The 144,179-nt window shown below is 40.6% G+C and overlaps 1 protein-coding gene across 7 annotated transcripts; it reads right to left on the reverse strand.

The window, feature by feature from the left end:
- Positions 1 to 435: 435 nt before the first annotated feature.
- Positions 436 to 58,622, reverse strand: LOC134578109 (uncharacterized). 7 transcript variants are annotated; one of them, XM_063437101.1, is made up of 10 exons: positions 58,462 to 58,622; positions 47,880 to 47,981; positions 34,188 to 34,241; positions 32,706 to 32,849; positions 31,873 to 32,005; positions 23,288 to 23,433; positions 20,058 to 20,096; positions 12,613 to 12,651; positions 11,383 to 11,420; positions 436 to 1,944 (listed from the first exon to the last, which is right to left on the reverse strand). In XM_063437101.1, the coding sequence occupies exons 1-8, from the start codon at positions 58,486 to 58,488 to the stop codon at positions 12,628 to 12,630; spliced, it is 669 nt and encodes a 222-aa protein (XP_063293171.1). In that variant the 5' UTR covers positions 58,489 to 58,622; the 3' UTR covers positions 436 to 1,944; positions 11,383 to 11,420; positions 12,613 to 12,627. The 7 variants fall into 7 exon arrangements, with proteins under 7 accessions (XP_063293171.1, XP_063293173.1, XP_063293172.1 ...); XM_063437103.1 differs by lacking the exon at positions 20,058 to 20,096; XM_063437102.1 differs by lacking the exon at positions 12,613 to 12,651.
- Positions 58,623 to 144,179: the final 85,557 nt, after the last annotated feature.

Genomic DNA, 144,179 nt, shown 5'->3' on the forward strand with positions numbered 1-144,179 from the left:
CAGACTTTCAATCAGACAAAACAATCAGATTTTCACAGAATATGCATTGGAGCATATTTCATAATGAATTATTTTACAAACCATTATATCAGCTAAACCTAGGTAATAGGATTAAATAATATAACAGGTGTGGTCAGATGTTTTCTTGTACAAATTCTTACCAACATTTCAATTCTATAGATTTTTTATAAAATTGTGAAGTCATGTTATCACAGAGTAAAAAAGAAACATATAGTGAATTAAATTATTTTGTTGAGCACATTCTAGTTTAATTTGTAATTTGCACCAACACAATGAACCCCCATATGTAAATTATCTAATTTAGAATAACTAATCTGCATGATTACATCATAGGAGAACCTTTCCAAAAAAATGCAAATGTAAATTTGTGTTATAATTTATTAAGAACCAAAAAAATTCACATTAGTAAACAATAGTTAGCTTATCAAACACAGACAATAAACAATCTCATTCAGCAAGGTACTGTTAAAGCTCTGCAGATCTGAATATTATCACGTAGACATGAATTGTGCAGTGTTTAAGGGGACACTCTAAACACATAACGTACTTTATCTTGATGAAATGCTTGTGTGTGAAGAGTGTGTCTGCTTTTTAAATGTCATTTCAATATAAATCTTTTATGAGTTAACCGTATCTTACTCCACTGGCTGTCGATCGGACAACCTGTCAAGTTACTTCCTGGTTTGGTTAACTCACTAGAACTTAACTCAAGAGGCAGCAAATGCCCAGAGCACATGTCTTGCAAAGACATCTCATTAAGCTGCATTGGAAAGTCTGTGATTGGACAGCCACAGAAAGTCTCTAATGGGCAAGAATGGGAGGGCTTTAAATGGCTGCAGATACTAGCTCTGCAGCATTTACAAGTCAAGATATCATATACCCCAAACAAAGCTAAACTAATTATATACATATTTTCTTTGGGGATATATCTACTAAAAAGTTTTTTTTTTTTTACTGAAGTGGTACTAAAATTGGAATTATTTAAGTATTTTTGGAGTGTGGTGATGAGTATCCATGGCAAAAACTGGCATCCTAGAGGTTTATGAGTACTACAATGCCCATGATGCTAGGCTATTAAGGTTAAAACTATCACTACTCTATATTCAGTGCACTAAATAATTAAACTTGACTATTCAATACAATTTCATAAATATTATTCTTACAGTTCCAAAATATATAAGTTAAATAAAGAGTATTTTGAAGTGATGACATGGAGTCCGCTGGTGGCCTTCTTGCTGTCAGTCATCTTGTCTGCTAATAACAGAAACAATACAATATTTTCCTTTTTTGGTTTATTGAGTCACACAATTTTTTCTTTCGAAAGTTTTTTATTAGAATTGTCCTCTTTCAGTACATCTTCATTGTGTGTTAAGTGATTATGGTACATGCAGATACTTTAATTGTCCTTCATTTAGCAGAACACTTGATGCATGTGCCCATCTTCTTTAGCCGAAAAGTTATTTTCACTGAACAATATTACTTCTGTCTTCTTAAAAAGATCTCCGTTAAAATAATTCAAATATTCCATGGTACTGCTTTCCAGATACGAATGCGGAATTCGTTACTGTGTAATCTTTTTTTTTTTTTTTCCATATAAAACATAAAGTCAAAGTAAAAAGTCTCAATGACAGTAGATATTTGTGGTGGCTTAACAGATGTCTTTTAAGACCACCAAGTGCCTTTAAGCTCATGCCCTTTTTTTGGATTTTAGACTCTGATAATGTAGCATTTATCTCTGTAAGTTTATTTTGCAAATCTGATATAAGTAGTAGTACTTTGGATATATAGCAATCGTCCCGATCATGCTTGCTGTTACATGCACAGAGGTTAAGGCAAAGCGTCAGGAGTGTATTTAGAAAATACATCATGTTTGGCAATGAATCAATATCTGGTAATTCTGAAAACACGTTTGCAACCAGTGACCTAAAATAGAAATAGAACAAATCAGAATTTAATAGACAAGATTAAAAAATTTCACATGGTAAATCAACAAAATACAAATCAACCCACCCCCACCCTGAAACACACACAAAAATAAATACAAAAAAACCCCAAACCAACCAAATTCATCATGCTTATTAAAGGACCACTATAGGCACCAAGACCACTTCAGTTTAATGAAGTGGTCTGGGTGCCAGGTCCACCTAGGATTAACCCTTTCTGCTGTAAACATAGCAGTTTCAGAGAAACTGCTATGTTTACTTTAGGGTTAATCCAGCCTCTAGAGGCTGTCTCATTGACAGCCGCTAGAGGCGCTTCCGCACTTCTCACTGTGATTTTCACAGTGAAAAGACGCTGCCGTCCATAGGAAAGCATTGAGAATGCTTTCCTATGAGACTGGCTGAATGCGGCTCTTGCAGAGCATGCACATTCAGCCGATGACGGAAGAAGGAGGAGGAGATTCCCCAGCGCATAAGAGTTCTGTATGAAAGTTGGCAATTGAGCTCGCACTTTAATGGCAATTTTAAAGATACTAAAAAACTCACTTATTCAAGTACACATTGGGGTTTGGGTTAGTGTGCAGGTAACAGTTTTTTGCTTTTGTCGATTGGAACAAATAACTGACTAATTTGGACAACACCATCCTCTGGTTATGACCAATCCCATGTTTACCTATGCAAAAGGTAAATTATAGAACCTTACGCCAAGAATATTACTAATATAGTAATAGCTATAGTATAGTCATAGTCACTCTTTTATCATTCCCATGATTTTATAGTAAATAATTTAGATGATTGCTCCCAATTTGAATAGCCTATAACTTTAAGGAAGCTAGGTATCCCAGTGGATCCACCTCTTTATAACCATTTAAAAGCAGATTATTTTCTGCTGATGATCAATGTATAAGTGTCTATGTAATCTTGTATCCAAAGTGCATAGTATGTTTGTTTAACAGCTGTGCAAGCTAATTGTCCTAATGTCTTCACATTCCACTCTCTGCAGATAAAATAAGACATCATTCCTTTGAAACATGTAGGATAGCAATTAACCCCTTAAGGACCAAACTTCTGGAATAAAAGGGAATCATGACATGTCACAGATGTCATGTGTCCTTAAGGGGTTAAAGGGACACCAAAACGACTTTAGTAATTTTTGTTTATAGATCATGCACCTACAGTCTCATGTTTCAATTCTCTACCATTTAGGAGTTTAATAATATTGTTTATATAGTACTGGCCACAGCTCTCCTTACTGTAACTCTCAAATAGAGATCTAAGTTTGAAACTTCAATTATTGCAAAATCAAACTATATTTAATTTCAACATTCTTATCTCCTGGTCTGTTAATTGAACTTTAATTGAACTTTAGTAACATACGGTATGCTCCTGCGAGTTTTCAGAGCAGGATATAAGTATAAATGATAGGATATTTTAGGGATTCTGCTGATGTACCTAGAATAGAGGATAAAACATAGTGCAAATATTGTTTGATACTCAGAGGTAGTGTACTGGTATATATGCACTCACAGATTCCAAATGGATTTAGCGTTTTAAAGGTGCCACCCCACGATGTGAATGGGGGGTATCAATCAGTGTTCCTCCTCGAGTGGTAGCCACTGGGGTATCAGGGTCAGCTAGATGGTTCAAAACAGACTCCGACCAGAAGAATTCCTCCAAGGCAATTTATTCACTCATAAGATCAGGAGGTGTACAAAATAAGTAAAAACAAATATGAAAGATAAATATGAAAAATAAAACAGGTCACCGGTCCTACGCGTTTCGTCTTTGAACAACAAGACTTCCTCAGGGACCTTTTCAATAAAACCAGCAGTAACATGTACAGTAATTGGCATTGCCAATTACTGTACATGTTACTGCTGGTTTTATTGAAAAGGTCCCTGAGGAAGTCTTGTTGTTCAAAGACGAAACGCGTAGGACCGGTGACCTGTTTTATTTTTCATATTTATCTTTCATATTTGTTTTTACTTATTTTGTACACCTCCTGATCTTATGAGTGAATAAATTGCCTTGGAGGAATTCTTCTGGTCGGAGTCTGTTTTGAACCATCTAGCTGACCCTGATACCCCAGTGGCTACCACTCGAGGAGGAACACTGATTGATACCCCCCATTCACATCGTGGGGTGGCACCTTTAAAACGCTAAATCCATTTGGAATCTGTGAGTGCATATATACCAGTACACTACCTCTGAGTATCAAACAATATTTGCACTATGTTTTATCCTCTATTCTAGGTACATCAGCAGAATCCCTAAAATATCCTATCATTTATACTATCCTACTAAACGGTTATCAACTGGGAAATAACCTTGGGAGCTGTGTACCCAGAAGTTAAGTTTTTTAATCACTTTGTTTCACGGGTGATTTTGTTTGTATTTCTGTTACATTCCCAGGATATAAGTACACTGTGCTGTAAGATTGTTTGAAAATGAAACCTTTTTTTAATGGAGTCTGTGTAAGTCACACCAGGGGAGGCTTGGCAGGGGTGCACAAACAGAAACAAATTAGATTTAACTCAGAAATGTCAAATAATTGAGTGGTGACACTGCAGAGGCATGATTTATACACCAAAAGTGCTTAATTTAAGTGAAAGTTGTTGTGGTGCTTAGTGTATCCCTTCCACTACTTACTTCAAAGCATACATGTAATGAATAGTATTAAAGAATGGGGTGACAATTTCCTAATATCTGTTCACTCTTATAATCATTAGAAATCTAACCCCTCAAGGACCGCATGGCTGTCATGTATTCCGTAATGCAGTGCAGGGCTTGAACGCCCAGTGACGGCATAGACCATCATGTATTTAAGGTACCTGCAATGCTAGATCCCTGCTGGCTTGATACCTGAGGGCCCCCCTCTGTCAGTCAGGACCATAATTAGTGGCCCAAGACAGAGAGATGAGCTGTAAAAATTAGGGCATGTCTGTTATTTGTCCTTACATTTCCTTCAAACACATCGGAAAGGCATATGTGTGGTATCATTGTACTTAAGAACAGTAGCAGATTATTATGATATTTTCTTATTATTACTGAGACACACAATGTGCCATTTACCATGAAAACAACTGTAAAAAGAAAAAGGTTGGTGATGGAAAATCCAAATGAAAATTGTCAAAATGGTCTTTATACTCAAAATACTTTCTATAGATAGATATTGTTATGTAGTAATTTGGGATTTTATAACAAGACACGGAGGCTCATATTGCATTTCCCTTTCTTTACTGTTCACCAATAGCAGCAAAGAATACAAAAATAGTAAGAAAAATTTGGTATACATAGTGATATGAGCCACTCCCATACCAAGTTCCAGTATAATAGTTAGCACCTCCCTTAACTCTTCATCTTTCTTTGCTGCTCCACAGTCAGTTAAGTACCATATTTTTGTCTCTTGAGATTTTAGTTGTACTGATCATGTTAGATTTCTATTTTATGTCTCTGGTGACTTTAGTTTAACTTATACTTTAGTTTAACTAATAAAAATGGATTTTTATACCTGTTTATTGTATATTTATTTGTTCTGTGCTTGGGGTCCCTGACCAACTGAGGATTTTTTCCTTTCCCCTTACGTGTGGTTTTTTCTCCTCCGCTGATTTATTTTCTCTTCTTTGGTTTCTGTCTTTCCCTTCGGGTGTGCCTGTAATTTCTGTCTCCCTCTGTTTTCTGTCCTGGGTCCATTTTTGCACCCTTTTGGGGTTTTGCGCACCTCTGTTCGGCCCCTTTCGTGCCATTTTCGAGACCGGCATTCGGCATTCACATGCAAACTCCTGTGCGCCTCTTTCGCATTGTATTTCGGATTGGGAACGCTGTATATTTGTTTTTTCTTACCCGACCATTCTGTTGTTTTCTCTGTCGCTTTCGCAGCATTTACTTACTAGACACATTCGGCACGCAAATGCACCTTGTTCGTGATACAAATTCACCTGTTCAGTTGTTTTTTCCATACAAATTTGCAGGTTTTTTCACTCCGATCTCGCGATTTTAATAGTGTTTGCTTCTGGTTTCTGCCTGCTACTGCCTCTTCCTGCCTCATGTCTCTAGCTGCTGGTCTGGGCCCTGGTGAGCTCCCTTCTGTCCCTTCTGGTGTGCTAGTTTGGGTGATTAACCCTCACTGATGGCATTATTATTTCCTGACAGCGTTCAATTTAGCCTGTATTTTCAGTGTTAGTATTTTTGTGGGTCTTACTTATTTACCGGCCATGCCTAAGCCTAAAGTGCTTGTATGACCCTTAACCCCTAGGGAGATGGATACCCCACTACTATTGGCTGATGCCCCATCTACTGCTGGCTCCCCCCACCCCCTCGGCAGGGGACCGTGATCCCCGCAGGGTGGATGCACAGTCCAAAGGCACTGGGCACTCCAAAGGTCTGTCACCGATGCCATTATAACTATAGATTCTATGTCTTCGGCTTTGTCCCAGACTATATCCCAAGAATTGCTGGCGTGCCCCTCAGGCGCAGGGGGCACGGATTCCTCGATGCACACTCCGCGCCTTGAGTTGGATTCCCTTGGGAACGCAGCTACGAAGGCTAGCCATAAATCTAGGCATGTCTCCCCCTCTGCCTCCAGAAACACTATGACTGGCGTACCTCGGGTCACCATTGAAAGCGTGTCCAATTCATGCAAAAGAGCCTTTTCATGCCAGGAAGAACGGGCGCAGCAATGGAAATGTGCAAGAGCATTGACTGAGAGTGACTCCGACTCAGAAATTGGGTCTAGTGAGGAGGCTGGAATTGAGTCCGACAGTGGTTTGGAGAATGATGCTGGGGACTTACTCCACCTCGGCGGGGATGGCGGGATGCGGCCCTTGGGCTGATCGTCCCGCAACCACGGGGACTGCTCTCATGGACCCACTGGGTGAACCCTTGTTCAACCCGGATGACCTCCATCATCCACAGTTGGCAGAGTGGCTTTCTGCGGACCATGTGGACCACTACCTGGAAATCTGGGTTCAACGCCCCCTTAGGAAGGCGGCACATAATAAGCTCAGAGTGTGACACCCCGGAAGATGACCCCAAGATGACACAGTTCTTGTCAAAGCCGAGTTGGAATAAGGGCCTGGATTCGGCACTCAGGTCGTGCCAAGAACAAACATCTGGACATTTTTGGGCCCCTGGCCAAGTTTTTTGATCTGGCAGAGGACACCAGGGCCAATAACAGGCAGGTCCACCAGGAGGAACTCCGCGGTTGGGTTCAAAGGGCCACCTGTATTGCAGGCAGCGTCAATGCTTCAATGCTATGGAGCAATGCAAGGCCATCTTATTTAATATAGAGCCGAAACTGGCCAACCTTGCCCTCACTGAGGCCGGTAAAGATGCCCAGGGCCTCCTATTTGTTGATTCCTTTTGATTTCCTTAAGGATTTAGGGTGTTTCGTTGGGGCATTTACTGCCCTAAATAAGGCCCAGTCCTCCATGAGGAGGGTATTCCAGGGGCGGGTCTCTACCAGGGCCAGCAGATCCAGGGGCTGTCTGCAGCTACTTTTATTCCCATGGCTCAGGACGAGGCTCCTTCAACCAGCGTCTCAACTACCAGGAGGCGAAGACCAGATCCCCCTTCTTCACGTCCTATGGTCAATCATGTTGGTCATGGGGATTCAGAGGGAATTCCGGTGGCAGACGACCATATGGTAAGCTTAATTCTACCTCATGTTTCTTCCCATGTTTGTGTAGGGGGCATACTCCGTCATTTTTCCCCAGCCTGGGCGTCTATCACGTCTGACACATGGGTTCTCACATGGAGTTAGAGGGGACACCTCGTTACATCCCTACCCCTCAAACGATCTGCTTTTCCCTTCGGGATCGCAGGTTGATCGACGAGCAGTTGTCGGCCCTACGTACCAAGGAGGCTATAGAGTTGGCTTCACTGCACCCATTGGGGGTCATCAGCAATATCTTCCTGATAGAGAAAAAGAGTGGCCAGATGCACCCTGCAATCAATTTATGCCTGCTCAATTCCAGGGTATGCTACTGGCTTCCACCTCCCCAGACACTTGCTCCTACACAGGGATTGGTTGGCAAAACTGTATTTGAAAGACGCGTACCTGACGGTGCTAGTGAAGACAGTTTCGAGGGACCTCCTTCAATTCAGTTGGAGGAATCGTGTATGGTGCTTCACCTGTCTTCCGTTTGGTCTCTCTTCGGTGCCTTGGTGCTTCACCAAGCTGCTACATCCTGCGATGGCCTGGCTCCGCTGTTGAGGCGTGCGCCTTTTTGTACATCTGGCGATATTCTGATCATTGCTCAGGACTGCTCCATTCTCCTGCGACATCTGCGATGTCGCAGGAGAACGGAGTTTCCTCATCAATTGTAAGAAATCCTGTTTGACACCACCCAGATGCTTGGAGCTCTTGGGTTTCCTCATGGACTCGGAAGAGGAGTCCTTGAGCCTGCCTTCATCCAAAATTCAAAGGACTGCAAGGAACTCCGACCACATATCACCCTGCGACACTTGGCGAGGCTCATCGGACTGTTGGCATTAATACAAGGGGTGTTCCCGGCTCCTCTTCACTATCGAGCTCCACAACGGTTGAAGATTGGACACCTCCACTAGAGAGTGTCATATGCGGGCCTGATCTCTTTGGACAGGGAAACGAAGGACGAATTGTGTTGGTGGATTCACAACCTATGTGCATGGAACGGCAGGGCGTGTGTCAAGAGGAGGTCACTGGTCGGACAGCGAATCCAGAACGCATATCAATGCCTTGGAATTTCTAGCGGGATCGTTTGCGATTCTGAGTTTCGCGAAGGGGACTGCCAATGCCTGCATTCGCCTATGTATGGACAACATATCAGCAGTTCGGTATGTCAACCATATGGGCGGAACTCAATCGGCATTACTGGCTCATCTGGCAATAGGTTTCTGGGAGTTTTGTCTGATACGGAACTTGGTGGTCCATGCTAAATATCTCCCGGGCCTGCACAATGTCCAGGCAGATTGGAATTCATGTTATCTCTCAGACAGCAGCGATTGGAGATTGGATGTAGAGATGTTTTACGCTATCTTGTCCCTCTGGGGTCCTTTTGCCATTGACCTGTTTGCCTCACGGCTCAACGCCCAGTTACCTTGTTTTTTATTTAGCTGGTGTCCAGACACCAGCTTATTGCCCTCCTGCTTAAACTAGCCTATTCCTGGAACACTTATTTCCTCTCTTCTAGTACTCATTCGTATATCTTTAGAGACTTTAGTATACCATTCAACACCCTAAACAGTCCTGATACCTCCTGGTCCCTCCCAGTAACTTCCTTCTGCCTCACTCAATGGACTAATTCATAAACTCATACAGCTGGAAACACTATTGCTCTCAGCTTCACTAAACTCTGCACAACTTCTAATCTCTGTAATGTGTTCACTTTCCTCTATATGGTTATTAAACTTTGGTATCAGCATACCTCATATCTAACTTGTAACATCGAGTGTACATTAATCTTACATAAATTTCCAATGTTTTCACCTACAGCAATCCTCAACCAATGCCCAGACACTCCTTTTACCTATCTCAGACCTCATCTGCCCTTGTTCTGCAACCTCCCTCTACAAATCCACCCTCTACTAGAGGACATGCAACATCCTGCATTTAAGTGATCCCAGTTATAACTTTATCATACTCAACTAACACAACAACTGCAAACATTCTCCAGAATTGCAGGAGAAAGTCTCATTCCTCTTCTGATTTCCTCCACTTTAAATTAATGCTACTCTTATGCAGTTTGGCTCTTTCATCTGCCAAATAAATCTACTTTAGTACTCATCCAGTCCACCACCTGTTCACGTCATCCTATTCCTTCACATCTTATTTGCATTCGGTCTACTCCTCTTGCTCAGCCTCTCACTGAAATATGTAATCTCTTAATTTCCTCTGGTGTATTTCCAACCTTTCAAGAATGCAATCAAGACCCCAATTCCAAAAAGCCTAACCTTGACTTAAACTCCCCATCCAACTACCACCCTATCTCTCTACTCCCAACTGCCTTCAAGATCATTAAAAGAGTTATGCACATGAGACAGTACAATTTCTATGATTCTAATTTCCTGTTTCACCCACTTCAGTCAGGATATCACACTCATTACACTCATCATTCCGTTGAAACAATTCTTACCAAATTATCGAATTACTTAATTGCTGCAAAATCCACTGGTCACTACTCCCTTCTAATTATCCTTGATCTCTCTGCTGCCTTTGATACTTCTGATCATCAACTTCTTCTTCTCATCTTTCAGAACCTTGGTCAACTAAATACTAAAGTACTACCGTCAGTTGAACCTCACAGACCTGCTTCCTTGGTATTCTCTTTAATTTAAACCTCTCATTCACCAATCACATACAGTTACTCTTTGAATCCTGGCATTTCCATCTCAAACATATAGCTGGCAACTGCCCCTACCTAACACCAAATGCAGCTAAAGAGCATGTAGATCCCTCTATCATCTCCCACCTTGGCTACTGCAAACCACTTTCACTGGTCTTACACACTCCCAGCTTGCCCCACTATGTTCTATAATAAAAGCTGCAGCAAGGATCACCTTCTGATCCTCTCACATCTCCCCTCTCTGTCAGTCTTCACATTGGCTTCCCATAAGATATAGAGCTCAATTTAAAATTCTGATCTTCATTTACAAATCTCTTCATAACACTGCTTCCGTCTACCTATCCTACACAAATACGTTACATCTAGAACCTTATGCTCTGCAAAATCTTGCATCTACACTATGCTTGTACATGGATCTCTCTCATCTTCAAGACTTCGCTAGGCCTGCACCATTCCTATGACCCTCCCTTGTCTGCTCCATTCAACTCTCACCAGTCTCCATTCCTTAAAAAAAAATCACTAAACATTCATTTCTTTAAGGAGGCACATAAATTACACATGTTACTAACCCGCAACTATGTCCTCGGAAAAAACTTAGCATTCCTTGTAAACTCTAAAAACAACCTACTTTTTCCATTACATGAAATACATCTTACATTTACCTCTCTTTACCTCACCCCCCTTATGATATAAGTTTGTTTGAGCAGGGCCCTCAACAGATACAATTCCTGTACATCCAACTTGTCCTGTTGTAAATAATTCTTTGTTAGTCGTACTGTTGTACAATACTGTAGAATTTGGGGTCACTTTATAAATAATGTTTAATAATATGTAATATTTTTGTACTTTTTTAATGCATGCCTCCCACCGTGTGATAATCTACATATAAATAAATCATATGACAGAATTATGTACTTTTTGCAAACCTGTGCCTAAGTATATTTATGTCATACATTAATATTTTATTTCATAGTTACTCATCTTCTGCCTACAAAAATTTAAGAGAATCTTTAACATTTTGCATATACCCCAGTTTTGTTTTTTGCAATAGTATATATATTTTTTTTTTTAAAGTAAATGAAACAGGCAATACATACCATTTAGGTTCAAGGATTTTGGGTTACGTTATATCAATCTAGTGAAGAAAATATTTAAAGAAAGATTTAAAATGTATGCTTTTACTTGTCAATGTCAACCCTGAAATAGGTAAGGTGAGGTGAGAAGGTAGGGGAGGGGAGGAGAGAAAAGGACAATTTTAAGTAACGCTTTTTTTACATTAATAAATTGTCAACATAAAATTGAAATCAAGTACAGTATGTGTAAACAAACGGTCTAAAGCAAATGGCAGGTCTCTGATGTTTTTCCATAAGCAGGAATAATAAGGAATGGGTTACTAGATGTTCCTAACACTGGATTGAGTTTCAGAGATAATACACAGGTGTGATTTCCACAAAACAGGAAGGGATGTGCTTGGTTGGGCAATCCATGCTTATTCAAGTTATGGACTGAAACTTTGATGCTCATATTATGCAATTATGTATACTGCTGAATTAACTAAGTAAAGCATTCTAGTGTTAAGTAAATACACAAAGGTATTCATGAGTCCCAATGGTCTCATACTGAATGGGACAAAACCACTTGGTGCAGTACAGGGCCATTCGGAAATAGTACTTTAAATTATAATTTGCTTCCAACAAAAACACAATTTGTGAATGTGCATCCTGCTGCATTCTGTCTCGATTTTATTTAGAATGTATGCTTTGTAAATATTCTGCATCCTATACTTTGTTGCAAATTCTGATGGGTTAACCACATTTTTAATTGATCTTTATCAGGTTGTATTTTTTCGCATATTATTTTTCAGTGGTATTTAGTATTTATCATTTAGTATTTTTGGGGCGAGTTGGATTCCTTCTCACTTTTCTGTCCGCTTTTTTTTGTTTTGGGTGTTTTGTGAGGTAACACTTTGAGAGGAACAGAAGAACAAAAAATGGGCAGCACTCCAGGATGCAAGTTGTCGCAGTGTTTATCAGAAGGTAGGACACTTTGAAAGGTGTTACTCCATATTGTTATTATTTGTTACTCAAATAATTTTTTTATGCTTCAGTTACCAAATTTCAACTTGAATTAGCTTTAGTAAAGATGAGAATTGCCATTCTGGACAGAATTCGGCCATTGTTTTATTTATATATATATCTCCTTCACATATATCTAAAATAAGTGTTTGCTATATATTGCTTCGGTAATCTGTCATGTACTTTATCTGCTTACTGATTAGGAGTGATCTAGGTTCTACAAAACATTCTCTACGTAAATATAAAGTATACCTCATCACTGTTATTTTAGGGTGTGAAAGGAGACATTTCCTAGAATAAACAAAGACAACAAGTGATCAGACAAATGCATCGTGCAAATTTATTTTGCATCTTCTATATAAAAGAATCATAGGTGTTTATGTTAGATGCTAATTTTAGGACATTATAATACTGAGGTTCCTGAACAATATAACTGCATTGTAGCGGTAAATGTAAGCCAGCCAAATGTAAATTTTACAACATGACAGGAGGCTTCATATTTTGCATAAACTCTCTTTACTAACTCACATAGCAGTAAAGAAAAGGTGAAAACATTAACCAATCAAAAGAAAGTAGGAGGTATAGTATTCACAGCAATGAGGCTCCTCCCCCTCTTTCTTTACTGCTCCATCAGCAGACAGGTCAGAGTTTTTGCCTCTTCCCTTTTCCTCTATTTGTATTATATATATGTGTATTTTATAATACTGTATTTTTATTTATATGGTAGTTTCTTTATTTGCCTTATACTTTCTACCTTCATTTCAGCTGCCCCCCTTGGGGCTGCGCTCTTTGGGGAGCCTTTTTTCCCTTCTCCTATTTTCCTTTTCTCCTATTTCGTCTCTCGGTCCGCCGGCTTTCTCCGCCGTCGGACCGACTGTCTTTCATATCCACCGAGGGTAACGCTCACCCTCCACCCCCCTTTTCCTCCTCGCGGCTTCTCAGCCGCATTCACTGTACCGTACGGCGGGAAACCGTTTTTTCCCGCTCCTCCGGGGCCATCTTGGATCTCGCTTCTCGCGAGATCCACGACCGCCATCTTGGGAGCATTGCGGTCTCCTCATTCCGGCGCCCGTACACACAGTAACCGGACGCGATCAGACAGGGGTCCCCAGGTCAGTCTTTTCTAAGATACAGTTACTAACCTGTGCTTGGGGTGCAGCCCCATAATTACTTTTGTCAACTGACTTCTGGTGCTTTTGTGCACTGATACTTCTCACAGGGTGAAGCCCTATACTTATTACCGCTGCTATCAGGTGGATTTTGTGCCACCTATATATATTTATGCATATATATACCTGGGTGTGGCCCAGAGGAAAATCCCAATATTCCCTGCTGGGGAAACTAGTGTTTTTTATTACCAGTATTTTCATACTCACCCTGCTGGGGTGCATATTACACTTCATTTTATTTAACATATAGCTAATTTACCCTGCTGGGGTTACTTGGGTACTGCGGGTACCCTTTTCACTAACTGGGACAGACCCCTAACCCAATTTTTCTGTGCTTCAGCTATTACAGCGGCCCTACTCCTTTCATGATGGATACACCCAAAAACCCTGTAAACTTCCAAACCATGATTGCGGAAGCCATCTCCGCCTCTATGGAAAAAGCAATATCCAGGGTTATGACGGCAACTGCCGATCAGACTAAAAAAGTCACAACAGCCCAAGCCCATGACTATGATTCTGAGGCCTCAGAATCCCATACCCAGGCCGACTCTCGGCCCAGCAAACGCCACTGGAAGGGCAAGGAAAGAAGTGATAACCCGGGCAAAGGCAAGGCACCTTCTAAACGCCACAGGCCAGCCCCACCCACTCCGGCCCACTACTCCTCGGACGAGGGGGAAGAACACACTCGCTCCATGGCCGTGTTGGACGAGTGGCAGGCCGCAGATTCCGATCAAGACAACGATTGGGGTTCGGACACGGGATCCCATTCGGGTCTTCTGCAAGGCACCTTCTTGGACGACATTCAATTGCCGGATGACCCCACACCGGTCCAAGAAGAAGGGGAAGCCATTCTGGACCCCACGGGGCAACGTCTATTCGACCCTCGCAATATACGACACCCACGTTCGGGGGACTGGAACCCTCCCGACCATCTCTCCAAATTTATGCACTGTTGGCTACGAAAGCCCCTGGACAAAACGGTACGCAACCGACTACGTTCGGAATGCCCCCGCCCTTCCCTTCCAGACCACGTGGCTCAGACCCCCGAATTTGACCAGGTCATGAACACGTTCATGTCTCGGGGTGGCCGTGACCCCAGGAGAGGGGTGGAAAAGGGTTTCCACGGAGTTCAAGACAAACTCCTTGACTCTATTGGTCCACTGTCCCGCATCATGTTTTTGGCGGATGATGCTTTTACACGGGCTGATGAATTTGATACCAGCATGGTTAAAGAGTGGGCACACGATATGAGGTGCTTCTGTTTTGTTGGTAACACCAACGTGGCCCTCTCCTCTGAGAGGCGTAAAGCAGCGCTGCTCCGTATTGACGGAAAGCTGGTGGAATTGGGCACCAAGGAGTTGGGACCGCTTGCACAGGGCAAATTATTTGGGGAAGCCTTCCTCAAAGAGCTGAATAAACATGTCAACATTTTCACCTAAATAAGGCCCAAACTTCAATGAAGAGGGTTTTCAGGGACCACCCCAGTAGGGGTGTTTTTGGAAGGGCTGGCCGCTACAGGGGCCGAGCAGCCAGCCTTTTTTGGCCTTCCGGCCCCCGCTCACACAGACCCCAACCCTTCTACCCGGAAGTGGGTTTCAGACAACCCTTCTCCTACACCCGAGGAACAGACAGAGGCAGAGGACCTCGTAGCCGTGGCAGGACACGCTTCCCCACAGGTAAGCAGCATGATGTCACAATGTCCACTAACCCCATATACTGCAGGCCGTATTGCTCTGTCTTTTCAGAACTGGACAACCATCTCCACGGACGCATGGGTCCTCCAGACGGTCCGAGGCTACATCATAGATTTCGTGGAAACCCCGTCCCAGACCGCCCCTCCGCACCCCATTCGGTGCTCCAAGGAGGATCGCCACCTAATCGATGGCGAACTACGGGAACTCAGGGCCAAAGGAGCGATAGCGCTCACCCACGACCAAAACGGCTTCTTCAGCAACATCTTTCTAGTGAAGAAGAAATCCGGAGACTTCCGGATGGTTATAAACCTAAGGAGGCTCAACGCTTTCGTAATGTACAGACATTTCAAGATGGAAGGCATCCATCTTCTAAGGGATCTGCTCCAAGAAGGGGACTGGTTCACAAGATTGGACCTCAAGGACGCCTACCTATCGGTACCCGTCCATACATCCTGCCGACAGTTCCTCAGATTCCGATGGCAAGGTCGCCCCTGGCAGTTCACATGCCTCCCCTTCGGCCTCAGCTCAGCACCGTGGTGCTTCACCAAACTACTGAAGCCAGTAGTCTCTCGACTACGCACTCAAGGAATTCGGTGCATTATCTACCTGGACAACCTGCTACTGTTTTCCTCAGACAGGTACAGTCTAACGCAACACACAGAATATACCACCCGACTCCTCACGTCCCTGGGTTTCGTGGTGAATTTTCAAAAGTCAGAAGTATCCCCAGCCCAGAAGATACAATTTCTGGGCTTCGAGATAGACTCCAAGACCAGCACACTACGGCTCCCAACCTCAAAGATCACAGCCATCAAGAAGGAAATACGCAGAGCCATTCGCTGCCACAACATTCCACTCCGCAGCCTAGCTCGGATCGTGGGCCTGCTATCCACATCTATCCAGGCGATATTCCTGGGTCCACTCCACTACAGAGCGATGCAGCGCCTGAAGGCTTCCTTCCTCCGCCAGAACCCTTCGTACGACCAAACTGTGCTGGTGACGGCGGAAGTCAAAGATGAACTCGGATGGTGGCTGGACAGCATGGAAGCGTGGAACGTCCGAGCCATCTTCGGGAACACACCCGACATGGTCTTGGAATCAGACGCCAGCCTCTGGGGATGGGGCGCCACCTGCGAAGGCAGTTCGACGGGAGGCACTTGGACTTCCCAGGAACTCAAACTCCACATCAACTGCCTAGAACTCCTAGCGGGGTCTTTCGCAATTCGCAGCCTAGCAAGGAACCGGACCAACTGCTGCATCCTCCTCCGGATGGACAATGTCTCAGCGGTCCGTTACATCAACAGACTGGGAGGGGCCCGGTCCAGACTCCTCTCAGAGATTACGAAAGAAATATTCGAGTTCTGCCTACCCCGGAAAATCTCCCTCATGGCAGAATATCTCCCGGGCGAGACAAATCTAACAGCGGACTGGTTCTCTCGCCATTGGCGGGACTACAGCGACTGGAGACTGGACCCAACGATGTTCCATTGCCTCTCGATGAGGAGAGGCCCCCTCCACCTAGACCTCTTCACATCTCGCAACAACAGGCAGACGGACGAGTACTTCAGCTGGCTACCGGATCCAGAGAGCAAAGCCGTAGATGCCTTTCTACAACCTTGGCCGCCCAGGGGCGCTTACGCCTTTCCCCCATTTGCCATGGTGGCAAGGACGATACAATACCTGAAGACGCAACGCGGGTCTCTGCTCCTCATAGCTCCCCTATGGCAGAGTCAACCATGGTTTCCGGACCTTCTAGCATCATCCTACGAGGATCCCCTCCTCATACCATCCTATCCGACACTCCTCATAGACCCGCGAGGGAACTTCCATCCGCTCATTCTGGAAGGACGCCTCACTTTAGTAGCTTGGACTCTTTCAGGGGAGCTTGGCAGACCGAGGACCTATCGCAGACGGCTCGAGACCTCTTATGGGACTCATGGGCGCCAGGAACCAGACGATGCTATCTTGCAGCATGGAATTCCTGGTCCGCTTGGTGCAGTGAGCGGAACTTTGATCCCTTTACGGCACCTGTAACAGCCATCTTGAATTACCTCTCCCATCTATACTCCGCGGGCCGATCTTACCGATCCCTCAACGTAGTACGCTCCGCGATTTCGGCGGCTCACGTTCCGGCCCTTGGGATACCCGTCGGGAAAACCCCCCTTGTATGCCGCCTCCCCAGGGGCATCAGACTCCAAAGGCCTCCCAAACCCAAATACACTCGGTTATGGGATGTGGAAGTCGTCCTACAGTTTCTGCGAGATTGGCCAGATAACGACAGACTCTCGCTTCGACAACTGTCGGCCAAATTAACACTTCTACTTTGTCTGGTCTCGTTCCGCAGAGTTTCGGACGTACGAGCCTTCGACATTGACGCATATTCGGTCTCCCCAGAGGGAGTTACCTTCCACGTGTCACGTCGTACAAAATCGTATTCCTCATCGGTCTTCTATCCCTTTTTTCCTACGGAACCACTGCTTTGCGTGGTTTCGGCTCTGCGTCGATACCTTCAGGTCACTTCTCTACTCCGGGCCTCACCTTCGGGGCAACTATTGGTGTCTTACGTTAGACCTCATATTCCCGTCTCTACCACCACCCTTGCCAGATGGGTACGTTGGATCCTGTCTCTAGCAGGTGTGGAAGACACCTTCGGTGCCCACTCCGTACGCGGAGCGGCGGCCTCGCCGGCTTTCTCCGCGGGCGCGTCGCTGGCAGACATCCTACGAGCCGCGGATTGGTCACGCGAAGCGACCTTTCGGACCTTCTACTTCCGCCCGAACTCGGGAGCAGCCACGTCTCTACTTCATCAGCGTTAAAAATGAAAAATATGAAGCCTCCTGTCATGTTGTAAAATTGAAGATTATGCTAGCGTTAGTGTACCTATAATCTTAATTTTAGTAATGACAGGAGGCGAGTATTTTCCCACCCTCCGCACCCTCGAGGGATGAAATCTCATGTAAGTATACCTATACTCTGTACTTTCCTTCCTTTGGTATCCCCTACTCACCTGATATACATGTCACAAAACAAACAAGGTATAGGCGCTCGCTATAGTAGTACGAGTGGTGTAAAGTGGGCAGCAGTGACCAGCACATGGATTCCCCACCTTATGATAAAATAATGGTGAACAGAGAGAGAAAGGAAACCGCGCCCTTATTTTGATACGAACATACGTACTCAAATCCTTATGGTCGTATAATGGTAGACCTCAAAAAATGAGAAATAAACAAAACAATAGTGTAACCCTGTAAATATTCAGGAAACAATAAAAAGCATGTAAGGTAGTACACTCACATTTAGCAGAGCTAAATACAGAGCTCTGCTGTTTTAGCGCGTAGACTGAATGTTCCCCGTCCTAGGATAAATATGAGGTAGTCCACGTCTTGATGGTCTCAAACAGAGAAAACAGACAGGAAAATCCACATAGTGTAGTATATACTGGTATAAATATAAATGGTAAGTGAATAGAAAATATCGTACTCACATTTACTAGAGCGTGCCTCGCTCTAGTTAATAGCGCATAGGTGGTATAATCCCCACCAAGGAATAAAGATGTAAACCAGGAGCAAAATATAATGGAAAGACCATAAAAAATCCACTTTACGCGTTTCACCTATAGAGGCTTCTTCAGAAGTGTGCAAACACTTCTGAAGAAGCCTCTATAGGTGAAACGCGTAAAGTGGATTTTTTATGGACTTTCTCATTGAGTATTTTATATATATTGTTTTTTACTGATTTATATGTATAATAAATAGTTATAATCTTAACTTTTTACTACTCTGAGATTTCCATTATATTTTGCTCCTGGTTTACATCTTTATTCCTTGGTGGGGATTATACCACCTATGCGCTATTAACTAGAGCGAGGCACGCTCTAGTAAATGTGAGTACGATATTTTCTATTCACTTACCATTTATATTTATACCAGTATATACTACACTATGTGGATTTTCCTGTCTGTTTTCTCTGTTTGAGACCATCAAGACGTGGACTACCTCATATTTATCCTAGGACGGGGATCATTCCGTCTACGCGCTAAAACAGCAGAGCTCTGTATTTAGCTCTGCTAAATGTGAGTGTACTACCTTACATGCTTTTTATTGTTTCCTGAATATTTACAGGGTTACACTATTGTTTTGTTTATTTCTCTTTTTTTGAGGTCTATCATTATACGACCATAAGGATTTGAGTACGTATGTTCGTATCAAAATAAGGGCGCGGTTTCCTTTCTCTCTCTGTTCACCATTATGATATACATGTCAGACTTGTATTTGTTTAGCTAAACTTTTTCACCGTTAATTGTCATGCTAGACTAGTTTTACATTTCGATAGAGTTTGTGCTGGGTTTATTACATGATTGCACACAGTTGCCAGACCGGTTCCTAACCTTTCCCACGCTCTCTTTCAGCATAACTTCAACACATTGCAGCTTACGCTCAGGATGGACATATTTGATCTTTCCTTCAGCATCCAGGACTTCATATTCGGAAAAGTCATCGGTTGGTGCATGTTCGGATCACCCTCCAATCTCTAGGACTCCATACTTGGGAAAAATCACCCGTTGGTGCATGTTACAAGACTTTCTCTGTTTTGAAAAAATGTTTTATTGTACTTGATGTCGCTTTAGAAAGAGGGGGAGGAGCCTCATTGCTGTGAATACTATACCTCCTACTTTCTTTTGATTGGTTAATGTTTTCACCTTTTCTTTACTGCTATGTGAGTTAGTAAAGAGAGTTTATGCAAAATACTCGCCTGTCATTACTAAAATTAAGATTATAGGTACACTAACGCTAGCATAATCTTCAATTTTCTTCACATAAGCATACTACGTACCATCATACTGAGGTCATCCTTTCTGTGCACAGAACTGCCCTAGAATAAATGGACACCATAAGTCATCAGACAAAATACAAGTTTACATTTTTTATTGAACAATATATATATATATATACACACACACATATATACAGTGCCTTGCAAAAGTATTCACCCCCATTGACTTTTTACCTATTTAGTTACATTACAGCCTTAAGTTCAATGTTTTATTAATCTGAATTTTATGTGATGGATCAGAACACAATAGTCTAAGTTGGTGAAGTGAAATTAGAAAAATATATACATAAAACTATTTTTTAGAAATAGAAAACAGAAAATTGGCATGTGCGTAACAAACCCCATATGTTATGAAGCCCATAAAAAGCCCTGGTATAACCAATTACCTTCAGAAGTCACATAGTGAAATGATGTTCACTTGTGTGCAATCTAAGTGTCACATGATCTGTCATTACATATACACACCGTTTTAAAGGCCCCAGAGGCTGCAACACCTAAAGCAAGAGGCACCACTAACCAAACACTGCCATGAAGACCAAGAAACTCTCCAAACAAGTAAGCGGATGCTGTGGGGATGTTTTTCAGCAGCCAGACTGGGAAAGTGGTCAGAGTTGAGGGAAAGATGGATGGTGCTAAATACAGGGATATTCTTGAGCAAAACCTGTACCACTCTGTGCGTGATTTGAGGCTAGGACGGAGGTTCACCTTCCAGCAGGACAATGACCCCAAACACACTGCTAAAGCAACACATGTAAAAGTCAAAGCCCAGACCTCAATCCAATAGAAAATCTGTGGCCAGAATTAAAGATTGCTGTTCACAAACGGAAACCATCCAACTTGAAGAAGCAGGAGCAGTTTTGCAAGGAGAAATGAGCAAAAATCCCAGTGGTAACATGTGGCAAGATCACAGAGACTTATCCAAAGCGACTTGGAGCTGTGATTGCCACAAAAGGTGGCTCTACAAAGTATTGACTTTAGGGAGGTGAATAGTTATGCACATTGACTTTTTCTGTTATTTTGTCCTATTTGCGGTTTGCTTCACAAAAAAAACAAAAAAAAATCTTCAAAGTTGTGTGCATGTTCTGTAAATTAAATGATGCAAATCCTCAAACAATCCATGTTAATTCCAGGTTGTGAGGCAACAAAACACAAAACATGGGGTGTAAATACTTTTGCAAGGCACTATATTGCTAATGGGCAGAGTCATATCTAGCCATTATAGTTGTGTGTTAAGTCTAAGCAATAGGCCGTCAATAAACATATGTTGAGAAATCAGCTGGGGGATCTTCGTAAACATAACAATAACAAGAGTAAGCGCAATACATATGAACTCTGTATCAATTATTAGGATACGATACCCAATACGGGATAAAACTGTGAGCTTATGTCAGAATCCATACTGGCGTTAGCTTGGGAACCTCAGAGTGGTTCCGACCTCTCCAGTTTTGGTAACGAGATAACCCAGTTCTGAAATTTTCAGACTACATCTCCTACAGATAGGATTTGATTGGTGGCACCTTGTCACTGGATAAGGAGTTTGGTTGGGTAGCCCCATCGAAATTGAACATCTTCGGCCCAATGCGTTGCCATGATAGGAGCCAGGGATTTCCTGAACTGTAGTTTGACTGCCGAGAAGTCCTTGTAGGTCTACATTCCTAAGTGCTTTAGTTATGTGTTCCTTGAAGGAAAGCGAGTGATCACATCCTGTGCTGCCAATGGCGTTAAGTGGCTGGGCCTCCGCAGCCGGTGAAACAATAGTTGTTCAGGATGAATTTATGGAGTAAGCCTAGAACAGATTCAACAGGTAAAAGCGAACCTCCGAGCTGGCCACCGATTCATGGATGCCCCTTATCCAGATGATGTTCCTCCTCTTCTAGGTCTGCCAGCTTCATTGTGTGTGAGTGCAAGACCTTATCAAGCTCTGAGAAGTCCTGTGCCCAATCTTTTTAATTTCTTTGCACAGCTAAGTAGATAGAGACTGAAACGGGCCCCTAATGGAGGTCTGAATGGTAGTGGAAAATTCCACCATCACCGCCCGCATGGTAGTAGCCATGAGGGGTTCCTCATCTGAACTTGGAGTAGCTGGAGGAGAGGAGGAACCCTCCCTCTAATGGTGCCATCTTGCACAGGGTTGAAGCCTTCTATGGCTTTGAGAGCGGAGGCTCAGGCCAAGAAAAAGGAAGTCCAATTGGCTTTATTAGCTTTTGCTTTTTGTCTCTGGGACATAGTGGTCAGATGGCTCAGTATTTTATGCAGATTAACCGCTTATTGTCGGCTTCCCGGTGTTCAGCCCTCAAGAGCTTCAGCGGCATGAGGATCAAGTGCTAAGCCATGCCCTCCCCCCCCCTCAAAGTTTTCTTTAACAGTCTAAGTTCCAGAGAAATAACAGCTCCCCTTTCAAGAAGACCCTAGTGTGCCATTCTTTCACTCATTTTGTAAACAGATTATTTAGTTTTTCATTAAAACATTGTTAGCATAATATTTATTTGAAACACGGGATGAGTAGTTTGACATAATTGAAAAATAAGCAGCAATTTAGTTTATAAAATTAGATAAATTAAACAATGCTTCTGGGTATTTGTAAGGAACCTTATAGCATTTCTAGAAATGCAAATTCCTATTTTAATACATTTACAAGCACTCAGTCAGAGTTCTAACACACTGTAATCTATTTGTAACACAGCCACGGATGACCAGCAAATATGTATATTATGTAATATGTAATGCCATGTCATATTTCAAATTCACGTTCGGAGTAGCCAGATTGCCCTTTATGGATTTTAGTTTGGCATCTGAAAGCATGGAAATCAAAAAAGGGTAAGTGTGATAGGAGGGATATAAATAAAAATAGCATACTCAAAATCTATTCATTTGTAAGGCTGCCATGGACCTTAACTCGAAAAGGAAGATTAAATTAAGTACGAATAGTTTGCTAAGTTATACTATAGTTGCTACATAGATTTCAAGACTTCTACCATGTGCAGCATTTGACACTTTACAAATATAGTCAATTGCAATGTAAACGGGGTTCTGTCATCTTAATGACTATTTTTAGCTTTGCATTCATCTATACAACATTGAACTGCATAAATTCTTTTTGATCTTCAGTCAGAATTTGCTAAAATTTATAGAGAGACTATTCCTTTTTCTTAAGACTGAGGATTCTGTATTGAAACAAACTAAGTAATGTTACAGGCTAACTGGTTGATAAACATTGATAAACATCTTACTTGTCTTTGACATGTTTTATATATAAAGATGATGAAGATGATGAAAAACAGGAGGATTATACCGAAGGCAATCCAGCCCCAACATACATCTGTCTGCTGTCCCTCTTGCTTGCCTGGGTCAGGAAAACCATTAGGTTCATCTTGAACTAAAAGAAAAAGATATTTATTTATATACATGGTTTTTCACTAGACATCAGATTTTGTCAGAATGAAAATGACCGTATTCCAACCGCACCGGCAATTCACAGATCAGATTTACTAATGCCAAACGCATGCAGAGTTCAGTTGGCCAACGGATTCTGTAACATTTGTTCGATGATCATTGTTATTGGCATCCAAACCAATTTAGGACACCAGAATCGGAAATTTATCAACGACCTCATGGTGGCATAAGATAAACCAAATGCAAGTGAATTGATCATTTGAATAATTATTTTCCTGTTGGCAGCCCTAGCAGCCAGAAGGCAAAATAGTTGAAAGCCCTCAGATTTCTAGTCAACCGTCACATGAAAAAATTAACTAATAAAAATCCTATGGGGGTTAATAAATTGCTGCCCAGTCCCTAGAAAATGCCCCATTTCCCCAGTCAGAGAAAAAATGGGTGACATATCCCCCCTGTGCCACCAAATGTGGGCATTGGGTGAGGGCTACTTTAAACATTTATGGGGGAGAACTTTGTGCCCACCCCCCTGGGAAACACCAATGTGTATCTGGTGGGGGCCCTATTATTTTTAAGAAAGGTGGGGGAAACTATAGTATCCTACCCTGGGCCCCACCAATTGGTGGGGTCCTAATCTTCGAATTAAAGGGGTAGGAGGGTTATTGTCACCTCCCTACCCCACTTAGCCTAATAATAGTGAGGAGAGGAGCAGTAAATCTAAAACTTATATAAAATTATATTTACCATCAGAAGTTTGCATTCTTTTAATTCTTGTGTTTTTTAGCTGCAAAAACGGCAAAGAAAATCCACCCTCCCCCCCCCCCCCCGTCCAAACAAAAAAACTCAACACCACTACTAAAAATAAAATGAAAAAAAAAAAAAAAAAGCCAGAAAGAATGCATTTTCACCAATGGAGGGCTTGCCGCAGAATTAGCTCTGATAGAGGCAGGGCCGCCATCAGAGATTTTGGGGCCCCTAACACAGCTAAAGTCTGGGCCCCCGGGTGGCCTCCAAGTCCGCAGTGTGTGTAAAGTGGATACAGGCTGTGTTTGTGTATTGGATGCAGCGTGTGTAAAGTGGACATGGTGTGTGTTAGTGCATGTGTATTGGATGCAGTGTGTGCGTGTGTGTAGTGGATGTAGTGTGTGTATATTGTGTGTGTGTGTGTGTGTGTGTGTGTATATATATATATATATATATATATACACACATATATAAACACATACACACAAAATTTGTGTTTGAATGTAAGCATGTTTTTGTATGGCATATTGTGCGTTAATGTTGGTGTTTTTATGTAGGCGTGCATTTGAGTGTAATGTATACACTTCCACACACACTTATTCACAGACACACAAATATATACAGACACACAGATACATACACTAGCACATCAATACACATACAGACACACACCATGACACATAGTTACACACAGAAGTACACAGACATATACCTACATGACACACACACAGATACACGCTGACACACAAATGCACACACTGACACAAAAGGACACACAGATACACAGAGACACACTCTGACACACACATAATGACACACATACATACACGCATACACACACATACCGACATACATACATACATAATGACATACATACAGACACACACATACATTGTGACATACATACACAAATATACATACTGACATACATACAGACACACACATACATACATACATACAGACACACACACATACATACATACATACAGACACACACACATGCAGCAAATTTTTCACCTTACTATTTATTACCTTTTTGGTGGAGGAAGGTGGCTGGGGCTGATGGGAGTCGGCTGGCTCTCCCCTCCTCGTGGTCCCCTCACTGCCTCCTCCTGCACAGAGTAAGCACTAATTGTGGCTGCTATTTTTAATGCAAATTCCTATTTTAATACATTTACAACAAGGACTCAGTCAGAGTTCTAACACACTGTAATCTATTTGTAACGCAGCCATGGATGACCAGCAAATATGTATATTATGTAATATGTAATGCCATGTCATATTTAAAATTCACGTTCGGATTAGCCAGATTGTCCTTTATGGATTTTAGTTTGGCATCTCAGTCGCGCTATTACATGGCCACCGCGCTGACCGGGCCCCTGAACACATGCCCATCGGGTGGCCATGGCCCTGAGGGTATAGGCCACTCAATGGGCCCTACCAGTGTGCAGGCGCCAGTGCAACTGCACCGGCGATAGTTCCGCTGCTATAGATAGGGAATGTGGAGCCAGGTCGGATGGGCGCCCCAGGACCGCCGAGCCCGTGACATCCATTACGGATGTCACCCCCTTACGGCGGCCCTGGGTAGAAGGGAAAGCCCTCTATCTATAACAGTTATCGCAAATTTCCCACACTTTGCAATATCACCAACAGCTCTCTGATTGGGTGGCTAGAAAGACAACCAATCAGAACGCTTTGAGTCTCAAGAGAAAGTTTTTATTTCTTTCAGCTGGCTTTTTTGGGGATTTGGGCAAGTGTGCGTCTGCTTTCCCTCACTGTAGTACAGTTCATTAAGAAGCATAGGAAAGTTGCGATTGTATGTGAACTCATGGCTACAGGACAGAGGCTTCTCAGTGAGAAACTGAAAGTCAGTGCTGAGGAAAGAGGTAAGACAGCCTTTGCAACTTAATTTTAAATGGAGTGTTCCTTTGAAGGAAACAAAGCATCACATAAATGATTAAAGGGACACTATAGTCACTAGAACAACTACAGCTTATTGAATTTGTTCTGGTGAGTAGAATCATTACCTTCAGGCTTTTTGCTGTAAACACTGTCTTTTCAGAGAAAATGCTGTGTTTACATTACAGCCTAGTGATAACTTCACTGGCCACTCCTCAGATGGCTGTTAGAGATCCTTCCTGGGTCACGGCTGCCTAAAATGCACCCAAACATTCAGTGTCTCCTCCCTCTGCATGCAGACACTGAACTTTCCTCATAGAGATTCATTGATTCAATTAATCTATATAAGGAGATGCTGATTGGCCAGGGCTGTGTTTGCATTGTGCTGGCTCTGACCCTGATCTGCCTCTTTGTCAGTCTCAGCCAATCCTATGGGGAAGCACTGTGATTGGATCAGGCTACCACTTCTGCTGATGTCAGCAGGCAGTGGGCAGGTTTAAAGAAAACAGTGACAAAGTAAGCAGCTCCAGACTTAAATACAAGTAAGAGTTTGTTTTTTGTGATCCACTTTTCTACCTCTTTGAACTGATCTTGGAGCACAGCCTCAAGCTGCGGTAGATTGGATTTGCTTGCATAGATTACTGTGTCTACTGAGTACATGTGTACATTTGAGAATTTGCAGACATTAGGCAGATCATTTATGAATAATGTGAATTGTAGGGGTCCGAGAATGGAACCTTGGGGAACACCACATGTGACTGGGAGAGGGAGTCGCTGTCAGAAATGAACACATATTGTGAGCGATCCGATACATATGATGGAAACCAGGTAGTGGACAATCACCAAACACCTGAGTTTTTGAGTTTGTGCAGTACAATGTTGTGGTCTACTGTGTCAAAGGCCTTTGCAAAATCAAGGAAAATACCTCCAGTTAGGTCTCCTGGTTCCATGCAAGTTTAGATGTGATTGCAAACTTTTAAGAGGGCAGTTGTAGTGGACCGATTGATCAGGGGTCAGATAGTTAGATTGTTGGTAAAAACCCACACATCTAAGATTTTTGACAATACTGGAAGCAATGATATTGGGCGAAAGTTAGAAACCAAAGTAGTGTCACCACCTTTATGGATAGACACTACTCTCGCAGTCTTCCAATGTTTGGGTATGTATCCAGACACCAAGGATTTGTTAATTAGGGTTGTGACAGGTTTAGCAATTGCCGGCGCACTAAGCTTCAACAGCATTGCTGGGATTTGATCAGGTCCAGACTGGTTTTTCATTTTTAGATTATTAAGGTGTTTCTTAATGACACTAATAGGTACACACCTAAAATTAAACTTGGCTATATTGGTTGTCTGCAAATTTAGTGGGGCCTGATCAGTGACGTACACAAGATCCATGGGACTCTGGTGCGAAAATTGATCCGTGCCCCCCCCTGCGTACTTACTCAGCCAGTTGCGCAGGCCAGTGCCACTACACATGGTGGCAGGCACCTGGTCGCAGGGCTGCGACCCCTGCGACCGCGGTGTGCATGCAGATACACTTAAAGGACCAATGAAGTGGTCTTGGTGCCAGGTCCCTCTAGTTTTAACCCTGCAGCTGAAAACAGGGTTTCACTGAGAGTTAATCCAACCTCTAGTAGCTGTCTCACTGACAGCCGCTAGAGGCGCTTCCGCGATTCCGCTGGACGTCCATAGGAAAGCATTGAGTAATGCTTTCCTATGGGCGGTTTGAATGCGCGCATGCGCATTCGTAGCTGAGAGGTGGATTGGGGCGGAGAGATCCCCAGCGCCAAGGGAGCCCGGCGCTGGAAAAAGGTAAGTGCTTAAGGGGTTTTAGCTACACACACACACTTTCACGAACAGACGTATACACACTAGCTAACAGACACACTCAGTGACAGACACACATACACACTCACTTACAAAACATACACTCTCACTGACAAACTCACACTCACTAACACACACTCACTAACAGACACACACTAACACACACTCACTGACACACACACACACACTGACACTCACTAACCAGAATATGACGTCATCTTCCGGCTCCGGCATCAGTAAGCAGCGCGAGGGAGCTGGGCAGAGAGCACTCAGGGGAGAGTGCTCCCTCCCTCGTGCACGCGCCCAGCAGCCCGGCCGTGGGCAAACTGAAGCCACTGCCAGCCTCGGGGGGCCCTGAGGTGGCCAGCTCCTGGGCCCCCCCAGGAGAAGAGGCTGGCAAAATGTGGCCACACTGGCATGCATAACGGGTCGCAGGGCGGCCGGGCCCCCTGGTGGGCCGGGCCCGGTCACAGCCGCGACCCCTGCGACCCCGGTGTGTACGCCACTGGGGCTGATCCACATTTGTAGTTTCAGGATGCGTGTCATTTATTAGCTTGACAATCAGGTTAGTGGAGCATCTGACAAAATAATTGTTAAAGGAATTTGATTTGCTACATCAAGGGAAGTTGCAGGGCTTGGTTACCCACTTTGACAGTGGAGGGTTAGGAGTGTAATGGGGGAGTTTGTAACGTATTTATCACTTTCCAAAAGTTTCTAGGGTTCTAGGGTAAATGCAACTTATATAATAAATTTAAGACGAGAAGTCCTTATAAGTTGCATTTTCAGTTGAATTTGGATAAAACGCTTGAAACATTTGTTTTGTTGAGCTATTTCAATTGCTTTTATTTGATGTGTTCAATGCAAACAGCGGAATGTATGTCCTACAGACTGTAAGCTTGTTTGAGCAGGGACCGCTTCAACCTATCGTTCCTGTAAGTTTTCTTGTAATTGTCCTATTTATAGTTAGTGCCTCCCCCCTCTTATAATATTGTAATGCGCTACAGAATCTGTTGGCGCTATATAAATGGCAATAATAATAATAATAATAATAAAAAAACTGATTTTCAATGCATTTTTAATTATTTTATTACAGCTGCACATTTTTTTTTAAAAAACATCCCCCCCCCCCCCCCCCCCCCCACTCTCTGTTTAATTAAATGTGTCCTATAGTGGGTCTAGTTGATGTGATAAGTGTTCTAAACGACTTATATCTGTCTCTAATAAATTGTAACAATATAAGTAGAGTATTGAACCCTCATATTGAGGAGAACTTTGGTATTGATAAAGGATTGATAAAGGTATTGTGTCCCTCCTTTTTTCTCTATTGTGTTGTATACCGTCTGGAAGGACACAAGTTAGCAAACATTAAAGGGACACTATACACACCAAAACAACTACAGTTTATTGTATTTGTTGTGGTGAGTATAATCATTCCCTTCAGATGTTTTGCAGTAAACACTGTGTTTTTCAGAGAAAATGCAATGTTTACATTACAACCTATGGATACCTCCACTGGTCACTCAACATATGGCTGCTAAAGGTGCTTCCTGGGGCAGTGCTGCACAATGTGCAGCACTGCCATTCAGTATCTCCACCCTCTGCATGGAGACACTGGACTTACCTCACAGAGATGCATTGATTCAATGCATCTCTGTGAAGAGATGCTGATTGGCAAGGGCTGTATTTGACTTGTGCTGGCTCTGCTTGACAGTCTCAGCCAATCCTAAGGGGAAGCACTGTGATTGGCTCAGATAATAATTTCTGATGATGTCAGCCAAACAGGCAGATCAGAGGCAGAGCCAGCAGCAGCAGAAGACTTAAATAAAAGTAAGATTTTAATATATTTACGGGAGCAAGGAGGTAGTGGGAAAGGGGAGTGATGGTTGATTTAACACTATGAGGTCAGGAATACATGTTCCTTTAATCTTAGTAACAACAACTGCAATTATTGATAGTGATTCTCATTATGTTTTTACAATGTATTAGATAAACCTTTAAGGTCCACTAACTCACCCAGATCACTTCATCTCAATGAGTTTCTCTTGGTGCAATAGTATTTTCCTTTTAACCATGCAATCTAAAACTCTGCTGTACAGTAGCTATGTCAATTTCTTGTTGCAGTGATACAACCACCAATCGGAGCTGCCTTCCTGGCAGCCACTAGAGGCGCTTCCCTGAGAGAATTCAACTGAGCTCAGTTGTCAATAATATGCTGCCCCTAGAGCAGAATTTGATTGGCACAGCAATTTGCCTAGGGCAGCACAAAACCAGGATACACCACTATGTAGAGCAATGCAGCAAGGAAAGAAAGGTAGGGGGACGTATGCCTGAACTGTTAGCAGGAAACATTTGTAATCCTAACCCGATCGGATACCATTAATGTACTTTGTGTTAAACACAATATATACATTATACATATGTTACTAGTCAGTATACATATGTTACTAGTCAGGAAGACATTACTGTAGCACAATATTATGATTTCATTGACATGTTGTAATCAGTTTTTTTGGGACTTGAATTCCCTGCATTCCTATTCTCTAATAATCTAATATATGTGGGCAATGAGTAGAAGAGAACCGTGAACACAGTAACAATAGTTTTGTAACAATAAATGTAACTAATATAAAGTAGTAAATAAAATAAATTCTGGTATTGTATAATCTAACACAAATGTTTGGAAGAAATGTCATGCAGTATAGCTCCTTATGGAACCTTTTTTCTTTAAATCACTACATTTTCTATAAATTATGCTAGCCTATTGTAAAGATGAAATTCGCAGCTCTTTAAAGGGACAGTCTAAGCACTAAAACCAAGTCAAGCTTTATGAAGGGGCTTTGGTGCTCAGTTCTCTACTATTCAAAGTCTAATTAAAAATAGGTTCCTCGCCCACCTGTCAATCAATTTTCTGATAACTGTTTGAAATTTTGAAACTCAAGACCGTGCTGAGGAACTCCAGGCACAATAACCACTTCAATAAGTTGTGTCTCTTTAATATATTTTAGTTAAATTGAGGTCCTTTTGAATCTCAGAGGCTTAAGTGATTTAATTGTAGTAATTTAATGGTATCTGAAGCATACATCTGAGCTCTGCACCTTCCTGCTGCGACATTGAAAAGATTACCTTTGTGCTATTGTTTAAGAGTGAATTGACACAAGAAAATTGTATTTTTGCCCCTCAGTGAGTTTAGATGTGTTGACAAGGACCAGACCCTCAGTTCCTCAGCTGGTTTATAGAAGAGCACTGTGAGAAAGTACATGTGCTTCAGCTTCCATATACTGTCAGCGTTCTCACTAAAACCACAAGCATTAACCTCACACCGGCCCTCCAGATGTTGCTGAACTACAACTCCCATGATCCTCAGCCTATCTATTTCATTCATAGGATCATGGGAGTTGTAGTTCAGCAACAGCTGGAGGGCCGGAGTTTTGGGAAGCCTGCTTTAGAGAATCAGTAAGTGAAATTCCTGGCCCAAAATCATAACCTTGATAATCTTAGTAAGATCATAAGGCCCTTTCACAGCTAATGTTCCACAGTGCACAAAACTAAATAGGTGAGGGAGAATGTGCAAGGGTTTAAGCCCTACAAATGCTCACAGATGAACCTAATGTTATATATTCTACATATATATATATATAGTGTCAACATGTTATATATTCTACACAGGCAACAGAGGAAGAACTGTGGAACAGATGAGCAGTGTAGTGGAGGAGTTTTGTCTCTAAATTTAGGGTTCTGGAAAGCAACTAATTCCCATGTGTTATGAATCATTCATGGACCATCACCACATAAGGGAATGAAAAGATCAAATGTATATTTGAAAACTGACCTGCCACTAAAAATAAAGCGAAGGTCAAGAGATAGAAAAAGGGAGAACCAAACTAAAACAAAACATAAACATAACATTAGATTTTCGAAACCTAAGTTTAACATGTTTTTCAAGTTCTTCTTACCTTTTTCACAGAGAATCTCAGTGCAGTTGGAATAGTCCCTCTTATTCATGAATGCTGTTCTGTTTATAGATCTTAATGTGTCTATAAATTCCGACATGTTTGTATTCCTATGTACTCGGCAGTCTTCCGATATCTATTAACAAAATAAACATAAAACTATGCACATTCATATGTATTTATTATGTTAAAGGGCCATTGGAAAATAAGTTGGCGAGAGGGTAGCAATTAAAGAAGTTTCTAAATGAAAGGAATATAAGATTTAGAAAGAATCCTGTTATAACATGGGATTCTTTCAAAATGTGTGTGATTGGGAAAAGGCAAGAATGGGGGGCATTAAGAAATTCCTTATTTTGACAAGAGAAGATAAACAAGACAAGACTCCACAAGACTGTATCAAAAGTTTCAGTGCACACATGTAACCATATAAAAATAGCAGTTATGACATATACGGTATTATCTTGAGCTGTAGTATTATAACTCCTTCATGCCATGTGTCATCTTGAGAATGCTGGTAGCTCATGTCAGTTATAACTTATGGATTTCCCTGTATTATTCCAATGGAGATACTGACAAAACCTGGACTGCTGGTGGGTCTTAAGGACTGGTTTAAGAAACACTGGTCTAGAGCAATAATATACTCAACAAGGATGCAACAAGAGACAATATGGTATGTATAATGAAATGTCTAAATAGAAATCACATTCTTTAACCCCTTAAGGACCAAACTTCTGGAATAAAAGGGAATCATGACATGTTACACATGTCATGTGTCCTTAAGGGGTTAAGTTAACCATTAAGTTACACATTATTGTGTTTAAATGAATAATACATACAGTAAATGAGCAGTCATTTAAGAATTCAAACTCCTTAAGAACGGGAGAAATGGATTTTTTTAAATTTTCTCCAGATACTTCTTTTATTCTCGACAGTTCTTTATCAGATAAATGAAAAATCCATATTTCAGAGCACCAACTGTCCTAAAAATAAGAAAATCCATTAGAGTATGCCCGTTTTCATTCTTACAAAGAAAGACAAGTCAATTATTTATAAATTCATCCGAGGTTAAAATGGCATTGTCATTTATTTTTTTCTACCAGTTTTCCTTTCCTTATGCCGCGTGTCTTCAATGTTTACACAACCCCGAGGTGCAACTTGCCATTATTCAAATGGATTATCTTTTCTTTCCTGTGCTGGGTATGGATATCTGGTAATTTGATGAACCATAAAGTTTTTCCCTTCTATGAGCATGCACGTGACGTACATGCACAAATGGTCATTCATCACCCATTCTGTTTCTTGAACTCAATTATCTCTCAGGCACAGGGGAGGGATTATCTTGTTTTGTATGGGAGTGTCCTGGACCTGAGAGCCAATGTAATTGTTTAGATTGTTTTACTGTAGTCTACTCTCACGTCCAGTGGGGAATTCCCCTGGAATATGTATTGGGAAACCCCTTTCATGAGTCCTCCATATAAGGCCAGTTGTGGCTGCCATTAAAAGAGTTCCTCTTCATCCTCAACATAGAGCCTCGTCTCATGTGTGGATGGGACAGCTATATTCACTCTGGGGATTGTTATAATCACTATATTTGTAAGAGCAGCCTGCCTTCCTCTCTGGGCTAGAAGAGGTCTACCCACTGGAAGCTGGATCCTGGTCTTGGGTCCAGGGTGGGTGAAGGACAACGAGACCCCAACCAAGCTGTAACACTGGCTGTGGGGTTTACTGTGGCTATGGTGTCCGGTGCAGTGCTTATGGTACTCAAGGATTACTAGGAAGCAGCGATTGGCGGAGGCACCTAGTCGGGGTGCCAGGTGGTCCACCACAGTGGTCACCTATGCTTGTAAGTCAGCCCATGGTTCATAATAGCATCACAGATTACTTCTAACATCCGAATTCACCTTATTTTATAAAACACACCATTCGTTATGTCAAATAATTTCAAAAATTCTGGTTATATATTTCATATAGGGTTATTTACTAAAGTGACAATTGTCAGGGATTAAAGTAACTTCAAGGTGAATTTCAAATTAGAGGCCGAAGTATCCAAACTAAAAAAAACGGATTTTTCATATTTGGCTATTTTGGTCTAAATTCACTTTGAATTAACTTTGACTTCCTGGTGACTCTCACGTTAGTAAATAACACTGATAGTAAAAATGAATAAGTGTGTGAAAACATGGAAGCATATTAAGTGCATGAATACCTTAATTATTATACAAAAAAATGTAAAATTCCTCAGTAAAACTACATCACTGGCCATAAGCATTTAATAACAAAGTTTAGAAAGCAAATGATTTTCTTCTAGTCAAACTTACTTTTCGCAGATTGGACACAGTATATGTAGGGTAGTCCAAAGCAAAATTATTTTCCTGAAAGAAAGATATGGATACTTATAATTTTATTCCTTCAAACATGGGACCATGTTTAATTTACTTCACAGGGAACTGAAAAGTATTGACAAGGGGACTGCTGAAATATAAGTTTGGAAAGACAACATAGAAAAAAATCTGATAGAATGCATCTCTCTTATTCATCCTTTTTTCCTCTACCCACTTTTCAATTTCAGTTATAATTTTCGCGGCAAATTTTAATTTAGTTTTAGTCATAGTCTTTTGACTAAAAAAACATTTTAGTTTCTGTTGCATTTTAGTCATCTGAATTGTTTTAGTCTTTGTCTTGTTTTAGTAGACTAAATCTCAAAAATTTTAGTCAACTAAAATTTGACTAAAATTTTTAATTGACAAAATTACTACTGGTTAATTCCCTGTGGCTCAGAATTTAGCAAATAAACCCATCTTGTACAGCTAATCTGCCATTGTGCGGGATTGATAAATATATGTATTCACTGAGGATGATAATGGTAAAAATGGATGTCAGTAGGTGATAATGATAATAATAAATAATCTAAAAAGAATGCAATATTTATTTATGTATTTCTTAAGTTGTTTTTTATCATACATTTCTATCATGGAAGAGAGGGGGCTCTGACTAGCTATAGGCAACCATTGCAAGATTAATTCAACAATAATCACTAAGGGACAAATGTATTCAAGAAGATGTGTATTCTCTATTTGCATTTATGTACAGTAATGCACTTGTTAATTTTAATCCCTTTATGATCAATGATCTTTAATTAAGAAATCTATATATCCTCCACCAATCTCATCTGAGGAATGGTAGACAAGATCCATGTTATGTACATCGAGGAAAGCCAAAAAAAAAAAAACTCTCATGATCCTCAGAAAGCCTTAAAGGACACTAGATGTATCCAAACCACTTCACCTCATTGAAGTGGTCTTGGTGAAGTGTCCCTGTTCCCTTAATCCAACAAGTGAAAACATTGCAGTTTCAGAGAGACTGCAATGTTTACATTGAGGGAACAAACAGTGTCACGGCTCCCGGCTCTCGGCTACATGTGGTCGCATCCGATCGGTGCGACCACAATGACAAGTTGGAGGAATTACCTGTTCAGCAGCTAGCCGGGAGTTGATCCGTTGGGGCATCCGTCCCCTCCACATGCGGGATCCAAAATGGTGCCGACCACGAGGTTGTGGCCATTTGAAGCCCCGCCTCCAAAGCTCACGCAAACGTACGTGTGTAGGTCGCTACGTCAAGGCACACACATGGTCTGGGGTCAAAGGCCAAGCTCTGACCAATCACATCCCAAGGTATTTAAACCCCTAAATTCCCTAGCTCATTTCTCTGTTGTGGTTTCTGTTCCTGGTATCAGCGTTTTCTTGTCCTTGTATTTGATATTCCTGGTATTTAACTTTGGCTATTACTGACTACTCTAACCTCTGGTTTCCCTGGCTTGGCTCTCTTATCGATCTTGTATATTTTTGGCTCCCTTGACCTCGGCTTTCCCTTGACTAATCTCTATCTTTTAAAGTTCTAATTCGGTCATTCTAAGGACCGGTTTACATTCTGTCTATTACTGTAGATGTTACATAGTTTTGCGTGTTGGATCACATTACTAGTCATGACAGACAGTTACTAGAGGAGCTTCCTGGATTTTCATGGAATTTAACTCTATGAAATGACGTTGGACTTCCTCACTCTTTGCATGAGGACATCCATCGTCTATGAAATCCGCAAAGGACAGCACTGATTCAAAGCTTTGTACGCATGTGAATTAGGTGATCCATTAACATGACCGGCAGGAGGAGGAAAGCAAGCCTGTTCAGTAGGTATGACACCAATGAGAATATGCATGCATTTAAATATGCATTTTTAAATTATGGACATATATAAAACTGTCTGCAAAAGTTGCAGATCTCTTGTCTGAAGCCTTTAGAAGTTTTCCCCTTCTAAGTCAGTCCTCCCCTTCGAAGCCAGTTCAGTCACAGACTCCCCATTGTAGCTCAATGAAAATTCTTTGCAAAGCAGGTGCTCTAGACAATTTTGCTTCAACAAACTAAACAATCAGACAGTAACAGAACCAGTTATCTTGACAGCCAGGGGATTTTTTTTTTTATTTGATTTTTTTATTCTTTATTTTTGTAGTGCAGAAGAATACACACAGTTTTGTCATGCCCCATCAGCCAACAACAGTAGATTCACAATACATAGCTTACACTTAGTAAGAGGCAGTGAGAGAGACATGCACATTTTTTTTATTTTTTTTTTAACAGGTATACCAGGGTTAGAGACTTGCTTAGTATATTTTGTAGGATTACAGGCATTATAGAGACATTTCGGCAGGAGTGTGTGACATATAAGATAGAGTTTTGCTTAAAACGACACCTGTGCTACACTATCCTATACGTTAACAGGTTGATGCTATTAATGCCAGACGATATGCAAGTGTGGTTATTAATAAAGGTAATTCTATTTTAAGATAGGCAAACAAGGGGCGTGGCCTGACCGCCGAGGAAGATGGCAGCATAATCCTGTAGCTCCCTCTTCCCCACTATTTGAATCCGCAAACATCCGCAGTTACGAGCACCCAAAACGCCACAGACAACCCAGACAACGTTGTACTGGGCACCCCTCACACGAAGCAGTGACATGGGCGGCGGAAAACAAAAAAAAGACCCCAAAGAACAGACTCCATCTGTCGCCACGATGTTCCGCTCCCAACCGGAGCCCGAAGGGCCATCCTGCCGCCAAAACATGACGGACAGACACACAGCAGACAGAGATGGAAACACAGCCGACCCCAACAACCCCATGCGAGACGCCCCACTCACCCTGCAAGTAATGCGACAAATGCTCCACGAAGCCACGGCAGACATTAAATCCCACATGGCAATGGAGCTCGACAAAAGGCTAGTAGGCCTTCGTGAAGATATCACATCCCTGACACAGAGAGCAGATGATACCGAAGAACACATCACGGAACTCACCTCCAAATCCCGTGAACACTCCCAAGAGCTTGCATATCTATACGCAAAGATTGAAACCATGGAGGAAAACATTGAAGACCTAAATAATAGGTCGCGACGCAACAACATTCGGATCAGAGGCCTACCTGAAAAGGTTACACCAGAAGCTCTCCATACCACCCTAACAGACCTGTTCCGCACTATACTACCAGAGGCCTCCACACAGGACCTACTAATGGACCGAGCCCACCGAGCACTCAGGCCACCGACCCTCAATTCCGAATCCCCCAGGGACGTTATAGTCCGCATGCACTTCTTTGCGATAAAAGAAAGAATCCTCAACCTCTCAAGAGACAACCCCCCCCAATATCAAGGGACCCGTCTGGCCTTTTTCCAAGACCTAGCCCCATCCACACTAAAGAAAAGAAGAGACCTCAAGCAGCTCACCCTCACGCTGAACCACTACGGAATCCGCTACATGTGGGGTCACCCCTTCAAACTGATCGTCAGAAAGGACGGCCAAACGCACGTTCTGGTGAGTGCGACAGAAATGACCCCCTTTGCGGACTCACTGGGACTTACCCTCCTACCAGCCCAGCAAACAAACTCCATGAACGTGAGAAACAGACCACGCACCCAACGCGACAGACTCTCGGACTCCCCTCGCCGAACGCCACGGAAGAGGCTCCCCATGAGGCCTGAAGAACAAAACTAAACACAGCCCTATCACCTCTCACATGTGCCTCCGACCGACACACCCGCAAATAACTGCTCCCCTGGTTGACCCAACTTGGTACCCCCTCCGACCTCCAACCAACGCCAGAGATCTGGAAACCACCCTGAGACACCCCACGGACATAACCCCCCCCCAGGTCTCCCCAGAAAGCCACCTATACCGCTCAAGGAACTCAAGGAACTCAAGGGACGTATCCACCCGGACAGCCCCGCTATGCTCCCATCCAGATGCTCCTCATGCACCTACCTGGACAATGAAACTGCAACCGACGCCCCCCTAGGACCCGAACACGAACCGGACCCACCCTCGTCCAACTAGCACCAAGAACTAGAGACTCTGACACACGGTGCAAGTCACCCACTCACAGATGCTGACCTAGGAGGGGTATCGTATTATCGTATTATCGTATTATCGTATTCTGCTACATCGTTTTGTATTATTTATGGTTGCTGCACGTGAAACTGTTAAATAATGTATTGTTCTACAGCACACGGAAATGTCTGACTAAGATGACAGATTCGATGCCTCCCCCCCCCGCCCCTGATACTTATGACCAACACTAAATACCCTGAGGGACCCCACCTACTGCTAATATACCCGGCTCCCGAATATCAATCACCCCATAAAGCAACCCACCCACACCGGGGACCAACCTTGGGCTCCGCCTACCCGCCCACAAACCCCCAGACACCCGGCACAGGGCCCGGCGACAACCAATAATTAAGGAGGGAACCCGATAACGCAGGGGTAGGGGGAACCAGAGCCATCGACACTGTCACGAAGACGTTATATCCTCATATGTCTTATCCTTATATGTCTGATCCTCATGTATCACGCTGAACCACCACGCCGGAGACCCCCCCCCCCCCCCCCCGATGGATACCCTACAACTTAACCCCTCCACCGACCAGAAACTTTCTCATGATACATGTACAGTTTATTTGTCGAGAATGCTATATTTATTTATTTGCCTTATTTTCTGCAGCACTTCATATAACATAGTAATAGAGGCATAGGAAAGGAGAAAGCTTGACACCCAGATGCCACGACTCCCCTCCCCATGACACATCGAACACCAATCACGGAACTCCGATTAGTGACACGCCCAGACGAGCGACGCCCACGCCCGACCCACAGTTCGCACCTCAACGACCCCTGGGGACGCTGACTTATAAAGCACGCACCTCCCCCTAAACCACCGCTGACTGCAGAGACAGGTAGGAGGACCGCCAATCACACTACCCAGACAAGGGGACCCTACAACCCCAGCAACACGACAGCTAGAATACAACCAGGACTACCACACTCAACCCCAGGTCGGCTCGGACCTTCAACCTAAACAGGCACCCCTAACACACAATGCCCCTCTGGACCCTGACAAACCCCCACCTCCACTGCTGGAGGTCAAACCGCGACAAAAACCTCACCCAACACCGCCTACACGGGACGACCGCAATACCCCTAGGAACCCACACCACCGACCCCCTAACACACGACGTACTACTCGTAACCCAAAACACATGAATCTTAGCAGGGAAGAGGGAGGCTCCACTCCTCGCCCACCTCACCCCCTACACAGGACCAAAGGTCCACACCGACCGGTCAGAGACCCCCACGTCCACGGCCACCCCCACATACGACCTGGCAACCCTGTCATAAGACCAGGTCTACCGTGTAGATAACCCCTCATTACAGACACCTACGCACCCACCACTCACACGAACTAAAACCCACCCCCACCCCCTCTCCCCCACTCCCCTCTCCCCCCTCCCGTCTCTTTCAGCCTTCATTTTTCCGCCCGCTACCACCTCGCGTCTCCTCCCCCCCCTCGCCCCCCCCCTTCCGATGCCGAAGAGCCCAACAACCGGACCCACGGAGAGGCCAGCCCACACCCCAAGATCGGAACCCAAACCCAAACCTAAACATCTCACCTGCATATCCATAAACTGCAAAGGCCTAAACAACCCGATCAAAAGACACCGCCTACTTAGATGGGCGAACCGAACCAAAGCCGACGTCATCCTGCTCCAGGAGACGCACTATGAAAACTCCAGAGCATTCCCTCTTCGCAATAGATATTATAGGGAATGTCACCTAGCGAACTCCCCAGCCGAAAAGAAAAACGGGGTAGCCATACTGGTTCGCACCTCCTGCCCACTCACAGTTACACGCACAGTGGCCGACCCACAAGGCCGATACATCACAGTAACAGGACACATAGGCCCCCATAGGTACGCAATCACCTCCATCTATGCCCCTACCCTCCCGGACCCGAACTTCTGGGACTCCTTCCAGACCCACCTCCGACTCTTCCCATCACACCATATGATCGTAGGAGGGGACTACAATGCGACCCTAACCCCGGACATGGACAGGAAAAGGACGCATACCCTAGGCACAAGGACCCCACCAACTACCCGTACGGACAAACTACTACAAGCATTCGCCACGCGAACACAACTAGTAGATATCTGGAGAATAATGCACCCCACCACAACAGACTTCACCTTCTTCTCACACCCCCACACCTCGTACTCGCGCATAGACATGTTCCTCACCTCCCCCACCCTACTTCCATATATAACACAAACATCGATAGGGTCGATCACATGGTCAGACCACGCAGAGATCCTCCTTCAACTCATCATCCCAGACACTACCAAAGTGTGGTCCTGGAGACTCAACCCGACCCACCTCCACAACCCAGCCATTAAAGAAGCCATCAGACAGGACATTCAAACCTACTTCGAACTTAACAAACACTCAGTATCTTCAGCGGGCACCCTATGGGCGGCGCACAAGGCCGTTATTAGAGGCAAGCTGATAGCAACAGCCACAGCACATAAAAAGAAACAACTAGCAGCACTCGAACTACACCTCACAGCCCTCAGGAAGACAGAACTTCTACACAAAACAAATCCTACACCCGCACTGACGGCCCAACTGCAAACGCATAGAAACAGCATACAAAAATTTATGGCGCAGGACTCCCGAAAAGCACTCCAATGGACGAGGCAGATGTTTTATGAAAAGTCAAACAAGGCGGACACATTACTGGCTCACAGACTACGCCGGCGGCAGAGAGCCAAACAGATAACCCAAATAAAAACACCCGACGGACAAATGCACACGCTACCTCACCAGATCGCGAACGCCTTTCAAAAATACTATGCCTCACTCTACGACCATACCCCTGACATTAGACAGAACCCTGCCCTTGCGCAAACGAGAATAGAAGCATTCCTGGAACGCATCCCCCTGCCCTCACTAACGGAAGAAGGCCGCCAAACACTCTCCACACCAATCACCACCGAGGAAATCGCACAAGCTATAAAATCCCTTAAACCGAACAAATGCCCAGGACCCGACGGTTACTCCGGCCTCTATTATAAAACTTACCCAACGGAACTCCTCCCGCACCTACTAACACTATTCAACTCCATCATGGACGGAGAACCCCCCCCCCCAGACATGTTAAGGGCAAACATATGCCTGATACCGAAACCCGATAAAGACCACCAAGACCCAGGCCACTACAGACCCATTTCACTACTCAACACCGACATCAAAATCCTCACGAAACTACTCGCCAATCGCCTTCTCCCATTCTTACCTAAACTGATACACCCGGACCAAGTAGGTTTCATCCCCTACCGCCAGGCCAGCGACAACACCCGGAGAACATTTGACCTCATCTGGCTTGCTAACAAACGCAACCACCCCACACTCCTCCTCTCCCTAGATGCCGAGAAGGCGTTTGACCGCATTCTTTGGCCCTACCTATTCACAACCCTCAACAAAATGGGCTTCCCCGAGACCTTTATCGGACAGATCAAGGGACTGTACTCTCAACCCACAGCGAACCTTCTCATCCCAAATACCCAACCTCCCACCTTCACGATCCACAACGGTACAAGACAGGGCTGCCCCCTCTCCCCTCTCCTCTTCGCCCTCTCCCTGGAACCCCTCCTACAAGCAATTCGACAAGACACAACCATTACCGGCATCAAAAATCGAGACACAGACTACAAGGTGGCGGCCTACGCGGACGACCTCCTGCTGACACTGACAAACCCCACGACATCCCTCCCCCCACTGCTGACCCTCCTAGAAGACTACGCAACAGTGTCAGGATACAAACTGAACCTCAACAAGACGGAAGCCCTCCCAATCCACATCCCCCACACAGCCTTAGAGGCACTTAAACGGACACACCCGTTCCGATACGAACCACAATCCATACAATATCTAGGAACGCGACTACCGGCAGAACTCAACATGACGTACCAAATTAACTACCGCCCACTATTGAACAAGGCAACACAGGACTTGGAGACCTGGCAACACCTCTCCATCTCTTGGCTGGGCCGCCTAGCATCAATAAAAATGAACCTCCTCCCACGTTTCCTATTCCTATTCCAAGCCTTGCCCATACCCATATCCAAAGCAGACTTTAGATCCCTACAGACACGCATAGACAAATTTATCTGGGCGGGAAGGAAGGCACGGGTCAAAAGAGCAACATTATACGTACCGCATAAAATGGGGGGATTGGGCCTACCCAACTTGTGGGATTACCACCAGGCGGCCCAACTCGCACAAATACAGAACTTACATGCCCCAGTTGGGCAAAAAATCTGGGTAGATTTGGAGCACGACCTGCTCGGTCGGGACTTCCCCTCCCTACTTTTATGGCTACCCAAAAACGACAGACCACAGACCCCCCCAACAACACCCGCACTAACGCACTCCATACAACTCTGGGACCAAGTCACCCGCAAACATAAAATCATTAACTCCCCATCCCCGCTGACACCCATACTACGCAACACCCGATTCGAACCGGGAATGACCCCACAGGATTTTGCACGGTTTGAAGATAATGACTTGACCAGATTCTGCCACTTTTTTAGAGGACCACAACTACTCCCCTTCCCGGAACTACCGAACACCACTCCACTCACCACGTTCGACCACTTCCGCTACCTACAAATCAAGAGCTTCTTATCCCAACCACTCAACCACCAAGCGGCCACCACGCCGGCCACGACCTTCGAAAAAATTTGCATGCGCACCCCAATACAAAGAGGGCAGATATCCATTATCTACGGTATACTCCACAACTCCGCTTCTCGTGATGCCCTCTCATACACGGCAGCATGGGAGAGAGACATAGGACAACCAGAAGACCCATCGGATTGGAAAGAAGTATGGGACGCTACGGCCTCGCTCACAATCTGTGTCACACACAAGGAACAGGCGTACAAGACGATGTTCCGATGGTACATCACCCCCCTGAGGTTGAAGCAAATGCGCTTCTCCACCTCAGACCGATGCTGGAAGGGATGCGGAGAACAGGGCACCTACCTCCACCTCTGGTGGGAATGCCCCAAGATCGCCCCACTTTGGAGCGAAATTGCCCAGTTGACAAACAGACTACTCCATAGCAACCTACCGCTAGACCCCTGGATATGGCTCCTCTCTAAACCACACGACACCCTAACACGAGCCCAAAACAAGCTCACAGCCCGAGTGGCACTAGCCACACGACGCACCATAGCCAGACATTGGGGCAACAACACCACCCCCTCCATGCCTGAAGTCCAAAGACGCATAGAAGAAGCCGTGGAAATGGATAAACTATCGGCCCTGATCCATGACACGACTAAATCTTTCCACAAGGTATGGGACCCCTGGATAATGAGAACGGCAACACTGCCATAACCCCCCCAATTATACCCCCCACCAACCTAACCTCCCGCCCCTCCCCCGAGGGAGGGGGGGGCGGGGGGGCGGAGGACACGCGGGATTACCCCCCCCTTCTTTCTGACTCTACTCTTCTCCCCCCCTATCCCTCTCTCTCTCCCCCTACTCCCTCCTCCCCCCCCCCTAACACACACCTCATCCAAGCCTACTCCAACACCGCAACCCTACCGCATCGACACCACACGCCAATGATCCGCCAGCCAGCCCACCACAAACACCACCCTAACCAACAACGGACACAAATTGGCAGACACGCGCACGTCCCCCCTAACCCAGGCAGGGCTGCACTGAACACCCCAATCTAAGCGAGACCCCACCCAAACAGACACAGAGGAGACGGATGTCTCCAACACACTCTCACAAATGATACACACCACCCAACACCTACCCCCCCGACCCATATCAGACTCCACGCGAACCACACACTGAGATAGACCCCACACCTCCACCCCCCACCCCTAAAAAATGAAGACACCAAACAATACCTACGAACACACACACACACGACAACCCCACCTCACACCCAACAATAACGACTTAAACACACCACTAAATTACTACAATAGACACCCCACACGACTGTGAGAGATTAGATCGGTTCTTCCCCGGCTACATCGCCGGATAAAGAACTACCCTACCCCCGACCAAGTTCAAACACCCCACTCCCCAACCCCCAGACCCATACCAGAAACAGTCGTATCAAAGGCTAAAAACCACATAACAGACGAATCGCTACAACATCTGAAACAGACAATAACTGGTAATTTTCAGCCACAATAAAACATACGACTACGATTTACAAACCCTACAACCTTACCCCCGCCCCCCAAACTGTTTTACCTACCCCCCCCCCCCCCCGACGTAACCTAGACAACACATCCAAATGCCTCCACAGGTACACCCGATACGGGAAATCAAACAGGAAGGAATAACTACCCAAGACGGGCAAAATCGCTCAAGCCCGCAGTATTGGTCTCAGCGCAAACCAACTGTATGATACCAACATTCAATGACCATGCTATTAACCAAAACCTTCCTTTCTGTTAAACCTCCTTAATAACCACAAGAACACAGGCTTCTGCGCAAGCCACCCTAAGTTTTCTTCTGCACACCTGTTGATGTTTTATATTATGTTTTATATTAAGTTTTGAAAAGAATGTATACTAACTGGTGATGTCAGTCAAAAAGTACATCGTCTAGATAGATACGAGCCTACAACTGCAACGACACTGTGCAGGTGAAAGACACGTTATAAGATCTCCTACACACAATCCATTCACTCTATACATTGTCTTCAACCGCTAACTCAAACGCCTGACAAGCCCGGTTATACCTATACTCATTCATAGTTTTAGAGTTGTAGAATTAATATTTGTTGTCTTAAAAATGTGCGCAAAGTTATTGATATGATATGTTCTGTATTATTACTCAAGAATTCTCTGTAACTATTGTGATCCAGAGAACCTAAATGTTACTCCGTGCATAAAAAAAAAAAAAAGGAATCTATTTTTTTAATAAAAAAAAAAAAAAGTATATGGGAACGACACCCCCAATATTGGTTACAACCATAAACAATACACGGAATCATCATTGGAACAATGCTCGAGACGCAAAGTAAAAGAAAATGTACCCTACTCCCCACCCTTTTCATTTCTGTTCCCCACCCCAATCCCCAAACACAAAAGATATCGACCAGAAGGTAGAAAATGTTTATTCGCAATTACAGCAGGTGGAAACCACCAACAGCTACATGTTATAAACGCTTGAACTGTTTATCTACCGCAAGAAATACAATATAGTTTTGTGAAATTTGTACTACAATTTTTTTAATCCCCTGTTTTCTTTTCTGTACCCCCACCCTATAAAACAAAATCTTTCAAAATAAAGAATTTATAAAAAAAGATAGGCAAACAAGATTAATTATAACATGCTTTAACTTTAGGTTAGCTTATGGTGGATAATTATGTTAGCACTGAACTGTGAGCAGAGACTGTGCGGACTTATGAGAGGCCCCAAAGAGGGTTAGCAATACACAGGTATGAGTCCCATAATAAAAATGTAAATAAAAAAGGAAAAAACTATGATAAAAAAAATAGTTAAACAAATGAGTACAATAATACCCCAGTTTGGGTCGAATGGGACGTTTTAGACCTATCTGCACAGCATAACATCCCCAAAAGTCCAGGGTTTACATCTAGGGCTGCACTGCCACAATTTGGGATCAACAATTTGGTGGGTCCTGCCAGTGCAGGTTTGCATAAAAACAACTCACTGGGGTATGGAGAGGTAAGGAGTATTGGGCACTTTGCCTAACATTAAATCCCCTTCTTGAGTTGATTTATCTGATGCCTTGTTGGGTGTAGATGTGCTCCCCTCGCGCTGACAGTTGCAGCGGTGATGTGTGGCATTGGCCGATTGTTCAGGTGGTAATTGCTGCGTAAGTGTCCTTCTGGGTGCCTGGTAATGTTGGCTGGGTCCCATCTGCTGGTCGAGGGGCCTTGTTCTCTTGTTCCATGTTGTTGCAATGCGTGTGCTGGTATGCCCAAGTTCTGCAAGAGTGCTTCTGCTTCTTGCATATCCTGCACAAAGTGTACGGTGTCCCCGTGTTGGATGTGCAGCTTTCCGTGTTGGATGTGCAGCTTTGCTGCGGAACTTCACCACCAGGTCCCTAGTCGCTGTGGCAGGGGCTTTCTGGGGTTTGGGTATGCGGAAGACCCCCTCTGGTACTATGTTTTTGGCCCGTTTGGGTGTAGTAGTAGGGCCCCTAGTAACCTCCGCAGCAGATGAGGTAGCTCTTCTGTCGGCACCTCTTCTGGTACTCCCCTTACTTTGAGGTTATTTTGGCGCCTTTCATCCTCCAGCATTGCGAAGCGCAGGACCGTTAGGCCTTGTTGTTTCTTTAGTTCGGCCATTACACCCCGGAGCTGTGTTATGGCGCGGGTCGCGGCCTCTGCCGAGGTTTCCACCTTGCCCAGGCGGCTCACCATTCCTTTGAGGTCAGTGCGGAGTAATGCCACGTCAGCCTGGATTTTTTGGGGAGGTCCCCCAGCATTGCTTTGAGGGTTGCCTTCGTCACAGGTGCTGAGGTCTTTGGGGCCGGCCGTGGCTGGGGTGGTTGAGGCAGCCCCACGATGCTGTCGTCCAGGGACAGGTTCTCCGAGGAGTCAGTCAGTTCTCCGAGGTCGGCGGCCATCTTGGGTCCGCATGCACCCTGCACTTGTCGGAACATTTCCCCTATAGTCATGCCCGGCCAGAGCTTGTCTGACTTCTGCTTCTTCGCCTTTCTGCCCATGGTCAGCTTGGGGTTAGTTTCAGCGTTTTCCACTTAATTGTGGGGGTCTTAAGTTAGCGTTAATCAATATCGCTCATGGAGCTCAGTTCACATGCGTCCGTCTTATTCAGTCGCTCGGCTCCGCCACGACAGCCAGGGGATTTTAACCAGGTTAATTGATAAAAATGCCAATTTCGATTGAAATATGCACTTTTTATAAAAAAAAAAAAAAAAGAGTACACACTTTTTACTCATCAAGTATTTCAGCAAGTTAAGGTGCTTTAGAGGTCTGGAGTGTCCCTTTAAGAGATTCAGGATTTTTATCAGTAAATTGTGAACTGCTGCATTTCACAAAGGCAGAATAACTGACCTGGAAAACATAGCTGAGTTTGAACATTTTTAAATTTGACAATTTAGACACAAAGGCCTCCATTTAATATTGTTAGATACGCTTCCCAAAAGATTTAATATTTTTGAATACATTATTAAATGTAACATTATTAAAATATCAAAACATATACCATATATAAAATATTTATCAATATTTCAAAAATGCCAAAATATTCTAAAAGTAAAATGTTTTTCATAGTATTCAATAATTTTAAAAGTTTATTCAAAAATATTAAATAATTTGGAAAACATACGGTATCTAACAATTTTAAATCAAGGACATAATTCGCTAGTGAATTCTCCCTTTTTATTGAAAATAATGCCTATTAATATGAATACTTTGCTCCCTCGCATTGGTTTTCAGTTCAAATATATATCATATATATAATAATTATGGGTTATTTAACATGTGACCTTATATCTTTCAATGTAATCGTTTTTTGATTGTAAAATTATTATACTATATAAATATTATACTACAAATCGTTAAAAAAAAAAATATTTGAAGTAAGAGACTCACCAAATTGTTGATATGATTATCATAATGAGAAGTAAGGGACCAATATTTAGGTTTACAACTCAGGCATGTCCCCAGATTTAAAAACAGCAGAAATAAAGACACCTAAGAAAAATGAGAAATATCAATGACATATAAAGTATTTTTCTTCACTGGAATTATAAGCAAAAGTAAAAAATGTTGTGTATTTTTTTGTTTTTTTGTGTTACTTAATGTCCACTTCAACATTTTTACAATTCAATAAACTGTGCTCAAATTATAATATTAACTATTATCATTAAAATAAAAATAAAAAATTCAGAGCTGCCAAGGGCATTTGTACTACATTTTGCAGACAAAAGTATTTACTACTACTCTTGTCAGTGTGCTTTAAAAAAAATAAAAATATGTTTCTTAATGCTTTGAACAATGGCATAAGTAATGGAATGTCTTTCTGACAGTGCCCAGGATTGAAATCGTTCTCTTTTTTTATTTTTTTATTTTAAATTTTTATTTGAACTTGATCATATATATTGACAAGTAGATAATTCACATATAACCCGAGCGGGATTCTCAATAATAAAGTGCATAATTAATACACCAGATAAATATAAAAAATTCAAGTAGTGATGACAAGCACTTATATAACTAACGTTATAAGAAAGTATTAAACGTGTATTAAATTTATATAATAATAAAGTAGAATAGTTTTTTAATAACGTACATAAAAAATTAATAACTAACACAAGAGACACTGGCATTAAATACACAAGAAGTACTGGGACACCTGTGGAGAGCAGGGGAGAAAAAAAGAAGAAGCAAAAACCCAACCATCTAAGCCCTAGGAAAGAGGACTTAGATGGCTGACAGTTTGCCAGCTCTTCAGGGGGAACAGTTAACCTCCATACCGGAGGTTTAAATATCCATAGGACGAAATCCATGACCAATCATCTAATGGGATTTAGATTGACACTTGATGTGGCCAATGAGGCATAAGGTTCTCTGTAAGGAGGTGTGGTCGTAAGGAATTTGGCCACATAGCTGGGTTATTTAACCCTGTAAATGCTGAAATTAATTTTGTGTTGTTATAGACCACTTTCTTTTTTTTAATATTTTTTATATTATTTCACGAGAAATAATGTTGCTGTTGAATAGGGGACGAATAGGGGATGAATAGAACTAAAAAGGGGAATAGTTGATGGTTTAATTTTCTAAACCTATTGGTCTTTTCTCGATTTTTAGAAATGTCTATTGGAGTTTTTAAGCATAATGTTAACGCCCAGGATGTTAGAACTTCTTTTCGAGGATCCAACGGTATTAATTCCTAGTTAACTGAATTGATCTAGATAGAAAAGAAATAGCTAGAATCACTAGTAAGAATTCCTACTAAATGTGAAAAGGTTGTAATTTAACATATCACAACGTAAGGGAGGGTATGATAAAAAAAATTATATTTATAATTCTTTATTTGAATTTTTTGAAAAATATTTTCAAATGATTAACAGTTTGAAATTACAGATATATATATTCAATAGTAAAACATTTTATGCAAAGTTATAACTATCTTTTACGAGTATCGATTACAACATATCTATTACATTTAGACCACATTCATACTGACCCAGGGAGAGCAGATCTGAGTTTTCATTATCTTAACTGACATAGGGGGAAGATTCCCAAAGTGACCAAATCTTTGAGTAGGAGTCAAACTGGTTAGATAATAGATAGTAACCCTTCTCCATTCTAAACTGATAGTTGATTTGATTCTTTATCTCGTACAACTCTGGTTTTCCTCGCTGTTTCCAATTCCTTGCTATGCTAATTTTAAAGGCCATCAGTAATTGAATCAAAAGATTAAAAAGTGGATTGTTCCACTCTGGTAGGTCCATATGAAGAAGGAGGAGCTGGGGGGTCAAATTCACCGGTAGGACAAAAATCTTCTCCAATAGTATAGTAAAATTTAATTTAATATTGTCTAGTTCTCTACATTCTCACCAAATGTTGTAATGGCTTCCTCTGCTGTTACCACATCTCCAACATTGATCTGAGTGTATGATGTTGAATTTATTTAATTTGGTTGGAACCAAATACCACCTATTTAATATTTTGAAATGTAATTCTATCGAATTTATACAGTGTATACTTTTCTTCACTAACGTTATACTTTGTTTCCATTCTTGATTTCTAAAGGTCTTGTTTTAATCAGATTCCCATTTAATCAGTGGAGTTTCTTTAGTGTAAGTTTCCAAACATCGCATCAATTCTATAGATTGTGATACCCTCTTCAAGGGCTTGTGAGTATCTAAAAATTGAGTAGTTATGTTTTGTTCAATAACCTGTTTGCTAGACAGGTATTTTTTTATTCTAAGATATGTAAATTATTATTTTGAAGGTAAAGAATATATTGTTTGTAACTGCTGAAATGGTGATATTTTCCCATTTATTCCCATGTCTGATAATCTATCGGCTAAAATTTGAATATCTTGATTTATAAGTAATATCGGGCAGTAGTTGTTTATGTAGCAAGGATCCTTTCCAGGTTTTGGAATTGGTGAGATCGTTGCGCTCAACATATCCGATGAGAAGCCATTCCAATTCTCTTTTTCTGTAAATAAATTGCACAAAGGGGGTGTTACAATTGGTTCATAGGATTGATAGAAGTATGCTGTAAAGCCATCTGAGCCTGGGGCCTTGTTGTTTTTTTTGAGGTTCATGATTACTCTTTTTATTTCTTCAGTTTGAATGGGTTTGTTCAAAATATTTAGTTTTTCTAGGTTAATTTTAGGAAGGGGGAGTTTATTAAAAAATATAATTTAAATCAGTGTGAGAAATTCCGTTACCCTGTAGGTTCTAAAGGGAAGCATAGTAATTTGCAAAGGCCTTTCCTATGCTCTGAAGGGAAAGATTATTTTATCGCCTTCCTTTTTAGTTTTTTGTTTTTTTATTCCAGATTTCTTTAAATCTGGTTTGAGTTTTTTTTAGAAAGAGACTTCCCCACTCTGTTATTACTATTATACCATCTTTGATTTGTTTTTGTTTTTTTTATTGCGTTGAATAGAATCGTCTAGTTTCCAGTGTGATCTGAATTTCAATTTCGGATTATTATCTATTGATACATTAATAGCAGCATGATCTGACCAGACAATAGAGCCGATTTCCAAGCTTACAAACTTTTTTAGATTAGTTGAGTCAGTTATAAAGAAATCGATTCTTGAGTAACTTTGGATAAATGAGAGTCTCTTGTAGCCATTTGGATCAAGCTTCATATAATGTTTAGAGATCTTAGAATTTTTATCAAGCTCCGCATCAAGGATTGTGTAGCAGTCTCCACCAATGAGTAAAACCCCTTTTTTGATTATTATTTTTTTTCAGTTTTTTCCCAAAGAGTTTCTTAAAAAATGAATGGGAGAATTTATTGGGAGCATATAGATTAACAAGCGTATATAATGTATCATTAATTTTACAAAGCAGAATTAAAAATCTGCATTGCGGGTCTGTTCGAATTTGATCTTAACTGAGCAGATAATAGCCCCTCCTCTCTTCCTATAGCCAGAAAAGGTTGTGCTTAAATATAAGGGAAATTTAGTGAAATTCCAGAAGGTTTCATCCTTCTTCCAGTGAGTTTCTTGTATGTAACAGAAATCACTTTTTTCATCAATTAATATTCTATAAAGAAGGCCCCTTTTTATTGGAGAATTTAAACTCTGAGCATTGATTGAATTTACTGTAATTGACATTATTTGTTAATGTTATCCTTAAGTGATGCCCCTTACACTAAGACAGGTTAAGTCTACCCTACTCTCCAGAGGCGTCTCAACAAATTGACTAGACATCTATGAATACATACATAACACTGAATATGCCACCAAATGGGAAGAATCCCATGGTAGCTGCCCTGAGAAGGCTAACGTGTAGGGGAAAAAAATGAACCAAAGACACAAAATAACTCAGGGACATTCATTTGCTGGTGGCTGTTATATGGAGAGAAGTAGAACAATAGAGTATACCAAGCCTGTCATATGGGGGCCCAAACCTCAGGATCAATCTTAAAGAGTGAAAGTTCCAAAGGGTACATTATGGTTCTCAGTTATAATCTCTAGGTTGACAGATCTGCCACAAATCATTACATATAATCCATCTGAAACTATTCAGTGTTTAGTCCCTAAAGTATATTATCTTCAAGATAAGAGTGGTACTGAAGGAGTGATCTAAAAGTGATTTGTTAGAATAATGTAAGTATAATTATATCTTCAATATCTAGATTTCTAAGAGTTGAAAAACAGATTTTCTCTCTTTTTCCTTTCTCTTCCTTGATCGTCTTCTGTCCATTCTAGTGGCCAAGGAGAGGTCTGGGAATACCATAATCCCATTGATTTTTTTGTCTCTCCAATGTGGGTTAAATCTCAATTGCTTCAGAAATGTGTATTTTACAAAAGAGTTTAAGAACCTAACAATTACATCTCTAGGAGAAGAAGAATCGTTATTACTAGCTCTATAAATTTAGTGACATCTCTCCAAAGGAAATAGAGTCAGCTGGTTTGGATCAACATATTGTGACATAGACAGTTAATATATCATTTTTATATCCTCTGATATGCCTTAAAACCTTAAATTATTTCGTTGAGATCTATCTTCTATCTGGGTTAATTTGTCGTCCATCTTCTTTAGCTGATTTTTTAAATATGTATTCTGAGTCTGAAGTTGAGTGACCTCTGCACAAGTTATTTTTTCAAGCTCGGTATTCTGATCTAACAATTTAGAGTTGAGAAGTCACATCTCTTTAATTACCTCAGCTAAATTTTAGATTAGTTTAGATCTTGTTTGATCTTTTCATCCATCATCTTAGTGAGACTTAGGTTAGTTATTGCCTCTGGATGTGTGTTTAGAGATTCTGAGGGTAGTTTTTTCGCCTAAGCTCCCTCAGAGGGAAGAGGGGATAATGATCTTCTATAGAATTGAGATTTGTTGGAATCTAATTTAGGGGAGAAATATACATCTATAGATTTATTATTTTTTTTACTTTTCTGCCTTTTTTTTATAAGGCATGTTTTAGAGAACAGATGGAATATTTAAGTAAAAGATTTCAAATTGCACAAGTAATCAACTCCTCCATCTCAATCCTCGGGAAAAGGAGAGAGAGAAGGAGGATGAGATCATGAGGTGTATGAAGAAAAGGGAGAAAGAAGAGGAAAAAAAATAAATTCATAAATAAAATAATGGGGGGGGGGGAGAATAGGCAAAATGCACAGATCTTAAATAGAACCTGTAGTCTATAACTTCCTCCCCCACTATAAAAGAGAGTGAGAGAGGAAGGGAGAGACCAAGAAAAAAAAGAGGGGAGAAAAAAAAAAATCAGTTTGTAATATAACATTTAACCAGTGTATGTTTAAGGTTTCTGAGAAGAGAAAAGAGTCACAAAGAAAATATCTTCTTTTCCTTCTTTTTCCTCCTCCCCTTCTGTAGAAGAACCGCAGTTTAATATATCCTGAAGACTTTGATGTAAACCATAAGGAAAATATCCAATAAGTTAAATAAGGGTATTAACACCCAAGGTGGTATAAATATCTTGCCTCTTAATAAATAATTATAGAATAATTCTTGTAGAATTAAGAAAAAAATGTTCTTAGAAACCTTAATGCAACTCTCTAGCTGCGCTTTTCCTCTCACCACACAGCCACACCTGCGACGCTCATGCCACGTCTCACGTCATCATGCCAAAAAATACTGCATGCATTGAAATCTTTCTCTTTCAGAATTGTAATTAGACTGTTGAGTGTTTAAACTATTTAATTTGCATATATTTTAAAATTCTAATTTTTCCAGACACACTTCTTCATTTTGAAAATATTGAATTAGATATATGTTCACATGTGCTGTTATATACATTATACATTATTTTGGTTGTGGAAGAAAGAGGTAGGGAAACCGTGCCAAAAAGGAAAAGTGTATTAAACAAATTCATACAAATACATAGGCTATGTGAGGTCCACTGATGTATGGTATTTTGATGACCTCATTAAAAAAAAAAATCAGATAGGAAAAAGTGATAGTACAGTATGTCAGGTAAATGTTAAAACAATTTGTAGACCAATAAAATGCTAACTCACATTATTTTGAGCTGCTAAGAGCTCTGCTGTTTAGCATGTGGACGGTACAATCCCCATTTCAGGATATGTAGAAGTTTCTGATTTTTCCAGACACACTTCTTCATTTTGAAAGTATTGAATTAGATATATGTTCACATGTGCTGTTATATTTTTTTATACATTATTCTGGTTGTGTCACTACAGGTTTAATATAAACTTGTTAAAGGCCAGTCTTTGATGAATATAGTATTTGGAGTATTCTTGCTCAATAGAACCTGGGTGTTGTCTATGTTATGTGATAAGTATGCAGACATGGTCTGCAGACCTGAGTACTGAGTGCTGAGTCACATATGTCTGAGAGGCAAAGGCATTTATTTTTTTTGCCAGGTTAACCCAGAAAAACTGAATTTGCCTGGAAGAAGGAGCATTTAGAAGCTCTCTGTCTAGTGGGTTGAGAACAAGGCCTTACTCTGAAGAACCGTGGTGGTGGTGGTGGAGGTCTCTAGAGCCAGAAGAGAAGGGACTGATGTCATGGAGGCTTGGGTCCAGTATACCCTTTTCCTGTTACAGCATGCATCTCTCTACCCATGTTGATGCGCTTTATTTTGCACCTCTATTTAGCCTGGCAAAAAGATTAGGTGTACTGTTATTACTATAAGGTCGTTTTTCTTTGTGCATTAGGCATCATCTGTTAGGCATCATTCTGTCTGACGTTTGTCTCATTTACCTCTGTACAAAATTATAAAACTTACCTCTGTTCCAGCACAAAGGCCAAGTTCACCTGGCAACCTGATCCTTCCCTGCTGAATTAATTCCCCATTGCTGGAAGGGGAAGGATGTAAGGGGAGGATCGGCTGATGGATGGACATGGGAGACAAGAAGCGAAGGTCGGCCATGCCACCACTGGATGCCTGTTGCCAAGATGCTGTGAATGCTGACGTCAACCATCCAGTATGCATACAATTAAAATTAGCCACCCGGAACTCTTTTTCCGGGCTGGCTAATGGCGCCCAAATGACACAGCTGAAAGTGGAGTTACACCTCCAGCAGCATAGGAGGTGAATGTGCAGCATTTCTTAGCAAAACTCTGCCCATATGGAGTCCAGGGACCATTACCACTTGAAATCACTGAAGTTGCCATGGGCCTTTTTGTAACACTGAGAATATATACAAGATATACACTTATATACACGATAGGCATTAACTATATAACATTTTGCAAATATGTAAATATACAGTCATTAATATTTTCTTAGTTAAAGTAACTACATTTGCAAAATATGTTTTTTAGTTTCAAATACATATTTTAAAAGCAGACGTGTTAACTTTTGCCAGAATTTATTTTACTTTTATAAATACATGATGGCGCTATAACAATTCTCATAATTCAATATTAATAAATAAGCAGCACTGTATATAGTGAAAGAGCTCCACTTATGTGTCCCCTATGAGAAAGAGAAGGTTCAGAGAACAAGAGGATATAGGGGAGGAATCAAGTACTAGTATAGAAAAAAGAGGAAGAATGTCCAGATGGGAGGAATACTTAATGTATCTGCACATCCTCTAAATGATAATGAAATTAAGGTTTTAAATTAGGGATTAAAATTTTCCCCTCAAAAGGAAATGTAACTCTTTTTCTGCATACCGTATATAGATATTTTAAAATATTCTAGAGTTTTAACGCTGAAAAGATTTTTTCAACATTAATAGTAGTCAAACTGTTTTAAACACTAACCATTCATCTAAATTTTACCCAAGGACTTATCGTACCAGTGCAATAGATATGTTGGAGAAACAGGAACTAGTGATTTATAAAATATATTTTAATTTAAGTAATAATGAAAAAAGTGCATTAGATGAACTAAGGAATAATGAAAAGATTATTATAATATATCTAAAGGAATGCTATATGCAGCTTGAAGATAAAAATGTGTATATCGAGTTATTAAAAGATCCTACTCCTGATATACAGCAATCACTACATGCACTTCTAGAAAGAGGTAAAGAGTCTAATATATTAAATGACAATGATTATAATTTTTTTTTTAAATTAGTTCCCCCGTATACCTTCTATGTTTTACCAAAGGTTCACAAAGATATTCACAATCCGCCGGGAAGGCCTATAGTCTTCGGCATAGGCTCTATTTCTGCCAATTTATCTAAGTTTATAGATATTTATCTGCAAGACTTTGTAAAAATTATGCCCTCCTATATAAAAGATACTACAGATATCATAAGGATGCTGAGAACCACTAAATGGGAAAATAATTTTATATTGGTGACAAGGGACGTATCTTCTTTGTACAACTTCTATACCACATAATTTGGGATGTTCGGTTATACGTGGTTGTTTATAAAATTCGAAGAAAATGTCTCAAGAAAGTATTTATTTTATAATAGAAAGCATAGCATGGATTTTAAACAATAATTATTTTCTATTTAACAATAAATATCACCTACAGCGTCTGGGTACTACTATGGGGGCCAAGTTTGCCCCCAGTTACGCAAACCTGTATATGGCAGGAATGGAGAACAAATTTAAATATGGTAGTGCAGAATGGGGGGCAAACTTGGCCCTATACCGTAGGTATATAGATGATCTAAAATTAACCAGTACATACCAGTACATACAACACAACTAAAATAGAGTTTGTAGATTTAGAAATATACATTGAGAATATGGAGATTAAAACATTTTTTTTTTTAAAGTGGATGCGAATAACTATGTATTATACAACAATTGAAGTTATACCCCATGGTTGAATACTATTCCTAAGGGTCAATTGAGACGAATAAGAAGAAATTGCACTGATAGAAATTTTTAAACAACAGGCACAACTTTTAAAGGTGCGTTTTTTAGATAAAAAATATCCAGAAAATCTAGTCACTGATGCATATGAGGATACGGTTATTTTAACACAAGTTCAATTTATGGAAAGAAAGGACGTTCAAGATGCCGAAAACCAAAACCTAGATAATGTACCATTAGTATTTGATTTCAATATTGCACATAAGGAAGTGAAAATCTACTCACACAACCTAGCGAAAGTTACGTAAAGCTGGTCCCTAGAAACCGTTCCCTACTTAAGCTCTCACCAATATGGTATTCTTTATAACTGGTTATTTTTATTGTAACTTCCTATTGTACCCAATGTATACTTTCACACTGATTTTGTAAACGCTACATTATTTTGTACTACGATGTATCCTTGTATGTTCTTATATACCTACCTGTTAATATTACATTTGTTCATGTAAAATTCAAAAATTAAAAATTTAAATTAAAAAAAAAAATAAGGAAGTGAAAAGGATAATCAATAAACATTGTCATTTACTAAAGGAAGATACAGAGTTGGCCAAAATTATACCACAAAAACCTTTTATAACTTTTAAGAGTGCCCCTAATTTTAATCTTATCCTAACACATAAACATCCCGAGAAAATTGTACAGAAACATTTTATGAATGGCATAAAGGGTTTTTATTCCTGTGGTCAAAGCACAGGATGTAAATACAGTAAAAATAAGACCATAAATAAATTTAGGAGTAAACATAATGGTAACGAGTTTGATTTTAAAGATTTTATCACCTGTTTTACTAGAAATTTTATTTATTTGCTAATTTGCCCATGTGGACATCAATATGTGGGCCGTACAATACGCCCACTCCATAAAAGAATAGGAGAGCATGTAAATAATATTTTAAGTGTTTTAAATATTTTTAGGAATTCAGGTGGTTAATAAACCATATAGGGGAGGAGATCATATTTTAAAAATAGGAAGAGAGGAAATTAAGTGGGTACACACCTGTGTATGGTGGGCCTGTAATGCATTTTTTCACTTCAAATATCTAATAAGATTATTCACTAAAATGAGAATTCATAGTGTATTTTACATTTAAACTAGTACTGTAGTGGTTACGATGCTAGAATACTCTGGCCTCATTCCAGGGTAAATGACAATCTGTTTTTGCAATGGTTTGCCCTCTTATCTGGGTCCTCACTCGGCACTGGCGGTCACCAAATGGCCAGTGACGCACATTCAGCATCAACAGAGCTGCAGAAGCAAGATGCCAGTCCTGCCAGTCATTCATTGGCTGAGAGTGTCAACTAAGCATTCTAAACCATTACATGACCTTCTGTGCATAGAAAAAAGGCACAGAATTGACACTAGCCAGGCCAGAGGTTGAGATACACTTCCAGCAGCAAATGGGGTTAAATTCTAGACACGCAGTGTAAGTGACTGTAAGGGTTATTTACTAACGTGAGGATTGATGTGCATTTCAAATGTCAGGTCAAAATAGCTGAACTAGATGCATAGCTGACTTTTTCCAGTCCTGCTTTTTTTTAGCATTAAATTTGAAATTGACTTTGAATTTAGTTTGAATTACTGACGATTGTCACATTAGTAAGTAACCCTGCATGAGTTCCTTGGCTCGTTTAAAACAGCAACAGAGCCACGTGTAGCTGACTTGACTTGCAGCTTAACAGGTGAATCACAGCTTAAATGTTTTCATACGTACTAGTTGGATTTTCTTCACACCTCCCATCAGCAAAGAATGTCTATTTTCTCAAACTGAAGTGCATTTTTCCATTCCATAGTCTTGCTTGTACACCAGTAGACATGTCAGTTAAGTAAGGACTTCTTGAGGCTCCTTCCAATGCAAAGTTCTCTTTGGTGTTTTTCCCCTGTAGGCACAAAACAAAGTAGTATGACTACACTTTAAAAAATCTGTCGAAATACCTATTTAATACCTCCTTCCACCTCTTCCAACCTATAAGAGAACAAAACTATAATGATTAAAAGGGTACCTGACCCTCAGCTCGTCTGAAGCTATCATCTTACAGAGATAGGTGTTACACTTCAATAGCACCCACCTCTGGTCTGCCTTCATTCCTCTCGAGGTCTCCACTGACTTGTCCTGCTTAGGGACGCTTCCCTAAGCATAAAAAAACCCTCTCTACGATGCTGACACGCTGACTTAGGTGTCAGTATGCCCGTGTTTACACAGAGTGAAGTTAGTTCCTCTATTCCTATACTCCCTACCTGGTGCTAGCGGGCTTCGGAGTTGCCGTTGCATGTGCTGTGGTTGCTCTGGGTAGAGAGTAGAAGGACTGTCTTTGAAAGATCTTTTCTGCTCTTTCTGTCAATCAATTCTTCAGCATGATGAAGAATTGATTGACAGGTGGAAGAAAAAAACAATATTAAATAGTTTTTTCTCCCAATCAATTTATTTAGTAGCATGAAATGTCATGCTCTTTACAAAGAGTATGAGTGGCTTGGTGGATGATATGTCCCCTTTAATGACTGGATCATTAATAAATATTGACTCATTAAAGTTATTTTCTTTATGATGATGTTACAGGTGGACCATCACTTGCCAGGATTGTTTAATATTACTTTTACTTCTCCCTACATTTAACAAACATTTTCAGGAGCTTATGTTATATAAGTGTGAAAAAGAAAATGAAATGTAGAAATCCGCAGCCCTTTATCCTTCCACTCGATGGCTCCTCGTGAGTCCTTGTTCTAAGCTTTGTCCTTTGCAGCTGGTAGTTAGCATAGAGAAAGCAGAGAGAGAACGTTGAGAATGTTGTTTCTGTTTTCAATATTTTTTTTAATTTAGAAAGTACGTGAATACTGTACATGTACTGGCACAGAAGTGTGAATAACAAACAGTAATCAGTAACATCGGGAATGATTAGGGATCTGAGTAACACAAATCTAGCAAAGCTTTTTTTGTGACACAATCGTCTAGCATGCAAGATAGAATATATCTTATCAGTAAATAGAAATACTTGAGATTCATTATCCCTTGTAAGACGTGCAGCAATAATGATGTTATATTTAAAGGGACACTATAGTTACCAAAGCAACTTTAGCTTAATGAAGCTGTTTGGCGTATACATGCAGTTTCACTACTCAATTCCCTGCCATTTAGCAGTAAAATCACTTTGTTTATGCAGCCCTAGTGACACTTCCCTGCATGTGACTTACACAGCTTTCCTAAACATTCCCTGTACAGAGTCATCTAATATTTACACTTCCTGTATTGCAAAATTCAAGTTTTGTTTTGAATTTATCTCCTGCTCTGTTAATAGCTTGCTAGAAAAAGCTAGAAAAAGTTCGAAAAAGCCCCTTTGGGTAAAACGCGTTAGTGTTGTTATGTAATTGGTTTTATTATCTTTGTTTAAAATAAAACTAGTTTTTTAACCTTACCTGGACCTTCCTGAATTTATCCCTGAAGATTTTATCTGGAGGAGCCACACTTTTTACCTCCTTGGTCGGGAGGAATCCACCTATGTTACACCTACTTATTTGCTCTCCTCATGTGAGTATGCTTACTTTTATTTTGCTTTTACAACAAAACAAAAAAAAACAGAGAGCTCTAATTTTATTTTTTTATTTTATGTAATTGGTAAATACCTGTGACACTGCAATTTGGAGGGAAATATCCGTGAACGCTCAATTCGTTTACTGGCCCTTGACCTACAAGGAACCAAGTTGAGCGACATATTCACAGGCGGGGATCATACCACCCAGGTGCATATATCTGGAACTAAACATGAGCTCCAGAAAATTAAAAGTGGCATATCTCTTCTTTTACCTCACCACCTATAGAATATATTACACTATATTCTGTTTACTGTCTTCATATTTTCCATACTGACTCACCATCATATGAGTTTGAGAACATCCCTTTTCAAGTGAAGTGAGAGTTGCTCTTTAATCTTTGCATTTCCCTAATATTTTCATCGTGTCAATGCTATTTAAAAGCATTTTTATCAGACAAAAACTGCAGGAGGGATATCCACGCAACTGCTTCCAACCTAAATAATGGAATGCTGAATATTTTCATTTGCTAAAATTCTACTATATGTAAATTAACTGCATTCAGACAGATCAATGTCAGGGGGGAAAAAATATGTCAGAATTGACTAGAAATGGACTGAATGTTTTAACCTAATTGCTACACAACACCCAAGCCTTCAACTATTGTTCAGATTCCTTGGGAATCAGTGATCACACATTGATCCAGGTAAGAAATCAAGTAAGGAAAGCAATAATTCAGATAACAAGAAATTATCAAACCGATGCAGGGCATAAAGGACACATTCCTGGTTAGACTAACCTAGAGAATTTGATAATGTCCACATAAATCTGAATATCAGATCACACAAATGACATGCACAGGTGGTCCCCCATTCCATGTCCCCCACTGATGAAATTAGAGTTGTCCAATGTTAAACTTTACTGTGGATGTTATTGTGATACATCAAAATGAGGAAAAACAAGGAAGAGGGGGATGCAAAAGATAATATAGTAATATACTTATAATAGGTGAGTGTATTGGTTATGGGCATGATAAATGTTATATTATTGTGTTCCCATTCATGTGCAATAACTTATGATACCTATAGGGGGTGTAGTGAGCACTGTGACGTCGAGTGAATAAAGATGGCTGCCGCATAGTCAATGAGACATGTGCTTTAGGGAGGAAGTGACCTATAGGTGGCCTAGTGAGCACTGTGACGTCGAGTGAATAAAGATGGCTGCCGCATAGTCAATGAGACATGCGCTTTAGGAAGGTATTGAGAATTCTTAAGTCACTTCCTTTCACAAATGACCACATGTAGTATCCGCCTCCTAGAGATGACCATTAGGTATTGGTTATGTTACCTCTGTGGGCGGATACTAGATGGGAGGTTATTCAAGGGGTTACCAGAAACCTGAGAGCAGTTTCATGACTGGGTCGGAAGAAGCCAGGTGTCTTTAGAGGTGCCCATGTAAATCCATTTAACATGTGGCAAGGAACTCACCTCATTGTTCTGTGTGTTATGCTGATTCAATTATCCTGTGTAAGCTGCTGAATCTCCATGAATAGAGCTAAGTAGATTTCTTACCTGAATGTATTGTTTATAGCAGTGTGTGTTTTTTAAAAGTATTTGTTTTTTTTGTGTGCTTGATAATTGTATTCCCAGTAAAGTTTTGTTTATACTTTCATCAAAACTTTGCCTCTTGTCTGTTCATTCAAGATATTCACTAATATTTATGTGATTGACCAGTATACCTTTTATTATTTTATTTGTGGTATTATTTCATATTTATGAAATTCAGAACTTCATAAATATAAAGAAATTACTTAATTTACCATTACAGTGAGTCTCTGGATCAGCCTAAAAAGGATAAAAAAAATATACAAAGGATAATACTGTAAAACCTTAAATACAATATATATCAGAGGTAATGGGTCACTCACAATATGTAGAGCCTTAGAAATCAGGCTCTAACTATGAAAGCTTTGAATAATTAGCTTATTCACGCTGTCTCCACTGATGTCTTATCAGATGTTTTTCTCCCCACACCACCGATACCACGACCAAATGGGTTGGGATATGAAGCTTTACTTGCACAAAAAATATGGTACAATAGAACAATAAAATAAATTATTATTATTGTGATATTACTTGCCAAATATTGACAATTATAATGACAAGTAAAAACCTATTTTTTTACCCTGTGCCCATCAGGGGACAAGATTTTTTTTCATTTTTCTCCTTAGTTTTATGAGGTTTTCTATCTTATGGTTGCCATTATTACTATTTTCATATTACTATTTTCATTACTATATAGGCTCTTTTTTCAAGGGGTAAAGCTGTTTCCATGGGCAAAAACTAAGTATAAAAAAGTTTTAGTGAGAATAAAAGATATTATATGCATATACATAAGTAAAAGAGGGAGGAGATTGATTACTGACAACTAAGAAATAATATATCGACTTGGTGATGTGTATGTGAAGTGGCATTTACCAGAGGATGGGCGAAATATAACTGTCTAGACGCCACTTATCTGGACTACATCATGGTGAAAGAGAACAGAGGTTGGGGAGAAATGCTATGAGGTGCAGAATGGATGTTAGAAGAGTAGTATATATAACTGTGAAGGGTTATAATACTGGGTATATAAGAATAATACGTATGTGAGTTATTGAGACTGTGGTGTAGCATGGGAAACCCTTTGAATATGAAATGGAGACAGTATGCCTTGGGGAGAATGGCCAGTGATCATAAGTATTTCTGAGTGACATAGGGGAGATTGGGAAGTATATCATACCTTCCAAGTGTACCTCTTTTCAACCCTAGTGCTCCTTTTTTCTAGAAACTTCATATTGTTGCTATGAGTGTATAACTGAGAATCACAGAAACAATACTAAAGCAGTGTGCCTTTAACCTACAATATATTATATTTATAAATCAGTCTGTGTAAATAATATATACTGTTCTTGTTCTAAATAACATTTTAGCTTTATAAACTGTTATTAGTAGGTCACCAGTTCATAAGGGGAGTTATGATGTAAAAAGGTGCATCAGTCTCCTCAAATCCGATACATTTTGTATTTAATCAATATTTGAACCTTGCATTCAAGTCAACTCACCAGGGTCAATGGTGGATCCATGTAGTATAGATTCCAAAGAGTGTTCTTAAGATTAAGGAAGCTAATAATCTCCTCATAGCTGATAAGTTGTACGTCTGTCGAGAAACAGATCAAAGCTCAATATAAGTCCTGGAATAAGAAGCATCAAAAACAAAATAAGTAAACAACGTAGAAGTTTCAATAGGAAATTAATGTTGGGTAAACTCTACTATTCGTTGATGAAACCTCAACAACCTCAACTGCAAACATTCTCAGTAATGAATTCCATATTTCTAGAAACTTAAGTCATCACGAATAAATATGCTACCATAATGTTTTATGTAAAGACTCATTTTGTATAATTTAGTGCAATCTTAGCACCATACTTCTTTGGTGAAATATGTTTATTATGTAAGTTATAAATTGTGAAAGGCTATTGGTTATGTAAGGGCTGAAATGGGTACAGTATAACACATCATGTTGTCCTTTAAATGATATGCCATGAACAAGCCGCCATGTGATGTATGTGTTATCTTTTTCATTTCTGAAAAATCTCCATTAAAATATCTTAAATGAAAAAAAGTAGTATAATTAAAGACACACTGTAAGCAGCAAAACAATTTTAGCTTAATTAAATGGTTTTGGTGTATAGGTCAACCCCGACATCGTAATTCCCTGCTATTTAGGAGTTAAATCACTTTGTTTATGCGGCCCTTGCCTGTGACTTACACAGCCAGCCAAAACACTTCCTCTAAATAGAGATAACATGTTTAAACATCCTTTATCGCTGTGTGTTTAATTTAGAATTTTTGTATCTCATGCTAAGCTAAGAGATAAGCTAAAGCTTTTTGGAACCTATTGTGTCTGATTAAAGTTCAATGTACTGATCAAGAGATAAAAAAACATTTTAAAGTAAGTTTTATATCTTAAATCTTTTGAATTATTTGGAAAGCGTATTAAATCAAGGTCTATGGTCAAGGACCTATGGCAATCAGCCAAAATAAACTTGCTTTTTAGTCCAAGTGCGTTACTGGGCCTGTGTTACGGAATTTACAAACCAGAGCATCAAACCAAAAATGACTTACAAGAAAAGGGTGGCTTTTCCAACTCACTAACAATCACTCTTTGTTGAAAAAACAAACAAACGCCTAATACATACATGTGTAAATAAAACAGAATGTTCTTTCTAGAATTCTGTTCAGAGATGCATAACATGGAAATTAAATACACTTATATAATTTTAAAATGTGCTATTTTCTTTCATTTAGATATATGGGAGGGATTTTTTTTAGAGATTTGTTATATCCCTTTTCTTGCAATATTTTATACAAGGTCAAAAAACAGGAGCATGCAAACAGAACTGCCAATCCCGTCAGTTACAAAAGGTGTGATGAAAATAGACAAGTAAAACTAGTTACATTTCCTGTAAAAGGAATGTTTAAAAGAAAGACTTAAAAGCTGGATAGAATGGTTGTGTCCACTGGTTGTGTGTTTTGGAGAAAACATTATATGGTTAAAACACAACAGATGGGAGAATGGGTTCTAGAGGACCTATGGAAAACATGGGTTTCAATAATTAGGTTATCTTTGGGGGTGGGTGGGAGCAGGAAAAATAAAAAACGAAGCACCCCTGCAAGAGAGAGAGATTGAGTTCAAAACATAGGCCAAGGGAGGTTTAACCCTGGAATGGCGGGTAAGAAATGGACTCGGTGGAAAACATACACACAATTCTAGGATTGGCTACTTGTTGATTACATGTTGTTATACATTTTAGATTTTAGTTTAACACTGAACTAGTAAATAAGCTGAATAATTCATTACACTACGCAAATTCAAAGTGTCAGGATTCCCTGTATCCCAGAGGAATTGCTCCTTGTATCCTAAATGCCAAAGTCCAGGAGGCATTACTCCTTTTTTTATTGTGTTACAAACAGCTACACAAAATGATAGCACTTCAGTAAGATCGACACATTATGTTGTATGGACCCCATGCTATGACCCCAGTTATTAAGTTACCCAGATATCAAGGATGATTGACTATGGCAGTTGCCCAAGCCCTCTGTTTGTCTCTTTTTCTCCCCCAGTCTATCTGTGTGTCTCTTTCTCCCACCCAGCCTATCTGTGTGTCTGTTTTACTGAATTACTTGCAGGCCAGTCTGAAGTGAATGCACCCCAGGCTGCCTGCCAATCACTGAGGCCATACCATGCAGAGAGCACTGTTTCACTGGTCTCTGCAGGGTCCTAGTGCAGTATCTCCCAAAAGCAAGACAGCAGGGAACAACCCAAGACAGGACCCTGAACTCATCACTGACACACCAATATCAAGATGATTATCATTATTATTTATTATTTATATAGCGCCAGCAAAATTCCATAGCGCTGTACAATGGGTGGACTAACAGACACGTAATTGTAACCTGACAAATGGACGCACAGGAACAGAGGGGTTGAGGGCCCTGCTTAATGAGCTTACATGCTAGATCTAGAAGGTACTGTGGCCACCCAGTGTATTCAAAGAATTAAAAAAAGTTCTAGGCCATTAACATCTGGAGGACCAAGAGTTTGAGATCCCTGATCTATAGCATCCAATTCTACTACCTCTATTCCCATAATTATGTTTTAATCCATAATTATTCATTAACCCCACACCCCTTACTTAGCTCTCATCTACCTACTTTTTAATACCCAATTGCTTTTTCACCATGATATTTTAATTATACCCTCTTCCAAAAATGTACATGCTACAGACTGCACTTTTCACTAGGCATGTGATTCCTGCTAAAGCTAACTCACATCAAGAACCTTGAATTTTTTTTTATGTCAACACATTCATAACTCAAACTTTTTTCAAAGTTCATGGTGTAGTTCTCTGCCGAGAGGAGAGGCTCTTGTTTCAACCTGCTTGATTGACAGCTGAGTTTCAGATTTAGAGCTGCAGCAATTTTTACGGATCACTATAGATTACTTTCAGAGTTGAAAGATGGCTCAGGGTGCTATATCCACAATCACTTTTGCAATTCTACAAAGTTGTGATGGTGCTTAGAATGACTATTGAAACTGAGTTGTAAACAACTTGGATTAAAATAACTTTTACCATCCAGGATTGCTTATTGTACAGCTATAGATATATATACACACACACACACTTTTCAGTAAGGTGGACTGAGAGGGAACTCCAGTAAAAAAGGGGGCAATGTAAGAGTTCTGTTTTTCCACTACCATCAAAGAAACAATCCAATTTCTTTATTCACTATTTGGGGTATTCCAATCCCAAGTAGACTCATGGGGAGCTAAGGATAACAGCAAAGAATAACAAAAATGACAAGCTTACCAGCGTCTACATATTTTGTGAAAGTAACTAAAACTTTCTCAAGACAATATTACTCTTTTCTTTGTATTTTTTGAGAAATTCTGTCCTTGATCCAGCTCAGTCCCCATGAGCTCTGATTTCAAATGCTACTCTAGTGGGATACACAGGAATGAATTATAGTGCCATAGATTGGGGTGAATCTATGTATCTATGTGAGGTATTGGTGTTTTCTTCATTGCACTTCACTGTGTATGCTGTATAATAGTTGATTGGATCACTCCCATTAGCGTTGTTTCAAAGGTAATGAATCATGTGACCTCTGCTCTTAAGATATCATGTACATCGAGGGAAATGTACATGCAATTTCCTAGAAATCAGGAATATAAATAGATATGGTGCACTAATCTGAAACCGCAAAACTGAGTGAAGAGTTTGTTCTATTTCATCTGACTGTCCTACAGACCAGTGGCAGAACTAATGTAGACGGGGGGGCCATGGTGCAAGAACCTTTTTGAGGGCCCCCCTCTAATGCAAGGGTGTCCATAATATAGAGGCACATCTGTCATACAACTCCCACAACGCTCTGCTAGTTGGGCATCTACCATTTGTACATCATTGCAGGGTTGTATTTGTGAGTTTGTACATTTGAATGTAAAAAATTTTTTGTATGGAGTAAGTGCATGTGCACGTAGAGGTGTATTTGTATGTACCGTTGCCATTGGAATGGAATGGTGAAGTTCTATAAAATATTTGTGTTTGAATGCATGGGTGTGTTTGTATGTAGTGTTGGCTTTTAAAAGTGGTCATACTTTTATGTGCACTTTTGGTATTTGAATAAAGGGGTGTTTGTATATAATTTTGGCATTTTAATATAGGGATGTGTTTGTATGTAGTGTTGGCTTTTAAATGGTGGGTGTAGATTTGTGTGTAGTATTGGTGTTTGAATTAAAACATGTGTATGTACATACATTTGTAATTTGACTGCACAGAGATTAACCTCTCTGTCGAAGGTGTAACTCAACATCTGGCAACATCATAGGGGTGTCATCAACCAGCGCAGAACTAGGTTCCAGGTTGGCTAATGTCAACAGAGAGCAACTTCCACTCTCAGCCAATGAATGTCAAACGCCATGGTTTACGTATTCTGCAGCTCTACAGAATCCGAAAGCACATTACTGGACCACCAGGAAGCATCAAAACCCAGCAGGGACTCAGGTGAGGAGGCAAACCATTGCTAAATGGTTTGCTTCATATCCAGGGAATCAGTCCAGGATACTCTTGGTATCATGGACGCGCCAGGCTGCAGTGGTTATGGTGTTTGGAGTAACCCTTTAAATCTACAGTTCTGAAGCTATTTCTCCAAATTATAGATTTAGTAATCAACCATATAATGTTATTCAATAAGCTGAGAATTAACCAGAGAATTGCAAGTTTCAGACCAAGATAAAATAAACAGATATCCATCTACTTTTCCACATCATCTGTTTTGCTGTAAAATCTGCACATGCCTGGTCAATTCCTGACAATTTCCAGATTAGCGAATAGCTCTGCTTGAATTCTTTGGTTGGAGATGTTTTTTATTTCTACTTATGATACCTATTTACTAACATGTAAAAATCAGTAATCCAAGAATAATCTACAAATTTATGATGAAAGACTAGATGACATGCAAATCAAATCTCAAAATGACCAGAAATGCGTACTCAAACAAACCAAACATTCCCATTGTCCTGAGGCATCAACCCTCATAAAAGACGCGCTTATGAAACATATACAGGTTAATTCGTTAAAGTGAATTTAAAATTAACCCCTTAAGGACCAAACTTCTGGAATAAAAGGGAATCATGACATGTCACACATGGCATGTGTCCTTAAGGGGTTAAAGGCCAAAGTAGCTGAATAGCTGACGTCCAAGATTTTTTTTCCAGGTTGGCTTTTTTGGCCTTAACCCCTTAAGGACCAAACTTCTGGAATAAAAGGGAATCATGACATGTCACACATGTCATGGGTCCTTAAGGGGTTACATTTGAAATGTACCCAGAATTTACTGTGAATTCTCAATTAGGTAAATAACCCTGATAAGTGAGGAAGTTTAGAAGAATCGTTAAATTTTCACCTCTCGACCACAAACTGCAATAAATAATGATGGTACTCAAAAGAATACCAAAGGATTAAAGAATATTACAATAATGTCTGTCCATTGTGGGATAGATTCCAGCAAGCTATCTATGTGGGAAAACGTGTTTTCATTGTTGCAGTAGAGTAACAGATACTCTCGAATCGGGTCAGCTACTGTTTGTACATGCAAGACAGGGCCTACACAGCTGATATAATAAGTTTATTTTGCACTTACAACATGCTATCTATGTGGGAAAACGTGTTTGCATTGTTTATTATAATTGCAGTAGAGTAACAGGTACTCTCGAATCGGATCAGCTAGTGTTTATACATGCAGGACAGGGCCTACACAGCTGATATAATAAGTTTATTTTGCACTTACAACACTTTAGGATTTGTCTATAAATACGTGAAGGGACAATTATAATTCCAGGCAGGAGTGTCCTGTTCTGGATATATTGTCTTTCTCCATTTGCTTTTAATATTTAGTTAATACCAATAATCAAGTATATAATTTAACGCACGCTATAGGAGAGATTAAACAATGTTTCTATTTCTCCTCCACCTTTGCAATATATGTCCTGGTTAACACAAACAGTTAAAGGACCACTCTAGGCACCCAGACCACTTCAGCTTAATGAAGTGGTCTGGGTGCCAGGTCCAGCTAGGGTTAACTAATTGTTTTATAAACATAGCAGTTTCAGAGAAACTGCTATGTTTATCAATTAGTTAAGCCTTCCCCCTAATTCTCTAGTGGCTGTCTCACTGACAGCCGCTAGAGGCGCTTGCGTGATTCTCACTGTGAAAATCACAGTGAGAGCACGCAAGCGTCCATAGGAAAGCATTATGAATGCTTTCCTATGTGACCGGCTGAATGCGCGCGCAGCTCTTGCCGCGCGTGCGCATTCAGCCGACGGGGAGGAACGGAGGCGGAGAGGAGGAGGAGAGCTCCCCGCCCAGCGCTGGAAAAAGGTAAGTTTTTACCCCTTTCCCCTTTCCAGAGCCGGGCGGGAGTGGGTCCCTGAGGGTGGGGGCACCCTCAGGGCACTCTAGTGCCAGGAAAACGAGTATGCTTTCCTGGCACTAGAGTGGTCCTTTAACATACGTTATAGGAGGTTTTAATTGTTTTAGTCAGTGCTGTACTTCCCCTTTTATTCTCTTTGAAAAAACAAAACACAAGCAACATAACCACAACAACACATTGCAGTGGTTATGGTACCATGGGTGCTATGACCCACCTCCTATGTAAGAAATCAAACAGCATTATTTACTAAAGTGAAAATTGCGGAGAATTCAAAATGAATTTCAAATTTAAGGCCGAAATGGCCGAAGAAGAAACATTCTCCAATTCAGTTATTCTTCCACTTTGGCAACTGTTTTCCTTAAATTCCCTTGTAATTCTCTTTGAATTCTCAACAGTTCTTACTTTAGTAAATAATTCTGAAACTGATTTAGAACGGTTTGACCTCTTACTTGGTATACGCCAGTAGGTGCACGCTGAGTCCATGGCAGCTACAGGCCAGAAATTGCGTCTCACGGATCCCAGTTAAGACATTAAACCAGTCTAAATTGGTTTGGCTACTTACAAAGCATGGGCGCCAAGGCACTTCTAGTACCATAACTACTATAGTGTGCTTTAGTGGTTATGGTGCCTAGAGTTTTCCTTTAAGTGACAAAACACTATGTTCAGATTTTAAACAAGAGATTTCACAAACATAAACTACGTAAGTAGGTAGTAATAGCAAACCCTGTTACTTTCACAATGACAGAACATAAATAAAAAGAGCAAGATATTTAAATTGAAATTTGTTTGAAATTGGGCCAAATACCTTAAGGTATTTTTTGAGATAGTGGTTAGATATGACATTTAAAGTTAATTCATTCGATACAGCCTGAACTGTGCTCTACTTATCAGTTATCATTCTCAATAAGGAATCCAGAGTTTTAAAAAGATTTTTTTTCCTTTGCAAACACAAAATCCTAGCAACAGTAAAAACACACATAAATAGAAGCCAAGATGCTGTTCGAAGTACGTCACATCTTGCCGATCATGGGTGAAGAATAGAATGCCTTTTGGGATCATCTGGTTAATTGTTATATAACACTGTTCTATCCCACAACACTCTGGGGTGAGAGGAAATAGCCGGGTTATCAAGGGACTCAAGATGAATATATTATTCCCTCATACATCTATTTTAGGTTGTCAAGTTGGGTATAAATACAGAAAAAAAACAGAGGAGACGTATTCATTGGGAATACTAGTTAAATGGAAAAAAACAGACACCTCTAAATAAGTTGCAGCTAAATGTATAAACCTGGAAAAGTTTTATACAAACATATATAATAAATAATTATTGGGACACTATAGTTACAGAACAACTTTAGCTTAATGAAACAGTTTTGGTGTATAAATCCTGCCCCGGCAGTCTCACTATTTAATTTAACCCCTTAAGGACCAAACTTCTGGAATAAAAGGGAATCATGACATGTCACACATGTCATGTGTCCTTAAGGGGTTAAATGCCTGCCATTTAGGAGATAAATCACTTTATTTATACAGCCATAGTAACAGCTCCATGCATGTAACCTACACAGCCTTCCTAAACACTTTCTGTAAAGAGTTATCTAATGTTTACACGTCTTTTATTGCAAATACTGCTCAAATTGGCATCTCTTACCTGTTAGTACCTTGCTATACCCTGCAGGAATCTCCTGGATGTAATTACATTTTAATTTACAGAGCAGGAGATACAACTTTTTTAAGTAGTAAAGTAAGTTACATCTGGTTGAAATTGAATCCATTTTTTTTTATGCAGGATGTGTAAGTCAGAGCCAAGGGGAGTGTGACTAGGGCTACATAAACAGAAACAGAAGTGATTTAACTCCTAAATGGCAGACAATTGAGCAGTGAAACGTCAGAAACATGATCTATACACATAAACTGCTTCATTAAGGTAAAGTTGTTTTGGTGACTATAGTGTCCCTTTAACCCCTTAAGGACACATGACGTGTGACATGTCATGATTCCCTTTTATTCCAGAAGTTTGGTCCTTAAAGGGTTAATGAAAGACCCCCACTGGCTATCAATCTCACAGCCAGGGAGCTTTGTTTCCTACTTCTCTTAGCTCCCCTGAACTACAGGAAGTATCAGGTGTGCTCTTTGTTCCTTCCCCCTGCATACCTGACCTCGAATCAAAATGCTGTGAGTGTGTGTAACCGTATGTTAACTGACACGCTCGGACACAGCAGCTGCAAGCATGCGGGCAGGCACGCGCTCAGTAAGGCAGCAACAGAGGCTTCACAGTGAGTGGGGTTTTAATGTACTAAACAGTAAATTCTACTTGTTTGCCATTTTCACATTGGAGTGTGCCTTTAAGGAAAGCCTGCTAACCATGCTTGCTGTGCACTCAGGGTTAAAGTCAGGAGATTTTAAGACCATACACGGACACTAAAGCAGTACCCTTTGTTGAATAGACTCCAATGTTTTTAGGGACATTGTTAGTGGCGTTGATTATATTATGCCAGCCACACAGCACCCTCTTGATACCAGGCAAGCCAAAGTTGGGTGTTCTGGAAACTGGGATACATAGGAAAAGCTGGGTCGAGAAGAGAGTAATCAGAATAAACATAAAACAAACTGAGTCACAGGTATCCACAGAAATCCCAAACAAAACTGAGCAGAATATAAAGAGGAGAGGGTCTTAAGAAATGGGATTCACAGGTTTACCTAAATGTATCCAGGTAGCGCCAATGCACACTGAACAAAAATATGGGCCCTGTACAGCATTTTCCCTTCAGGCACAATATTACCTACCTGACTAGAGCAGACAGCTTCTAACACCATAAAACCATTGAAGTGCTGCTTCCCCAATGGGAAAAACAAAAATAACATGAAGAACATACTTGCTATTCAATAGCTCAAAGGCTGCCGTGCTGGTAGACTTTGCTCCAAAGTAAGTCCAAATAGAGATAAAATGTGTTCTGCCGCACTCGTAGACTCTTCCAAGGAAATCAGTAAGACCTGTTCGTGCAGTTGCCTGTTTATTGTAGAAAATAAAATATGCAAGAAAGAAACAATCAAAACCGTGTGTATGTGTGAGGAGATTGCTGAGAATGTGTCTTCTGCCAGACCCTTAAATGAGTTCTGTATAATATTTTAATCGGTGATCTATTTTTAGTGAAACTGCAAGTGAAACTAGTAGACAGTCACTAGAGGCATCCATTACAGTTTCTTTGCATCAAAAACACTTCAATGAGATGTCCTGGTCTGAGTGCCTATAGTGTACCTATAACTTTATTTAGTTGCCGCAGCACCTTGTCTTGAGTCAACCCGTCACATTTTGTTCGGCAAGTTGTTTGCAAATCTCTTGCCATAGCTTTCTCCTTAATAGAAAAGTAATTGTTTCAAATTTCTGTCTTTTCCTGGTCTTTATTTACTAACACACCTATCTCTGATTTCAGTGTACCTACACTTTCATGTTTTTTTTTTTTTGGAACTAATGTAATTAAAAAAATATTGGGTTTGGTTTTCCTGTCTATTTGGCTATCACTTTCTATTATTCTAGTTTATCCCATCTAATACTCGTCTCGCATGCCTTATTGGCTTCCTTGTATCTTATATAGGATACTTCTGATTTTTCAGATTTAAATGCCCTTTTCTTATTTCTAATTTCTTGGTTTACCTTCCCACTAAGCCGCATTGGTTTATATTTTTTTCTTCCATATTGCTTACCCAATGGTTGAAAGCATTTCTAATAATTGTTTGACGATACTCCATTTATCCACAGTGGGTTTTTTCACTAGTTGATGAGTTGTACGGCTGCCCTCGACTTATTGAAATTGGCCTTTTTTTAAAGTATATATTTTAGTATATCACATGTACATTTGCTCTTTTGAGTTTATATCAAAAGACACCATGTTGTGATCACTATTTCCCAAGTGCTCCCCTACTTGAATGTTTATCAAAAGATCAACATTGTTTGTTATAAGCAGATCCAGACAAGCATCCTTTCTAGTTGGTGCTTCTATATACCTGGAGAAAAAAGAAAACCTAAGATATCTTGTGGTCCTGCAGGCACTCAGGAGGCGGCAAAAAATGCCGCCCCCAAATGCCCCTGTGTTTCCCCTGTCATGGGGGGGCCCAAGAGGTGGCCCAATGGCAACCAGATGGGCCCCCCCAGGCCAGCTCTTGTCTCTCTGTCAGACGCGGCGAGGGAGCTGTGTTCTCTCTGCTCCCTCTCGCCGCGCGCCGTTTGCTGATGCTGGGAGCCGGAATATGATGTAATTTCTGGCTCCCGGCATCAGCAGACAGCCCGCGCGGCGAGAGGGAGCAGAGAGAACACAGCTCCCTCGCCGCGTCTGACAGCGAGACATGAGCCGGCCGCACTGAAGCCCCACTGGACCCCAGGGACAGGTCCACGCCAGCTCTCCAGGTAGGGAGGCTGGGTGGACATTTTTAATTTAAAAAAAATATGCAATAATTCTTGAGTGTATGTGTGTGTCTGTGAGTGTGTGTATGTGTCTGGGAGTGTGAGTGTGTGTGTCTGGGAGTGTGAGTGTGTGTGTCTGTGAGTGTGTGTATGTGTCTGGGAGTGTGAGTGTGTGTGTCTGAGTGTATGTGTGTGTGTATGTGTCTGGGAGTGTGTGTGTGTGTATGTGTCTGGGAGTGTATGTGTGTGTGTGTGTATGTGTCTGGGAGTGTGAGTGTGTGTGTCTGTGAGTGTATGTGTATGTGTCTGGGAGTGTGTGTGTCTGTGAGTGTATGCATGTGTGTGTGTCTGTGTGTGTGTGTCTGGGAGTGAGTGTGTCTGTGAGTGTATGTATGTGTCTGGGAGTGTGTGTGTCTGTGAGTGTATGTATGTGTCTGGGAGTGTGTGTGTCTGTGAGTGTATGTATGTGTCTGGGAGTGTGTGTGTCTGGGAGTGTGTGTGTCTGTGAGTGTATGTGTGTGTGTGTGTCTGGGAGTGTGTGTGTGTGTGTGTCTGAGTGTATGTATGTGTGTATGTGTCTGTGAGTGTGTGTGTCTGTGAGTGTGTGTGTCTGTGAGAGTATGTGTCTGTGTGTGTATGTGTCTGGGAGTGTGTGTCTGTGAGTGTGTGTGTGTCTGGGAGTGTGTGTGTGTGTGTGTGTGAGTATGTATGTGTATGTGTCTGTGTGTGTGTGTGTGTGTGTGTGTGTGTCTGGGAGTGAGTGTATGTATGTGTATCTGTGTGTTGGTGTCTGTGAGTGTGTATGTATGTGTCTGGGAGTGTGTGTGTCTGGGAGTGTGTGTGTGTGTGTGTGTGTCTGGGAGTGTATGTGTGTGTCTGTGAGTGTATGTGTGTGTCTGTGAGTGTGTGTCTATCTGTGCATTTGTGTGTGTGTCTCTGTGTGTGTTTGTGTGTGTCTTTGTGTGTCTGTGAGTGTACGTGTGTGTCTGTAAGTGTATGTGTGCACCTGAGTGTGTGTGTACACGTGTTTATATATGCATGCAAGTTTTTTTGTTTTTTTTTGGTGGTGGGGTGGGGGTGGAACTCGAGTGAGTTCCCACACTTTATTCCCCAGGACTTGACCCCTGTATGCACCCACACTTATTATATATAATTTTGTTCAGGAGAAACAGGGCTTTAATTTATCATTAACTATTCATATATGGAACATAATTTATTATGAATAAAATAAAAAAATGTGAGAAAATAAGATTTTTTTTTTTACATTTGTATTTCCGTCTGACATTTTAGCTGTTAATGTCATAATACTGTTAGGTTTTACTGCAAAAAAATGCACATATTTGTAATCAGCGATGTCTCACGAGTACAACAGTACCCCCCATTAACAGGTTTTATGGTGTTTTGGAAAGTTACAGGGTCAAATATAGAACGTTCCATTTTCAAATTGAAATTTGCCAGATTAGTAGTGTTACCTTTGAGACGGTGTGGTAGCCCAGGAATGAGAATTAGCCCCATAATGGCATACCATTTGAAAAAGTAGACAACCAAAGGTATTGAAAGTGGGGTATGTTTAGTCTTTTTTAGTAGCGTATTTTGTTACCAATATATATATATATATATATTAATAACAAAATACAGTTAGAATGAAATTACTTATGAATATATAATTTATATTAAATTTTGTTTCAATATTTTATTAATTTTATTATTTAATTTATTTATTATTGTAATTATAAGTATTTATATATAAAATATATGAGAGCACGCAATCGTATATATATAATATTATATATATATAACGTCATTCTAAGTGTATTTTAATACTGATATATGTACTTATATCAATATTAAAATACACTTTGTATGACGTTACATATATATTTATTTTATTTTATAACATGTTTAATTATTTTTTTTTACAGATCCCACCAGCAGGGGGACTGTCTGACTGTCTGTCTATTTAGCCAAAAGGTCAATGTAAATGTTGTTCTTGCCAAGCCATTAAATGGTCATTTATTGTAGTTACGGCAGATGAAAACATGTAACAAACACTTCAGAGAATCAAAGCAGGCAGCAGACCATCGGAAAAGCAGGAAGGACCCCACCTGGGAAGGGGGAACTTACTAGGAAGTGAGGGGAACAAATGAGTATTGATGTATTGATAAATGTGTCGAGTTGTGCAGAAAGTTGGGTTTCCTTTTGTCTCTTTCTAGTGTTTTCATTACATCAACACACATTTAAAAACAGAAAAAAACCACCACAACAAGAGGACAGTCTTAAATTAGAGGGGCAAAGGTATAAAAAATAATATCAGGAAGTATTACTTTACTGAGAGGGTAGTGGATGCATGGAATAGCCTTCCAGCTGAAGTGGTAGAGGTTAACACAGTAAAGGAGTTTAAGCATGCATGGGATAGGGATAGTATTTAGAAAATTGGGCAGACTAGGTGGGCCGAATGGTTCTTATCTGCCGTCACATTCTATGTTTCTATGCTATGAATCTCCCATTTTTACTCTCACATGATATCCAGGAGCTACAAGTCTGGCAATTGTTTAAGACTACAAGCAGTCAAACAGAAGAGGGGTGTTATGGAAGTAAGATTCTTTTAATATCAAAGCTTTTAACCCCTTAAGGACCAAACTTCTGGAATAAAAGGGAATCATGACATGTCAGGCACGTCGTGTGTCCTTAAGGGGTTAAAGATGGAGATGGAGAGAGACATTTAGTTACAGTACAGTTGTCCTTCAGCTGTGCGGAATTTACTCGTGTCTTTGGTCCATGGCAATATATCAGACCAATTGTCAGAGACTGGTCTGGCGGTGATGCCCATTTCAGATAAAAAATGGCTTCCTTTATCTAGGACTATTTCTACCGATCATCCATGTAAATAGAGCACTTAGTAAAGAGTTAAGCAGCAGAAGGAAGTTTGGACAGAGGAGTGTTGTATGCTATCTTTTTGAGATTTTGTCTCAGGATTATAGTGTGCCTCTGGGAAGGAGGCAGGTCAACAATAAAATCTGTAGCAAGAGGAGTCCATGGTCTGTCAAAAATAAAGAATTCCAAAAACGTAAGATTGAGAATTTAAGATTTTGGTTTTGGCAGATACATTCCAAGCATGTAAGAAATTATGTTGTTAGAAATTAAGCAAGGCACGTTGGTGGGGAAGCAACTCTTTGAGTGCCCTCTGATTCTTATCATAGGGAAGCATTGGATTCAGTGTTACCCTACGAAAAGCATTTGATTGGAGGAGCAGAGTCCTTACCTCGCATTTGCTTCTGATAGAGAGACATTTCATTGGGCAAGAAGACAAAGAAGAGACGTCTGCAAGAAAAAGATATGAGAGGCAAAGCGGGAAGTTGTACTGAGTGAGACTGGGAAAAAGGGTAAGTAAAAAGCTTTTTTTAATTTAATTTACAGGGGCCCAGAATCTTAATAGCAAGTAGAAAACTATAGCATTAGGGATATGTTTGTACCCACACTTATTGTATTTAAATGTTTATGGACAAACAGAGTTTTCTTTGACATCAAACATTTATATATGAGTCATAATTTAATAAGAATAAAATATAAATAAGTTTTGAAAATAATACCCCCCATGTACAAGTTTTATGGGGTTTAAAAGTTTCAAGGCCAAAAATGTGGCTCTGTCCATTTCAGTCATCATTCGTGGTAATTTGACAAATTGATTTTTTGGCCCTTTTTTGTCTTTGAGACAGTATGAAAGTCCAAGACAGAACATTACCCCCACCATAGCATACTGTTTCCAAAAGTAGACAACCTGGGGTAGTTCAAAAGGGTTTTTTTCAGTAGTCATTTACAAGATCTGGCCAAATTTAATATTCATATTTTTTCCCGAGCAAACACTGCATTTTCACTGTTTATATCATCATCCTTATTTGTTTTACTGCAATAAAACACCCAAATATATTACATGACCATGTAACGCTTTGTAAATTGAAAAATTGGTTATGTTCTTATCATAACCTTAGAGTGGCTGGGCTTATGTAAACAGGGACAGCCGAAGGTCAAGGAATCTGGAAGTCAGAGTCATGTCAGGAATCCAGAATAACTATTAAGTCATGTCACTAACAGAGTGATTTGACTCAATAGTTTATTTATGCATAGTAAACTTTGACACCGTCTGTATCATATAGGAGGCCGGATAGCGAGTTACCAGTTAGGGTAATAACTTTTTTTTTTTTTTTTTTTTTTTTTACAGACTCATTTCTAGTGTGACCCTTTGCAGACTGGGGGGGGGGAGGCTACAAGAAAAGTGTCTGCCAGAATGTTCCTTGACATACTCTAATTCAAATGTGGTAGATAAGAAGGCTGACTAAATAAAATTTTCTTCAGTGATTGTTAGATATTCTGAGAGGTGGTAGACTGGGAGCACCATCATTGGTAGCCTGACTTATAGGGCTCTATAACAGGAAAGGGTTAAAAACATAATTTTAAATCGACAAAAAGGGCCAAATTTTAATATTAAAAAAGGCAAAAATGATACCTCAAAAACACTGAATAGTGCTACAGTATGTAGAGTGATCACAGGCAAGTCCCCACATGCAGTGGCATACTAAGGGGGGGGACGGACTTTCCACCACAGGTGCACTTTCACTAGGGCCCCTATATCTTATATAAAGGGACCGGGCCGCTCACAAGAGTCTCCACACTCGTTTCACATCCAGCAGCAGCAACTCCTCTGTTCTCGTGATCACGGGAACAGAGGACCTGCTGCTGCTAAAAGTGGATCAAAGGTGGAGAGTCTTGGGCCCCTCTTCACTGGACAACTATGCTGTGCCACCGGACCACCAGGGAATGTGGTGTGTGCCCCCTCCCTGGACATGGTTAAAAGTCAAGGATGGGGGGGACCCAGGTAAGAGTTGGGGGGAGGGGGCAGGTAAGAGTCAGGAAGGGGGGCGGGGGGGAACCAAACAATACCCAAACAATACTCACTGCTCACCTTCCCACACAATACACACAAGCTGCATTTCGCATGGTTCGTAAACCTATTTAAATATGTTTGCTGTTTTGGCAGTGTTTGTATTAATTGTTACTAACAACAGTTCCACAATGATCTGCCCTTATGCTACTTATATGCAAAGAACATTTTCTTTCGACAAGCAAGTAAAAACATTGGGAAACTTTGGAAACATTGTGTAAATTGGAAAATATATGCAAATAAACATTCTTCTATCTTCTGCAAATGACTAGGTATAAAGCACACTATAATTAGTGTAGTGCATGGTAATACATGTAAAATCAGCAAACTGAATACATTAACAGATTAGATACATTAGGAGAACTTGCAGAGATATTAAAATGTTCTATTCGAGCTACAGCATGTTTGCCTTTGATTCCTGAACAGATTGCCATGATCGCCTAAGCATGTTTAGCTCTTTAACCCCTTAAGGACCAAACTTCTGGAATAAAATGGAATCATGACGTGTCAGACATGTCATGTGTCCTTAAGGGGTTAAAGGCATACAATAGGCATCAAAACAACTTCAGCAATGTTAAAGTATAGATCACGCGCATGCAGTCTCACTGCTCATTTACCTGCCATTTAGGAGTTAATTCACTTTTGCTTTGGTTTATGCGGCCCTTGACACATCACCCCTGACTGTGACGCACACAGCCTGCATGAAAAAAATAGTTTCATATTCAATCAGATGTTAGCTTGCTTTAGAAGATTGTATCTCCTGATCTGTAAATGGAACTTTAATCACACACAGCAGGCTTCTGTAGGGTATAGATGGCTAATAACAGAGCAGGAGATAAAGCATTCTAAATTAAACAGAAGGTGCAATAAAGGAAGTTTAAAGGATCTCTCTTTAAGGGAAGTATTTAAGAGGACTGTGCAAGTCACAGGCAGGGAGATGTGATTAGGGCTGCATAAACAAAGTGATTTAGCTCCTAAATGGCAGAGAATTGAGCAGTGAGACCGTGGGGCATGAGCTATAAAACATTAAACTAAATTTGTTTATTATCTTTAACTACATTATTTATTTTTAAACCTTCAAGCTAAGCTGCAACTATATTGTATATAAATACACCCTACTTTGAATAAACAAACAGAAGTAATTCTGGACTCACAACCATTTGTGTTGTGTGTTAATTGCTTCTCCAGGTGCCTCATAAAATTTGGGTTCCCCTGAATATAATTATTGGATCCTTTGTACATGTCAATTTGGTGCCTTGACCCGGGATCTGACGGTCAAAAATACTCGGACACCAGTGTACTGGCGGGCGTTCCTCTGAACCGCGAAATCAGCTGCAGCAAGGTGAGAAAAATATTTAACTTTTCTACCTATATAATTTCGCTCTCCGATCCACGTCCCTGTCAGTCTGTCTGGGTAAGAAGTGACTTAAAAATGTCAGATCCAAAGAACTTGTTTCCTGTGGTATTATGATTATATTCAGGTGAATGTTGTTATGTCTTGAGATAGTGGAATATATCTGTGGGTTTCAAGTTATTTTTATTGTTTGCCTTGTCATTTGTTTTATAATTCGAGTCAGAATCCTCCAAGGCAGATCTCCTGCAACAATATTGTATTTAAATACACCCTACTTTGAATAAACGAACAGAAGTAGTTCTGGACTCACAACTATTTGTGTCGTGTGTGAATTGCTTCTCCAAGCTCCTGATATAGTTTGGGTTCCCCTGAATATAAGTATTGGATCCTTTGTCCATGTCACTGCCAGGGGCGGGGCTGTTTTGAGAACATTTAGGTGACTTACAATACCAAATTTTGAAACTAAAGTATAATTTAGAACAAGAACAAACTATGGTATTTACACTGAATGATTGTTAACCCCTTAAGGACACATGACGTGTGTGACACGTCATGATTCCCTTTTATTCCAGAAGTTTGGTCCTTAAGGGGTTAAACATTTATCGTAGTTTAAAAAAAAACATTACTGTGAGTATTATTGCTATGGAGCTCTGTTAAACACTCAGATACACCAATAATACCTAACTACTAGAAAGGAGGGACATTAGGATCTAAAAGAGGGACAGAGGGATTGAGGCTCAAAATAGGGACTGTCCCTCCTAAATAGGGACACTTGGGAGGTACAATTATATTTACACCAAAAATTTCTAATTCTGCTAAAGTTTGGGTGCCTAGAGTATCCCTTTAAACATCTGCAAACGTGAATTTTAGAAGGAGCAGCATGAAACTGGAAACTCATATTTGGTTTTGCTACTTACCACTCACTTGATTGGCTTCCATAAATTATTAAAAATAAATGCAAATAATAATATCTACTATGTCCTAACTAATTCAGTTTAGACAAGACTGCCGGAAGGAAGCAAAAAATGCACATTATAGAATACAAGCAGAGGTAAGCGCTTGACATCAAAATACTGAAGGTAGCTTTAGCACCAGAGTCTCTATTGCCTGGTCGCTTGATGCATTGTGAAGATGATGAGATTAGGGTGCAGCACCTTGGAGAGGTCCTCGAAACAGATATTTAGTGCAGTAAGAGACCAAAAATGTTTAGTATGTCAAAGCTTCAAATATGAATGGAAAAAGAAATACACTTACAGTGTTTGGAGCTATAGCTTAGACCCAGATGTAGTGCCTGGGTAGTACAATCCCCGCCTGCGCATATAGGTCTAAAATCTTAACCCCTTAATGACACAACTTCTGGAATAAAAGGGAATCATGACGGAATATATCCCTTATGTGTCCTTAAAGGGTTAAACCGATGGAGTGTTGTTCAGCTATGGAACACAAACAGAATAGAGACACTAATATAGTGTAGTATGTCAAGAATCTGATATAAATAATAAAAGCTGTGTGAGTGCACACTCACATTTGCTGGAACCTTCAGATTGCTGTAATGATCTCCATTCTTAGATATATGTGGGTGAAAATAAAATATAGTACACACTGTGTTGTTAAAACAGAGAAAAAAACGTAAGAAATGTACTCGCTTTGTTCAGAGCAAAAAGTGGTTTTGCTCAATCCAAAAGCGTAGGTGGTATATTCCCCACCAAGGAAAATTATGTCCAGGCCTTACATAAGGAGCCATCTGAAGGCTCCAGCAAATGTGAGTGTGCATTTATTCAGATTGTATTATTCATTCTGGATTCTTGACATACTACACTGTACTAGTGTCTCCATTCAGTTTTTTGTTGCATATCTGAACTATACTCAATCGGATCAATATTTCAGACTGCCCAGGTGCTACAACTGGAGCTAAGCTCTGTAAGTGTATTTCACTTACACTGTAAGTGTATTTATTTTTCTTTACATATTTGAAGCTTTGACATACTACACTAGATTGTTTTGTCCTCTTCTTCCACTACATATCTGTTTAAACTCGAGTATTCTATAGTCTCTCTAACCCTACTGGTATTAGGTCCCTCCGACATAGAAAAATTTAAAAATCCCTTACTAACTTTGTTACAGCACCGAGGCTCCCTCTGGGGTCTTTAGTTCTCCTCCCCAAGAGAGCATTTTGTATCTAATACGCATGTGTGTCCTGAGCGATGCATGCACACTTAAACTTCTCCATAGGAAAGCAATGAACCAATGCTTTTCTATGGGTCGTCAATGAGTTTTATTCGGTTAGTGCAGCGGAAGCACTTCTGGTGACTGTAAGTAATACAACCAATAAAGGTGGATTTAACTCTACAATGTAAACACTGCAATTTCTAAAAAAAAACTGTAATGCTTTACATTGCAGAAATAAGAGGACAGGGACACTTTGTCATGCCTCCCAACTCCAGCGTCCTGAGAATCGGGGAGGTAAAGGTGGCAGGCCAGTAACGTGATTATGTCACTGGCTTGAAACAAATTACCGGGAAGGGTCCACTGGAGTTAATGGCAGGTAAGCATGGCATGCACGCCAGGCTACCTGTCAGTCATACAGGCCAACCCACTAAGGGCAGACCCTGCAGGGAGCAATGTTTCAGTGTTCTCTGCAGGGTTCTAGTGCCCTAATCATTGTGTGAGTGCTTCTATTGATCTCCTCATGCTATGACTGTTGGAGACATTTCCCTGTTGTTCCCAAAAGCGGTGCAGCAGGATAGGATACAAAAATCAGGACGGTAGTGACTCATGCTTTGCAGAGCATTACTACTCATGGGCTTGGTCTTCAGTTCAGAAATTCATGAGATTTAGCCTAATAGCTTCAGAGGCCTCAAAACATTCTAATCCATTGAATGCCTGAACTAATGGCATTTCTTGGCTCTCTGGTAGCCTTATAAATATAAACTCTGCATGCAATCCTCAATTACTCCACGTTTATCTGCTTTCCAAACATTTCTAGCGGTTCAAGCCATGGGAACAAACAGTTGAAATGAATGGAACATCTGTATATTTTACAAGCGTCTTTTACAAACATTCTTACAAAGCACCCTTGTATACAATTTCCTGTCTCTGAATTTATTTAAATTAAATGGCCATTGTAAGCTGTGAAAAAACAGCCAAGCAACCAGATTATATAGACATTGATTCACTAAGCAGCGTAAATAGCTGAACCAACCTGCTGAAATCACTTATACTCTGCAGTTGGCTTAAAGATCCGTCGATATTCAGTGATTTCAAGTGATTATGGTGCCTGGAGTCTGTATGTGCAACACTCCGCTCCCAGCAGCACCATTGGGAACTAGATTTCCAGGCTAGCTAGTATCAATTCTGCGCATATTTACAGATGCTCGTTCATTGGCTCAGAGTGGACAGCTGATGCTCTCAGCCAATGAGTGAGTGGCAGTTCTGCAGAAGCTGGATGTTGTAAACGTACCTTTAGAGCATTCCAGGAATCGAGTGTGACCCAAGTAAAAGGGCAAACAGTAGCAAAAGGGTTTGACCAATTACCAGGCAGTGACCTGCAGGACTAACTGTGCTGTTGCGGAGATTGAAGCATCTGCTAGAACTGGGCTACAATGTCCAATAGAGTGTCCCCTTACCAAAACAGGAGCCTTCATGGCTTTCACATGAGAAGCAGCACTGGTAGGATGTGATCTCACATTACAGCCTCCCAGTATTACTATATGCATACCCTTTCAATCTGGGGGCAGCTATGCTTCATTGTATCCCTTCTCTGACTCCCATACAGCACTGCCACAAACCAGAGCTCAGCGATGAGGCTGGGCTGCATGAGCTACTTCTTCTCTAGCAAAGTTTTGAAAATGCAAAACGATTTCTACACAAATCTGGCACTAACCGAACATGCTGACAGCAATCCCAAACCAGGGCCGGATTTTCTTATAGGCTAACTAGGCTTTAGCCTAGGGCCTTAAGATCAAGAGGGGCTTCATTCAAATTGTTAGCAAAATTAAAATTACACTAAAACACTGAACCGAAAATAATGAGAAATTCTACGCATATGATATGACCAGTGGTGTACTAAGGGGGGTCGGGGGAGGGCGGTCCGCTCCGGCTTCCACTTACTAGGGGGGTGCCCGGGGCAGACTGCAATGCCCCTCCTGTCGCGATCGCCGAGACCGAGATCTGATTGGGTCTTGCGAGATCCATGGTCTGCAGCTCTACAGAGCTGCAGACCGGAAATGAGGGCCACCGGGCCACCGGGCCACCGGACCACCAGGCAGCCCCCACTGGACCTCCAGGGATTTAAGGTAATTTTTTTAGTCACCCCCCCTCTCCTCATCACCCCCTCCCTCTCACATTCACCCCCCCCTCACAATCACCCCCTCTCCTCATCACCCCCCTCCCTCTCACAATCACCCCCCTCTTCATCATCCCCCTCCCTCTTACAATCACCCCCTCTCACAATCACCCCCTCTCACAATCACCCCCTCCCTCTCACAATCACCCCCCTCCTCATCACCCCTCTCCCTCTTAAAATCACCCCCCTCTCCTCATCACCCCCCCTCTCCTCATCAACCCCTCCCTCTCACAATCACCGCCCCTCTCACAATCAACCCCCCCTCTCACAATCACCCCCTCCCTCTCACAATCACCCCCCTCTCCTCATCACCCCCCTCCCTCTCACAATCAGCCCCCCTCTCCCATCTCGACTTTTTTTTTATTTATTATCTGTGCCACATTTTTTTATAAAGGTTAGTACCAATCACAACATGTTTCATTTAACATACTGATATATATCACAGTAATGATGTATTTTATAGTCTCTCATGTAATTTGCAAACTTAAAAATGGGAGGTGAAAGGGCCTAGGGCCTATTTTCATCTAAATCCGGCCCTGTCCCACACCTATAATTTTTAGGCAGACAGTAGATTATTCACAGTCACACATTCCTGCCTTCAGCTGAGCTCCACAGTCACAAAACATGGGAACTCACTGGAATATCGGTAAATATAGAATATCGGCTCTAATTATCCAAGGCATCTATAATTACCTATCCCTAATAATTACTGCCTTGTGGTCTGTGGCTGATTATTTAGGGAGAGGGGGCAACGGGTTTAGGATCTCAATATATGACTAAGATTGTGTATCTGATGGTAGGTGTGTGTGTCCATGAGTGTGTGTGTGTGTGTGCCTCGAGCCATGTGTGCTTATCTGGCAGTGTGTATGTGTGTATGTGTGTGTAAATGTGTATCTGTGAGTCTGACAGTGTATGTGTGTGTGTGTGTGTGTGTGTGTGTGTGTGTGAGTGTGTGTGTGTGTGCGTAAATGTGTATCTGTGAGTCTGACAGTGTATGTGTGTGTGTGTGTGTGTGTGTGTGTTGTGTGTGTGTAAATGTGTATCTGTGAGTCTGACAGTGTATGTGTGTGTGTGTGTGTGTAAATGTGTATCTGTGAGTCTGACAGTGTGTTATCTGTGCTTGTCTGACAGTGTGTTTCCGTGGTTGTACTTATATACCATTCCTTATAGTGGGAATGATTTAACTTTTACTATTAAAACAGAGCTAATAGATTTATTACAATTCCGGATATGGACAGCCTTTGGGCTCATAATGTAGTTAGTAAAATAACCAATTTCAGAATGTATAGTATCCATGTGAGTCTCTTTTGTATGCATAGAAGTTGCATGATATACAAATATCTGTCCTTGGTTTCTTACTGAGAAGCAAATTAAATATTAGCAGTAAAATTCCCCTTCCTCATACATCAAGTACTTCTGAAACTAATTTTGAAGTTTGGAAAGGAAGCCAGCTTATTCCTTGACAATAAAAGTCTGCAATGGATCATGACATGCATTTCACTAAAATAAAAATCTAGCTACAGAAAGTCCCTGGCATCAGTCCGCATGACAACCTCTAATATTTCAGCACGATGAGCTTCATGTTAATTAACAATGAAGAAATAAAGGCAAACAAAAGAAAGATCTACAATATATATTTTAATTATTTGTTAGCCTTTCAACAGGCTCAACTTGAATGTAAATAGATTTGAAATCGTATGATTTTTTATGGTTATATCACCTGTAAATCACCTGTCGTGTACAAGATAAAAAGAAAAACATACATAACTTCAGAGTCCTTTTAAAAGAATATGAAAATAAGTGGGGGCTTATTCACTAAACTATGAACTGAATGTTACATTGCTAAATGTAGTCTAAATATCTGATGTGGGGTCGAAAACAACCTTAAGCTCAACTAGTCATAGTTTTGTTTATTTTAGTCTGGATTTGGCAATCTAGCGATGCAAAGTATATAAACTAGTTAAGTCTCACAGTTCTGGAGAAAATGCTAAGCATGCTTATGGAATTTCTCTGTGAGATACTTGAACAGCATGTGGACACTTAGCGACAAGAAAAAAAAAAAAGTATTAGCGCTATAAGGGAACCAGGAAAAATAAATATGCGAAAACACCAATCACAATTGCTGGACACTAATAAATTGCCTCCTCTACGAAAAAAACACCAAAATAAAGACAAACACTAAAATGTTAGGGTGCAGCGTCTCGGGAAAAGAGACCTATCTTCAACTCGCGTTAGTAAGAATGAAACAAGACATGCCTTAAAGCTATACCTCCAAATTAGCTGCTGTGTGGCCTTAAAGAACCTGCAAGCGCTTTTATGGGCTCTCCCTTTGAAAGTGTGTTATTTTGATCAAAAAACAAGAGAAATAAAAAGAGGAGTAGAGAGAGTGAGCCAGTAATGGCAAATCCTCCTAGGTGGGGGGTAACCCAGGATTCCTGAATATCCCAATGTAGAATAGTGGGAGTAGGATATTACCTAATGTTATAAAAAGGAAAAAGTAGAAACATTGTTCCTTTAACTGACAAGAGACTGAATATATATAAAACTTAGCTTTTAATATGTTTCCCACCTATTAACGAGAGGGAAATATTGGGAGACAGAAATATAAAATAAAAAAATACATAATGCACAGCATAAAGAAGCAGTAAAGCATTTTCTGGAAAAGTTGTGATGTAAGTAGCCTTTATACTAGTATACAACATGAGAAAGGCTGCGAAGCAGTAAAGAATTTTCTGGAGAAATCTGGACATGTACCGAATAGACAAATAGATTTTATTCTATAAGTGATAAACAGGATTTAAAAAAAAAACTTTTTTTTTTTTTAGTTCAGTTATTTTTTTTTTTCCAATTTTTTATTTTTGAATAGGCAATCAGGTGGAGTGACAGAAAAAATACATTTCATTTTGTACATCAAGCGTTCCAATGACAAAATGTGTAACTATGACATATTGTGCACAGTGTTACAATTACTTACTGTATAAACAGTTGACATATGTTGCACGTCATCATACTGCATTGCTGCTCTGTCACCCCTATGTCCCAATTATCTTTTCCTTTTTTTTCCCTATCTGATTCTCTAAATAGACCTTAGACAGCAGGTGGTACATAGAAAAGTAGAATGTTGTCTTAACATCGCATTACAAAATGATCTTCTAACATTTGATTAGAATGTGAGTGAGTTGGTCTCCTGGTATTTTTATCTGGTACCGACTTTTGCATTAGGAGACTCACGGATGATTTTTACCTCCAACTCATCGGTACAGCTATGGGGATCAAGTTTGCTCAAAGTCATGCCAATCTATTCATGTCCTATTGTGAGGAACTTTTTGTCTTTCCGGGGGACAGATTTGGAGCAAATTTGGTCCTCTACAAAAAATATATTTTAATGGATCTTAACAACAGCACTTAGAATATTTAACTTTCTTAATAAATAAGTAATACAAGTTTACATTTCCTTCACCTAGAAATTTATATTGATAATAACAAGATCAAGAATCTGTCATTTTAAACTCTGGTTATTCAATGTACCAAAAGGTCAATTCCTCTGTCTAAAAATACATTTTAGTGATGTTGAAGAGTTTCAAAACTAGGCAGATTTTTTTTCTAAAAAACAGTTTTTTAATAAAGGATATGAGATAGATGTTCTAGATGAAGTATGTAAGGAAATTCAAGATCGTAAACAACTGATACAATATAAAAATTCTAGAAAATAAACAAACGGTTGTAGAATTCCATTATTTTTTAATTATAATTCTAAGCATAATGATTTACGTAAAATAATCAAGAAAAATGTGCACATTTTACAACAAGATGTGGATTTTTAAATATTTTATATGACCAAAACCAAAATTGATTTTTAGAGCGGCAAAGAATTTCAAACAACTTTTAACCTTGATTTTTGTTAGAAAAACAAGATATCCAAAATAATTTAAAAAACTATTTTTTTTCTATTTCAAATTTGTTTATTTTGAAAAATATTTTGTTAATAAATGAAAATGGTAATGATTCACTTAAGATAATATAACAGGTAATAATAATAACAATTTTATGCATACTAATGGGTTTTATTACTGTGGTAATTGCATGGGGTATAAAACTATGGAAAGGAGCAAGAAAAAAATTCACAATTTTAAATCTTTTAGGACAAATAAGGAATAAAAGATTAAACCCCTAATTGTATGTAAAACAAAATATGTAATACACCTTTTGTCCTCCCCATGTGACTACCAATATGTGGAGAAAACATCTAGAATATTAAAAGTTAGATTTAGTGAACATATTGGCAATATAAGCAGAAAATGTCTTAATTACGTTATAATGTTTCAAAACATTTTGCAGAATGCAATAATGGGACACTAAGGGTTTCAGTTTTTGTGCAATAGAAAAAGTGTCCACACATTAGAGGGATGGTAATATTGATTTTAATTTGGATAGAAAGGAAATGGAATGGATTTTTAACTTGGGTACAATAACCCCCAATTGACTAAATATGGAATTTGAAATTATCCCTTTTATATGACATATATTAAATATATTTTTTTTATAAATTATCTTTTAGAGATATATATATTTTTAATATTTTAGATATGTATTAATTTGTATAATTTATAGATATATATTTTTAACTGAAATCTCCTCTAAAAAGTGTAATCCATATTTTTTAATTTTCATTCATTTATCCTTTACATTTTCTTTATATACTCTATTCTCCATTGAGATAGCTCAAAGGCTTTATAGATGTTAGCAGTGTGTTTAAATATTAATTATTTCTTTACAGGTAGCTTTTATTGATTCTAATTGTTTTTATAAGGACGTATTCAAAGATTATGCAACATAAGAAAGAATTAAGGGCAAGACTTTATGAATTTACCTCAACTAAGATGGAGTCCGGAACTGCCATAAACATGAGTGCGTCATTACGAGATGATGTCAAGCGCCGCAGCATCACGCCAAGTGTCATGGCGTAGATGACGGGAATTATATGATAATACCCTTAGAACCCAGAAGTCCGAAAGCACGCGAAAATGAAGCGGAAAGCCACGCGATGCACAGACTAAAAAGCGGAATTGGACAGATTAACTTTCTGCACTTTGAGAAAGACCTATGTGAGGTCGAAATGTGTCATGCTGTGTGCTGTTGTCTTTAATATCATTATACTTTTTAACCTTTTGGATTATTCCCTAATAAATTGTTTTGAACCCGACCGAGTCTGGACCAATATTATTACGGTGGATTAAAAGGATCTGGTTGAAATTCTAACTGGGAGCAGAAATCCAGAGGTTAGACCTGTAAAGAGTGCTGATAGTTTGAGCCTGCTTTGTAATAGGCTCAGTAACATGTGAGTTTGACCAAGTTGATCTTGTTTATTTTACTTAGTTTTAATATACTACACTATGATCTATGTTCTATGTTCTATGTTCTATTGCAGATCATAAGTGAATGTGTCTACTAGCTTCAAGATTTTAAGTGGTAGTATTTATTGTGTGGGGTGTCAGCTTTCGCCTTATTTCTACTGTTTATATGTGTTTTTAGAGTGACTAAAACACTGGTGATAGTAGTTACACGAATAACACCTAAGCACTTTATTCCAATATTGTATTTGGTATGGTTTTATTCACAGCATAAAGATGTTAGGAGTAGGTCTACTAAATGGTGCCAAAGTATTCTTAGAAAAAATATACTAAAAATAAGGCATAACATAAAGTATTTATATAGTAGACAACCTAACAAAAAAATCGGTTTAAAACAATGTGGAGGTAACTTAACCTCTATAGAATCTCATTGATCACTAGTGCAGCGATCAAAATCTCAAAGCTCACTAGAGCAGCGATCTGGCTATAGCTGCAAACAGTGGGTTGCTTTATGTATTTAGGGGCGAAACTGTTGCTAAACCCCATGTAACAATGTATCTCTATTTCTATTTTGTATCATCTAATTCATAGGTGGAATAGAAAGCAGAGGGACAAAGCAGGGTGGTATTAGTGTTATATTGTCCCTGTTGTGCCTTCGAGGGCACCCCTTAATAAAAATACTGTCCCTGTAACACTAATAATTAGTGAAAAGCCTTCCAACAGATCCCTGTATTAATATTGACACCATTGATAAAGTTTCAGTGTCCATTTGTCAGTTCAGGCAATGAGTGATCAAGTTTGCAGCATCCTACTTAGTCATATATCGCGTGTCTCGGTCGACATGTGGCATGTTTCACCTTTTGGCTCTGATAGTAGCTAGTTTAATGAACAAATCTTCCACTTTTTCCTTGTTATAACATTAGTTATTATCCTACTCCCACTATTCTACCTTGTGATATATAGGAATTATCCTGGCGTTTTCTTTGCTTGTGTTATTTTGATTGAATATTTACTATAGCATTATCGGTTACACAATTTATTGGGTTTTTTTTTCGTTTTTTTTTTCATTTATATTTGGAGAGTTACTTCCATGTATTGAAGACATATCCCTTTTCACAAGATGCTTCAAAAGTTCAAATAAAAACCTATTACTTACATTTTAATCCAGTACCGAGAGAGTCCTGTCACCACAAGTCTAATAGAACCATCACTAGTGATGGTCTCCTGGAATATCCACTGTTTATCATAGAGAAGCATTGGGAGGCCAGGCACATGGGTAGCATTTGCTAAAGGAGTGCTTCTCATTGAATATACTGCGAGCACTCAAAGAAAATAAAGAAGAGCACCGTCCCAGCCATCTGATTGAGAGCCTGGAGAAAGCAAACTAGGAAGAACTTTATAAAAGTGTCAAATTCTCTTAAATTTCAGCACTTCTGTTAACCACCAAAGCACTAAAGTAAGCTTGATTCTCAATCAAAAATGAAAGCCAACAAAGGATTATACTTATAATTACCTTTTTATTTGTCTTTCCCAAACAGCTAACATGTAAAACAAAAAGGTACATGGCTGCAGCCTATCAAAATCCCTAATGGACACTTTTAGACAAACCTAATTTTGCTATAACTGCTATATTACCACGAACTGATGCTCTAAACCTCTGTAACTACAGAAAAAAAGGAAACGTTACTGCATTCTATGCAGTGACCCACGACAGATGGATGTTTGTGTGCAGGGCTAATATTTATATTCATCATTTTCAACAGCTGTATCGTACTATCTGACAGTATTTAGAATTCCCATGCTTTCAGAGGAAATCGGTGATTTAAACACAGTCATGACACTATTGGAACTGCAGTTATTAAACCTACAATTATAACAAATTATGTGTGATTAATTCCAGCAAACATTGCTGGCAATTCAATTGTCTTCAGTGTAAGTACATTTGCTGTCATGCACCAATGGATAGTTAGAAGATGACTGGTTTGAAACTACTAAGCCTTTGGTCAACTGATCCTGTTTGAGTGCCAAAAAAACATATATTTTTTTGCTAATAGTTGATATATTGAAGTAGTTGGCTTCAGTAGAGAGGGACACCAATAATGCATTAGCATCAGTTGGACTTTCTAAGCTAGAGAGTTATTTCAGTATGATGAGTTACTTCAAACTTAGAATTTCACTGGAGTCTTGCCCAGAAGTGGGATAATGTTCCTAAAAGAGGACTGTTCTACCACATCCAGTACCCATGAGGAATATGTATTATAATAGAGGATATCATATGCCATGGAGGTCTATGGAGAATCCCGCAAGACCCACATGTGGGATCCTCCATATACCAAATCTGCAGTGTGCAAGATGAGTATATCCCAAACCTGACAGTGAAAGCTCCACCTTTTATAAAGTTTTGGCAACTTCAGGCTGACTCTTCTCAGCCAATTCTGTCAGAATTTGCGTTATATCTGTGAAGAAAGGAGGACCCAGAAGTGCTACACCATTCAAAAAATGTTCTGCAAGCACCATAACCATAACAACCTGATGTAGTAGTTATGGTGCCAGGAGTGCCATAGCGCCCTGCCAGAGCAATTAGCCAAACCTCTTCTGCAATAAGCCCTCCTTAACTAAACCTGGTCATCAGCTGAGTGCTCTCAACTAATGAACTGGGTCCTGCATGTAATTTTAGCTGAGCTCTCTCAGGCAATGAGTGTCACTAAGCTCAGTAAGGAGCTTGCAGCAGTCGGGAAAGTTGTGGATGCCCAGCAGGACACAGGTAAATAGTCAAACTGTTTTTTTAAAAAGGTTTTACTATTTGCTCTGGGAGGGTGCCAAATCACTCTTGGCAACATACCGTATATATACTTGTGTATAAGCTGACTTTTTCAGCACATTTTTTATGCTGAAAAAGCCCCCCTCGGCTTATACTCGAGTTAGCAGGGCTGGGGCTTCCTATAAGGTGAACTAGGCAGCTGCACCCTGCGCCCCCATCGCCAGCCCTTCTAATGCTGCAGCCGCCTGAGCGCTCTATTGAGAGCTTTAGGCAGCAGAAGCACTGCCTCTCACCTCACCTCCCCTTCCCTGTAGCATGGCCGAGCTCCTCTCCGTTCCGCAGTTCAGAAACATCTGTTTCCTGTACCTGGACTGACTGATAGGAAGTGCACACTTAGTGCGGGGTGAGGAGAACAAACAAGGGCGGGGGGGTGAGAACAAACAAGGGGGGTTGAGGAGAACACACAAGAGGGGGGTGAGGAGAACACACAAGAGGGGGGTGAGGAGAACACACAGGGTGGGGGGGTTAGGAGAACACACCGGGTGGGTGAGGAGAACACACGGGGGGGGTGAGAAGAACACAGGGAGGAGGGAGAGTCCACTGAGGGAGGGGGAGGTAAGGATAATGTGGGAGGGGAAAGAGTCCACTGAGGGAGAGGTGTGTGAGGACAATGGGGGGGTGAGAGACCACTAAGGGAGGAAGGGGGTGGTTCTTGCCCAGTACGGCACTGATGCCTCAATTAATGTAATTTTATTGGTATCTCTTTTTATTTTTGAAATTTACCAGTAGCTGCTGCATTTCCCACCCTAGGCTTATACTTGAGTCAACAAGTTTTCCCAGTTTTTTGTGGTAAAATTAGGTGCCTCGGCTTATATTCGGGTCGACTTATACTCGAGTATATACGGTAATTAATGCAACCTGGCTTCACTGGTTTTAATGTGTTCCTTTAATCCTAAGGGATTCTCTTTAATATTTTTATTAGTGATATTGCAGAAGGTCTTGATGGTAAGGTGTGTCTTTTTGCTGATGATACTAAGATATGTAACAGGGTTGATGTTCCAGGAGGAATAAGCCAAATGGCAAATGATTTAGGTGAACTAGAAAAATGGTCAGAGTTGTGGCAACTGACATTTAATGTGGATAAGTGCAAGATAATGCATCTTGGACGTAAAAACCCAAGGGCAGAGTACAGAATATTTGATAGAGTCCTAACCTCAACATCTGAGGAAAGGGATTTAGGGGTGATTATTTCAGATGACTTAAAGGTAGGCAGACAATGTAATAGTGCAGCAGGAAATGCTAGCAGAATGCTTGGTTGTATAGGGAGAGGTATTAGCAGTAGAAAGAGGGAAGTGCTCATGCCATTGTACAGAACACTGGTGAGACCTCACTTGGAGTATTGTATGCAGTACTGGAGACCGTATCTTCAGAAGGATATTGATACTTTAGAAAGAGTTCAGAGAAGGGCTACCAACTGGTTCATGGATTGCAGGATAAAACTTACCAGGAAAGGTTAAAGGATCTTAACATGTATAGCTTAGATGAAAGTTGAGACAAGGGGATATGATATAAACATTGAAATACATAAAGGGAATCAACACAGTAAAGGAGGAGACTATATTTAAAATAAATATATAGAAAAACTACCACAACAAGAGGGGCAAAGGTTAAAAATAATATCAGGAAGTATTACTTTACTGAGAGGGTAGTGGATGCATGGAATAGCCTTCCAGCTAAAGTGGTTGAGGTCAATACAGTGAAGGAGTTTAAGCATGTGTGGGATAGGCATTAGGCTATCTTAGACTTAAGGTAAGGTCATGGACTAATAAAAGTATTTAGAAAATTGGGCAGACTAGATGGGTTCATATTTGCTGTCACATTCAATGTTTCTATAAATGGCCCCTCAACAGTCCTGGTTTCTGCAGGACAATCCTTATTTTGGTGTATTGTCCCACCATACTGACTTATTTTCCTGGTGTCCAGGGCCCTAAGACCCTGCAGAAAGCACTTCAGTAGTGCTCTCTGCAAGTTTCTGCAGGTTGGGGGCCTTCCAGACAGACCCTAGATTGGTCCCTTCCATTATGGGTGACACCAGTGATGTGAGTTGATACGCCACTCTCAGGCTTAACCACCCATCCCGTTCTCATAGCGCTCAATGCTGGAAGGTAGGGTGGGACGGAACCATGGGGCTCCTGGCACCATTAATACTAAATTGAGCTGTAGTTGTTATGGTGCTAAGAAAGCCATGTATTGGCTGCTAAGATGGTATGCTTTCTGCAGCCTTAGTTTATATTAGGTTTAACTATGGTTAAGGACTAGAATATTTTTTTCTACTTCAGCAAAATTTAGGCAAAGACTGCTTCAAATGTTCTCCAACTCAGCTATAGTTACTGGCTATATAACATACATTTTGCAATTCCGTTTTCAGTTCACTAAAAATGTTTGTTTGTTTTTTTAAGAGAATAAACCACATCATTTTATAATATGTGGTGTAATCTCTGTTTTGTGCACTATATGGAAAAGTAAAACAGATAATGTAATCTGATCTGTCGTACACATTATCAGACAAGAATGTAAAGAGTCTAGAATTCCCAAAAGTGCTATTTGCCTGGGGAGTTATGTGGTCTAGACTTGGCCTTCCTATATGCCCATACAGGCACAGCCTTTGAGTGTAGGTTACATGCCAAAGGGTCTGAGTATATCATGCAATCTTGCCCTTCAAGACCAAGTAAAGATTTTTATAACATATTTAGTCAAGGTCGTCCCTAGTTGTATAAAATGTCCACATATTTGTCCCGATGTGCATTTCGTTAATTGCTGACTCTTCCACATTCAAACCACACATTATTCTTTTTTTTTTTTTAGTGTGCTTTAATCTACTACATTGTTTTAGTGGCTCAGTTTTTTATCTTCTTTTTTTTTTTTTTTTTTGAGTTAGTTTGTCTCAACATATAGACATTATGTGTACCAGCTACTATGAGGGCGGGGATGGAGTAAATGGTGTGCCCTTGAAGGCCAATTAGCCACCCCCCACCCCCACCCATTTTTTTTTTTTTTCAGTATCTTCCGGATGCCAGCCACTGTCTTTAGATTTTATATTATATTTTCACCTGGTGTTAGACACATTTATTGTTCATTGATTGGAAGCTATACCTCTTCCTTTGGTGTCACTTGCTAGCGGTTTTTACCACTAGTGATATTTATATTATATCTAGCAGTGAATTGTTTGTATTAGCTTAGAGAGTTATTTTAATCAGCTAGCAGATCTGTTGAGTCCAATGTTCACTTAGTAATACCTTTTCATTTTCACTGCTACCAGTTAGTAGGATTTACCCACTTGAGCCTGGATGTATCCATTTTTAGATGTACTTAGATACATTTCTTATATCCCGCCAGTATGCTGGGAATTCTGTCATTGTGATATTTAGTATCCGTTTCCCTCTATGTGTCTAATTAACTGTCAGACATAACCCTATCAGCTAGTCTTCACCCTTCCTAAGGAGACAGTTATTTATTTCCTAGGGACTTTTATGAAATGTATATAACACAATGGAGTTATATGCCACTTACTTAACCCTCTAATTATATATGAGTTTGGACCAAGCATTCAATAACTTGCTGTTTTTTATGTTGAAGGATATGTTTTTAAATAAGATTTTTCAATAAAAGTAAAATTTTATAATCGATTGGGCTTTTGTGTTTCCAATTCCATTTCAATGCAACTAAAGAGACTCTATAATACACCAGTTCAACTACAGTTTAATGTAGTTGCCCTGGTGTCTACTGCCTGTCCCTGCAGGCTTTTAAATGTAAACACTGCCCTTTCAGAGAAAAATAAGTGTTTACATTATTGCCTAGAAACACCTCTAGTGGCAGTCACTCGGACGCACTGCATGGAGGCATTGAACGTTCCCCATAGAGATGCATTGATTCAATGATCTCTATGAGGAGATGCTGACTGGCACAGCAATTTCCTATGGGAAAGCATTGGACTGGCTGATATTATGTTATTATTATGTTATTATTTATATAGCGCCAAAAACTTCTGCAGCGCTTTACAGTGGGTGGACGAACAAACGTATTTGTAACCAGACGAGATGGACACAAAAGAACAGAGGGGTTGAGGGCCCTGCTCAATGAGCTTACATGCTAGAGGGAGTGGGGTAAAGTGACACAAAAGGTAAGGATAGTAATAGACGAATGACAGTTGCAAGAGAGGAATCAGATGGGAGCTATTAACAGTTTGATGATCTCAGCCATGGTGGCAGGGCAGGAGCATGGATAACAACCGGACCTGCACTGTGCTGTAAAAAAGTAAGTAAACTCACCTTTTAAGCTTCTGACAGGGGTGCCGCCCACCAAAAGGGAAATCTTAGAGCTATAGTTTCCGGAATATATGTTTGTATTCCTGACACTATAGTGTTCATTTAAATTATATCACAGACAAAGCATTGTCTATGGAGGTTCACGTGGCATGATTGGGAGTACAAAACTGAGATGGGCTCATGGCAGAGGAAACATTGGATGGACAAGGCGGCGGGTGCGAGGGACAGAATTGGATGAGTAAACCCTACCTTCCACTGCATTCTTTATTCATACCTTTATGAGACCTAAACATAATTAATAACAACTGGACAATATTCAGAGCAACTCAAAACCCATTAGTGCAAAGTCCTACCGGGAAAGAAGCCTTTGCAAATGGCTAAGTTCAAATATAAAGAGAGTCACAGAACATGTAGCACAGAGCAAAGTGGACAGATTTTAGTGAATATATCCAACAGGATTTTAACATCTATAGAACAATCACTGCCAGACACCGATTTGTACTTTGTCCCATCAAATTGTTTGAAATATTGCTAGATATTAACATATCTGTGAGGTCTATTGCTCTGGGACAGCTTTTCTTCATGTTACGAATTGTAATGATGATACAACTGATGCAGCAAATATGGAGACGAGGGACATAGATAAAGTAAAATCGGATACTTTGGGTAATGTGTGTAGAATGTTTGATTATTAATAGTGGAAATAGTATAATGAATGAAAATAAAAGTAATTCTGCACAGGTTTTGACTTGAGTAAGTAATCACATTTTTATTACATTAATGCCTTTAGCACATTAGGATGTTCCATGATGTACATCACAAATTGAGCTTTAATGCCCTTAGGACAGCATGGTCCTTTAGTTTTGGTTAAACCCCGGTGTCACGCCAAGGGTGCATAATTCATTGTTGCACTATAGAATATTTCCATTTAATGTAAGTGGTGTAGTGCATATATGAATTTGTCACTTGGTGGAGGTGCCAATTTGATTATAAAGGACAGATGTCAGAAGGGGTTAATGTAAATAATATAGGAATGTGATGGAGGTCAGATGGTTTACAACAGGAACTGCCCCTTTGATCAACCAAGACTTCTGCAAGGCATCTCTGAGTCTCCTTCAATATAAACTAACTCTCTTATTTGCCATATGTCTGGATTCCCTCTCAGGGAGTTCTTTGATATGTTAATTGCCATTAGCCTTCAAGAAAACCCTTGTGTTCCAGTATCATATCCAAAAGAAATATTAAAGGATCACTATAGTGTCAGGAAAACAACGCGGTGCCCCTCCCTTACCTTAATCCAGTGCCAGGCTCCCTCAGCGCTGGTGACCTCTCCTCCTCCGCCGACGTTATCTCCCCCATCCGACGTCAGCGTAGCTGAATGCGCAAGTGCCGCGCGCACATTCAAAGTGTCCATAGGAAAGCATTTGTCAATGTTTTCCTATGGACGCTCTGCGCGATGGAGGCATAATATGTTTCTCTGAAACTGCTATGTTTGCATCTGAAGGGTTAAAACCTGAGGGACCAGGCAACCAGACCACTTCATTGAGCTGAAGTGGTCTGGTTGACTATAGTGTCCCTTTAATACTTACCCACAGATTAATAATCAAGCTTAATTTTTATTATATTTAGAATGGGACAAGTACAAAAGAGGATATAGAAAACCAAAGTTTATATTAGGATTGATGTTGGTCTGGAACACTTATTGTTTCTATAGGTATGCCTTATATTCACCTCTTTGCGATGAATCCAGAGGGTATATATCCAATGACATGTAAATGTCTATTGAACTAGCTTGGGGCCAAAATATAATTTTGAGTGAATCATCATATTTCTTTGCCAGAGACCCTCTGGGCAGAAGTTTTACATTGAAAGGTGAGTGAGTAATTAGGACTTATATTAATTTATCCTTTTTGTTTTATCTGTTGTTGGTGTAACTAATTTGATTGTCATATATATGTTTGTATGCACTGTGACTATTTTTGCTCATAATAAATATTCCTTTATTTAGTTCTGGCTTTGTCTAGTAAAGGATCACATTACCTGAAGAGACCAATGAAGTAGCTTTGCAATTACATAGATACTGTGTTAAATTGTGTTTGGTGGGTTTTTATTCTAATTTACCTGGGGGACCAAAGCATTAAAATAGAAATATTTATAATATTAAGTGTGGGTGGTGTTAAGGGGGATTGTAATCATTATTTCAGGTCTAGTGCAGACAGATAGTGAACCTTAACCCTTTCACCACCAGAAGTAATACTTTTGGAGTAGGGTGCATTTGTGACACCCAGCTCACATCGAGGATATCCAGACATTAATTGATACTTTAAGCTCTGTCAGCTGGGGTCATTTTTAGCGTCAAATTAGAGATAATTTGACACTCCCGAAAAGTTTTAAAAAAACTGACTTTTTTCACGTTTTGTTTTTTTTCATGTACTGTCCGTTCCTTCTACAAAACCCCTGTCCTGCCCCTCTTCTACAAACCCCTGCACCTCACACACCCAGTTCCAGGGAGATAGTCACACACACAGTTGCAGGCAGACAGTCACACACACCGTTATAGGCAGACAGTTACTCACACAGTCAGTTACAGGTAGTCATGCAGTCTTAGCCAGACAGCCATGCACACAGTTACAGTCACACACACAGAGTAACAGGCAGCATCACACAATCACAGGCAGATAGGTACACACAGTCACAGGTAGTCACACACACAGGTACAGGCAGACAGTTACACACACACACAGTTACAGGCAGGCAGACAGGTACACACACACACACACACACACACATAGTCACCGGCAGGCAGTCAGACACACACACACACACACACACACAGTTACAGGCAGGCAGACAGTCACACACACACACACACACACACACACACAGTTATAGGCAGGCAGACAGCCTCACACACACACACACGCATATACATAGCCACAGGCAGTCAGACATACACACATACAGGCAGGCAAACAGTCACACACACACACAGTTACAGGCAGGCAGTCACACACAAACACACACACACACTTGTACTTGCAGACAGTGGGCTGGAGGACGGGTGGATTCACTGAAGTCCTTCCTTGGAGCCTGTTAATTGGAGAAGCAGGGATTCCTTCTTGCTGCACCTCCATGAGCAGCAGTAACAGCAGCGGGTAAGGGCTGCTGTTACCCCGCTGTCGGTTTGGCTCTGCCCCTAATTTTACTTAGCTACGCCCCCACTTTCCTTCCGGCCAGTTCAGCTGGTAAATTGCTGGTCTCTGAACTTGTGAGCTGCGCCGGCCACCCATTCCCCTCCAGCATCCAGACCAGGATCATGGCACCTCCCTACCTGGTACACCATTGTGTAGGGTTATGGGTAGCATCGGTAAAGGGTTAGCTTTAACTACAAAAAAAATATTTTAGGATATAGACATTCAACAATCAGCACTGATACATTAATCTATTTTGAGTTATTTTTCTTTACTTACACTTAATGTGTAAAAATAGTTTTTTTTTCTCATTTTTAACATTTTATTAATACTTAACCACATCACTACCTAAATTAAGTACAAACATTTCTATTTTCCTGTGTTTTTCAGAATGAAATCTAGTCCATAAATCCTCACTTACCTGTATTTGTACTCTAGGAATAGTTACCAGTCTGTAGAAGACACATTTCTCCAGTCACACTGTCTGTGAACATTTGTTGCCAGGCTGAATAAGATGACCCAATGAAGCTGCCAGAAGTGGAGTTAGACCTCCATTAGCAAAGGGATGCAGTGTTTCATACCTAAACACTGCACAAACTCCAAGCACCATAACCACTTTAAGTCACTGAAGTGGTCTTGGTGCTTGGAGTAACCCATTAAGTGAAAACGTAGTTCCTATCTCACCCATCACTCCTATTTTTCACCACCTACCCAAGATTCGCAAGGGTGCAATCTTGGGCACACTGATGGAGGATGGCTGTAGTGGTTATGATGCCAGCAGCAATGGCACTCCCTCTACTGGAAGTAATCAAACTGTTTTAGAATGGTTTGATGTCTGATATGGGGTCTCTCGTACACCACTCGAGTGCACTTACAGCTTCCTTTATAGTTAAAACTCACAACACTAAGATTACTAGAATGTTGACAATATTTCCTTTTAGCATTCAGTCAATTTAATGAAGATTAGTTGTATTTTAAATGTTACATTTTGTATATATTGTATATTAATATTGTATTTGTATTTTATTGTACACTAACTGTAACAATGCAATGATTTGTGGACCCAGGACATACTTGAAAACGAGAGAAATCTCAATGTATCTTTCCTGGTAAAATATTTTATAAATAAATAAATAAATAAATATTTTTTTTTTTTTTTTTTTTTTTTAGCCAGCTGCTTTCCAGAGATCTAAATTTCTACTGCAACAGCAAAAAGCTCAGTAAGGGTCTAATTATTTGTCAAATTCTTGTAAACCTTGGTGGAACCATTCTCAAGCCACCTATCTGCCAACCTTGCCATTAAATTCTGAAATTTCAGATAAGACCTGGACAATGTAAAAGAAGTGTAATTTTGACAGCACAAGCTAGCACCAAAGGCCTTTGAAATAGCTATTATCGGCTTCAAGGGAACACTCTAACCAACATCACCACAGCTCGGTATCCAATTGAGGTGGTACCAACTTACTGAAGGTTCTAGATTAACACACCCTCAGCACTCACAGCCAATCACAGCAGTTGAGATTTGATAAATTTGACAGTGACAACAGGGAAGTGTTAATTCTGCATTATCCATGTGACATGGAGGGGGCGGTCCTGGAGGTCCCTCATAGAGCTACATTTTTGACAAACTTCTTCTAAATGGTTTGATGTGGCCTGTGTCAAATTCCGGTAGAAAACCAGTTGCTACACTCATGCATTAGCAGTTTCCATTTCTTTTCTATATTTCGACAGCAGTGATTAATTGATCATAGCCACAATTTAATATTTTTTGCATAAACTTTTTCTAATTAATTTGATATTTTTAAAATTATTTTAATATTTAGATTTTTTTTTATATTGGTATTTTTTTTGATATTTTAAAATTTTGAGAAAAAACATTTTAACTATTTATCCAGAAATGTTAAATCATTTGAAAAGCTTATCCTAAAATATTAAAACCTAGCCCCTGTCGGTAGATGCTCTCTACTCTGCCCAGTTGAGACTAAAATTTATATTGTTAACTTATTAAGCAAGGGAAGTGTGGGGGACCTTTGGTTTGTGTTAAAATACCCAAAAACTGTTTAACACTTACTGAGGAATTGCACTAGCAGCCGGCCAAGATGATGTCAGGATCCTATCCCGACAGTTGTTCTATGTTCATTTATTTCTGTTCCTTTAAATCATGTTCCAGCTCTCCACCACTAGTGGCCTCCCTAGCGACTAGTCACCTGAGTCTCTCACCTGTATAGCATGAATCAAGTTCTGCTATAAAAGGCCACACCTGATAAACCAAGTGGCCTTTACATTGAAGTTGATGTTCATACTGAAAAGACTTCAGATCCTGGCTCCTGAGAAGCAACCTGTGATTTACCTTCATTACTACCAACCCTGCTCCATACCTACCCTGCTTCATACCAACCTGGATCACCTGCAACTCTGCTTTATCCTGCCAACCTGGTTTACTACCAACCCTGCTCCATACCAACCTGGATTGCCTGCAACTCTGCTTTATCCTGCCAAACTGGTTTACTACCAACCCTGCTCCATACCAACCCTGCATCATACCAACCTTGGTCGCCTGCAACTCTGCTTTATCCTGCCCACCTGCTTTACTACCAACCCTGCTTCATACCAACCTTGATCGCATGCAACTCTGCTTTATCCTGCCAACCTGCTTTACTACCAACCCTGCTTCATACCAACCTTGATCGCATGCAACTCTGCTTTATCCTGCCCACCTGCTTTACTACCAACCCTGCTTCATACCAACCTTGATCGCATGCAACTCTGCTTTATCCTGCCAACCTGCTTTACTACCAACCCTGCTTCATACCAACCTTGATCGCATGCAACTCTGCTTTATCCTGCCAACCTGCTTTACTACCAACCCTGCTCCATACCAACCTAGATTGCTTACAACTCTATTTTATCCTGCCAACCTGAATTATACAAATCTGGACATTGCTGCTTACTCTTATTTACAAAGTGTTATTTTCTTACCCTGAGACCTTATTATTCTTTATACCTGTCTTACTATTCTACCTATACTTTTATCTCTAGCTTTCTTATTTACAAACCTGTTTTATTATCTTTATAGGGTATATTGCCTTAACGTTTATTTCTCTCACTTCTCTTCTCCCTATTATTTCATTCTATAAGTTAACCTGCTGATATGTCAAAACCTACCAATATAGCCTCTTTAGTTAACTCTGGCAAAAGCCTCCTATCTGACCTGAACAAGATCATGACAGATGAGAATGCTTTTGAAACGCAGCTGAATATGGCTACATGACCTTAGTGTGACCGCACACTAAGTCAAAAGTGGTGTGTAAAAGTGCAATATAGGCTAGGGTTGGTCATGTGAGAGCATTCAGGAAGATGAAATGAGAATTACCAATGTCTGAAAATATGAGCTGATTTAGGAAAGGCAGATGGAATCAAAAAAAAAAGCTCCTTTTTTAGGAAGCAGTGCAAGGAAGCAACTGTTAGAGCTTTTGAAGTTGTGTTGGGTGCTACGTGAGAGTGGGACAGGATATGTCGGTGTAAATTTGAGGAACTAGGTTCAAGTGTGAAATCATCAGCCCTCTGAGCTAGAGCTTAGGTTTTCCACTAGTGGAAGATAAGGAAGACAAACATGCTCAGTTCAGGGCTGGTGCAAGGATTTTTACTGCCCTAGGCAAAATAAAAATTTATTTTGTGGTCTCTTAGTGGTCTCTCCTCACTCCAAGCACCTCCAACAGTGGTCTATCCTCACTTCACCCCCCCCCCCTCCTTTAGTTGTTTCTCCTTACCCCCCCCCCCCCCCCACCTCCCTTAGTGGTCTCTCCTCACCCTTCCACTCCCATAGTGGTCTCTCCTCCACACACCCCATAACGACCTTAGTGGTCTCTCCTCCACCCCTCCTTCCCATAGTGGTCTCTCCTCCACCCCTCCTTCCCATAGTGGTCTCTCCTCCACCCCTCCTTCCCATAGTGGTCTCTCCTCCACCCCTCCTTCCCATAGTGGTCTCTCCTCATACCCCACCTTCCTCCCATAGTGGTCTTCCCTCCCATTCTTACTCTGACTTCCCCTACCCTGTGCATCGTGGCCGAGCTACGGTCCGGTCCGCGGTACAGGAGCTTGTTTCCTGTACCCGGCCGGACTGACAGGAAGCGCCGGGTACAGGAAACGGATGCTCCAGTACCACGGACCGGAGCAGAGCTCGGCCATGCTACAGTGAGAGACTGATCGGAGGGCGCGCTGTGCGCTTCCCTCCTGCTGATCCCTCATATCTTGTGCCCTAATGGCTCCAGTAATCTGGAATGCTCTTTGCACTCCCTTCCCTCAGAGGTGGCCAGCAGGGGCCTGGGTTGTACATTTTAAAATCAATTTTTGCTATGGCAATCATTTTAAAAATCACATGCACTTTACTTTATTTTTTATAATTCTTTCTTTTATTGAGGCATGTGATTTATACTGTACAGAAAATGATAAAGGTAGTATAACAAGTGAGCACAGCATAAGATGGCATTAAGTTATAAACCTACATAGATCAACTTTTTTTTTTTTTTGTGTGGTAACAGATTAAACAGGCTAAGTATAGCCTAACTGACAAAGTGAATAGAGTGTTAATACAGCCCCAAGGCCCCACAGAAGGTTGTTAGAGAGCATGGCACCTTTCCTCTGCTCTGTTTCTAGTGTGTGACATTGAGGAGTGTGGGTGGCCAGAACAGAAGGGGTCATGGGTTACAACCTAACTGCAAGCTTGACACTGAGGGAGTTAATGGTATGCTTCTGCCACAGCTCCGGGTAGATTTTATCTTGCGAGGAGGGAAATTCAGCGACCTCCCTGGAGCAGGTTGCTTGATGCACTGCTTCCACCATTTTATAGAAAACTCCAGGCTGATGCCACAGAATGATGGTATGGTAGGGATGCAGAGTTGCAGTAGTGGCAGGGGCCTCTACTGGTCCACAGGGGGGGGGGAGCAGGGCCAGGTTCACATAGTGTCAGGAGTCTAGCTTGGTACAGTCCGGCAGGGTAGCGGCCGTCCACTCTACTCACTGCCCAAGTAGGCCTCATCTGGGTAGACGAAGGATGGCACTCCAAAGGACTAAAACACTGCATGCAAGCCTCTCCTTGGAGCCAGTACTCCCTTGTGTACAGGACCCCAGCTTCTAATTGCCAGGTGGGTGCAAGTTCAGCTTTAAGCTTGGCGCTGCTCTTTCATGCAACTGTTCAGCATGGCAGTCAGGGGTATACATATATAAAATATACATCCCTGGGTCCCAACTAGGATCCCTGCAAATAGCAGGGCTATCAGATGTACAGAGTCCGAGAAATCATCGTATAAAGTCTGGGCTCGAGGCTCTGTACAAGCCCGCAATAAGTTCCAGGCAGTTGCTTGGTTTAGACCAGTGAATTCAAACTTTGCGCCTAAACCAAGCACTACCCAATCCAGAGAAAGGGTGCAAACCAAATCGCGCCAATTGGCATTCGGGGAGGGGTTCCGCTAGCCAATCAGGGGAAAAAGGCGCAAAATCAAATAGCGCCAATCAATGTTCGGGGTGTTGAGGTGTTTCGGCAGCCAATCAGGAGAAAGGGCACAAAACCAGCGGGACTCTGCAGCCATGAAGTCGCCTCACAGTTCCAGGGATTCTCTGGTGGGATTGCGTCTCTCTCTCCGGTGGATATCTCCTCGCAGGTAGCACCAGAGAGAGCGCTCTTTGGGCAGCCACTAGCCCAGATAGTGATTAGGCTCATTTAGGAATAGGTAAGGCGATCCCCGTCCGAACAGCCAGTACCCCAAAAGTGTCCCCACCAACTTCCAGAACCCATTCGTGGAGTTGCGGGGCGAAGACCCCGCAAGGTAATTTAGTCCTTTTGGGATACGAATGCTCCTCCTGGTTGGCGTTCGTCTATATGAAATGGTGGCCACCCATGGGACCATTCATTAATTACTTCCCTTGCGGTTTCGCACGCATGTTATAGGTGCGAACGTTCTAATTGATTGGTGTGAACATTCTAATGGGGTACCGGGGTGGTCCCCGTTTGGGAGACGAACGGATTCCATTCGTATGGATGCTCCTGAATGGGAAACAGAGCACAGTACGAAATACATGGGGGAAACATACGAATAAGCAGTGCGTGGAGCCCAATGTAAAGATCCTGACTGGGATGCAGGAAACTCAGGTTCGATCCCAGCCAGACCCAAATACACAATATTGTGCAAAGCACAATGATGATCCTGACAGTACAAGACAAGGGGACAGAGATCTGATAAGGTGATAAGGAACTGGATCAAGTGGACAAGTATTGGGATGAGAGGAGAGGAGAAGTGCATCCACCTCCTGTTCTGTAGCTGGGGGAAAAGGCCTGTAGGGTAGGGAAGGTACAATCTAGGTGTGGTTGCGAGAGGGAGGAGGAAAGAGGGGAGAATTATTTCCTTAGCTGTTCAATCTTACCTTAGAGAGAGTTCAAAGAAGGGCTACTAAACTGGTTCATGGATTGCAGGATAAAACTTACCAGGAAAGGTTAAAGGATCTTAACATGTATAGCATGGAGGAAAGACGAGACAGGGGGGATATGATAGAAACATTTAAATACATAAAGGGAATCAACACAGTAAAGGAGGAGACTATATTTAAAAGAAGAAAAACTACCACAACAAGAGGACATAGTCTTAAATTAGAGGGACAAAGGTTTAAAAATAATATCAGGAAGTATTACTTTACTGAGAGGGTAGTGGATGCATGGAATAGCCTTCCAGCTGAAGTGGTAGAGGTTAACACAGTAAAGGAGTTTAAGCATGCGTGGGATAGGCATAAGGCTATCCTAACTATAAGATAAGGCCAGGGACTAATGAAAGTATTTAGAAAACTGGGCAGACTAGATGGGCCGAATGGTTCTTATCTGCAGTCACATTCTATGTTTCTATGTAGATATGGCACTCAGTGACGGCGTTCCATCACACATTTATGAACAGTTTAACCCCAAAGTATGTGCACCAGCTCCAGATTGCTCTGCCCCCAGTCCTTCTACTTTCTTAAATTCTTCATAAAATAACGGAAACCTTGGACAGCATTGGAACAGACACACTAGTCTTAAATTAGAGGGACAAAGGTTTAAAAATAATATCAGGAAGTATTACTTTACTGAGAGGGTAGTGGATGCATGGAATAGCCTTCCAGCTGAAGTTGTAGAGGTTAACACAGTAAAGGAGTTTAAGCATGCGTGGGATAGGCATAAGGCTATCCCAACTATAAGATAAGGCCAGAGACTAATGAAAGTATTTAGAAAATTGGGCAGACTAGATGGGCCGAATGGTTCTTATCTGCAGTCACATTCTATGTTTCTATGTTTCTACACTGACTGGCTTAGAGCTGTCAGTTGACGCTCTAAGCCAATCAGTAGCTCCCCATTCAAAAAATGGCTTGAAAAAGGTAGATACAACATTGGAAACAACTTCTGTGTTTCAAGACTATGTATGTAGCCTAGATATAGGCACTAGAAAAAAGCTTGCTGATAAAAAAAAATCTATGCTTGTATACATCCAAACAAGCAATGTATGGGATCCTGAACAGATGGGCAGGTGTACCAAGAGTGATCGGTGAATCTAGCCAGTAATAGGGCTCGCCAGGCCATGAAAAGGGCATGTCAGTATGAAGTGTGAAGTTGGCTAATTTGTGATTGTGTGTGGGGGTTGTGTATGTGTGGTAACAATAATAATGCATACAGGGTTTACGATTTCAAGTCTTTAGTTACTGGCCAGGTATCATATTTTTACCTTTAAGTATAATGTAGCAGTTTTATAATAATCTGGATTAACTAATGTTATACAAATAAAGTGTTTCTTACTATTAAAAGTTCATATTTTAATTTATTTTTATCACCCTTTTCTCCTGCAAAGAATCCGCTGCAGTAAAGAAGTCCGGTTGTTTCTCTCCATTCTGCTGCTGCACTCACAGAACCTGCCCCTTCTCCCTACTTCCCCTTGCTGGCATTGTTTTCCCTTAGGCTGAAATGAAGCAGGAGAGATTGCTAGACAAGGATTTCTCTGATTACAGACAGGAAGAGCACAACCTTATTATATCTGTGCACATGGGTACAGGTTCAGATTGAATTGACTGACAGAAAGGGGAGATGGCTGTTTTTTAACCTTTGATTTTAGAGCCAGATAGACATTAGCTAGCAATTCTGCTAATACAATATATAGATGAAAGTTGATTCTCTATTATTTAAGACTTAGTTGTCTTTCTCATGACAGATAAACTTTTAATTCACCATTTGTTCACATTGCTCTGCCCCATGACTGTCACAATATCACAAGGCCATGTATTTTTGACATTACTAGCCCTCTCTCTAGAATGCCAATAGTGTTCTCTCAAAAATTGTTCCCTGTCATTCCCCATATCATTACTTGCACTAACCATCTATAAAGTTCATAGTTATTTGGATTTTTACTATCTTTAGGTCCAACTCTGTCTTACTTCCGAATCATTTTTCTTCTGAGTTTAGTGAATAAATCCTATTGTGATTTATAGATTTTATAGGGAAAAAGGTCCAAACAAATGGGAGCTGGTAGTTAAGTAAGTAGGAATTACATAACGGGTACTAGGAGGATTAAATTAATATTGTACTTACTATAACAACTTTCAATCTAATTGAAGCTGTTATATTGCCTAAAGTAAATCCCCCATTCTCTTTAGCCTAAAACATTTTATTTCAAAAGTTAGAGGCTTCCAAGCCCTCTGAATAGGACAGCCGAGACTGTTACTTCCTAGTTCTCATACCCAGACATAGGGTGACGTCACAAACGTATGTGCAGTGCTGTCACAGCTTGCAACAGCGAATCATTGCATAGCATTGAGGGCCGCACATGTATCTACAGTCCTCAATGCTCCTCTATGAGGAGACTCTGGAATTATGTCATGCAAGAAGGAGCGGGAGGGAGAGTTGGCGCTGGAGAAAAGGTGAGTAAATTATTTTAATTTTTATATTATAGGGTTACAACTGCCTACAACTAGCTATGGGCAGGGATACTATTTGTATTCCTAATGCTATAGTGTCCCTTTAACAAGGGAGTGAAAGCAGGGCCATTGATGAGAGACTAGTCTGTATTTACTAAAAATGTAAACTGTAGTTGAACCGAACACCAGATTGCAAAACTTAACTAAGTATAGCTAAACCGTGACGTGTGCTGTGGGCTTTTTTTCTAATTCAACGTTTACTGTCTTCATTTTCCAATCTGGTTTCCAATGTATAACAATTAGTTGTTTAGTGAATAAACCAGAGAAAAACCTGACAAGGTAGAGATAAAAGTGGAAAAAAAAGGTTTACTGTTGTAAACAGATAAAGCATCAGAAAATAAAGTGCAATTTGAAGGAAAAATACCTCGCTGTGACACGTTACCGTGCAGTAAAGTGTTAATTACACAGAAGGGGAGGGATTAAATTCAGTACATTTCACTGGTTACCTAAGTTTCCTGTGATTTGGATTTTCCTGCACGTCAGTGAGCAATGTCCAGAACCTGCTTATGTGTGTACCTACACAGATATCTTACAGAGAGAGAAAAGCGGTGAGGGGGGGTGGGGGGGACATATGTGCTGTTTTGCTGTTTCCACTGGAGAGGCTTAAAGTGGCACTGTCACCCCCTTCCTGAGAAATTAGTATTTTATAAACATACATTTTTTTTATAAAATACTCATATTGACTATGATGGAATTTTACTGAGATCCCAACCCAGTCAAGAGATATACTGAGATAAAGTAGGGACTACTTTATCTCTGTATCTTTCATACGCCTGACACTTTTAGACACTAAGTGGAACTACCACGGTCTAGAAGTGTCAATCCCCACAGCCTTCCCACGTGATGGTTGCAGGAAGCAGCCTTTATCTGTGGGATCCTCCATAGACCTTAACTCTGTACTCTCGCACATAAGCGCGAGTTTAGCAGTGACGGCTCATGTTGCTCAGGAGCTGAAGAGGAACCGGCAGGAGATGGTGGCACCCACGAGGAACAGGTTCAGGTAAGTAGAACCCACCTTTGCCTGCCCCCAGCGGCGATGTGACTGTTGGGGCTCTTTGCAAATTTTGCAAAGTCCATAGACGGTGGCAGTGCCACTTTAATGACAGATTCAGTACCTTTTTACAAAGGGGAAAGATGCTTGGTCACCTGTTTTTACTTTTTGGCTCTTTGAATTGGTCGGGGCTTTTCTCAATCCCCCAATGCAAACGCACATGATACAACACCTATGCCCCCAACACACACACTGCAGCCCCTATTGCTTACACAATCACTCACAGACTAAAGCCCCTATCCCTCCACACGACAGCTCCTATACCACCTCAAACACAAACTACTGCACACAGCACACACACAATACAACCCCTATCCCCATGCACATACTTACTTTACAACCTCTGTACACACACTGTAGCCCCTATTACAACACTCTGTAACACATACTGTAGCCCCTATCCACCTATACACACACTACTGCATATACCTCCCACACACACACTACAGCCACTATCCCCCTTCACATACATACAAAAGAGCACCTTTCTCCTACAAACAAATACACACTAAAGCCCACATGCACATAAACAATGCAGGCATTATCCACACATCCATGCACATACTATAACCCCAATCCCCTCCACACACACAGTACACCACCTATACAGACACTGACACACACTATACCGCAAACAGCCCTATCCACACACACACAAATACAGATAGGTGACCCCATACAAACACCACAAGCAGCCACCACACACACATTAACAATTAACAAGCCCACTCCAGGATGCATGCGTGTCAGTGATAACACAACATGCCTGGTCTTTTTAGGACGTTAAATTGCCCAGACTGATTTTATTTTTGTCCCAGTCTTTCACTGACCAATACAATACCTGACGTATTCTGGGCAGTTGCCTATGGCCTGATACATTGCTCGATGTGCCAGTCTAGACCCTGGTGACCCTCTGAGGGAGCGTGGGAATCTAATTTAATGTCTTAACCCAGGAGTTAAGAACTTTGAATCTAACCAAAGTAGATCAGATGTTTTCTTCCTCACATTGAGCAACAAAGCTCAAATAAGCCAACTTTACCAACCAATGAAGAATTTAAAGGGCACCTTAAGCACTATAAACATTACATCTCTAAGTAGAGTTAATTGTGTAATGGGCCTATAGGGGCGCTGCTTAGCTCAGTTCAGCTCAGCTCGATCTATCACTGCCTCCAAAAGTTGGATGGGCTAATACAGACCTTCACCTGAGCAGAGCAGCAGGTGAAGGGTCAGGTTGTAAGTGCCAGGAGAGGCCTGTTTTTTTTTGTCACTTGATAACAGTTTGACACAAATTGGGTGGTGGCAGTGGCCAGAAAGTCTATGCACCATAGCCACTACAATGCTATTTAGAGGTTATGATGCTCAAAGTGCATTTTTAAAGGAACAGCCAAACTAAGGGGTCTTTATGTTGCAGCAAATTAAAAGCTGACATGCAAAACAAGCAAAAGTTACAAAAAAGAAATCCGACTTGGTTGAGTTCGAAATATTCCGCAAGTCGCTTTTCAGTTCACTATAAGTCACCGTACAGTGAAGACTCTCCATCCAATTTTATATTTATATCATGGATATATGAATCCAAATCTGATACCAGTTCATCTCCTGGACATCCAGAATAATATAGTATTTTCTATTCTATTTAATTTCTGTTTTACATTATTATACTGTTTTATAAGTGAGTTACTTGCCAAACCCAGCTATTAATCCCTTAAGGACACAGCTTCAGAAGCTTGTCTAACACTTAATGACATAAGCAATTTTTGCATTTTCATGCTGTTTGCGTTCAACTGCAATTTGCATCTCTCTTGTTTATTGCACCGACACATATTATATACTGTTTTTTAAAGGACAGAAAGGGCTTTAATTTGATGTAACATATATATATATATATATATATATATATATATATATATATATATATATATATATATACAAAAAGAGATGGCTGCACTCACGGATATTCCTTAAAACTTAGCTTTTATTCGGTTCCATAAAATAGATCGTTTCAGTCCAACATGTGGACTTTCATCAGGATCCTGATGAAAGTCCACATGTTGGACTGAAACGTTGATCTATTTTATGGAAGCGAATAAAAGCTAAGTTTTAAGGAATATCCGTGAGTGCAGCCATCTCTTTTTGTATGTATGGACTACAGCCCAGGTATTGCACCCGGTTTTTGGACATCACAGCAGCCTGAGTGCAAGGTATTGTACATTTATATATATATATATATATATATATATATATATATATATATATATATATATATATATATATATATATAAATGCTTATTTATTATAAAAAAAACACAGAAAAATGCAAAAACATATTTAAAAATTGTTTTTTTTTACAGTTTTTGCAATAATAATGTGTGCATAATTAGTACAGGTTAAAGAAAGCAATTAAAAATTAATTAATTTAGTTGTTCTGATTTACAGAATATATAATATGTCTGGGATTTTAAGTTTTTTTTTTGGTAGTTACAGGTCACAAAGCACAAGGAGTAAAATAAACTTTTAATGTGGAGCAATTTTAGAATTTGGTATGTTTGTCTTGTAAGCTTAATAGCCATAAAAGAAAACGAAATTGCCACACAAAAGTATATATTTATATAAAGTAGACATCACAGGCTATTTACCTAAGGTTGTTTTGACACTTTCTACGTAGTCATTTCACCGCCAACCTCTGCTAAATATTGGAGAAAAATTTTAGTTTTTTTTGTTTTTGGCACACAAACTTATAACAAAGTACTTCTCATGTGTATTTTGTAAAGTTGGTGTGTGCTATTCCTGTACAAAGTTTTATTTTGTGTTCAGTTACACCTGCTGAGTAAAATGACACCCCCTTTGTATGTCTTTGGCACTATTTTGTGAAGCTACAGTGCTATATAGGAGACCTGTCCTTTTCAGTACTCAGTAGAATTTTGAGAGACGGATTTAATGAGCCAATGCTTCCATTTGGGGTATTATAACAGTTTGTCTGTTCACAAAAACCCCACAAAGGCCTACCATTTGTAAAAGTAGACACTCCAGGGTATCTCATATGGTGCATATTGTGCCTTAACATGCCCCCATTTTTTCACTAATATATGCCAAAGTATGTGCTAAAAAATTATTTTGGGCATTTTTTACATACGGATTACATTTTTGCTGGGCATTTTGTATATTTCATATGTGCCACTAAGTTCAAACCCCCCAAATTATGCTCAGCTAAGTCTTCTGAGTAAACCGTAACAAGTAAAGGTTTTTAAGTGTGAATTTTCATTGAGGGTTTTGATGCGTCCGTGTCCCACTTTGGAGCACTTGAGCAGGCTACATATTACAACTACACCATAAAGCCATACCATTTCTTAAAGAAGACATCCCAGGGTATTTCAAAAGGCATATTTTGAACCTTAGCATGGGATCATTTTTCCGCTAGCTTGTACCAAGTGTAGTGGTAATAAGCATTTTTTCTGCCTTTTTGACACACAAAGTGAGTTTGTGCAGTATATTTTGCAAACCTTATGTGTGCTACCACTGTATAATACTTCATATATTGCTCAGCTATGTGGTCTGAGTACAGCAATACCCCCGTATGTACCTTTGCCAGGTATATGTAGATGTTGAAGGGGCACATTTGAGACGTAGCCATTCAGTTTTTTTCTAACTTTGAAGTTGTACGCTGTGTCCATGTTCCATTTTGGAGTAGTTTAGATGGTTGGTTATTGAAACTTCCCCCCAAACACATACTATTTATTAAAGAATACACCCTGGGGTAATTCAAAAGGCATATTTTGAACTTTAGCGTGGGATCATTTTTTCTCTAGTTTGTTCCAGGTATAGTGGTAACGAGTATTTTTTTAATGTATTTTTTTTACTTTTTCTACTTTTGTAACTTTTTAAACTAGTTTTTAAACTTTTGGTTTGCTTATTTTATTTTTAAACTTTCCTAAACTTTCTTAAAACTTTTTTTTTTTTTTTTACAGATTTTACATTTTCTAAACTTTTTTTTTACCGTTAACCCCTAACTAGCAGTAAGCAGCACTAACCGTAAATTCCCCATTTTCCCATAACTCCCACCCACCCCAGCTAGCAAAATATATAATTATAAAATATTTGAATTAATTAAGTAAATAAATTGAACCCTGAGAGTTAATAAATAAATAAAAGTTAATCCTCAGTGGTTAAAACAAATTAGATCACAGTATAATACTCTGATCTGTATTTTGATCACTGTAGGCAGTGATCGACTGGCAGGGACGGGGTTAATTTTTATTTGGACTGGGTAAAGGGGGGTGTCTTTTTTAATTTTTAACTTTTTAAAGCTTATTGTAAAACTTTTTTTTAACGTTAACCCCTAGTTAGCCTAACTCCAAATCCCCAAATTCCCCACTAACTTCCACCCACCCCAGTTATATAATTTTAAAATATTTAAATTAATTAATAAATTTAACCCCTGAGGGTTAAAAAAAATAATAAATAACCCTCAGAGGTTAAAAAAAAAAAAAAATCAGATGACAGTAAAATGTAATCCCTGCCAATTGATCACGGTAGTCAGTGATCAATTGGCAGGGAAGGGGTTAAGTTTTTATTAAAAGGGGTAAAGGGGGGTGGGATTTTAATAATATTTAATTAATTTTTTTTAACAGGGGGCAGGATCAGCACTGATCCGTCTCCCTGCACTTCACAGTGAACCCGGAAGTGCAGGGAGGCGGAAGGTGAGTATACACAGCACATGTGCTCGCTCTGACATGCTGTCAGAGCGGGCACATGTGCTGGGACAGCCCGATACGGTGCTCCCGGTCTGCCTCTAATACAGAGGCAGACCGGAGCACCATTAACCCTGCGATCGCCGCAATAGCGGCGATCTGGGGTTAATTTTACCGCGTGACAGACGAGGTCCGTCACCCGTCGTTAAGGGTATCCCCAGGATGATGGACCTCGTCCGTCACCCGTCCTGAAGGGGTTAAAGGGATTGCGTAAAAACAGTTGTTTAAATGCACATGAGCAGTGAGTGGGCACATTCACAAATTTGCACAAATGTTCACTAACTCATAACATACTTTATACTTTAAATAAACACACATCTTAATTTCTTATATAGTTATTTTTTAATAATCTTGCTTCACCTTTATTTGATATATATATGATATATATATATATGCAGCTATATATTTGCATGCGCTGCTCTGCTGTTTTTTTTTGTTTTTTTTTTGGTTTTAACTAGCTTATTGACTCTCTTCTGTTTATTTACTCTTTCTCAACCAATCTGCACCTTTCACTTTCAGGCACATATTCTGTTATTTATGATAACATCAGTTATCATAACATCAGTTGTTTTAAGTGTTAAACTCTATCAGATTGATTTGTATTGCTTCAGACCTGTGGAACATTCTTAAAAGCTTGTTTTTGAAACATTATGTTAGTCCAATATGCAAAAGTATCATTGCATACTGTAATACTCTGGTATTGTGCACATTAAATTGTTAAGACTGAAAAAATGCAAGCAAAACGATTATATTAAAAAACAATTATATAAAATAAATCATGGCTCAAAAGTTAAAAGTCTTGGACAGGGAGGGATTCAACCCATGACATTTAAAATAGTTGGGAATGCACCGATAACTGTGTAAAACGTTCACTCTACCTACAAAATATAGCACTGCTGAATAATGTTACAGAGAGCAATTCCATTTACTTTAACTATGAATCAAGCTGTTTACAGAGTAGACTGTAATAGTGATAGGAGCACAAGTAATTGTTGCTGTGATTTGTGGGAGTATAATCTCCCTTTTTAACAGCAGTCATGTATGGCAATCTGCCGCAGAGGATTGCATGATGACAGTAAAGTGTTACATTATTTCTGATCACCTTGACCACGGGTTTTAAGTGGTATTTAATCACTTCGCTGTTCCCAGTTGAGAGATTTGCGTGAACTCCTCTCATTCGTTTCAGCATGCCTGATGTGATATCAAGATATGCCAACTCTATCGATTTTCTAATCAGTGTTATCTTTGCTTCTTTTGCTAAACGTTCTATTTTCATAGACATTCAGTAAACTGTTAGCACAGTGCTCAGCCTCAGATCTCTTACCTGGAGTTTGCCCCTGTCCATCAAGCAAGCCTGGCGCAGCTCCTGTAACCCAACGAGACACCTTCAATGTCTAGCTGTGCACGTGTCTTCTCCCAGCAAAAAGTCACAGGTCGCATGAAGCCCTTACTATATAATCACTACACCCCCACTCACAAAATGCTGGAAAAACCCCGGTTAGTCTATTTAAGGAGGTGCCCCTGAAACATGCGCGTGATAAAAGCTAATAAACTGAAAGTGAAAGTATTGTTCCGCTATGCCATAGTATTTCAATCTTTAACCAACCCCCCACCCCCCTTCTTTCTGTGTGTTTAGGGAGTGGGGGGGTATAGCAAGGGTGAAATTCAAGGGGTCTCCCTAGATACAGATCTAATGTATCTAATCATAGCTATTGAATATGGTGTGAAATACATGGAACAATAAAATGCTATTTAGATTTTATAACATATATTATGGAAAACACAACACATGTACATTTTAGGAGATAAAGGTATGTTACAAAGCTGGTTACCATAAAGATGGATTTTCCTGATAAGGTTACCCTAGAGCTGCAAATATTCTTACGAATCCAGCTGAAGATCATTTTTTTTTTATTTTTTTTTACCCCCCCCACCCCCCCCCCTATAGCAGTTCTGACACTCACAGAGATATAAGCTGGACTCTGGGTGTCTGTGTTGGAGTTGAAAAGAAACCCCAACCCATTAATTATATATGCATGACACAGTAGGGGGCTTTGTCTCATGTAGAACAAGATTTTTGCCAAAAAGTGGTAGAGGTTAACACAGTAAAGGAGTCTAAGCATGCGTGGGATAGGCATAAGGCTATCCTAACTATAAGATAATGCCAGGGACTAATGAAAGTATTTAGAAAATTGGGCAGACTAGATGGTTCTTATCTGCCGTCACATTCTATGTTTCTATGTTTCTATGTTTCTATGATGGATGGCTTACACAGCCACATTATATTATTATTGAAAAAGCACCGACACGTTTCGTAGCGCTGTACAATGGGTGGGCTAACAGACAAGTATCTAAAACTATAACCAGACAAGTTGGACTCAGGGGAACAGGGAGGTTGAGGGCCCTGTGCAATGAGCTTACAGGCTAGAGGGAGTGGGGTATAGTGGGATAAGGATAGGGTAAAAAAGTGGGTTGCTAGAATAGTAGTCACTAAGGACTTAGTGTTTTAATTTATTTTTTAAGACAGTTGCAGGAGAGGAATCAGGGTGTGGGGAGGGAACGCTATTTTTAGTTTAATTGATATGCTTTTATTTGTAAGCAAGTACCAGAATTTTTAAATGAAGCCCTATATCTTACGGGAAACCATTGTAGGGACTGGCCAAGGGCAGCAGAGGAGTGGGACAGGAAGATGAGCCTTGCACTGCATTTTTTTTATTGACTGTAAAGGGGCAAGTTGGAAACACGTAAGACCATTGAGAAGTGGATTGCAGTAGTCAAGGCAATGAGAAGAAGCTGTTGATGATCAACCGTGTCCAAAGCAGCAGAAAGATCAAGGATAATTAAGATAGAATAGTGACCGAGAGATTTTGCAGCAATTAAATCAATGGGTACTTTGGTCAAAGCCATTTCAACAGAGTGATGAGTGCGTAATCCAGATTGAAGCAGGTCAAGCAGAGAGTTGGATTCAAGGAAGTTTGTCAATCTCATGTACACAACTCTCTCAGGGATCTTGGAGGCAAACAGCAGTACTGAGATAGGGCTGTAGTTAGATGGGCAGTTAGGGTCCAGATTGGGCTTTTTCAGAATCAGGGTCACTGTTTGAAGGGTGAATGAAGTATACAAGAAGAGAGGGAAAGATTAATTAGCTTTGAATGTGCATCTTCTTGTGTGATACACAGTAGAGCCATGTGACATTTTATTGTTTATATACTCTGGATTACAAGATCCCTGAATAGACTTGTGGGATCTTCTGTTTGGTATTTTAATTTGAAAAAAATCTCAGAATAAAGCTCAAATTTAATATCAATCAATGACGTGGATCAGCAGTTTTTCAGTTCCCGATAAGCCACATAATGGTTCAGATCGATTTATTCCAGCTTAACGGGAGCGGTAAAACGTTGTTTTGAATTAGGAATCTGAAGCTTATATTTTGCACTGAAAATATAGGCTTCGATGATTCAACTCCATTCATACTAACGTTAAATGGGGCCTATCGGATTCGACTGCTAATAGCTGTTTCTGAATGTTTTTTTTTTTCTTTTTGACTATTTGTTTGCCGAGGGGCAAATCAAAAAAGAAAAAAAAGTAAATGGGGATAGGTCTATAACCCTATACATTAGTAGAAGGGTGGTATAAAATCTACCTTAAGCCTTGAGTAAGGGCAAAAGTGGGGATAAACTCCGAGCAGCCAGTAGCTGCATGCTGTAATAATATACAGTACTAGCAACTGGGCAGCTACTTACAAACCACCCACTGACACTGACTCAAAGTGCATTGCATAGGAAAGCCTTTATAATCTTATCCCGAGCAGAGCCCTCATGGGGCTTACACACTATATTTATGTGTATGTATGTGTATATATATATATATATATATATATATATACTCATGGTTTACATATATGTGTTTTTTTATGCGTTATGTGTTTGTTTTGTTTTGTTTGTTTGTGATCAAACAAAGGGGATAAGGCTCACTTGGCGAAACGCTGGCATCAGGGGCTCATGGAGCAATCCATATTATCATAAAATAGTTATAAATACTGTCCAGATCTTTAATTTTCACTTTCTAGAATGCACAATAGATTATTGTTTTTTTTATTTTTATTTATTTGTAGGTCTTGGTCGTGGACAGTCAATATTTCCAGCCATCAAGACTATTTTATTTAGCTTTCCTATCTGTTTCAGTTAGTGCCCTAAAAAGGTATACTAAGGATATTTAGGGTATTTTTTAATTTTTAGTTAATACACTTATAACACAGGGCTATCCTGCCCCTTTTCCCTTCAGCAGTTTAAAGGGATACCCCTTTAGCTACTCACCCTTTTCCCCCGCCGGGCTCCCTTACCTCTTCTCCCCCGCCGAAGTCAGCATCCTTGTCTGACGTCACCGGAGCCGAATGCGCATGCGTGGCTGCTATGTTTACATCAGGCAGGGTTAACCCTAGAGGGACCTGACACCCAGACCACTTCATTGAGCTGAAGTGGTCTGAGTGACTATAGTGTCCCTTTAAGTTGGAAAACTGCACTATAGCACTCTTTGGTCCCCCCTCCCCTTTATGCACTTTCTTGATTCCAGTGCCGATGCCCCCTGGGTCCACGCTCCGCCTCTGACATTATCTGATAGGGGGACCTAAAGCACATGAGTGGTAAGAACTGCAAGAGCATTAGACCCTTCCCATATGAAATCAATGTTTCAATATTTGCCTTTCTCCATACTGCATAAAGAGGTTCTCAATCCCACCCAAAAAGCCTTGCCCCGCCCTGCAATTAGGCTAAGAATACTCTGATTGGTGGGTTTAAGCCAATCAGAGTGCTCTTTGTCATTTTACACAGCGTGGGAAAGTTCTTTGGAATTTTCCCACGCTGTGTAAAATGACACAGAGAACTGTGATTGAATGGCTTGAAAACCATCCAATCACAGTGCTCTGTGTCATTTTACACAGCGTGGGAAAGTTCTTTGGAATTTTCCCACGCTGTGTAAAATGACATAGAGCACTGTGATTGGATGGATTTCAAGCCATCCAATCACAGTGCTCTGTGTAATTTTACACAGTGTGGGAATTTTCCCCCGCTGTGTAAAATGACAAAGAGCACTCTGATTGGTGGGCTTGAAATCCATCCAATCACAGTGCTCTGTGTAATTTTACACAGCGTGGGAAAGTTCTGTGGAATTTTCCCACGCTGCGTAAAATTACACAGAGCACTGTGATTGGATGGATTTCAAGCCACCCAATCAGAGTGCTTTGTGTAATTTTACACAGCGTGGGAAAGTTCTTTGGAATTTTTCCACACTGTGTAAAATGACAAAGAGCACTCTGATTGGCTTAAACCAGCCATTGTATAACAATTGTATAGCAATGTTTGGTATTTAGTGTATATTCCCCTATATATTCCCCTGTATAACAATGTTTGTCATTTAGTGAATATCCCCCTATATAACAATGTTTGTCATTTAGTGAATATTCCCCTATATAACAATGTTTGTCATTTAGTGAATATTCCCCTGTATAACAATGTGTGGTATTTAGTGAATATTCCCCTGTATAACAATGTTTGGCATTTAGTGAATATTCCACTATATAACAATGTTTGGCATTTAGTGAATATTCCCCTGTATAACAATGTGTGGTATTTAGTGAATATTCCCCTGTATAACAATTTTTGGTATTTAGTGAATATTCTCCTGTATAACAATGTTTGGCATTTAGTGAATATTCCCCTGTATAACAATGGTATTTAGTTAATATTCCCTATATAACAATGTTTGGCATTTAGTGAATATTCCCCTGTATAACAATGTTTGGCATTTAGTGAATATTCCCCTATATAACAATGTTTGGCATTTAGTGAATATTCCTCTGTATAACAATGTTTGGCATTTAGTGAATATTCCCCTGTATAACAATGTTTGGCATTTAGTGAATATTCCCCTATATAACAATGTTTGGCATTTAGTGAATATTCCCCTGTATACCAATGTTTGGTATTTAGTGAATATTCCCCTATACAACAATGTTTGGTATTTAGTGAATATTCCCCTATATAACAATGTTTGGTATTTAGTGAATATTCCCCTATATAACAATGTTTGGTATTTAGTGAATATTCCCCTGTATAACAATGTTTGGTATGTAGTGAATATTCCCCTGTATAACAATGTTTGGTATTTAGTGAATATTTCCCTGTATAGCAATGTTTGGCATTTAGTGAATATTCCCCTGTTTAACAATGTTTGACATTTAGTGAATATTCCCCTGTATAACAATGGTATTTAGTTAATATTCCCTATATAACAATGTTTGGTATTTAGTGAATATTCCCCTGTATAACAATGTTTGGTATTTAGTGAATATTCCCCTATATAACAATGTTTGGTATTTAGTGAATTTTCCCCTATATAACAATGTTTGGTATTTAGTGAATATTCCCCTGTATAACAATGTTTGGCATTTAGTGAATATTCCCCTATATAATAATGTTTGGTATTTAGTGAATATTCCCCTGTATAACAATGTTTGGTATTTAGTGAATATTACCCTGTATAACAATGTTTGGTATTTAGTGAATATTCCCCTGTATAACAATGTTTGGTATTTAGTGAATATTCCCCTGTATAACAATGTTTGGTATTTAGTGAATATTCCCTTATATAACAATGTTATGTATTTAGTGAATATTCCCCTGTATAGCAATGTTTGGTATTTAGTGAATATTCCAATGTATAACAATGTTTGGTATTTAGTGAATATTCCCCTGTATAGCAATGTTTGGCATTTAGTGAATATTCCCCTATATAGCAATGTTTGGCATTTAGTGAATATTCCCCTGTATAACAATGTTTGGTATTTAGTGAATATTCCCCTATATAACAATGTTTGGTATTTAGTGAATTTTCCCCTATATAACAATGTTTGGTATTTAGTGAATATTCTCCTGTATAACAATGTTTGGTATTTAGTGAATATTCCCCTATATAACAATGTTTGGTATTTAGTGAATATTCCCCTGTATAACAATGTTTGGTATTTAGTGAATATTCCCCTGTATAACAATGTTTGGTATTTAGTGAATATTCCCCTGTATAGCAATGTTTGGCATTTAGTGAATATTCCCCTATATAACAATGTTTGGCATTTAGTGAATATTCCCCTGTATACCAATGTTTGGTATTTAGTGAATATTCCCCTATACAACAATGTTTGGTATTTAGTGAATATTCCCCTATATAACAATGTTTGGTATTTAGTGAATATTCCCCTATATAACAATGTTTGGTATTTAGTGAATATTCCCCTGTATAACAATGTTTGGTATTTAGTGAATATTCCCCTGTATAACAATGTTTGGTATTTAGTGAATATTCCCCTGTATAACAATGTTTGGTATTTAGTGAATATTCCCCTGTATAGCAATGTTTGGCATTTAGTGAATATTCCCCTGTTTAACAATGTTTGACATTTAGTGAATATTCCCCTGTATAACAATGTTTGGTATTTAGTGAATATTCCCCTGTATAACAATGGTATTTAGTTAATATTCCCTATATAACAATGTTTGGTATTTAGTGAATATTCCCCTGTATAACAATGTTTGGTATTTAGTGAATATTCCCCTATATAACAATGTTTGGTATTTAGTGAATTTTCCCCTATATAACAATGTTTGGTATTTAGTGAATATTCCCCTGTATAACAATGTTTGGTATTTATTGAATATTCCCCTGTATAACAATGTTTGGTATTTAGTGAATATTCCCCTATATAACAATGTTTGGTATTTAGTGAATATTCCACTATATAACAATGTTTGGTATTTAGTGAATATTCCCCTGTATATTAATGTTTGGTATTTAGTGAATATTCCCCTGTATAACAATGTTTGGTATTTAGTGAATATTCCCCTGTATAGCAATGTTTGGCATTTAGTGAATATTCCCCTATATAACAATGTTTGGCATTTAGTGAATATTCCCCTGTATAACAATGTTTGGTATTTAGTGAATATTTCCCTATATAACAATGTTTGGCATTTAGTGAATATTCCCCTATATAACAATGTTTGGTATTTAGTGAATTTTCCCCTATATAACAATGTTTGGTATTTAGTGAATATTCCCCTGTATAACAATGTTTGGTATTTAGTGAATATTCCCCTATATAACAATGTTTGGTATTTAGTGAATATTCCCCTATATAACAATGTTTGGTATTTAGTGAATATTCCCCTGTATAACAATGTTTGGTATTTATTGAATATTCCCCTGTATAACAATGTTTGGTATTTAGTGAATATTCCCCTATATAACAATGTTTGGTATTTAGTGAATATTCCCCTATATAACAATGTTTGGTATTTAGTGAATATTCCCCTGTATATTAATGTTTGGTATTTAGTGAATATTCCCCTGTATAACAATGTTTGGTATTTAGTGAATATTCCCCTGTATAGCAATGTTTGGCATTTAGTGAATATTCCCCTATATAACAATGTTTGGTATTTAGTGAATATTCCCCTGTATAACAATGTTTGGTATTTAGTGAATATTCCCCTGTATAGCAATGTTTGGCATTTAGTGAATATTCCCCTATATAACAATGTTTGGCATTTAGTGAATATTCCCCTGTATAACAATGTTTGGTATTTAGTGAATATTCCCCTGTATAACAATGTTTGGCATTTAGTGAATATTCCCATGTATAACAATTTTTGGTATTTAGTGAATATTCCCCTATAAAACAATGTTTGGTATTTAGTGAATATTCCCCTATACAACAATGTTTGGTATTTAGTGAATATTCCCCTATACAACAATGTTTGGTATTTAGTGAATATTCCCCTGTATAACAATGTTTGGTATTTAGTGAATATTCCCCTGTATAACAATGTTTGGTATTTAGTGAATATTCCCCTATATAACAATGTTTGGTATTTAGTGAATATTCCCCTGTATAACAATGTTTGGTATTTAGTGAATATTCCCCTGTATAGCAATGTTTGGCATTTAGTGAATATTCCCCTATATAACAATGTTTGGTATTTAGTGAATATTCCCCTGTATAACAATTTTTGGTATTTAGTGAATATTCCCCTATAAAACAATGTTTGGTATTTAGTGAATATTCCCCTATACAACAATGTTTGGTATTTAGTGAATATTCCCCTATATAACAATGTTTGGTATTTAGTGAATATTCCCCTATATAACAATGTTTGGTATTTAGTGAATATTCCCCTATATAACAATGTTTGGTATTTAGTGAATATTCCCCTATATAACAATGTTTGGTATTTAGTGAATATTCCCCTGTATAACAATGTTTGGTATTTAGTGAATATTCCCCTGTATAACAATGTTTGGTATTTAGTGAATATTCCCCTGTATAGCAATGTTTGGCATTTAGTGAATATTCCCCTGTTTAACAATGTTTGACATTTAGTGAATATTCCCCTGTATAACAATGTTTGGTATTTAGTGAATATTCCCCTGTATAACAATGGTATTTAGTTAATATTCCCTATATAACAATGTTTGGTATTTAGTGAATATTCCCCTGTATAACAATGTTTGGTATTTAGTGAATATTCCCCTATATAACAATGTTTGGTATTTAGTGAATTTTTCCCTATATAACAATGTTTGGCATTTAGTGAATATTCCCCCGTATAACAATGTTTGGTATTTAGTGAATATTCCCCTGTATAACAATGTTTGGTATTTAGTGAATATTCCCCTATATAACAATGTTTGGTATTTAGTGAATATTCCCCTGTATAACAATGTTTGGTATTTAGTGAAAATTCCCCTGTATAACAATGTTTGGTATTTAGTGAATATTCCCCTGTATAGCAATGTTTGGTATTTAGTGAATATTCCCCTGTATAACAATGTTTGGTATTTAGTGAATATTCCCCTGTATAGCAATGTTTGGTATTTAGTGAATATTCCCCTATACAACAATGTTTGGTATTTAGTGAATATTCCCCTATACAACAATGTTTGGCGTTTAGTGAATATTCCCCTGTATAACAATGTTTGGCATTTAGTGAATATTCCCCTGTATAACAATGTTTGGCATTTAGTGAATATTCCCCTGTATAACAATGTTTGGTATTTAGTGAATATTTCCCTGTATAACAATGTTTGGCATTTAGTGAATATTCCCCTGTATAACAATGTTTGGTATTTAGTGAATATTCCCCTGTATAACAATGTTTGTTATTTAGTGAATATACCCCTGTATAACAATGTTTGGCATTTAGTGAATATTCCCCTGTATAACAATGTTTGGCATTTAGTGAATATTCCCCTGTATAACAATGTTTGGCATTTAGTGAATATTCCCCTGTATAACAATGTTTGGCATTTAGTGAATATTCACCTGTATAACAATTTTTGGTATTTAGTGAATATTCCCCTGTATAACAACGTTTGGCATTTAGTGAATATTCCCCTATATAACAATGTTTGGCATTTAGTGAATATTCCCCTGTATAACAATGTTTGGTATTTAGTGAATATTCCCCTATATAACAATGTTTGGCATTTAGTGAATATTCCCCTGTATAACAATGTTTGGTACTTAGTGAATATTCCCCTGTACTTAATACATCAATCAGAGTGTTATGAGTCAAATTACACAGCGTGGGAAAATTCCACAGAACTTTCCCATGCTGTGTAAAATGACACAGAGCACTCTGATTGGTGGATTTCAAACCAACCAATCAGAGTGCTGTGTCAGGTAAATGTAGAGAATTACCTGTCAGTCTCTTCATTTACCTGTCAGAGCATTCTGATTGAATGGCTTAAACCCACCAACCAGAGTGCTATGAGCCTATTTGCAGGGCGGGGCAAGGCTTTATAAGCCTTGCCCCGCCCTGCAGAGCTCAGTCTGCGCGGAGCCCTCGCCGGGTGAAGATGGATTTTTTTTTTTTGCGCTCGTTTTTTTTTTTATTGCGTCGGTTATTATGGATATTTATTTGCCCTTTTTGGGGCTTAAAAATAAGATTTTAGAAGAAAGAAAACATCGAATGGTAAGTTATTTTTTTTTTACAGGTTCTTAGATAAATGTCCCCCCCTCATTATTTTTAGGGTGAGCGGGGTAGGTAGGGGGATAATTTTTGGGGGGGAGTGAGGTAAGTGCATTATGACATACCTTATCGATGATGCACTCAACTTGTAGGTAGTGATGTCGCGAACACAGAATCTTCGGTTCGCGAATGGCGAACGGGAACTTCCGCAAACGTTCCCGAACCGGCGAACCGGGCGAACCGCCATTGACTTCAATGGGCAGGCGAATTTTAAAACCCACAGGGACTCTTTCTGGCCACAAAAGTGATGGAAAAGTTGTTTCAAGGGGACTAATACCTGGACTGTGGCATGCCGGAGGGGGATCCATGGCAAAACTCCCATGGAAAATTACACAGTTGATGCAGAGTCTGGTTTTAATCCATAAAGGGCAGAAATCACCTAACATTCCTAAATCACAATGGATATGGATTGACACCTGACATATGACATATTGACACCTTGACATATGGATTGACACCTGTCCTCAGAGACCCTGATACACACTGACACAAAGCAGAATAGGGACTGTTCCCCCTACATAGGATCACTTGGCAGATATGGCGTGGTCGTGGGAGGAGGAGGATGATTTTCACCTCTTCCCCTGTTAGATTCCTGTTGTGCTGTGACATGACCCTTATACGCTGTGTAAAGCATACTTTTTAATTTATTTTGCAAATGCTGCATCCTTTCCGACTTGTAATTCGGTAACATTTCCGCCACTGTCTGCTTATACCGGAGGTCTAGTAGCGTGGACACCCAGTACAGGTCGTTCTCCTTCAGCCTTTTTATACGAGGGTCCCTCAACAGGCACGACAGCATGAAAGACCCCATTTGCAAAAGGTTGGATGCCGAGCTACTCATTTCCCGTTCCTCCTCCTCACACAGAGCAGAATAGGGACTGTTCCCCCTACATAGGGTCACTTGGCAGATATGGATTGACACCTGTCCTAAGGATCCCTGATACACACTGACACAGAGCAGAATAGAGACTGTTCCCCCTACATAGGGTCACTTGGCAGATATGGATTGACACCTGTCCTAAGGATCCCTGATACACCCTGACACAGAGCAGAAAAGAGACTGTTCCCCCCTACATAGGGTCACTTGGCAGATATGGATAGACACCTATCCTAAGGATCCCTGATACACACTGACACAGAGCAGAATAGAGACTGTTCCCCCTACATAGGGTCACTTGGCAGATATGGATTGACACCTGTCCTAAGGATCCCTGATACACACTGACACAGAGCAGAATAGAGACTGTTCCCCCTACATAGGGTCACTTGGCAGATATGGATTGACACCTGTCCTAAGGATCCCTGATACACACTGACACAGAGCAGAATAGAGACTTTTCCCCCTACATAGGGTCACTTGGCAGATATGGATTGACACCTATCCTAAGGATCCCTGATACACACTGACACAGAGCAGAATAGAGACTGTTCCCCCCTACATAGGGTCACTTGGCAGATATGGATTGACACCTGTCCTAAGGATCCCTGATACACACTGACACAGAGCAGAATAGAGACTGTTCCCCCTACATAGGATCACTTGGCAGATATGGATTGACACCTATACTAAGGATCCCTGATACACACTGCCACAGAGCAGAATAGAGACTGTTCCCCCTACATAGGGTCACTTGTCAGATATGGCGTGGTCGTCGTCGGAGGAGGATGACTTTCACCTCTTCCCCTGTTAGATTCCCATTGTGCTGTGACATGACCCTTATACGCTGTGTAAAGCATACTTTTTAATTTATTTTGCAAATGCTGCATCCTTTCCGACTTGTAATTCGGTAACATTTCCGCCACTGTCTGCTTATACCGGGGGTCTAGTAGTGTGGACACCCAGTACAGGTCGTTCTCCTTCAGCCTTTTTATACGAGGGTCCCTCAACAGGCACGACAGCATGAAAGACCCCATTTGCAAAAGGTTGGATGCCAAGCTACTCAGAGATCAGAGATCAGATGAGTCCTTCAGGACTGTAGTGGACACTGAATACCCTAGCCTAGCTATCTATTTCCCTATCTAATGAGCAGCAGCTACACTTTCCCTCCTCTCACTAAGAATGCAGCTTCAGAATGAATCTAAAATGGATGCTGGGAGGGAGGTGGGAGGGTCTGGAAGGGAGGGTCTGCTGCTAATTTGCTGGAATGTGTCTGCTGACCGTGAGGCACAGGGTCAAAGTTTGCTCAATGATGACGAATAGAGGGCGGATCGAACCGCGCATGTGTTCGCCCGCGGCGGCGAACACGAACACGCTATGTTCACCAGGAACTATTCGCCAGCGAACAGTTCGGTACATTACTACTTGTAGGCTGATTATTCTAACAGTGTGATGTTACCTATCCCTTTACTTATAAATACAGTGCTGAATCTATTGAGTTTTTGATCTGCAGATCTTCATTGATGCTTGACCGTCTTGAATACATATTATTTTAAAAGATAGATAAAAATGGTCTTTTGATGCCCGATGGCTTTCACCTACATTTTATGAACCTGTCATGACATATATGACAGTTTTTCCAGGTTACTGGAAATAATTCAGAACATGATAGATGCTTGACACTAATCAAAGCCATGGATGACAATATCATGTAGAGGGGCTACAAGAACTACATACTGTGCAGGGCTTCATCATAAGCTTGGGATAAAATGGAGAAAACTCTGCACATCAGATATGGTTATATTTGTACAAATCTATCAAACACATTGTTAACTTTGTAGAAATTCCACTTTTAATAATTAAAAGATTTTAGCAAAGGACTTACCAGGTCGATTTTGAAGTCCATCTGTGGTAGCTTACAAATGAAACCTGAATTTAAGGATATTCTTATGCATACAGATCTGATGTTATGCTACCAGCCTAAGCTTCTCAATGCTACAACTGACAACCTCCGATGCCTGGGGTGTGTGACCTGTAGGCACATGGGGCTCCTCACACTGTCCAAATGTTTTCCTTGAAATATTGTATTATTTGTATATTGTATTATTTGTACTACCACCCACATAGTCAATCGCATTTTTGTCTGTACAGTATTCATTACGTGAACAGATTTTGGGTATAGCTCCTCAACATTGGAAAGATGGCTCCTCAGACAAACTAGTGACCCACCATTTGTTGGGTGGGGGGGGGGGAATCATCAATTATCCACATGGAGATTTATGGGCATAATAAAGCGTTTCTGGCATGAATTTTCATTTTTTCCTGTTTTTTGCTTAGTTTTTTTTATGGTGGTTGTTTCTCTTTTTTTAGTTTTATATTTATATGTATAGTGGTTCAATGAACACTATAGCGTTAGGAATAGAAAACTGTATCCCTAACTACATTGTCCCTCTGCCACCACGCCCCCTCCCTTCCATGAAAGGGAAACTCCTTTTCCCAACTTACCTCATTCCAGTGCCACCCAACATTGAAAAAACAGAACTGTAAGAAAATGCAGAACACCAGTGGAGACCACCCCAATACAGGGTGTCAACTCAAATAGTGCCCCCACTGGAGCTACTGCAAAGTACAACCATTTATATATATATATTATTTTTTTAAAGTTCAATTAAAATATAAGTTAATGTACACAACTTCTGAGAGTATTATGTACAAATGTATATGAATACATATACAATATATATATATATATATATATATATATATATACATACACGGCACAAAAACTTTAGTAACATTCGGGGAGTGAAAATGTATCACTGGCAAATAGGAATTCACAGATTGTGAATATGTATGTAAACCCCAGGTCTCACCACTCGATGCTCCCGGTCTCTCTCTGCTCCGGTGCTATCTCCAACCAGATTATATAGGATACCAGTAGAGAGCACTCAGGAGTCTTTTGAAGTAAATTACAACTGTTGCTTTATTGAGCAATAACAGGTTTACACAACGTTCAGGTCGACGTTTCAGTCTGTAAAGACTTTTTTTAATACATTGACTTTTTTAGACTTTAACAGACCAGCTTGTGATTTTAGCCAAACTAAAGAATATTTACAAATCAAAACATAATGTCTAAATTTTGCCATTCAGATTCTAAATTAACTCCTGAATGGTCTATACCACTCTGCAATTGTCTGAAATAGACAATTAAATAAAATGTGACCAAAATGAGCTTGTTTGTAAACCCAAAAATATGTGAATTAGTAGCTTGCAACACTTATTTGTTAATCCCTCCAAAATACACAAAAAGTTAATATATTTATATATATTGCAGTGCTCTACTGTATATATCTATGTATAAATGTCTCAAATAGCCACATACTTAATAAAAAGCAAAACATAAAAAATATTGAAGTATGTATTAATATAAATGAAAAATGCTCTATGCAAACTATATCAGGGGTAGAAAACCTTTGGCACTACAGATGTAGAGGACTATGCCTCCCATAATGCTTTTATAGGCATAAAGCTTTCAAAGCACCAAGGGAGTTTTAGTCCACAACATCGGTGTGCCATATATTGCCTACCCAGGCACTGTATCACACTAGCATTGCCTAGGAAATAGACAATGGTAAGGGGAACTTAAGGTGTGACTAAACACAGATTTATTGGAACCGTGTACGAGCAACATTTTGACCCAAAGGTTCTTTATCAAGCTTGATAAATACACTTTTGGTTAAAACATTGCTCATACACAGTTCCAATAAATCTGTGTTTATGGTTACACCTTAAGTGCCCCTTACCATTGTCTATTTTCTAAACTACAAAGTGGGGATTGGCCTCCCTCGGGTCTGGTTGCTCCCTGGGGACCAAGGGAGTGTGGTGTCTCTTGTTCTATTGACTAGCCTTAACTAGAGACTAAAGGAGGGTCCAGGCCTCAAGTGTTTTACAAAGTAACACCCTACCTGTTCCCAATATGGAACAATGAAGGCACAGCAGATTAGGGACAGCTTTCAAAAGTCAAGCATTTATGATTGAAACAGAAATATATCATAATATCACACTCACAAGCTGATTGAGAAATCATCAAAATACAGTTGAAATGCGTCTTGGAGGACTTTTCAGTGTAGTCTTTTATACTTTATTGTTTTTATATTTTTACTTATTAAATAATGAACCACTTTAGCTTATCTAGCGATTACTGTATTGGTCTTTTGCAGGTGGTGCTGCCCAGATAACACACAGTAGTGGAGATACTTCAGAGCTCAGCATTGTAAGTCTCTTTAATTTGTGAGTGCCATTCTATTATCAGTTTGCTCAATATATGTTGCATTACTATACTACACATTTATTTTTGTTTCTCTCATGTATGCTGAACTATTGAAAGAAAAATCCATCTTCCATGTCGTAAATAGGTTGGGTGTTACCTTTTCAAACACAAGAGGAATTCATACCTAGAGCCAGGTGCCTCCTTTAAAGGGACACTCCAGGCACCCAGACCACTTCTGCCCATCGGAGTGGTCTGGGTGCCAACTCCCACTACTCTTAACCCTGCAAGTGTAATTACTGCAGTTTTTTATAAACTGCAATAATTACCTTGCATGGTTAATTCATCCTCTAGTGGCTGTCTACTAGACAGTCACTAGAGGGCACTTCCTGGTTCCTAGCACAGGAAACCTGTGCTAGAGCGTCGCTGGATGTCCTCACGCTATGTGAGGACCTCCAGCGTTGCTCATTTCCCCATAGGATTAGTCTCGCCCACCGGCCGACACCGTCAGAAGGAGGAGCGGCACAGAGGGAGAAGCAGCGACGCGGGACATCGTCGCTGCCTCTGGTAAGTTACTGAAGGGGTTTTCACCCATTCAGCAACCGGGGATTGGGGGGTGGGAGGGAGAGGAAACAGGGATACTGCACCCAGACCACTTCAATGAGATTAAGGGATCTGAGTGACTATAGTATCCCTTTAATATTTTACATTTATTTTTAACTTAGTTAGATATTTCAACTATGCACAAACAGGATTATTTACAAAAGTGACAATTCAAAGTGAATTTAAAATTTAAGGCCAAAGTAAATTAGCTGACAGCATAGATGATTTAAAGAAATTCAATTTCAATTCTCACTTTCGTGAATAACCCTGGAACCAAATGCTGATTTCCATTTGACAGCAATTCACTATTTAGTAAATTTACTAAATTTATTGTTACCACTTATCTCTGAATAAAATACATTTTATATTACATAGTCATTAGGGATAACTTTATTTGCAGCCCGTAGGTTTGCTGGGGAAAGGTCAGGAAATGAATACGTCTGCGGTTAGATATTGCTGTGTGGAATTCTTCACATCCTTTTGCCAAGACTTGGAGACGAGAACAAACTACAACACAGTTTGACCAGGAAATGATTTATATTGTGCAATATTTTACTAATTGTAACTTAGGTTAACAATTTCTGCAGGAATTGTTCTAAACACATTTTTAAAATTGCACTCCAGGTTGGCACTTACCCAATCTTTTTAATGCATTGTATAGATAATAAAAAAAAATAATTATAATAATTATTCCAATATAAAGATAAAAAGATGCTCAGTTTTAAAATGTTTTTTTGTGCAAATCTTAACACATTATAAGCACTAGGAAAGTGCTTGGTCAAACATTCTGCTCTGTGGAATCTGAATGATAAGGCACTGCAAATATTAACAAAACACATTAACCACTTCAGTCTGCTGTAGTGGTTATGGAGTCAGGGGTACCATGGCCCTCCGAGATTAAGTGCGTAATATGACAAAGTAGCTTTGAAACTGGAACCTTGTACCTTATATCTCAATAAATCTACCCATGATTCTATCTAATTTGTGTCCAGTCTTCTTCTGTTTTGTGGGTTACCGTGGAGTGGAGTGGCACTTGACTGCGGCCACTTAGATTTTCCTTTATTTGAAAACCTTCTCATCTTCTCTTTCTAGCTCCTAGATAACAGAAAGATGTTTAAATGGTAAAATGCCTTGCAGATCACCTCAATGCTCAAATCACACTTGTTTTAGAGTTTATTTATTTATTTTGTTTCATTTTATTTTGCTTTGATCTTTTGTTTCTGACCTGCTTGAAATTCCATATATGGAGCTAGTGCTATAATTAAATATTGATCATTTTTCCGTACCTGTAAGCTCTCCACACCAGCAGTCTATAATTAGTTTTCTGAACTTTGAACTCTCTCTCATTCTGTCTCTATGCACTTTGGCAAAGCCAGGAGCTGCATGTTCCAAGAAAATATGTGTTGGATCTTCTGAGGACAGTCCATACACATATATATCTCCAGCATCTTCACACCATAGCCACATTATTATTTTCTTATGTCTTAATGGTTACATGCTGCTTAATCACCATGAGTTGGTTGTAGTCACACAATAACTGTAATGTAGGTGTATTACCAATGTGCAATTTAAACTTATTGAGGAAACATTAACATATCTCACTGTTATATTTACCACTATTGATAAGTCTATGAACAAGCTAATAAAGTGCTAGCTAGCCACCAATATTTCAGTTGACTTAGTTGGTGTTCTCAAATGTTCTGCCTCTTAACCTCAAGTCTATGTAGCTGGTTCTAACAGCAACTGGACACATTTTTCTTGAAACAGGATCACACTCCATTTGACTACACTAGAAACAAATACTATATTTGCTTGGTTAAAGGGACACTCCAGGCACCCAGACCACTTCTGCCCATTGGAGTGGTCTGGGTGCCGACTGCCACTACTCTTAACCCTGCAAGTGTAATTATTGCAGTTTTTTATAAACTGCAATAATTACATTGCAGGGTTAACTCCACCTCTAGTGGCTGTCTATTAGACAGCCACTAGAGGTCACTTCCTGATTTATAGCAAAGATTTCCTTTGCTAGAGCATCGCTGGACGTCCTCACGCTGTGTGAGGACCTCCAGCATCGCTCATTTCACTATAGGAAAGCATTAAAAATATTTTTCAGTGCTTTCCTATGGGGAGCGCTAATGCGCATGCGCGGCATTCCCGCACATGCGCATTAGGTCTCCTCGGCCGGTGGGCGGGATCAGTCTCGCCCACCGGCCGACGGAGTCAGAAGGAGGAGCGGCGCAGAGGAGGAGACAGCGACGAGGGACTTCGTTTTCACCCCTTCAGTAACTGGGGATTGGGGGGTGGGAGGGAGAGGAAACCTGCAGTGCCAAGAAAACGGATTGTTTTCCTGGCACTGGAGTTTTCCTTTAATGAGTAATTGTCTCGCAAACATGACCAAGCCTAGGAATTTTAAAATTGTTTTTATTCAAGGCTTAAAGATAACGGGTGGCTTCTCACTTCCTTAAACTCAACCTGGCTGCTCACTTCCTTAAACTCAACATGTCCAAAACAGAACTTCTGGTCTTTCCTCCCTCAAGTGTTGCTACTCCCGTGTCTGTCTCCCTCCAAGTTAACGGTGCTACCATCACCTCTACGTCGCAGGCTTGCTGCCTGGGTGTTCTTTTTGACTCCAACCTCTCCTTCACCCCTCACGTCCAATCAATCGCCAAATCCTGTTGCTTCCATCTCAAAAACATAGCGCGCTTCCGCACCTATTTAACGCCGGATGCGGCTATGGTGCTGGTCCATGCTGTTCTTCTCTCTCGCCCTGACTACTGCAATCCCCTTCTCAGTTGTCTTACATGTTCCAAGATTGCACCGCTGCACTCTATAATGAATGTGGCGGCGAGGCCAGGGGCGAACTGAGAACCCTCAGGGCCCCCGGGCAAAATAAATCAAGGGCCCCCTTACAGGCCCCACCCATACTCCGCAGCAAGCGCCACCCATGTCCCGCCTCCATGCACCGCCTCCAGCCACACCCTACACAATCTTTAGACACAAGGAACAAAAGTGCAATAATCCCTTCAAGGCCCCAGTAGAGACTACAATTGAGGGCTAATGGGCCATGGAGGGGGGTCTTTCTAGCAGAGGCTATCTCAGTGTCCTTTAGAGAGTGTGTTAGAAAGAATCCCCTCCAGGCCCTATTAGAGACTACAATGGAGTCTAATAGGCTTGGAAGGGGGTCTTTCTAACAGAGGCCATCTCAGTGTCCCTGCTGGAAACAGTCGCCTCCAGGCCCCAGTAGAGACTACAATTGAGGGCTAATGGGCCATGGAGGGGGGGAGCATTCTAGCAGAGGCTATCTCAGTGTCCTTTAGAGAGTGTGTTAGAAAGAATTTCCTCCAGGTCCCATTAGAGACTACAATGGAGTCTAATGGGGCCTGGAGGGGGGTCTCTCCAACACTCTGGTTCCTATTCACAATATAGCAACACAACATAGCTGATACCTAGGCCAAGTTGGCTCCTCTTACCTTAATTACTGTTGCTGGCAGTCTGTGGGCTTACTGGCTGCGGCTGGCAGGCTGTGGGCTTGCTGGCAGGCTGTGGGCTTGCTGGCTACTGCCGGCAGGCTGTGGGCTTGCTGGCTGCGGCTGGCAGGCTGTGGGCTTGCTGGAAGGCTGTGGGCTTACTGGCTGCGGCTGGCAGGCTGTGGGCTTGCTGGCAGGCTGTGGGCTTGCTGGCTACTGCCGGCAGGCTGTGGGCTTGCTGGCTGCGGCTGGCAGGCTGTGGGCTTGCTGGCAGGCTGTGGGCTTGCTGGCTACTGCCGGCAGGCTGTGGGCTTGCTGGCTGCGGCTGGCAGGCTGTGGGCTTGCTGGCTGCGGCTGGCAGGCTGTGGATTGCTGGCTGTGGCTTGCTGGCTGGCAGGCTGTGGCTTGCTGGCTGCGGTTGGCAGGCTGTGGGTTTGCTGGCTTTAAGCCTAACTGGTGGCCTGTAGGCTGGCTGGCTGTCTACTGGCCAGCCTGTGGGCTGGCTGGCCTGTGGGTTGGCTGGCTTGCTGGCTACTGGGGCACTCGTAGATTATTTAAAGAAATAATCCATGCACAATAACCACTACTACTCTGTGTAGTCGTTATGGTGCCAGGAGGGCCGGGCCCCCCTCCCAGAGTAAGTAGTCAAACCGTTTAAAAAACAGTTTGACAACTTACCTGGGGTCTGCTGGGATATGAGGCTGTAGTAGGGTATAGGAGCAGTGGTGCAATGTGTAAGGGGTGCAGTGTGTGTGAAAGGTTCAGTGTGTGTGAGGGGGTGTAGTGTGTGAATGTGTAGGGTGTGTGGGGCAATGTGTGTACGAGGGGGCTGTGTATGTGTGTGGCAATGTTAGTATGGAGGGCTGTGTGTGTATGGGTGGGCAGTGTATGTGTGTGTGAGGCAATGTGTGTAAATGTGTATGGTGTATGGGGGGGCAGTGTGTGAATGTGTATGGTGTGTGGGGGCAGTGTGTTTATGGGGCTAAAGTTCACTCTCACCACTGCGACCACCAGGAATACCTGGTGGTCACAGTGTTGAGAGTGAACTCTAGCCCGTAGCTCCAGGGCTAGAGTTTACTCTCGCAAGAGCCGTAACGTTGCCGTGGTAACCGCGGCAACGATCTGTGCTCGCGCAAGAAGGACCCAGAGGAGCTGCAGGCTGAGCTCCCGGGTCCTCTCTTCCTCCCTCCCCTGCCGGCTGCCCGCACGGTGCCTGCGGACAGGGGAGGGGGCAATTGCCCTCCTCTTACTCCCCCCTCCCCCTCTTCTTACCCCCTTCTTACTCCCACCTCTTCTTACTCCTCCCTCTTCTTACTCCCCCCTCTTCTTACCCTCTCCCCGCTCTTCTTACCCCCCTCCCCCCTCTTCTTACTCCCCTTCCTCTTTTTACTCCCCCCTCCCCTCTTCTTACCCCCTTTACTGCCCCCTTCTTACTCCCCCCTTCCTTCTTACTCCCCCTCCTCTCTTCTTACCCCCTCTCTCTCTGCTTACCCCCCTCCCTCTTCTTACCCCCTCCCTCTTCTTACCCCCTCTCTCTTCTTACCCCCCTCCCTCCTCTTACCCCCCTCCCTCTCTCTTCTTACCCCCTCCCTCTCTCTTCTTACCCCCTCTCTTCTTACCCCCCTACTCCCCTCTCTCTTTTTACCCCCCTCCCTCTCTCTTTTTACCCCCCTCCCTCTCTCTTTTTACCCTCCCTCCCTCTCTCTTTTAACCCCCCCTCTCTCTTTTAACCTCCCCTCCCTCTCTCTTTTAACCTCCTCTCCCTCTCTCTTTTAACAACCCCCCTCTCTCTTTTAACCCCCTCTCTCTTTTAACCCCCTCTCTCTTTTAACCCCCCTCCCTCTCTCTTTTAACCCCCCTCCCTCTCTCTTTTAACCCCCCTCCCTCTCTCTTTTAACCCCCCTCCCTCTCTCTTTTAACCCCCCTCCCTCTCTCTTTTAAACCCCCCTCCCTCTCTCTTTTAACCCATCTCTTTTAACAACCCCCCTCTCTCTTTTAACCCCCCCCCTCTCTTTTAACCCCCCCTCCCTCTCTCTTTTGACCCCCCCTCCCTCTCTCTTTTGACCCCCCCTCCCTCTCTCTTTTAACCCCCCCTCCCTCTCTCTTTTAACCCCCTCTCCGTAGCGTGGCCGAGCTGCTCTGCGTCCGCGGTGCCGGCCGGATTGATAGGAAGGTGCACACACACTGAGTGTGCACCTTCCTGTCAGTCCGGCCGGGTACAGGAAACAGAAACTCCTGTTCCGCGCGGAACAGGAGTTTCTGTTTCCTGTACCCGGCCGGACTGACAGGAAGGTGCACACTCAGTGTGTGTGCACCTTCTTATCACTCCGGCCGGCACCGCGGACGCAGAGCAGCTCGGCCACGCTACGGGGAGGGGAGGTGAGAAGCTGCAGCCGCCTGAGCGCTCTTAAGAGAGCGCTCAGGCGGCTGCAGCATTTAAAGTGGCGGCCGGGCCCCCTGATAGCGGGCCCCCCTCCCGGCCGGGCCCTCGGACCATGTCCGAAGTGCCCGACCGGTCAGTCCGCCCCTGGGCGAGGCTCATTTTCCTGTCCACTCGCACCTCCCACGCCTCCCCGCTCTGTCAGTCCCTGCATTGACTTCCAGTTAGATATAGGGCTCAATTTAAAATTCTGGTGCTTGCTTACAAGTCCCTACATAATGCTGCTCTAACCTATCTTCACTCCCTAATACACAAGTATGTCCCGTCGAGGCCCCTACGCTCTGCAAGAGACCTACGTCTATCCTCTGTCCGTAATCCCACCTCTGATGCTCGCCTCCAAGATTTCTCCAGGGCTGCACCTCTTCTGTGGAACTCCCTACCCTTCTCCGTAAGACTTTCACCCAGTCTCCACTCATTAAAAAAATTATTGTAAACTCACTTCTTCAAGAAAGGATATAAATTAAACTGTCTGCAGGTTTTTATCCACCACCCCCCATGATTTCCTTTCCTGCAACTGTCAAAAATTACCTACTAAGCCCTCAGTGAATACTTTTCTAACAACCTACTTTGTACCTCTACTTCTACCCTTTGTGTCACTATACCCCACTCCCTCTAGAATGTAAGCTCATTGAGAAGGGCCATCCTCCCCTCTGTTCCTGTACGTCCAGTTGTCTGGTTACAATTACATGTCTGTTAGTCCACCCATTGTACAGTGCTATGGAATCTGATGGCACTATATATAAATAATAAAATAATAGTAATAATAACTTTGGGAAATGACTACAATTACTGTAAGAAGCAGGATAAGACATGTTAATGAATAAACAGAGGGATCAACTAAAAAAACTATACCAGAGAAGAAAGTCAAGTAAGTCGGTCAAAGTCTGAAGTCTGAGAAAAAAACAGACTTCTATAAAATCCTCAAGGTTAGAGTTGAGCAAACCCAGACTGTTTTTGGATCCCGGACCCGATCACGGACATATCACTGTATGTTCGGGTTGGAGTTCGGTGTTTGACGATTTAATGGTGCGTTTTCAAAGGCTGCAGGGCAGCCAATCAAGAAGCGTTTGACTCGTGTGCCCTTAGAAGCCATCACAGCCATGCCTACTAATGGCATGGCTGTGATTGGCCAGTGCAGCATGTGACCCAGCCTCTATATATAAGTTGGAATTATATATTATTATATTATATTATATATTATATTATATATTATATTATATATTATATAATATATAATATAATAATATATAATATATAATAAATTATATATAATATAATAATATATAATAATATATAATATAATAAATGATATATAATATATAATATAATAATATATAATATAATATAATAATATATAATATAATAAATGATATATAATATAATAATATATAATATATATATAATATAGAATATATATAATATAATATATATAATATATAATTAATTTAACCTACCCCCCAGCATCCTTACCTTTGGGAATGCTGGGGGGAGGTCTCTTTCTCCCTGGTGGTCCAGTGGCTGCCGGTCGGGCGGGTAGGCGGCTGGCGAGGGAGCACTTCCTCTGAGCTGTCTGCTCAGCTCCCTCGCGCGCCGCAGAGTGAGGCTGGGAGCCGGAAGATGACGTCATATTCCGGCTCCCAGCCTCACTCTGTGGCGCGCGAGGGAGCTGAGCAGAGCGCTCAGAGGAAGTGCTCCCTCGCCAGCCGCCCGCCCAGCCCATCAGCCCGACCGGCAGCCTTGTTAGCCGCAAGGCTAACAAGGCATTTGCCCTGGGCATTTGGGGGCGGCGTTTTTTGCCGCCCCCTGGAAAATGCCGCCCAAGGCAAATGCCTTGTTTGCCTTGCGGATAAAACGCCCCTGACTGTAGCGGCTGTAACGCTTTTGGCGTCCTCACCCTTCTGCTACTCGCCTGTCTGCGCTGCAGCGTAACTTCGTAATTCCCGCTCACCGCCTCATGAGACTGTGCGAGCAGCAGCAGGTGATAGTGGAGTTTCAGCTACATCACGCACGGGTCAGTGGCTCTGCACCAGACTTCCCTCCAATTGATCAGAGTTAAATGATTTCAAGTAGACTCATTACAATTACAGGGCCTCTAAAGAGTCCTGTATTGTTATTTGTCGTCACTACCTTCCCGCGTCGGGAGTGGGTCATTTGCACGCCTGCTGCCTTCCTTGAATGTGGTATCTGTTTATCAGGGTCCCTGGACGGAATGGAACCCTGATTCCCCATTACCCGTGGTCACCATGGTAGGAGCAGAAACTGTCATCGAAAGTTGATATGGATGACATCCGAATGCAAAGTCGCCGTCACGGGGATGTGCGATTGGCCCGAGGTTCTCTAGAGTCAACTAAGTGCCCGCACAACTATAATGTCAACAGCTACTCTGCGGAACAGAGTTGTCTTTATTTATATTTCCCAATATTTTGGCGGCTACCCCAATTAAAAAAAAAAAAATATATATATATATATATATATATATATATATATACAGTGTTGGCTTCCTCCTCCTCCTCCTCCACCACTGCTTTTACCTACACCGCCACAGTCACCGCCTCCTCAACCTATGGGTCACTTAGTATAAACTATGTACACAATAGCAGAGGCCTTTTCTCCATGCATCAGGAGTTTAGCTCAGTTTGAACAATGAAAGAGAATACCCTGCACTCCAACCCTCTCTCAAATGGATAATTCTGTTGATCCTCCTGACAGCCATGCTTTAGAATTGAATTTATGTTCTTCCAATCAAAGATTCCATCTAGTGCTATTTTATGGCTCAGCTGTATTTTTAATTTTTAGGTATTTTATGTTATTTTAAGTGATTTCCCTATCCACATTTGTTTGCAGGGCACTTGTCCTACTCTTACCCCCATTTTACTTCCATTTGTCACTCTCTAGCCCTTTCCAGGAGTTTTTTAGAGGCATTTTTGTGCCCAAAAGTTCGGGTCCCCATTGACTTCAATGGGGTTCGGGAATCGTGGTCAAGTTCGAGCCCGAACCCGGACTTTTTTTCAAAGTTCTAGACTGATAGAAAAAGAAAGAAATGAAAGAGAATTGGGAGCCTTATGTTGACCGGTCCCTCCATATGGGGGATAACCCCTGCATTAAAGTTGATATAAAGAAAAAATAAGGGAGAATTGGAGGTAGCAGTACAGAATAGTGTAAACCAGGGAATAATAGTATGTTGTGATGAATCAATGAAAAAATAATAAATAAGTAAAACGTCACTTTTAATTGGTAACTTAACCCCCCCCCCCCCCCCCAAAAAAAAAAGGTCAGGGCTAGAAATATACCTTGTAAACAAATCTACACACAAAAACAAAATACCACAAACAAGAAGATAAAATTGTAAAAAAAAAAGAAGTGAAGATGATTTGCAATATCCAGAATTCGTCCAATACTAGGACCTGACCAAATTGCCAATAATGAATAAGTGTAACTGGAGTGCAATTTCTGTATGTCTTTCTATATAACCTGGATGGGCAATGGTAAGCCCCCATAATCAGTGCTATAATGTAATAATTTGATAGTAGACCACAAAGTAGGAAGAATTCGAGTATTTAGTACACATTCATCCAGACAAGGAAATACCATTTTTTTTAATGTTCGGCCGAACCCGCAGGACCCGAACATCCAGGTGTCCGCTCAACTGTAGTTGTTTAGCTTGGTGATACTTATACAAACTGCACATTACTATGGAGCTCTGTGATACACTCACAGACAGTGAGTTGTGACACTCAGAGATACTCATACACACTGCACATTACTATGAAGCTAAATGTCAAACACCGTCTGACCCAAGTTCATGATTATGGCGAAAGGATCCTGTCATATACTAAAGTTAGGGATGCGTTTTTCTCTTTTTTTATTTTTACATAGACTTCATAAAAAAAAAAAATTCTTTCAAAGCTTGATGGAAGGATTATTACACAGGGAAACATGACATCATCATATAAAATTGCTAACTGTACTTCACTTAAGCATTTATTTCCTTACCTTAATCATATTGGTACACAGCCCATCTATGACATGAAAAGTCATCCTAAATCACTGTTTGGCGACCACTGTTCCACTGGTAAGATGTTCCTCAACCTTCATTTTGTAGCCACCGATAGGCTCAGGGGTCAGAATCTGCTGCTGTCAGTTAACGAGCTCTGCCTGATCTTAGTCAACAGGTTTGGAGATAGAGGAAGATTGGCAACTGTCTGTATTTACACTGGTATAATGGTACTGGTCAGCTGCCACAATTAATTCATCTCTACAATTTGTTTACATAGCAAGCACAGCTGTCATCCACACCATTGACAGCCCTACATGACTCCCAGCCACAATTAAAAAAACTTCCCACACATGTTTTAGGGTTACCGAACACTTTTTGGGGGGAGCACTTGGAGGGGGATGAGAGGGAGGCAGGAAATATTGGGTAAAGATACAATACCTCACAATATCCTCTATGCTGCATCAGAGGAAGTGGAGTTATGCCAACTCCAACCCCTGGTTTCAGCATTCGATGATAACCAAGTTGGCTAGCCTGTCTCTTTGTCAGGAATCCTGGAACCTGAACACACAGACAGAATTACAAAAGTTATAAGTCCATATACCGGTCCTTCGTCCTTAGAATGGCTGGGTTAAACAAACAAACAGAGTCAATATAGCAAGCCGGGGTCAAAGGAGTACAGAGATCAGAAAATACAATTTAACAAGCTGAGGTCAATGGATAACAGAGGACAGAAAAATGTAGACGAGAGCCAGAACAATATACCAAGAAACACAAGAGGAACACGCTATTGGGCTATCAAGAAACCACATCAGGGCAACAAGGAATGTGTGAGGTAAGTATGTATAGGCATTACTTACACCTGATTGGTCCTTTTCCATTTGGAATTGACCACTATTCGTGGAAGGTACTTGACCTTTCTAATCTGACCTTTGACGTCATTCATGTGCGTCTAATTCGGTCTACCGAATTCCGTGTTCGGTTTGCACAGCAGCGGCATATTAGAGCGGTGTATTTTCCATCAGAAAAGGATGCATTGGAGGCAACAGGTGGCTGCCAGACAACAAATAATGGTAAATCAAACAACTTATCATAGGATTTAAAGGGACACTATAGGTTCCTCTCGTACTTCCAAAACAGCCCTGATGCATTGAGGCATGAACTCTAAAAGACTTCTGAACATGTACTGTGGTATTTGGCACCAACACAGTAGCAGAGAATATTGTAAGTCCTGCAAGTTGTGAGATGAGGCCTCCATGGATCAGATTTGTTGTTCCAGCACATCCCACAGATGTTCAATCAAATTGAGATCTGAGGAATTTGCAAGCCAGGACAACACCTTGAACTCTTTTTCATGTTTCTCAAACTATTGCTGAACAATTCTTGCAGTGTGGCAGGGTGCATTATCCTTCTGAAAGATGCCACAGCCATCAGGGGTGTATATAGTCTGCAACAATCTCTAGGTAGGTTGTACCTGTCAAAGTAACATCCACATGAATGTCTGGACCCAAGGTTTATCAGCGGAACATTGACTAGAGCATAACACTGCCTCCACTGCCCTGCTTTTTTCCCATAGTGCATCCTCCTGCCATCTGTTTCCTATAAAAACAATACGTGCACCCAACCTGATCTAAAAGAAAACAAGATTCATCAGACCAGGCAACCTTCTTCTATTACTCCATGGTCCAGTTCTGATGCTGATGTCCCCATTGGTGATGCTTTTGTTGGTGGACAGGAGTCATTATGGGCACTTTGACTGGTTCATGGCTATGCAGCCACATATGCAGCAAACTGCAATGTGCTGTGTGTTCTGGCACCTTTCTACCATGGACAGCATTATCATTTTTAGCAATTTGATCTACCGTAGCTCTGCTGTGTGGTCGGACCATACAGGCTTGCTTCACTCCCCATGTGTATCAATGAACCTTGTGCATCCATGACCCTGACACTGGTTCATTGGTTGTCCATCTTTGCATCACTTTTGGTAGGTACTAACCACTGTATATCGGGAACACCCTACAAGACTTACTGTTTTGGAGATGCTCTAACACTTGTCTTTTTGCGTTTTGCTACTTCCAAAACATGAAAATCAAGAACTGACTGTTCACTTGCTGTCTAATATATCACACCCCTTGGGTGCCATTGTAACAATATAATCAATGTTATTCATTTCACCTGTCAGTGGTTTT

This window comes from Pelobates fuscus, chromosome 11 (assembly GCF_036172605.1).
Source record: "Pelobates fuscus isolate aPelFus1 chromosome 11, aPelFus1.pri, whole genome shotgun sequence".
In the NCBI taxonomy this organism is placed as follows: Eukaryota; Metazoa; Chordata; class Amphibia; order Anura; family Pelobatidae; genus Pelobates; species Pelobates fuscus.

Excerpts from the sequence above, each read along its gene's own strand:
- LOC134578109 (XM_063437101.1), bottom strand. The coding sequence starts at position 58,488 with ATGGGAGGTGTGAAGAAAATCCAACTA. Across the intron at positions 34,242-47,879 it reads ATAATCATATCAACAATTTG|GAAAATAATTTTGCTTTGGA; the intron begins GTGAGTCTCTTA and ends TCTTTCTTTCAG. Across the intron at positions 32,850-34,187 it reads CTGTGTCCAATCTGCGAAAA|GACAGTTGGTGCTCTGAAAT; the intron begins GTAAGTTTGACT and ends TCTTATTTTTAG.